Below are 144,179 nucleotides of genomic sequence, written 5' to 3'. Positions count from 1 at the left end.
CAACAAGAGAACCCACTATAAACAGAAATAGCTAGGGTTAGGGTTAGGGTTAGGATCCCTAGTAACCCTAGGGATCCTAACCCTAACCCTAAAGGATCCTAACCCTATCCCTAACCCTAACCATAACCCAAACCCTAACCCTGACCCTAAGGGATCATAACCCTAACCCAAACCCTAACCCTAAGGGATCCTAACCCTAACCCTATCCCTAACCTAAACCCTAACCCTATCCCTAACCCTAACCCTAACCCTAAGGGATCCTAACCCTAACCCAAACCCTAACCCTAACCCTAAGGGATCCTAACCCTAACCCAAACCCTAACCCTAACCCAAACCCTAACCCTAAGGGATCCTAACCCTAACCCTAACCCTATCCCTAACCCTAACCCTAACCCCTAGGGTCAGGGTTAGGGTTAGGATCCCTTATGGTTAGGGTTAGGGTTGGGGGTTGGCTTATCAGTGTGTATTCTTGTTTTTCTATTAAAAAGCATGCGTTTAAAAATGCATGCAAACGCATGTGCTTAAAAACGCATGCGTTTACATAGACAGCAATACATTTTTTTGCCGCAAAAAAACGCCGCTAGAAATTACTACATGTTGCATTTCTGCAACAAAATGCATGCATAGAAACGACGCATGCGGTGGCAAATCGCGGCAAAATGCATGCAAAAAAACGCATGCGTTTTTAATGTTAAGTATAAGGAAAAAACGCATGCGTTTTTTTGCGCTAAAACGCAGCGGCAAAAAACGCAAATGTGAAACCAGCCTAAGAAGGTTATTTTTTACTAAGCTACAGTATGAAGGATTTTTCTGGACTATTCATCCTTAAAAGGTATGCATACTATTGCAACTATTACTCTAATGCTACCAACATAAAAATGAAGCAACTTTGCAAATAAACTAGGTTAAAAAATTCTTACTGTTTTCTATATGTTTTTTGCCACCGGGCAGCACGGTGGCGCAGTGTTTAGCGCTGCAGCCTTGCAGCGCTGGAATCCTGGGTTCAAACCCCACCAAGGACAACATCTGCAAAGAGTTTGCATGTTCTCTCCATGTTTGTGTGGGTTTCCTCCGGGCACTCCGGTTTCCTCCCACATTCCAAAGACATATTGATAGGGAATTTAGACTGTGAGCCCCATTGGGGACAGTGATGATAATGTGTGCAAAATGTAAAGCACTGCGGAATATGTTAGCGCTATATAAAAATAAAGATTATTATTATTATTATATATATGTATATTGGAGCTGGCTGGGTGGAGGAACCACCGTGCCAGAGCCCAAAGAAGACATGGAGGGGTGTACCTAGGAGCTTCAACCAATCTGACTATGGATACACAGTATCGTAGATACCGAGATCCAAGGAGAGACAAGGGAGGTGGTCCAGGTGCTACTCCAGGGCTGACCTTGGGTAGATGGTAGCTGACCCCCTAGTAACAGATACCTGGGGTGGCCCAAGTGAATGTCCAATAGATGCAGGCAGGTGGACTAAGAAGACAGGTACCACGGGTGCAGATGGGACAGGCTGGTGAGAAGATGGGCACTGATAGGTGCAGGCTGAATCAGTTGATAGACAGGCTGCTGGGCACAGCAAGTAGACAGGCTGGAGGGCATGGCAGATAGATAGGCTAGTGGGCAAAGCAGATAGACAGGTTTGAGGGACACGGCAGGTAGACAGGCTGGTATACAGGAATATGATTGCAGGAACCTGAAAACTGAGAAGGATGTTAAGGAACAAACTACAACATTGCACAGGCACCTCCCACCTGGTGGAGGTGCCTTAAATAATGAGTGCTCCCCAGCTGTTAGCTGGGTACACTTTAGGATGGCACGCGCTGTCAACCATGAGGTTGGGACCCTGTGCATGCCCTAAGCAATGTGCCTGAGAATCTGAAGGCATTGCGCAGACCCCAGGCAGCTGCAGGAGGATGGGGGCAGGGCGCAAGATTGCGGAGGTGAGTTACTTGGAATTTCTATTGGGAAAGGGAGGGTGAGAGCAGAGATGCCAAAGACAGGCAGGAACAGCAGAAGGGGTAGATGGAGATACCAGGCTGCAGCGGTGAGAACTTTGGTGCCTCTGCTGGGGAAGGGGATGCAGAGGTGCGGTCATTACATATATATTGAAACAATGCTATTCACTTGGGAGAGATGTAAGGTACAGCAGGAACCATTTCTATTTAAAACCTTTCTGCCAGCTGATGGAATAGTACATGAGCTCCAGCAGTGAGCCCACCTTAAAGCCGTGACGTGTCAGCTGTTTTGAACAGCTGACATGTGCACGCAATAGATGTGAGCAGAATCGTGATCCACCCACATTTCATTAACTAGTTAAATGCCGCTGTCAAACTCTGACAGCGGCATTTTACTGGCGCTCCCGGCCGTGCGGCCGGAGATGCTTGCTCCGCTGACCCCCGTCACATGATCGGGCGTCATCAGTGTATTGCCATTACAACCAGCGCTGTGGTCGGCGCTCATAGCAAGCCCGTAATTCTGCTGCATAGTGGTGATCGGTGTATCACCTCTATGTAGCAGAGGCGATCGAATAATGCATGCTTCTAGCCTTCCATGGAGCATATTGAAGCATGCCAAAAAAAAAAAAAGTGTTTAAAAATATAGAGCAATAAAAAAATAAAAGTTCAAATCAACCCCCTTTCGTCCCAATCAAAATAAAACAATAAAAAAAAAATCAAACCTACACATATTTGGTATCGCCGCGTTCAGAATCGCCTGATCTATCAAAAAAAAAAAGGATTAACCTGGTCGGTACATGGCGTAGCGAGAAAAAACATTAAAATGCCAAAATAACGGTTTTTTTGGTCGCCGCGACATTGCATTAAAATGCAATAATGGGCGATCAACAGAACGTATCTGCACCAAAATGGTATAATTACAATGGCAGTTCGGCATGCAAAAAAATAAGCCCTCACCCAAGCCCAGATCATGAAAATTGGAGATGCTGCCGTTATCGGAATATTGCACAATTTTTTTTTTTAAACAAAACTTTGGAATTTTTTTTACCACTTAGATAAAAGAGAACCTAGACATCTTTGGTGTCTATGAACTTGTACTGACCTGGAGAATCATAATGGCTGGTCAGTTGTAGCATTTAGTCAACCTAGCAAAAAAGCCAAACAAAAAACAAGTGTGGGATTGCACTTTTTTTGCAATTTCATCGCACTTAGAATTTTTTTCCCGTTTTCTGTTACACGACATGGTAAAATCAATGGTGTTTTTCAAAAGTATAACTCATCCCGCAAAAAATAAGCCCCCACATGGCCATATTGACAGAAAAATAAAAAAGTTATGGCTCTGGAAAGAAGGGGAGCAAAAAACAAAAACTAAAAAAATGAAAAAATCTCCTGGGGTGAAGGGGTTAAATTCCGGCTGGTATATTTCAATCCTCATAAACCAAATTGCAGGAAACTCACATATAGTCTTTGCCTGTAAAACATACAGCCACAAGTCCATACAATAGTGCTGTTCCGTAATGACTGCACTTTGGACGAAGCGGAAACCCCACTCTGCCCAAAGCGCCGCCCCCTTCTGTACGCACGGTGATTGAACACATCCGGATTCATTGAACACATCCGGATTCACCGCACCCCATACATAGGGCCCTGTGATTTACCTTGCGGCGACGGAGCGTCGCCGCAAGGTAAACTGACATGCTGCATTCTAAAAATACCCCCCGCATGTCCGTTAATGCAGGGCAGCCGGATGTATGTTCACACGCATAGTGGAGACCGGATTTTACAAAATCCTTTCCACTATGCTGTAACATCTGGACGCTGCGGGTTGAACACTGCGGCTGTACACATCATTCAATCTGCAGCTAATCTGGATGTAATACTGAACGTGGACACTAGTGTTGAGCCACCTCCCTAGTGTTCGGGTTCGGTTCGTCGAACAGGGAAGTGTGAACACCGTCGAAACCCATTGAAACCTATGCCAGGCAAACACAAACACATACAAACACATGGAAAACACATAGAAAAAACCTTAAAAGGTGTCCAAAAGCAGACAAACTGCTCAGAAGACACAACAAACATGGAAAAGTCACAACTACATATAGTCATGCGAAAAGAAAAGAGTTGGAGGAGTAAAAAGAGGAGGAGACACAGATATAGGCATGTCATGCCCTTCTAAAATCAAGAAAGGTTGGAGTAAAAATCTAAACTCACTCTACCAACACCCAGATGTCTTGACAAAAAAAATAAAAAAATAAATATCTTTAGGTACAATGGCGGCAGGTCCATTCAGAACACTTTACTTAGAAGACATAGTGGTACCCCCGTTGGGAGTTGTGCCAAAAAATGAACCCAATACATTCAGACTAATCCATCATTTGTCATTTCCAAAGGGCAGGTCAGTAAACGACAACAGTGACGCGGAACCAAGTACAGTACTATATACTGTACCTCATTTGACGAGGCAATCAGGTGGGTCAAAAAGTTGTAAGGGGCACCCTAATGGCCAAAACAGACATTAAGGGGGCGTTCCGGTTACTACCTGTGCCTCCGAATAGTGTCTTCCCATTGGGCTGCTTCTGTGAAGGAGCATACTGCATAGATCGCTGTTTGCACATGGGGTGCTCCATATCCTGCTCACTATTTGAGGTGTTTAGTTGCTTCCTCGAATGTGTCGTCATGGACGTTTGTACGGCGGCACATATTATCCATTACCTCAACGACTTCTTTTGCCTGGGCCCAAAAGATTCGCCACAGTGTGAAAACACGCGGTAGTCCACCTGTGAGAAGGAGAGAGCTGGAGGGAGAGTGGACACCCCAGAGCCAAGGGGTTAGATTGAGAAAGAAAGAAGGCGGTGTAGCTTGCTTCATGGGTGGGGTATTCTGCTGAGTAGCAGAAATTGCTACTAGGCCCAACAGGATTTCCTGGGCTAGATGCCATTACAAAATAGTACTTAGGTAAACAGGCGGTGGGTGGCTGGGCTACTCTGCTGACTAGCAGACACTGAAGCTTTGGAGCAGACCTCTGAATCCCAGGCCATAGTATGAGTAAACAACTCTGCAGACGACCCCGCCCACCTGGAATTGACGATGGCGATGTCATGTAAAACTCAGCAAGGGGACTAAATAAAAGAGTCTCCATTTTTTCCAAAAATTCGGCCACAGACACCACTTAAGTGGCATCAATTTCGCCAGAGTTTTTTAAAATGGTTGGTGAGGTGATTTTCAAAAATCATCAAGCTTTTAGTCTCCCCGAGATGACACAGGGGTAGCAAAGTCCTTGCGGATCCAGGATTTGTTCATCTTGATGAACGTTAGTCAGTCTACATTGTCACTGGACAGCCACGTGCGCTTATCTGTCAGCACACCACCAGCAGCGCTGAACACACGTTCAGAGAGAACACTGGCTGCGAGGCACGACAAGATCTCCAAAGCGTGAGTGGTGAGCTCAGGCCATTTTTCAAGATTGGAAGCCCAAAATGAGCAAGGGTCCAGTTCCACAGTCATGGCATCGATGTTAACTTGGAGAAACTCTTGTACCATCCTCTCTAGGCGTTGGCTGTGCATCAGACTTCTTGTCTCCTGTGGCCTTGAAAAGGATGGTTTAAAAAAATCTTGAAACGATTGGAAACAATTGCTGTTACCACCAGATACGATGTTACTGTTACGGTTTGAGTGATGACCCGATAATCCCACAAGTCAAATTTTTCCTAATGTTCAAAAAGCAATTTTGCTATTCATATTTCATGTATTTCATATTTGACATGTTTTGGCACGATAGAGTGCAACCTTTTTTTGTATATTATATATGGAGGTAGCTGCTCCTGGTATGCACCTATTCACACTAATTTGGATGTGCCAGTCTTTTTTCTGTCATTTCTATGTTAGCTTACTGACCGAGCACTCTTCCCTTCACTATGTGGTTTTTAATTACATCTATATTCACACTTGGTTCCGGCCAACCCATATGTAGGCTTTGCTGAGAGAGGTGTCCATATTCATCCGAGCATGCAGACATTAGCCTTCGATAAGTGATCACATTTGGACAGGGAGGTCAGGTACCCATCAGTTTTAATGAGACCACCTTGACGATGGTTGATGGGCTCACACTATTTGGCCAAATTCTGTGCTAAGCGTCTCAAAAAATTTTTTCCTAATGTTCAAAAAGCAATTTTGCTATTCATATTTCATGTATTTCATATTTGACATGTTTTGGCATAATAGAGTGCAACCTTTTTTTGTATATTACATATGGAGGTAGCTGCTCCTGGTATGCACCTGTTCACACTAGTTTGGATGTGCCAGTCTTTTTCTGTCATTTCAATAGTCCCACGATTGGCAAGTTAGAACTCAGAGATTGACTACGTGCACCACTGGTGTTTTGTGGAAAAGCTGAGGTTAGATTCTGTAACAGTCTCTGCTGATACTCCTGCATGCATGAATCCCTTTCTATGGCAGGAATTATTTTGCCAAATTTACTTTTGTACCGGGGATCTAAGAGTGTGTCAACCCAGTAGTCGGCATTACTTCGAATTCTGACAATCCGAGGGTCATATTGCAGGTAGTGCAGCAAGAAGGCAGTCATGTGTCTTGCGCATCCAGAACGACCAAGTCCTTGTTGCCTTGGTGGTGGCGAGGTGAGAATCATGCTTCCTTCGTCTGCCCCACCCCAACCTCACACAACAGAAATTTGATCATGGTCTCCCTCCTCTGATGAGTCTTCCATGCCCAGCGCCAGTTCGTCCTCCACTTCTTCCTCGCCTCCTGCACCTTCCTCAACAGTTTGGCTGCTACCATGCGCCCTCGGTAACCCCTCTCCCCCAACCTCCAATGTCAGGCGCCTTGGTGCTGCCAACCTTCTTGACCTTGGAGATATGATCCCTTCCGCATACAACTCCTCCTGTCCCTCATCCTCCTCCTCCTCTTGTTCCACCACCTGACTCCAAACACTGTGTAAGGTGTGCTACAGAATGTAAATCACCGGAATGGTCATGCTGATAATGGCATCGTCATCACTAAACATCTTCATTGCTATTTCAAAACTGTGCAGAAGGGTGCATAGGTCCCTGATCTGAGACCACTCCTGCAGCATGATTTGCCCCACCTCTTGATCTCGATGGCCCAGGCTATACGTCATAACGTATTGCACCAGGGCTCGTGGGTGCTGCTACAGTCGCTGCAACATGTGCAGAGTTGAATTCCACCGTGTGAGCACATTGCATTTCAGCCGGTGAACTGGCAGGCCCAACGACTTCTGTAGAGATGTAAGTCGTCGAGCTGTGGGATGTGTTATGAACTGGTGGTTTAGGAGCAACATGGGACGAGCTCTGAAGGAAGTGGTACCTGTACTGACCGCAGTCCCTAAGCTCAACACAACACTAGAAGTAGCCGTGGGATGCTCCTGACACTCCCTAGGCACCTCGTCACAGCCTGAGAACTAACTACCCCTAAAGCTAGAAACAGGAAAACTATCTTGCCTCAGAGAAAATCCCCAAAGGATAGATAGCCCCCCACAAGTAATGACTGTGAGTGGAGAGGGAAAAGACATACACAGAATTAAACCAGGATGAGCACAGGAGGCCAGTCTAGCTAGATAGATAGGACAGGATGGAATACTGTGCGGTCAGTATAAAACACTACAAAAGATCCACACAGAGTTTACAAAAATCTCCACACCTGACTAAAGGTGTGGAGGGTAAATCTGCTTCCCAGAGCTTCCAGCTACACAGAATTAATTCATACTGACAAGCTGGACAAACATAGAAAGCACAGAACGGATAAGTCCACAACCTGTGGACAGAAAAGAGCAAGCAAGGACTTAGCTTTGCTGAACTGGTCAGGATAACAGGGAAATCCAAAGAGATGTGAATCCAACCAGGAACCATTGACAAGTGGCACTGGCTGAAGAGAGAGCCAGGCATAAATAGCCGAGCAGAAAGACAATCAGTGGAAGCAGCTGCAGACTGCTAAATCCAAGGAGCAGCCATACCACTTAAAACCACTGGAGGGAGCCCAAGAGAAGAACTCACAAAAGTGCCACTTACAACCACCGGAGGGAGCCCAAGAGCGGAATTCACAACAGTACCCCCCCCCTTGAGGAGGGGTCACCGAACCCTCACCAGAGCCCCCAGGCCGATCAGGACGAGCCAAGTGAAAAGCACGAACCAAATCGGCGGCATGGACATCGGAGGCAACAACCCAAGAATTATCCTCCTGGCCATAACCCTTCCACTTGACAAGATACTGAAGCCTCCGCCTCGAAAAACGAGAATCCAAAATTTTCTCAACCTCATATTCCAACTCTCCCTCAACCAACACTGGGGCAGGAGGATCAACCGAGGGAACAACGGGCACTACATATCTCCGCAACAAAGATCTATGGAAAACATTATGAATGGCAAAAGAGGCTGGAAGAGCCAAACGAAAAGACACCGGATTGTTAATTTCAGAAATCTTATAAGGACCAATAAACCGAGGCTTAAACTTAGGAGAAGAAACCTTCATAGGAACATGATGAGAAGACAACCAAACCAAATCCCCCACACGAAGCCGGGGACCAACACACCGACGGCGATTAGCAAAACGTTGAGCCTTTTCCTGAGACAACGTCAAATTGTCCACCACATGAGTCCAAATCTGCTGCAGCCTGTCCACCACAGAATCCACACCAGGACAATCAGAAGGCTCAACCTGCCCCAAAGAAAAACGAGGATGAAAACCAAAATTACAAAAGAAAGGTGAAACCAAAGTAGCCGAACTAGCCCGATTATTAAGGGCAAACTCAGCCAACGGCAAGAAAGCCACCCAATCATCCTGATCAGCAGACACAAAACATCTCAAATAGATTTCCAAGGTCTGATTAGTTCGCTCAGTTTGAGGATGAAACGCCGAAGAAAAAGACAAATCAATGCCCATCCTAGCACAAAAGGCCAGGCAAAACTTAGAGACAAACTGAGAACCTCTGTCAGACACAATATTCTCCGGAATGCCATGCAAACGAACCACATGCTGAAAAAATAATGGAACTAAATCTGAGGAGGAAGGCAACTTAGGCAAAGGTACCAGATGGACCATTTTAGAGAACCGGTCACAAATAACCCAGATAACAGACATCTTCTGGGAAACAGGAAGATCCGAAATAAAATCCATGGAAATATGCGTCCAGGGCCTCTCGGGGACCGGCAAAGGCAAAAGCAACCCACTAGCGCGGGAACAGCAAGGCTTGGCCCAGGCGCAAGTCCCACAGGACTGCACAAAAGCACGCACATCGCGCGACAAGGAAGGCCACCAAAAGGACCTAGCAACCAAATCTCTGGTACCAAAAATCCCAGGATGGCCAGCCAACACTGAACAATGAACCTCAGAAATCACCTTACTTGTCCATCCATCAGGAATAAACAGCTTCCCCACTGGACAGCGGTCAGGCCTATCAGCCTGAAATTCCCGAAGCACCCGCCGCAAATCAGGGGAGAAGGCAGAAAGAATCACCCCTTCCTTAAGAATGCCAACCGGCTCAAGGACTCCAGGAGAATCAGGCGAAAAACTCCTAGAGAGGGCATCAGCCTTAACATTCTTAGATCCTGGAAGATACGAGACCACAAAATCAAAACGGAAGAAAAACAGGGACCATCGAGCCTGTCTAGGATTCAGCCGCTTGGCCGACTCGAGGTAAATCAGATTCCTATGATCAGTCAAGACCACAAAGCGGTGCTTAGCTCCCTCAAGCCAATGTCGCCACTCCTCAAACGCCCACTTCATAGCCAACAACTCCCGATTGCCGACATCATAATTGCGTTCCACAGGCGAAAACTTTCTGGAAAAAAAAGCACACGGTTTCATCAAAGAACCATCAGAATCCCTCTGAGACAAACCGGCCCCTGCCCCAATCTCAGAAGCGTCAACCTCAACCTGAAAAGGAAGAGAAACATCTGGCTGACACAACACAGGGGCAGAAGTAAATCGGCGTTTAAGCTCCCGAAAGGCCTCAACAGCCGCAGAGGACCAATTCGTCACATCAGTGCCTTTCTTCGTCAAATCAGTAAGGGGCTTAACCACACTGGAAAAGTTGGCAATGAAACGACGATAGAAATTAGCAAAGCCCAAAAATTTTTGAAGGCTCTTCACAGATGTGGGTTGAATCCAGTCAAAAATAGCTTGGACCTTAACAGGATCCATTTCCATAGACGAGGGAGAAAAAATAAAACCCAAAAAAGAGACCTTCTGAACTCCGAATAGGCACTTAGACCCCTTCACAAATAAAGCATTATCACGAAGGATCTGGAACACCATCCTGACCTGCTTCACATGAGATTCCAATGATCGGAAAAAATCAAAATATCATCCAAATATACAACCATGAATTTGTCAAGATAATTGCGGAAAATATCATGCATGAAGGATTGGAACACAGATGGAGTATTAGAGAGCCCGAATGGCATCACAAGGTATTCAAAATGGCCTTCGGGCGCAGTTTTTCATTCGTCACCCTGTTTAATACGAACAAGATTATATGCCCCTCGGAGGTCAATCTTAGTAAACCAACTAGCCCCTTTAATCTGAGCAAACAAATCAGAAAGCAAAGGCAAGGGGTATTGGAATTTGACCGTGATCTTATTAAGAAGACAATAATCTATACAGGGTCTCAAGGAGCCATCCTTCTTAGCAACAAAAAAGAAACCCGCTCCCAATGGTGACGAAGACGGCCGAATATGCCCCTTCTCCAAAGGTTCCTTAACATAGCTCCACATGGCGGCATGCTCTGGCACAGACAGATTGAAAAGTCGGCCCTTAGGGAACTTACAACCAGGAATCAAGTTAATAGAACAATCACAGTCCCTATGTGGAGGAAGAGAACTGGACTTGGGCTCATCAAATACATCCTGGAAATCCGACAAAAACTCAGGGACCTCAGAAGAGGGGGAAGAGGAAATTGACATCAAAGGAACGTCACTATGTACCCCTAGACAACCCCAACTAGTCACAGACATAGTTTTCCAATCCAGCACCGGATTATGTTCCTGTAACCATGGAAAACCCAGTACAACAACATCATGCAGGTTATGCAACACCAGAAAACGGCAATTTTCCTGATGTGCAGGAGCCATGTACATGGTCATCTGCGTCCAGTACTGAGGTTTATCCTTGGCCAATGGTGTAGCATCAATGCCCCTCAAAGGAATAGGGCTCTGCAAAGGCTGCAAGGAAAAACCACAGCACCTGGTGAATTCTAAGTCCATTAAGTTCAGGGCAGCGCCTGAATCCACAAATGCCATGACAGAAAAGGACAACAATGAGCAAATCAGGGTCACAGATAAGAGAAATTTAGGCTGTACAGTACTGATAGTAACAGACCTAGCGACCCTCCTAGTACGTTTAGGGCAAACAGAAATAACATGAGCAGAATCACCACAGTAAAAACACAGCCTATTCTGACGTCTGAATTCCTGCCGTTCTGTTCTAGTCAAAATCCTATCACATTGCATAGGTTCAGGACTCTGCTCAGAGGACGCTGCCATATGGTGCATAGCTTTGCGCTCACGCAGACGCCGATCAATCTGAATGGCTAGAGACATAGATTCGCTCAAACCAGTAGGCGTAGGGAATCCCACCATAACATCTTTAAGGGCTTCAGAAAGACCTTTTCTGAAAATAGCAGCCAGAGCATCCTCATTCCATTTAGTGAGCACAGACCATTTCCTAAATTTTTGGCAGTATAATTCTGCCGCTTCCTGACCTTGACACAGGGCCAACAGGGATTTTTCTGCATGATCCACAGAATTAGGTTCGTCATACAATAATCCGAGCGCTTGAAAAAATGCGTCTACATTCAGCAATGCCAGATCCCATGATTCAAGGGAGAATGCCCAGTCCTGGGGGTCACCACGCAGCAAGGATATGATGATTTTAACTTGCTGAATGGGATCACCAGAAGAATGGGGTTTCAAAGCAAAAAACAATTTGCAGTTATTTTTAAAGTTCAAAAACGTGGATCTGTCCCCAAAAAACAAATCAGGAGTAGGAATTCTAGGCTCCAAAGCCAGAGTCTGGACAACATAATCTTGGATACTCTGTACTCTTGCAGCAAGTTGATCCACACGAGAAAACAAACCCTGAACATCCATGCCAGAGCATAAATCCTGAACCACCCAGAGATCAAGAGGAAAAAAAAGACAGAACAGAGCACAGAAAAAAAAAATGGCTCAGAAATTTTTTCCTTCTTTTGAGATGCATTAAATTCATTTTTGGCCACTTGTACTGTTATGATCTGGTGGTTTAGGAGCAACATGGGATGAGCTCTGAAGGAAGTGGTACCTGTACTGACCACAGTCCCTAAGCTCAACACAACACTAGAAGTAGCCGTGGGATGCTCCTGACACTCCCTAGGCACCTCGTCACAGCATGAGAACTAACTACCCCTAAAGATAGAAACAGGAAAACTATCTTGCCTCAGAGAAAATCCCCAAAGGATAGATAGCCCCCCACAAGTAATGACTGTGAGTGGAGAGGGAAAATACATACACAGAATTAAACCAGGATGAGCACAGGAGGCCAGTCTAGCTAGATAGATAGGACAGGATGGAATACTGTGCGGTCAGTATAAAACACTACAAAAAATCCACACAGAGTTTACAAAAATCTCCACACCTGACAAAAGGTGTGGAGGGTAAATCTGCTTCCCAGAGCTTCCAGCTGCACAGAATTAATTCATACTGACAAGCTGGACAAACATAGAAAGCACAGAACGGATAAGTCCACAACCTGTGGACAGAAAAGAGCAAGCAAGGACTTAGCTTTGCTGAACTGGTCAGGATAACAGGGAAATCCAAAGAGATGTGAATCCAACCAGGAACCATTGACAAGTGGCACTGGCTGAAGAGAGAGCCAGGCATAAATAGCCGAGCAGAAAGACAATCAGTGGAAGCAGCTGCAGACTGCTAAATCCAAGGAGCAGCCATACCACTTAAAACCACTGGAGGGAGCCCAAGAGAAGAACTCACAAAAGTGCCACTTACAACCACCGGAGGGAGCCCAAGAGTGGAATTCACAACAGTACCCCCCCTTGAGGAGGGGTCACCGAACCCTCACCAGAGCCCCCAGACCGATCAGGACGAGCCAAGTGAAAAGCACGAACCAAATTGGCGGCATGGACATCGGAGGCAACAACCCAAGAATTATCCTCCTGGCCATAACCCTTCCACTTGCCAAGATACTGAAGCCTCCGCCTCGAAAAACGAGAATCCAAAATTTTCTCAACCTCATATTCCAACTCTCCCTCAACCAACACCGGGGCAGGAGGATCAACCGAGGGAACAACGGGCACCACATATCTCCGCAACAAAGAACTATGGAATACATTATGAATGGCAAAAGAGGCTGTAAGAGCCAAACGAAAAGACACCGCATTGTTAATTTCAGAAATCTTATAAGGACCAATAAACCGAGGCTTAAACTTAGGAGAAGACCACCGGAGGGAGCCCAAGAGCGGAATTCACAACAGGGATGTGAACGGCAGAAGAGAGCACACAGCGACCGTGTCCTCTGCAGAAGCCCATCTAGTCCGGGATAGTTGGATAAAATTGCTGGACAACCAGGTTCAAAACATGAGCCATACAAGGCACATGTGTGACATTGCCCTGGCGAGGGGCCGCACCCAGGTTTGCAGCATTGTCGCACACCACCTTCCCTGGCTGCAGGTTGAGTGGAGACAACCATCGATGGAACTCGGTCTCCATTGCTGACCACAACTCCTCTGCTGTGTGACTCACATTTCCCAGACATTTCAATGTAAACACTGCCTGGAGGACCGAGAGGAGGTTGAGGAGGCAGAAGCAGTGGAGGAACTTCTAGATTCAGAGGATCAATGAGCAACTCGTGGCGACGGCAAGACTTGGACAGCAGCCCCTTCTCCTGAGGTCACCGAAGTTACCCAGTGCCCAGTCACCAACATGTAACGCCCCTGTCCATGTCTACTCATCCAAGTGTCTGTGGTGAAATGCACCCTGTCACACAGAGTTTCTCAAGGAATGTTGCTGGCTGTTGCGGGTAAAAAGGTAGAAGGTCGGCACCCAAACCATGTGCGACTGCTGTCCCCACAGTCACAGAGGATGAAGAGGATGTGGATGCACTTGATGGGGCAGACGGTGGTTGACCCGGCCCACTAGGCCGCATTGCAGCACAGTGAGCTTCCCACTGCAACTTATGCCTCATATCCATGTGACGGTTCGTGCATGAAGTACTCAAGCTAGTGATTTTTTGGCCTCTACTGAGATTTTGTTGAAAAATCTTACAGACAACATGAGTTGGGTCATCCCTTGCTATGTCAAAAAATGCCCAGGCTGTGCAAGGCTTAGAGCCCCTGCGACCTGAAGAGCCACCACGACTTCTGGGCTGAGGCACAGTTGGGGTTGAGGATGCAGTTGTTGACGTGCTTCCAGTACTCCATCTCTGTCCAGGAAGGCGCACCGTTACCTCGTCATCAGACTCATCACTAGCATCCTCCTCCACCTCCTCTGCTGACCTCATGGACTGGCGGACTGGGGGTTGACAGTAAGTGGGGTCTACAACCTCGTCATCATCATCCTGTGTGTTCTCACACTCATTGTCCTCAGAGCCAAAGTCTTCCTGCCCCGACCGAAAAGTCAAGTTTTTGTTCCAAACAGGTATCTCAGTCTCATCATCATCTTCCTCATTGTCTCCACCAACAGGAGTTACAGTTTGGGAACGAGGGTCTACATTATGCTCAGAACCTTCTTCATCTGGGCCTGGATCCGACTCACAAAGATTCTGGGCATCAGTGCAGATCATTTCCTCATCTGGATTCACAGAAGCTCTGGAGCAGACCTCTGATTCCCAGGCTATAGTATGCGTAAACAGCTCTACAGACTCAACAATGTCTGTTACCCCATGCTCAGGCGGGCAGCTGGAGACTTGGGAGCTGTGAGGAAGCAAGTGCGATTGGGGTGACAACTCTGAGGACTGGAGTAGTTGTGATGTTGAAGTTGACATGGAGGAGAGCCCACTTGAACGAGCACTTGATATCCGTTCAAGCACCTGCTGTTTTTGTGCCTCATCTGGAATTTTTGGCGATGCTTGTAGCGATGGTCGTAAGAAAGGGATCAATATCAGATTGTCCACGAAAAGAAGTAGACATCTTACTTTGGCTGGAAGATGGTCTTTCTTCTGCAGATGTACTGTTGCTTTACGACCTACCCCACAGACACAACCTTTTTTTCCCTTTCCAACACGCCTATTCCCCTTTCCACCAGCAGCAGGCCTTTAGCCACTCATTTTAGTGCTTAACTAATTGGCAACTCTGTATCTGTAGTTGTTGGCACAACAACCGATGGATGAAAACCGAGCAGAACTGAGTGGTGAAACTGTGGTACTAGGCCCAAAACTAATAACTGGATTAGATGCAGTGGAAATTGAGATACATAGGCGGTATAGTTTGTTTCACAGGCGGGCTACTCTGCTGACGTGCAGACACTGCTCCTAGGCCCTAAACTATTAACTGGATTAGATGCAGTGAAAATAGAGATACACAGGCGGTGTAGTTAGTTTCACAGACGGCTACTCAGATGACTATCAGAGAATGCTACTAGCCCAAAAGGATTGGTTGAGCAAGATTACACCAAATGCTGTGACAAACACTTGCACTGCACTGGCACAGACCTGCCTAGCAAACAGTGCTATGAACTGCTGTAACCTACCCTGAAAAGGGCTGATATTACAACTAGTCACACAGACAGCTCTCTCCAGCAACCAACGATCAGGGGAACGACTTCGGCATCGTTAAAGCTGTCTTCAACGATGCCGAAGTCCCCCTGTAGTAACCGGGTAACCAGGGTAAACATCGGGTTACTAAGTGCAGGGCTGCGCTTAGTAACCCGATATTTACCCTGGTTACCATTGTAAAAGTAAAAAAAAACACTACATACTCACATTCTGATGTCTGTCACGTCCCCCGATGGCGTCCACAGGGTTAAAACTGCTTTCGGCAGGAGCGCTGCTAATGCACGCGCTGCTGCCGAGATGCACTGACTGTGTCAGCGCTGGCAGTAACAGCGGTGATGTCACCGTTGTGCTCTGCTTTACGGCCGGCGCTGACACAGTCAGTGCATCTCGGCAGCAGCGCGTGCATTAGCAGGGCTCCTGCCGAAAGCAGTTTTAACCCTGTGGACGCCGGGGGACGTGACAGACATCAGAATGTGAGTATGTACTGTTTTTTTTTTTTTTACTTTTACAATGGTAACCAGGGTAAATATCGGGTTACTAAGCGCGGCCGTGCGCTTAGTAACCCGATATTTACCCTGGTTACAAGTGAACACATCGCTGGATCGGCGTCACACACGCCGATCCAGCGATGACAGCGGGTGATCAGCGACCAAAAAATGGTCCTGATCATTCCCCAACGACCAACGATCTGCCAGCAGCGGCCTGATCGTTGGTCGCTGTCACACATAACGAGATCGTTAGCGGGATCGTTGCTATGTCACCAAAGGCGTAACATTGCAACGATATCGTTAACGATATCATTATGTGTGACTCCAGCTTTAGAGTCCAGCTTCTGAGTCCTTTAGCACAGGCACTCAGTCCAGGAGATCTGCACACCTCCATAAACACAGACATCTGTGAGACAAACAAGTTTCAATTTACAAAGTGAACCACACCCAGGGGTGGAGATTTTGTGGAAGACGTCTCATATAACTCTTCAGCTGCTCATAATCAAACTGTCCTGGCCAATTCACCCCTTTTAGTCCTATATGCGCTAAAGCATTTCTCCAGGTTTATCTCCCATCCACTAGGTGTCTTACAGTTACCTTATTATATATATATATATATATATATATATATATATATATATATATATATAATATACAGTGTATATATATATATATATATATATATATAATATACAGTGTATATATATATATATAATTTGATCAAGCATGAATGCCTCCAAGACAACAGACTGCAAACAAGCATTGTCTGTAGCCTGTCCATGCAGTCTATTCTTCTACTGCTATCCCCTCTACTCTCTCCTGTACTGTCTGTCATGGAAACACATTGGTCAGCTTTGTAACTGTATTCAACACAAGAAGATTGTTTATAAAAAATGGTTTGCAGAGGAAGATAAGACCTTTAAACAAATTATCACACATCCACTGGATACTGCAAGTATTTGGGGCGCCATACACAATAGATAACTGTCAGCTGATTATTGACCAAGCTATCTCTCTCAAGTCTTCCATACACAGGAGCCCTGGATCTGCAGAGTGCTCCTGTGTTCACTACAAGAGAACACAGCTGCCAGATGACTTAAGGTACCTTCACACTGAGCAACTTTACAACAAGAACGACAACGATCCGTGACGTTGCAGCGTTCTGGATAGCGATCTCGTTGTGTTTGACACGCAGCAGCGATCTGGATCCTGCTGTGACATCGCTGGTCGGAGCTAGAAGTCCGGAACTTTATTTGGTCGTCAGGTCGGCGTGATTCGTCATGTTTGACAGCAAAAGCAACGATGCCTGCAATGGTTTAACATGGAGCTAACAACCAGCGAGAACGATAAGTACGTCACTGGATCGCTCCTGCATCGTTCTGGTGTTGTCGTGTTTGACGTCTCCTAGCGACCTAAACAGCGACGCTGCAGCGGTCGACTCGTTGTCTATATCGCTGCAGCGTCGCTTAAGGTGCCTTCACACATAACGATATTGTTAACGATATCGTTGCTATTTGTGACGTAGCAACGATATCGTTAATGAAATCGTTATGTGTGACAGCGACCAACAATCAGGCCCCTGTTGGGAGATCGTTGGTCGCTGAAGAAAGTCCAGAACTTTATTTCGTCGCTGGACTCCTGCTGACATCGCTGGATCGGCGTGTGTGACACCGATCCAGCGATGTCTTCACTGGTAACCAGGGTAAACATCGGGTAACTAAGCGCAGGGCCGCGCTTAGTAACCCGATGTTTACCCTGGTTACCATGCTAAAAGTAAAAAAAAACAAACACTACATACTTACCTACCGCTGTCTGTCCTCCAGCGCTGTGCTCTGCACTCCTCCTGTACTGGCTGTGAGCCGGAAAGCAGAGCGGTGACGTCACCGCTCTGCTTTCCGGCTCCCAGACAGTACAGGAGGAGAGCAGAGAAGCAGAGCGCAGCGCTGGAGGACAGACAGCGGTAGGTAAGTATCTAGTGTTTGTTTTTTTTTACTTTTAGCATGGTAACCAGGGTAAACATCGGGTTACTAAGCGCGGCCCTGCGCTTAGTTACCCGATGTTTACCCTGGTTACCGGCATCGTTGGTCGCTGGAGAGCGGTCTGTGTGACAGCTCTCCAGCGACCAAACAGCGACGCTGCAGCGATCCGGATCATTGTCGGTATCGCTGCAGTGTCGCTTAATGTGAAGGGGCCTTTAGTGTAACGGTACCTTTAGATGTTGGCTTACCCTACCAAGAACAAAAGGATTGGCAGATCAAAATCTGTCATGATCCTTATCTCCCCTGACATTATCTATTGAGGAAGATTCTGGAAACAATTAGTTTATTTTGTAGATACTTGTAGCTCTGTTACTTGGGAACCCAGTGGTCACAAGAACAGGCATCTTGGGTCCCCCATTTCTCTACAGTTGCAAAACCACAGTCAATCGAAGTTGAATGGAGAGCTGGTTGCACATGCACCTTGTTACTCCACTTAAATGCTAAACAAACACAGAGAGATTGTGATGGTGAGCTGAGGTGAGAGCAGGCTGTGTGATGTAGTAACAGACAGGAGTCAGAGCAAGGGTTAAAGTTAACTTTACTGATACAGAGGTATACTCCACAAAGGGAGGGGAAAGTAGAGGCAGGGGTATAGCAGTTGATAGGAGCACAATAGGTGTGCTGGGGGAGGTAATGAGGGAAAAAATATAACAACTGTTCATTAAGGGTAAATGTATCAGTCTGGTGACTTCCTGATGGCAGAGTCCGGTGTCGTCCTGCAGGCGTTGATGATCCAGTTCCCGGCTATAGCAGTGGGTCCTTAAGGTCTTGCATGGGGTCCTGGGTCCAGAATGTGGGTTGAGGGTAAAGAGCGGTCTCCAAAACTGCCGGGACTTAATGAAGCTCGTCAGAAATAGTCGGGTGAGAAAGGGTACAGTACTCGGTAAGTCACCTGGGGTTTCTTAGGTGGCACGCACGCGTTATTTACTGGCCCGTAGCATCGGGTACCTGGACTAGTGAGACCTGACGGGCAAAATACAGTTCTGCGGTCACAGTCTCTGTAAGTGGTAGCAGGGATAATATAGCATTGGCCTGTGCTGCCCCGGTGCTGAGATGACGGAGCACCAAACTTCCCCTGCTGTGCACTGCGTTCTCCTGCCAAATCTTCCTTCCTTTTCGCACGCTTTCTCCTTTTTATCCCAGCTACGCCCCCTGCTGTCCAGTCAGTCCGGGTTTCTATCTTTTCCCTCCACAACAAAGGTAACAGCCCCGACAACTCCGGATAAGGCACAAGAAAAGTACCCCCGGTCTGGTGCCTCTTCTTACAGAGGCATAACAAAATTCTGCATATTTGGAACATGTACAGCACAGCGCATGCGCATGCGCCAGTACGCAAGCTGGCTATCAAGACACAATTGTTTCAGGTGGTGGTAAAATTGTGCTTTTCTTGAAGCCACTGCTGATTAACACTCACACTCTAGAGCTGCTGAGTGAACATTTTTCATATTATACTTGTGCATTTATAGAGCATAAGAAGAATTAATCCAAGATCACTTAAATGTGTTCTACTCTATATCCTCTGAAAATGGATCACATGTAGTGACAATTATTGGAACCATGAATACTGACTAGTGTACATTATATTATGACATGTGTTTTTTATATTTGATTTTTTTTCTAGTTTTATTATATTATGTGTTATATATGAAGGTTTTACTATTAAGTTGAGTAAAACGTTGGTTCCATATAAGGCGCCTTAAGGCTATTTGTAGCATTTAAGTCTTTGTCACTCCATCTCTATTCCTCTCCCAGCGCCACCTCCTCCTGTTTGACTGACAGGTTTATGTCTGAAGCTACACAGCCAAAAGGCTCTCAGTAAACCAGAAGGTGGTGGTGCTGGGCAGGTAATAGAGCTGGAGTGACAGATGCTTCAGATCTACAAATTACTTTTCAGCCTCATTTGTATATCAAATCAAACGCTGATTTCTTAGTAATGTAGTAATGAAGTAACATAAAGGTGGGAAAGCTGGATTGACAAACTTTCTCTTTGAGTTGGCAGGGAAGCAGAACTCACAGACTTTTTCTGTGAGTGGGAGAAGCAGGACCCACAAGATTTCTCTATGAATAGGAGTTGAAAATCAGGACTTTTTCGATGAGTAGAGAGGAAATAAGAATTTACAAGCATTCTCTCTAAAAGTGGAAGGGGGAAGCAGAACCCACAGACTTTCTACACGAGGGACCAGGGAAGTGGGACTCATGGGGTTTTCATGAGTGGGTAGGCTAAGCAGGACTCACAGGCTTTCTCTTTGAGTAGGAGGAGGAAGAAGAACTCACAACCTTTCTTTGTGAGTGGGTAAGGAAGCAGATCTCATAGGCTTCCTCTATGAGTGGGAAGGGAAAGTAGAACACACAAATTTTCTCCACGAGTGGGTGGGATAAGGTTTCTTCTTATATATGCAAGCTCAGCATCTCCCACTCTCCTTTTCTGTCCTTAGATTAGAGACCTGGCTTGGTACATCCATTTCTAAGGACACATGGAGTACTGAGTGATTATTATCAAATGGCTAAGGAAATGCTTGCTATGTAAGTTGGATGATTTTCACTGGTAACTTCATGTTTATTACCATGTTTGATACTCACCCAGACTTGATCGACTATGTTCTTGTGCAAATCACGCTACCTCATTAGTTTGCGCACTGACCCATCCATAATGCTGATTTCATACTGTACATTCTGCCAGCGACAATTTTATACCATTCTGTTGCCAGACATGCTGCCAAGACTTGTGTAATGCATTTGCTGATATTATGTCTGGGACGTATGATTGACTTATCTGCTTTTGAGCTGCATTCAACTCTAAACATTAAAATAGAGATTTCAGATAATGCATGAACCATTTTCCACCTGCTACGCTGATCTATATGTTCTTAGGCTATCTGTCAACTTGGAGGCAAAAAGGATAGTGAGTCGCCTGCCAGGGCAGTGGGGATACTCGGTAGCGGGTCCGGTACTTAAAGGGGATGTCACGGTGGCTGCGACCCGGTCCGTGGCCCTGGACACCCAAGTGAAAGGTAAAAGAAGAAGAAAGAAGGTAAAAGAAGGTCTTTTAAGGGGAGTTGTAATAAAGTTTGTGTTCGTGACGCCACCTGTGGTTCTTGGTCAGAGGTGAACGACGCTGCTTAAAGGGGTCCTCTGGGGGTGATGTTACTGCAGCAAAGATGGTGACGCTTCCCACAGGTGAAACGGGGTCCCCAAGGCTCCCAAGATGTATGGCAAGGATGGTGTAGTGGATGCCAGCAAAAAAATGGAGGACACAGGGTGGTAACGTCTTTACCTGGTTTACTGGTTGAATCAGGCCACAGTCCAGGGTACCAACAACAGGTGGTGAACAGGAGGCAAAGGTGATCCCTCTCCCAGGTGAAGTCAGTAAGCCTTCCTACTCATGCTTATATGCGAGGTCCTTGCTGCCTGTGGCTTGCTGACAAAGTCCTCTCTCTCCTGTCTTGGGAAAGTTACCCGTATGGTGGGCAGTGTGAGCCTTTTTATAGGGTCTCTATCATGACCCGGGCTCTTCATGTCCTGCTGCACCTTTAGGTGTGGGTGCGGGTAAATTACATAAAGTCCCTTACCCTCTGGTTATGCCGTGTGACCTGGAGTACAACACAGCCTTGGGCTCCCGGTGCCCGGTTCCTGCACTTCAGCTCAGAGGGTGCACAGTCACAGTTCCCCTCTAAGCCCTTTCCTTCTCCCGTGGTTCTTTTCTCAGATGCTCACTACATATTATAACCCATTATATCTTCCTTTCCTAGAGCTGCAGCTCAGTGCTGGCTGCACGGCTCCACTCTCTGCTCTCACTCCTCTCTCCTCCACTGTCTGCTCCAGACTTCCTTCTCTCTTGGTCTCCCTGGACCATCTGTCTCCCTTGATCTCCCTGAACCATCTGTCTCCCTTAATCTCCCTGAACCAACTAACTCCTCCTCCAGACCAGAATATATAAAGTTATTATTATTATTATTATTATTTATATAGCACCATTGATTCCAAGGGGTTGCATACAAATTACAGATATCACTTACAGTACACAAACTAACAATTACAGACTGATACAGAGGGGCAATGACCCTGCCCTTGCAGGCTTACATTCTACAGGATCGTGGGGAAGGAGACAGTAGGTTGGTGGGTTGCAGGAGCTCTGGTGTTGGTGAGGCGGTAGCTTCGGTAGTGGGGAGGAGGCAGCGGGGTCAGTGCAGGCTCTAGGCTTTCCTGAAAAGGTGGGTTTTCAGGTTCCATCTGAAGGATCCGAATGTGGCTAATAGTCGGACGTGTTGGGGCAAAGAATTCCAGAGGATGGGGGATATTCGGGAGAAGTCTTGGAGGCAGTTGGATGAGGAGCGAATAAGTGTGGAGGAGAGAAGGAGGTCTTGGGAGGACCGGAAGTTTCGTGAGGGAAGATATCGGGAGATTAGTTCAGAGATATATATGGAGGAGACAGGTTATGGATGGCTTTGTAGGTTAGTAATTTGAACTGGATACGCTGAGGGAATGGGAGCTAGTGAAGAGATTTGCAGAGGGAGGAAGGGGAGGAGTAGCAAGGAGAGAAATGAATTAGTTGGGCAGCAGAGATAAGGATGGACTGGAGAGGTGCAAGGGTGTTAGCAGGGAGGCCACAGAAAAGGATGTTGCAGTAGTCAAGGCGGGAGATGATGAGGGCATGCACAAGCATTTTGGTAGATTGACAGTTAAGGAAAGGACGGATTCTGGAGATATTTTTGAGCTGGAGGCTACATGAGGTGGAAAGGCTTGGATGTGTAGTTTGAAGGACAGGGCAGAGTCAAGGGTTACTCCAAGGCAGCGGACTTCTGGTATGGGGGAAAGCGTGATGTTGTTAGTTGTGATAGATAGGTCAGGTAAGGAAGATCTATGAGATGGAGAAAAGATGATGAGTTCAGATTTGTGTGCATTGAGTTTGAGGAAGCGAGAGGAGAAGGAGGATATGGCTGATAGACACTCCGGGATTTTGGACAGCAGAGCGTTGACCTCTGGACCAGAAAGGTAGATCTGAGTGTCATCAGCATAAAGATGGTACTGGAATCCATGGGACTTTATGAGTTGTCCCAGGCCAAGTGTATAGATTGAGAAGAGTAGGGGTCCTTTAACAGAGCCTTGGGGGACTCCAACTGAGAGAGGGTGGGATGAGGAGGAAGTGTGGGAGTGGGAGACGCTGAATGTGTGGTTGGAAAAGGTATGAGGATATCCAGGATAGGGCGAGGTCTTTTATGCCAATGGAGGAGAGGATCTGTAGTAGGAGGCAGTGGTCAACTGTGTCAAAAGCAGAGGACAGGTCTAGAAGGAGGAGTGCAGAGTATTGTCCATTAGCTTTGGCTGTAAGTAGGTCATTAGTAATTTTGGTCAGGGCTGTCTCAGTTGAGTGATGGGGGCGGAAACAAGATTGTAGATTGTCAAAGTGCAAGTTAATTGAGAGGTGGGAGGAAAGTTCAGCATGGACATGCTGCTCCAGGAGTTTGGAAGCGAATGGGAGCAGCGATGTTGGGTGATAGCTGGACATAGCGGTTGGTATCAGTGGGGATGTTGAAGTCACCCATGATGATGGTGGGAATGTCAGCAGAGAGAAAGTGAAGAAGCCAGGTGGAAAATTGGTCAATAAAGGCAGTGGCCGGGCCTGGAGGTTGGTATATGAGGGCCACTTGGAGGTTGGAGGGAGAGTAGATGCTGACAGAGTGGACTTCAAAAGAGGGAAGGATAAGGGAGGGTAGAGGTGGGATTGGGTTAAATGTGCAGTTTGAAAAAAGGAGAAGACCCACTCCTCCACCATGTTTGTTGCCGGGGCGAGGGGAGTGGGTGAAGTGGAGGCCGCCGTAACACAGTGCAGCAGGGGAGGCGGTGTCAGAGGGTGTTAGCCATGTTTCTGTGAGTAAGAGGAAGGCAAGATGGCGAGAGATAAAAAGGTCATGAACCACATGAAGCTTATTGCAGATTGAGCGGGCATTCCAGAGTGCTCCAGAGAGAGGGAGCAGGGGGGTGGGAGTCAGGGGCACGGGTTTTGTGTTGGAAAGATTGCGGTAGTTCATATTAGATAGGGAGCGATAGGAGGAGGTTGTAATGGGAGGTATGAGCTGTGGGGGGGTCCAGGGTTGGGAGATATGTCACCAGCAGTGAGGAGAAGCAGAGAAAGGGAGAGCAGTTGGGAGAAGGAGGGTGGCTGGCTTGTTTTGTGTTATATTAGGACAGATTTGAGGCTGAGGAACAGATCAGCAGAGGAGGACAGGTGGGTAGGTAAAGGGGAAGAGGAGATGATTATTTAGTCAGAGGGTGCTGGGGTTTGTGGATAGCGAAGGAGAGAGAGGATTAGTGGAGCAAACACTGTAAGGGCATATGTAAACATGGTGATGGAGTTAGATGGGTTTGCACAAAAGCTAGATCCAAGTAATAAGAAGTGCTTATTCAGCAGACATACACAGAAGAGACAGATACATAGTGTGGTCCTGACTCCTGCCGTGACTAACTGCCATTGAAATAACTGTACTTCAGGATACTTTAGCTGCTGTGATACTCTGCTGCCGGGAGACGAGTGCCTGACCCGCACGCGTGCCCCCTAGAATGCTACTAAATTTATAGGACTAAGTAGAGGATCAGGTGAGAGGGATTGTGGGACCTTATTTGGGATAAATTAGCAATTGGCCAACACACGGGGGGGAGGTTACATGATCAAAGGCACTGGGCTTGACTACAACCATATGCTGTAACACCTTGCACCCGATAGTATCTCCTGTGACCCCAGCATGGATGTACAGCAGTAACTAATGAATACAAAGCAGCAAATTAATTTAGCAAACATTCAGCAGGCACTGTTATATACCATTAAAGGAAATGTTGCAGGATGATAAGCAGCAGATGACAGCAAGCAGAGATTGTACCATTGTTCTCACCCACAAAGCTCTCCACAATGCGGCACCCCCTTACATCTCCTCCCTCATTTCTGTCTATTGGCCTAACCAACTGCTGCGCTCTGCAAATGACTTTTGACTAACCTCTGCACTAATCTGTACCTCCCACTCCCGACTCCAGGACTTCTCCCGTGCTGCGCCAATCCTCTGGAATGCTCTACCCCAAGATATTAGGACCATCCACAATTTGCATAGTTTTAGGCGCTCGATCAAAACACATTTGTTCAGAGCGGCCTATCACGTTCACTAATCAAAGTCATTTTATGTTTGTGTGTGTGTAGCCCATTCACTATCTCCATCTACCCCCCACCCCCTGAAGATGGCTGGACCATCATTGTAAATACATCATTGTAAATACACACCTGTACTTTGTATCTCCCCCTCCTCATTGTAGATTATTATTATTATTATTATTATTATTTATTTATATAGCACCATTGATTCCATGGTCCTGTACATGAGAAGGGGTTACATACAAGTTACAAATATCACATACAGTAAACAAACTAACAATGACGGACTGAAACAGAGGGGTGAGGACCCTGCCCTTGCGGGCTTACATTCTACAGGATTATGGGGAAGGAGACAGTAGGTTGAGGGTTGCAGGAGCTCCGGTGTTGGTGAGGCGGTAGCTTCGATAGTGATGAGGCAGCAGCGGTGTCAGTGCAGGCTGTAGGCTTTCCTGAAGAGATGAGTTTTCAGGTTCCGTCTGAAGGATCCGACTGTGGTTGATAGTCGGACGTGTTGGGGCAGAGAGTTCCAGAGGATGGGGGATAGATTGTAAGCTCTCACGAGCAGGGTCGTCTTATTTCGCTTTAATTATTGTATTGTTAACGTTGTTACTTATGACTGTTGTGTTTGAAACTTTTAAACTGTAAAGCGCTGCGGAATATGTTGGCACTATATAAATAAAGATTATTATTATTATTACCATTAAAGGAAATGTTGCAGAATGATAAGCAGCAGATGACAGCAAGCAGACATTGTACCATTAAAGGAAATGTTGCAGGATGATAAGCAGCAGATGACAGCAAGCAGAGTTTGTACCATTAAAGGAAGTGTTGCAGGATGATAAGCAGCAGATGACAGCAAGCAGAGATTGTAGCATTAAAGAAAACGTTCGGGAAGCGCCTCTGAATCCGGGTTCAGAGCTCCGCCTTCTGGCCTGGATTCAGAATGTGTTGCATGTAGGTGCATTACCTGGTAAAGGGAATCCTCCTTGCCTCCAAGCATGATATCACCCTCCCCGAAAGGAAGGCAACATCACTGTAACAATCGGTTACCTGGGGTTTTACACTAGCTGTCATAGTTTTTAACATATATGCTTGAGACTCAAAGTCGCATTACTTATGGATTGTGACTGTTCTCTTTATATTGGATTAGCAACAAAAAATGCCTCAAATAATTTACCGTATATACTTGAGTATAAGCTGACCCGAGTATAAGCCAACCCCCCTAATTTTGCCACAAAAAACTGGGAAAACTTAATGACTTGAGTATAAGCCTAGGGTGGGAAATGCAGCAGCTACCGGTAAATGTCAAAAATAAAAATAGATACCAATGAAAGTAACATTAATTGAGACATCAGTAGGTTAAGTGTTTTTGAATATCCATATTAAAACAGGACCTCCATATAATGCTCTATACAGTTCATAATGGGCCCCATAAGATGCTCCATATTAAAATATGCACCATATAATCCTGCACAAAGGTTAATAATGGCCCCATAAGATGCTCCATAGACACATTTGCCCAATATAATGCTGCACAAATGTTGATTATGGCCCCATAAGATGCTCCATAAAGATATTTGCCCCATATAGTGCTGCACAAACCTTGATTATGGCCCCATAAGAGGCTCCATACAGACACTTGACCCATTTAATGCTCCACAAATGTTGATTATGGCCCCATAAGATGCTCCATACAGACATTTGCCCCATATAATGCTCCACAAATGCGGATTATGGCCCCATAAGATGCTCCATACAGATAACTGCCCCATATAGTGCTGCACAAACATTATGGCCCCATAAGATGATCCATACAGACACTTGCCCCATACAATGCTGCACAAACATTGATTATGGCCCCATATAGACACTTGCCCCATATAGTGCTGCACAAACATTGATTATGGCCCCATATGATGCTCCATGCAGACACTTGCCCCATATAGTGCTGCACAAACGTTATGGCCCCATATGATGCAAACTTGCCTTGCGCAGGCATATACTACGGAGGACACAGCATGAACTTCAACCCAATATTGCGGCCAGCATGCAGCCAGCAGGTAAGGAAAGGGTGAATCAAACACCCGAAAACTCCGCCCATATGACCCAAAACCAGTCCCGCCAAATTCAGGTGACAGCTTCAAGGGATAGATGGCTAAAGATTCAGAGACTCATACTGCATTGAATAGTCAGAATACCAACTTTTTCAACCTCTCATCATATGAGACGCCTTCTATCACTTGTAATAATCTAATTGCTGCCTTTGAACAGACTAGCTTCCCAACATCCTTTTTAAAATGTGGAGTCCAAAACTTGATCCCATATTCTAGATGTGGCCTCACGAGTGATTTATAAAGGGGTAACAATACGTTAGGATCGCAGGATTTTATCTTTCTTTTTATACATCCTAAAATCTTGTTCACTTTTGCAGCTGCTGCCTGACATTGAGTACTGCTGCTCAGCTTGCTCGTAACCAGAATATCCAAGTCCTTGACCTGTTCTGTAGTCTCGAGTGTACTCCCATTTAATGTACATGCAGCAATAGGATTACTCCGTCCTAGGGGCATTACTCTACATTTATGAACATTAACCCTTTCCCCCCCAAGGCTGTTTGCACAATAATAACCAGACCAATTTTTACAATTTTGACCACTGTCATTTATGAGATAATAACTCTGGAACACTTCAACAGATTCCACAGATTCTGAGATTGTTTTTTTCTTGACATTTTGTACTTCATGATAGTGGTAACATTTTTTTTTGCTATAACGTGTGTTTATTTGTGAAAAAACAATGTAAATTTGGAGATTACGCAATTTTCAAATTTTTACTTGTTTGCCCTTAAATCAGAGTTATATCACACAAAATAGTTAACAAGAAACATTACCCACATGTCTACTTTACGTCAGCACAATTTTTTAAACATAATTTTTTTTTGTTAGGAAGTTATAAGCGTTAAAAGTTGACCAGCGATGTCTAATTTTTAGAACAAAATTTACAAAACCATTTTTGTAGGAACACCTCATTTTTTAAGTGACTTTGAGAGGCCTATATGAAAGAAAATACCAAAAAGTGACACTACTCTAAAAACTGCACCCCTTGAGGTGCTCAAAACTACATTCAAGAAGATTATTAACCCTTCAGGTAGCATAGTAACATAGTTATTAAGGTTGAAGGAAGACTTTAAGTCCTTCTAGTTCAACCCATAGCCTAACCTAACATGCCCTAACATGTTGATCCAGAGGAAGGCAAAAAAAAAAACCATGTGGCAAAGAGTAAGCTCCACATTGGGGAAAAAAATTCCTTCCTGACTCCACATACGGCAATCAGACTAGTTCCCTGGATCAATGCCCTAACAAGGAATCTCGTGTATATACCCTGTAACATTATACTTTTCCAGAAAGGTATCCAGTTCCCTCTTAAATTTAAGTAATGAATCGCTCATTACAACATCATATGGCAGAGAGTTCCATAGTCTCACTGCTCTTACAGTAAAGAATCCGCGCCTGTTATTATGCTTAAACCTTCTTTCCTCCAGACGTAGAGGATGCCCCCTTGACCCGGTCTCAGGTCTATGATTAAAAAGATCATCAGAAAGGTCTTTGTACTGTCCCCTCATATATTTATACATTAAAATAAGATCACTCCTTAGTCTTCGTTTTTCCAAACTAAATAGCCCCAAGTGTAATAACCTATCTTGGTATTGCAGACCCCCCAGTCCTCTAATAACCTTGGTCGCTCTTCTCTGCACCCGCTCTAGATCAGCTATGTCTTTCTTATACACCGGAGACCAGAACTGTGCACAGTATTCTAAGTGTGGTTGAACTAGTGACTTGTATAGAGGTAAAATTATGTTCTCCTCATGAGCATCTATGCCTCTTTTAATGCATCCCATTTTTTTAGTTGCCTTTGTAGCAGCTGCCTGACACTGGCCACTGAATATGAGTTTGTCATCCACCCATACACCCCGGTCTTTTTCATTGATGGTTTTGCCCAGAGTTTTAGAATTAAGCACATAGTTATACATCTTATTACATCTACCCAAGTGCATGACCTTGCATTTATCCCCATTTATCGCCATTAAAGCTCCTCACACAAGCCTCACAGGTATTTTTGAAATGTGAAAAAAAAATGAACATTTAACTTTTTGTTACAAAATATTACTTTAGACCCCAATTTCTTCTATTTTGCAGGTGTAACAGGAAAAAGTATACAATATAAAGTGACTAGCACACTCCAGGGTGTTGTGATGCAAAAAAGTGGGGATTTATTACATACAGTAAATCACAAACGTTTCGGTCAATACTGGACCTTCATTAGTGTGCTAGGTATAATTGTATACTTGTATGGCCCCCAAAACAATAGAATACTCGGATTTGCATCAACTGACGGTGAGTCAGAATAATAGGTGGCGCTGAGGCTTAAAAGAGCTGTCAGTACGCCGGGTGTTGTGAATTCTGTTGTCGAGCTCCATCCTGTGGTCGTGAATGGTACTTCGGCGAGTTCTGTCTATGGGCTCCCTCTGGTGGCTATGAGTGAAGCTGCTGCTTCTGAGGTTCCTTACGCAGGTGACGTTATTTATCCTTTGGTTGGCTGCTCTATTTAACTCCTCTCAGATCGTTACTCTATGCCAGCTGTCAATGTTTTTTGCATTGCTTCAGTTCGCACCTGGATCTCTCTGGTGACCTGCCTTCTCCTGCAAAAGCTAAGTTCCTGATAGTCTTTATTTGTTCTCTTTTCTTGTCCAGCTGGTTATCATGATTTTGTCTTGCTAGCTGGAAGCTCTGGTATGCAGAGTGGCCCCTCCGCACCGTGAGTCGGTGCGGAGGTCCTTTTTGCACACTCTGCGTGGTCTTTTGTAGGTTTTTGTGCTGATCGCAAAGTTACCTTTCCTATCCTCTGTCTATTTAGTAAGTCTGGCCTCCCTTTGCTGAAACTTGTTTCATTTCTGTGTTTGTGACTTTCATCTTTTCTCACAGTCAATATATGTGGGGGGCTTCCTTTACCTTTGGGGAATTTCTCTGAGGCAAGGTAGGCTTTATTTTCTATCTCTAGGGCTAGATAGTTCTTAGGCTGTGACGAGGCGCCTAGGTCTGGTCAGGAGCGCTCCACGGCTATTTTTAGTGTGTGTGATAGGATTAGGGCTTGCGGTCAGCAGAGCTCCCACATCCCAGAGCTCGTCCTGTATGAGGTTTAACTATCAGGTGCTCCTAACCACCAGGTCATAACAGCCGGGACACTAGGGATAAATGCGGTATCCACCGCTAATAGAGTGTGTGACACACTCTATTAGCGGTGGATACTGCATTTATCCCTAGTGTCCCAGCGTACTGACAGCTCTTTTAAGCCTCAGCGCCACCTATTATTCTGACTCACCGTCAGTTGATGCAAATACGAGTATTCTATTGTTTTTGGGGCCATACAAGTATACAATTATACCTAGCACACTGATGAAGGTCCAGTATCGACCGAAACGTTTGTGATTTACTGTATGTAATAAATCCCCACTTTTTTGCATCACAACACCCTGGAGTGTGCTAGTCACTTTATATTGTATACGTTGAGGTTTGGGCACCTATGACTGTGCACCTCCCCTATTTAGGCTGTGCTTAGCATCTTCTATATAACAGGAAAAAGTAGACCTCAAAATTAGTTGCGTAATGTTGCCTGATATGCAGGGAAGAAACACTGTTTGGGCACATGACAGGGCTTGGAAGGGAAGGAGTGCCAATTGCCTTTTTGAATGTAAAATTTGCTGGAATAATTAGCGGGAAAACATGTTGTGTTTGGAGAGCCCCTGATGTGCCTAAAGTGTGGAAACCACCCACAAGTGACACTATTTTGTTAATTAGACCCCACTGGAAACTTATCTACATGTGTGATGAGCACCTTGAACCCCCAAGGTGCTACATCGAAATTTATAATATTGAGCCGTGAAAACAAAAATTACATTTTCACCACAAAAATGATTTTTTAGCTCCAAATGTTGGAGTTCCACAAAGGTAACAAGAGAAATTGCACCATTCAATGTGTTGTGCAATTTCTTCTGAGCATGCCGATATCTCATGTGTGGGGGTAAACTACTGCTTGGGCTCACGGTGGCGCTCAGAAAAGGAGTGACGTTTTATAAAGCAGACTTTGATAGAATGGTCTGCCAATGTAATGTCTCATTTGGAGAGCACCTGATGTGCCTAAATAGTGAAAATCTCCCCCCAAAAGTGACACCATTTTGGAAGCTAGACCCCGCAAGGAATGTATCTACCAGCTGCTTCACAGAAGTTTATAATGTAGAGCTGTGAAAATAAAAAAATCTAATTTTTATTACAAAAATGTTATTTTAGGCCCACATTTTTTATTTTCACAAGGATAGCAGGAGAAAATGGACCCCAAAATTGCTGAGCAATATTTGTTTTATGCAAATATCCTATATATGATCGAAAACTACTTTTGAGGTACAGTGCAAAACTTAGAAGGGAAGGAGCGCCATATTGGTGTAGGGAACATTTATCAAAAATAAAAATATTTTTGTCTACAATGGACGTTTTATCTTTAATATTGTTTAATAATTCTGCTTTTTCCCTGCGATCTATAAGCCAGCAAGGGGTCGCATATGCTCCTATATATATGAGTATATGTAAATAGTGCGTTTGATAAACGGGTTAAGGTATATTATTTGCCCCGGTGTCTAGATGGTTAATAAGGTATGCATTGGTGGCATACGTGTGGCATCAGAACCCTAAACTGCCGCTTTGTAATACTAGGTGTCCAGGGAGTCTATTTTAATCGGGCGCACCGGAACCAGTTAAGCAGCAGGTCGCTTCCAGCATCTATGTTATTGTTGCATACGGAACATCATTTCCGGTTGTGCTCAGTAGGCTGGAACGCAGGCTGCAGCTGCAGTGTGGAACGCATGAGGCATCAACAATAGACGGAGGTAAGACTTCCGTTCATGCGCACGAGATTGGAGCGCACGCTGTAACCTGAAACGCATGACTGATCGGGAGTAGACGGAGACTTCCATGCATGCGCAGTAGGGTTAAACCCACGCTGAAGCAGTATGACCGTCTGGGATATGGCAGGTAAATAAATACCCAGGTTGCTTTTTGCCATCATTGATTAGCGATGGCGCTGATTGGAGCAAGCTTAGGCTACTTTCACACTAGCGTCGGATTCGGCCCGTCGCATTGCGTCGGGCCGAGATTCCGACGCTAGCGTTTGTTGCGCCACACAACGGGTGCAGCAGATACATTTCTCCGGCGCATCCGCTGCCCCATTGTGAGGTGCGGGGAGGTGGGGGCGGAGTTCCGGCTGCGCATGCGCGGTTGGAAAAAGCGGTCCGTTGGCAGCAAAAAACGTTACATTTAATGTTTTTTGCTCCCGGCGGTCTGCCACAACACGGCGCAACCGTCGCACGACGGTTGCGACGTGTGTGAATACGTCGCAATGCGTCGATAATGTTACTCTATGGGGCAAAAACACATCCTGCAAACAACTTTGCAGGATGCGTTTTTTCCCCTAAACGACGCATTGCGACGTATTGAAAACGACGCTAGTGTGAAAGTAGCCTTATGAACGGAGGTATTTAACTCCACCCGTTGTGGACCGCCGGTTATGCTACTTATCCATGGCATCTGGTATCTGACATGTTTGACAGGCCTCCTGCTGAACCATACCACAGGGAAACGCGTTGAGGCGCAACATACAGTCATGGCCAAAAGTATTGACACCCCTGCAAATCTGTCAGATAATACTCATTTTCTTCCTGAAAATGATTGCAAACACAAATTATTTGGTATTATTATCTTCATTTAATTTGTCTTAAATGAAAAAACACAAAAGAGAATGAAGCAAAAAGCAAAACATTGATCATTTCACACAAAACTCCAAAAATGGGAAAGACAAAAGTATTGGCACCCTCAGCCTAATACTTGGTTGCACAACCATTAGCCAAAATATCTGCAACCAACCGCTTCCGGTAAGTATGTTGATTGCGCATGTGAAGTTTCATACATGTAGTACTTGACTCAGTTTTTTTGCAAAGTTTGCAGTTTATGTGAGTTGACTCAACCATTGCAGTGTCAAAAAGGCCCAGGCTAGCCAATCCTTGCTACCCCTGCGAGCTTCAGACCCGCGGACGCTGCTGGTCACAGCCACAGTTGTGGCTGAGGATGCATTACTCGTCGTGGCTGCATCACTACGTGTCTGCGATGCACAGTTCAACGTAACCTCCTCATCTTCCTCCTCAGATTACCTTCTCAGCTGTGCCTATATGTTCACGCCAACTGGGATCTAACCCCTCATCATTATCATCCTCTGTGTTGTCACATTCCTCACCCTTATTGTCACCTTCCTCCTCTTCCTGCCCTAACAGCACAGTACAGTCTACGTGAGTCTCAGATATCTGAGTCTCATCAGGATCACCTTCCCCCCCCAGCAGTTAACGTCTGATGACGAGGGTCAGGATGCTGTTTGGACCATACTTCGTCCTGCCCCAGATCTGTGATTCCATACAGTCAGTTGTATGGTTAGAGAGTTGGGATGTGGGGGGAAGTAAGGGGAATTTAAGTGCCACCTCTGTGGACTGTATTGGGTGTGATGTTGAGGTAGAGGAGGAGAGGCCACTTGAAGCTGTGCTTGCCATCCACTCAAGTACATGCTCTATCTGGGACTCATCAACACGGCGTACCGCTGTGAGTTTGCCAAAGAAAGGTAGTGGAGTAGCTTGTCCAGTAGCCGAAGTTGTCAGTTGTCTTTGAATTATTATTATTATTATTATTATTATACGTTTTTATAGCGCCATTTATTCCATGGCGCTTTACATGTGAATACGAGGCAAATATAGACAAATACATTAAACATGAGCAGATAACAGGCACACGGGTACATAAGGAGGGAGGACCCTGCCCGCGAGGGCTCACAGTCTGCAGGGGATGGGTGATGAAACTCTAGGAGAGGGTAGGGCAGGGTGCGCGGCAGTTCAGTAACTTCAGGATCACTGCAGGCTGTAGGCTTGTCGGAAGAGGTGGGTCTTCAGGTTCTTTTTGAAGGTTTCTATGGTAGGCGAGAGTCTGATGTGTTGGGGTAGAGAGTTCCAGAGTATGGGGCAAGCACGGGAGAAGTCTTGGATGCGGTTGTGGGAAGAAGAGATGAGAGGGGAGTAGAGAAGGAGGTCTTGAGAGGATCGGAGGTTGCGTGTAGGTAGGTACCGGGAGACCATGTCACAGATGTATGGAGGAGACAGGTTGTGGATGGCTTTGTATGTCATTGTGAGGGTTTTGAACTGGAGTCTCTGGGCGATAGGAAGCCAGTGAAGGGCTTGACATAGGGGAGAGGCTGGGGAATAGCGGAATAGGTCATGACGTTGGTTCACTATGCTTTCACAAACATTACCACCTACCCCATATACACCTTGAACACCAAGCCTAATTTCCCTTCCTCCACGGCCTTGCTTTTTCCTAGTCATGCTGCACAGATAGTATGGTAGGATCACAGTATTAGCAATGAAAAAATAGATTTTAAACGCTGCACTACCTCTGCAAACAGCTGAATTTCGCGTCAGTAAATTCCAAGGTGAAATATGGCGTGCTGTTTCGTGTTAATCGCAGAAGAAAGAATTGTTTGAGCGTGGATGAGGCCTGAATAACAAAGAAGATATGCTACAAACAATTTGAAAGTCAGATGTCCTCTACTGTATGATGTTAAGAACACAAGATTTTTTTGGGGGCCTCTGGATAGAGCCTATATAACGCACTAGATGCTACAAACTATTTTAAAGTCAGGTCCTCTTCTGTATGACACTAGGAGCAGAAGAATTTTTTTGTGGCCTCTGGATCAGGCTTCTGTAACACAGTAGATGCTACAAACTATTTTAAAGTCAGGTCCCCTACTGTATGACACTAAGAACAGATGGATTTTTTGGTGGCCTGTGGATCAGGCCTCTATATCACACTAGACGCTGCAAACTATTTTAAAGTCCGGTCCCCTACAGTATGACACTAGGAACAGAAGAATTTTTTTGGCCTCTGGATCAGGCCTCTATAACGTATTAGATGTTACAAACTATTTTAAACTTATGTCCCCCGACTGTATGACATTAGAAACACAAGAATCTTTGGGTGGCCTCTGGATCAGGCCTCTACACCTTAATTTCAACCCAACAAAAACGCTCATGATACACCACCATTATCTTTGCTAAAGTGCTGAAAATACTTTTGTGGCAACGCAAATATTTTCCAGCACTTTTTATCGAATGTTACTGATTTTTTCCAATTTTATAAAATTTTGCTCATGTTTCTGATCATGAATCCAAATGTGCCATATTCATATTATGTTTGGTGATCATTTTCAGAACAAATTTGCTCATCACTATTCAGAAATTGCTTTTTTTTATGCTGTTCCACGTATGGTAAAATTGATAAGGCAACTTTATTCTTCGGATCAGTTTGCTTACAGCGTATCACATTTATTTTTTTATGTTTTGCCGCTTATACACAATAAAAACTATTTTATAGAAAAAATAATTATTTTTGCATCGCTCTATTCTGAGAGCTATAACTTTTTTATTTTAAGGCTGATGAAGCTGTATGGCAGCTTATTTTTTGTGGAATAAGATGAAGTTTATAGCGCTACTATTTCTATTTATATTTGTCTTTTTGATCGCGTTTTATTCAACTGTTTGTTCAGAAATATGATGATAAAGCATTGCTTTTCGCCTCGTTTTTTATTTATTTTTATGGTATTCACTAAAGTAGTAGGACAGTTTTATAGGTCGGGTCGTTTCGGATGCAGTGATACCAACTATATGAACTTTTATTCTTTTTTTCAGAATAATATTTATGTTTACAATATATAGTATACTGTATATATTTTTTTTATTATTTTGTGATTTTTAAAACAATATTTTTACAATTTATTTCACTTTTTTTCCTTTTTACTTAGTCCAACAATGAGACTTTCACTTTCTGCAGTCTGACTGCAGATATAAGGTATAGCAATGCAGCAGCATTGCTATACCTTATAACGTGTCAGTACTGCAAACACATGTTAGTTAAATCATGGACTGCACATGATCTAACTTGCTAGCGCCTGGTGACCCGCGGAGTCTCCAATCCAAGGGCAGTGGGGCTTTCTTGTCTGCATGTTTGCTAAATGCTGCGAATGCAGAATTTAAGGCTAGGTTCACATTGCGTTAATGGGACCGCGCTAACGAACAGCGTTGCACAGCGAAATTAACTCCGTGCAACGCGTCTGTTAGCGCACCCATTGGCAGCAATGGGAACGCGCATCGCTAGCGCGTGCCACTTTCGGCACGCGCTAGCGATGTGCCGGTGTTTTGTGACGCGCCTCGGACGCTGCTTGCAGCGTCCGCGGTGCGCCCGAGGTCCGTTCCCCGCTCTCGCAGATTGGGGATCTGCGAGAGTGGGGACGTTAACCGCGACCCCGAAAAAGACATTGCGTTAGCGCAATCTGCTAGCGCTTAGCGCTAAACGGATGGCCCTAACGCAATCTGAACCTAGCCTTAGGGGTTAGGGTGCCAGGAGCTGTGGGGGCACCCCCACTGGCACTGCAGTGTTGTGGGACAATTGGATTATTATCTTCTCAACAGACAGATGAGGAATATAGTTGTTCATTATTTTAATTCTTTTACAGGAGACATTGACTTCAATGGACTGGGCACTGAGATGAGTATTGGTAAATTTGGTAAAATTGGTAAAACCTGTTTTTGGTAAATTTATATTAATTAAATGAGTCTGTCATTATTTCAAATAAAAGACTCTATTGTGGGTGTTACTTTTTTTTACAATTTTGCTATGGGGTTAGTAATGGGGCCGTCTTAAAGAAACTGGTGCACAAGGCATGCATACATCTAACGCCGCATAGCATTGTCCATGGAGCACATACTAATGGGGATAAATCTGACAGATGAAAGCAGAAAAACAATGGAACACTAAATATGCAAAATACCAAATTATGCTCTTAAACTATGATATTGTTTTAACTATGCACTTACCTGCAGCCCTGTATTTAAGATATAGCCTCCGCACCACTCAACAGCCTTGCTTAGAGTATCTGGCACTTATAGTCCTCCAACCAGCAAGCACAACACAGAATATCATGACCTTCAAAAGCTTTGAGTTTGAGCAGGGCCAGACTGGGACTAAAATTCAGCCCTGGCATTTGAAGTTACACAGGCCCACTTGTCACATGGTGACTGTATAATATCTTTGTACACTTGTAGGTTACAAGAAGTGAGGGGAGTGTAACACGACTATATAACATATAATTACAGCTGTATCCAGCATTACAGCTCAGTCCCCATAGAATGTAATGCAGCCAGTCCCCATAGAATGTAATGCAGCACAGCCCCATAGAATGTAATGCAGCACAGCCCCCATAGAATGTAATGCAGCCCAGCCCCATAGAATGTAATGCAGCCAGCCCCCATAAAATGTAATACAGCACAGCCCCCATAGAATGTAATGCATCCAACCCCCATACAATATAATGCATCCAGCCCCCATAGAATGTAATACAGCACAGGCCCCATAGAATGTAATGCAGCACAGCCCCATAGAATGTAATACAGCACAGCCCCCATAGAATGTAATGCATCCAACCCCCATACAATATAATGCATCCAGCCCCCATAGAATGTAATACAGCACAGGCCCCATAGAATGTAATGCAGCACAGCCCCATAGAATGTAATACAGCACAGGCCTCATAGAATGTAATGCAGCACAGCCCCCATAGAATGTAATGCATCCAACCCCCATACAATATAATGCAGCCAGCACCCATAGAATGTAATGCAGCCCAGCCCCATAGAATGTAATGCAGCACAGGCCCCATAGAATGTAATACAGCACAGGCCCCATAGAATGTAATGCAGCCAGTTCCCATAGGATGTAATGGAGTACAGCCCCCATAGAATGTAATGCAGCACAGCCTCCATAGAATGTAATACAGCACAGGCCCCATAGAATGTAATACAGCACAGGCCCCATAGAATGTAATGCAGCACAGCCCCCATAGAATGTAATGCAGCCAGTTCCCATAGGATGTAATGCAGTACAGCCCCCATAGGATGTAATGCAGCACAGCCACCATACAATATAATGCAGCCCAGCCCCATAGAATTTAATGCAGCCAGCCCCCATAGAATGTAATGCAGCACAGCCCCCATAGAATGTAATACAGCACAGGCCCCATAGAATGTAATGCAGCACAGCCCCCATAGAATCCAATGCAGCCAGTTCCCATAGGATGTAATGCAGTACAGCCCCCATAGAATGTAATGCAGCCAGTTCCCATAGGATGTAATGCAGCACAGCCACCATACAATATAATGCAGCCCAGCCCATAGAATGTAATACAGCCAGCCCCCATAGAATGTAATGCAGCCAGCCCCCATAGAATGTAATGCAGTCCAGCCCCATAGAATGTAATGCAGCACAGCCCCCATAGAATGTAATACAGCACAGGCCCCATAGAATGTAATGCAGCACAGCCCCCATAGAATGTAATGCAGCACAGCCCCCATAGAATGTAATGCAGCTAGTTCCCATAGGATGTAATGCAGTACAGCCCCCATAGAATGTAATGCAGCCAGTTCCCATAGGATGTAATGCAGCACAGCCACCATATAATATAATGCAGCCCAGCCCTATAGAATGTAATGCAGCCCCCCATAGCCCCACAATCCAGTTATCACTCATTGATATATAATAATAATAAAAAAACAAACACTCTACTCACCTTTCCTCTTGCCCCGCGCTGCTCCTGGCTCCGGTCTCAGCAGCTGCAGTCTGCCCGCCCAGTCACACAGCAGGTGTGCGATGATATTACATCATCGTGCACCCGCAGTGTCAGCGACAGGCAGAGCAGGGAATGATGGGAGAGGGAGCGACAGCAGATGCTCTCTCCTCCATCATTGCATTCAACTGTACCGGCGTCTATGAGGCCGGTATAGTTGAATTCGGGGCCAAGAGTGTGCCGACAGCGGGGGAAGTGTGCCGACAGCGGGGGGAGTGTGCCGACAGTGGGGGGAGTGTGCCGACAGCGGCACACTCGAGCGGCCCACTACTACCACCGGCCCTTCTGGCATTTGCCAGAACTGCCCGATGGCCAGTCCGGCCCTGAGTTTGAGGTAGGACCAAAGTTTGCCAACTTGACTTTTTTTCTCCACAACTTATCAAAAGATCATGGACAGACAATATTTTTTATGGACACATTGGAAATAGTGAGGAGCGAATATACTCGTTACTCCAGATTTCCCAAGCACGCTCGGGTGTCCTCCTAGTATTTTCTAGTGCTTGGAGATTTAGTTTTCATCGCCTCAGCTGAATGATTTACTTCTGTTAGCCAGCATAAGTACATGTGGGGGTTGCCTGGTTGCTAGGGAATCCTCACAAGTAATCAAGCTGGCTAAGAGATGTAAATCATTCAGCTGAGGCGATGAAAACTAAATCTCCGAGCACTAAAAAATACTTGGAGGACACCCAAGCATGCTCGGGAAATCTCGAGTAACGAGTATATTCTCTCGTCATCACTAATTGGAAATCCATAATAAATCATTACGATTATAAGTGATCTGTATATACAGCCTATAATTCTGATTTGAGACATCAGCTTCATTCACTTTAAACATTACAAAGATGATGTGATTACAGTCAAAATAATGGGTAGAAGTTTCTTCAGTTTCAAAAAAATCACGGCCATCTTAAAAATATTTTTATGGGCAGAGGTAAAAAGGGCCCAATTTTTATGGACTGTTCTGGGTAGGATTAAACTCAATGATGTCATTGCACATTTCAGTGTCACAAGACTTCCCTTAGGCTTGATTGGTTGGTGTGGGATCAAACTCAATTATGTCATTTCGGTATCACAAGACCTCCTGTACTTTTGATTGGTTGGGGTGGGATCAAACTAAGTGATGTCATTTTGATATCACAAAACCTACTGTAGTTTTGATATCAGCATTCAAGTCCCAAAAGGGCTCATGATTCTAATTTTTTAATGTACCCATATCCACCAACATATGTGTAACATAGGGAAGAAAGAAAAAGAGGAAAAGATCACTGTTAAAATGTGATGTTCCAAAATACTAAAAATGTTCTTTGGTTTTAAAGGTTCAAACGAACAATGATTTGAATCTTTTTTTATTAACTATATGGAGGGAGGGTACCTCACTTTATATAGGTTAAAATTAAAAAATGAACCACTTGGTGCCACATGCCATAAATTCACATAATGATGACAAGAGCACAAAAGATGTGCAATCATCATCATTCCCTGTGATAGATAGCTATGATAGACAGACAATACCCGTGACATCAGAGATAACTCAATTTATTTAAGTAGTTTAGATTATTTGTCTAAATGAAAGCATTAACACTTTAGTAATCATTTGATGGCAGCAAAAAGCATAAAAAATGGAACAAAAAAAAAGCTAATTTTAGTATTACGTCTCAAAACTTTAAATGCTAGTTAAATATACTCCAAAAATCCTGTTAAATAATAAACTTTTTATGTAAACGTAAAAAAGTATATAAATAAACTCTTACTTCATAAGTTCAGCAGAAGGGCAAGAAGTAGGTGACATTTTATATTAAGGTATAACTGAAAGATATGGTTTTTAGAGATGAGCAAATAAATTCAAGTGGAACTATATTCTACTCAAAATTTACAAAAATACTTATTCGGCAAAATGGGGAATTTTTTTACTTGGCTTTTGCAGATTCAACAAGATGTTGGCCATTTTTCTAAACTGTAAATGGCCAATGAACTATTGAAAAATAAAACAAATACCTATACTCACCTCCCCGCTTCCCTCTTCTTATTCCATCCTGTGACCCCACCGCAAGCGCTGAAATCTCTGGGCCTCTCATACCGAGTCCCAGATCTGATGAGTAGGCTTGAGCGAAACGGATCGAACAAATTCAAAAGTCGCCGACTTTTGGCAAAGTCGGATTTCATGAAACCCGACCCGATCCTAGTGTGGGATCGGCCATGCGGTCGGCGATCTTCGCGCCAAAGTCGCGTTTCGTATGACGCGTTTGGTGCCATTTTTTCAGCCAATGAAGGAGCGTGGGCAGAGTGATGACATAGGTCTTAGGGGCGTGCACGCCTATCGCCATCTTCTCGATTGTGCGCTGTAGCGATTTGCAATGTGTAACACCAGCTTTTCTGTTCAGGGATGGAGAGAGAGAGAGAGAGAGATTTCCCATTGACTTTGCATTGGGTTTCGTGTTTCACTCGACTCGACTTTTGCGATAGTCGGGTTTCGCGAAACCCGACTCGACCCTAAAAAGTAAAAGTCGCTCAACCCTACTGATGAGGCCTGGGACGGTTCTGTGCATATGAACACAAGGTAACGATGTATGTTGTGACATCATGGTAATGTGACCCCTTTGTCAAGATTATGAAGAACCCCCACTTCAGTGCTTGTGACAGGGATCAGAAGATGAGATAAGGACCATATGGGTGGCCCTGAGTAGGGAAGGGGTTGGAGAAGCGATCATTGAGGTGAGTGTAACTATTTTATTTATATTTTTCTACATCTTGCGTTTGTTGTGCTTTGGGGTCTGGAGAGGGACATTAAATTTGTGGAAAATAACTTTTCTGCATATCGAATTCGTTTGAAAAATCCACGCGAACAAGCAAATTTGAATTTTGCCTAATCCATTTTGGAGCTGTGTAAAGAAAATACTAAGAAATTATCAAGCAAAACTGCCTTTTATTATTTTATATCCTTCAGAAAAGTTTTAAAAAAAAATTCCAACAGCAAATTTACCCTTTTCATGGGCATCATTTTGCCTTTCCAAGGTAGAGGGGTAAAATTCTAGTAATTCCTTGCGTGACGAAAATGCCTTTCAGTGTCTGACATGGAAAAGCTACTGCGAATCAGCAGGAGGTGAAAAGGTTTCACTTCCCCAAGAACATAGGCACATTATGACGACTTCATCTGATTAAAAGGGGATGTCGATCGTTAGTTATGACCTGGATTTCTCTCTTTTTTTTTCCTCCTGGCAATCATTCAAAATGCTCCCAGATGTAAGAAAATAGTTTTTTTTGTATCTCCAAATAAAATAAATCTGAAACATAGGACATTAATGAATAATATTTGGATGTGGCACACACCTTTCCCAGGGTTTGGGGTTTTTGATGAATCGAGCAGGAGAATAACAACATATGGATTCCAGATTGAAACACACATAGTTCACTAATTCAGAGTTCATGTTTCTGCAAACCACAGCCAAACAAAGGGGAATAAATTACAAAGCAGTTGTCATTCATGTGGGATTAATTATTTGGCTTTTTATAAATAGGTAGCTGTACGGCGGCGTTGTACCACTCGCAGATCTGGAGTTTTAATGTGCAATTATGATCATAAAGCAGCTGAGAACTTACAATGAGGCCAAGAGAAAATATTTAATACAGTCACCAAAAAAGCTCATTGTAGTAATAAGAGAGGTCAAATGTTCACCGCAGGAATAAACTAACACTGGTGTATTCTTCTAGCTCCATTACATCCCGGTTCTGCTATGTCACAGCAGCGTTACAGATGCCAGATATTGGTGTAGTGTTTGGTGTCAATTATATGACCCTAGAAAGACGGCTAATTACAAAGTATCCCGTGCTGGATTTTACTGGGAAGAGGTAAGGTCATATTTGGTGTCGCCATACCTCAATCGCAATGTTATTGAATTGCATTAAAGAGGTATTGCGGTATTAGTAAGCAATGACATATCTCTAGTAAATGCACTCACTTAATTGATACTTAAGGGTCCAACCTTTGGGATTGATCCTGAAAATGAAGGGGATGCAGCTGTGATTATGCGCCACGTTCACCGCAAAGCTTTTTCTCTGCACAGGAAAGCTCTATACAAGTCAATAGGGCGAGCTGCAGTTCCTTGCAGAGCCAGGTGGAAAAATTGGGAAAAATACACAGAGTTGAGCTCTGCAAACCCTCCATTACACAGATTGGACCCCCAATGATCATAAAGTGATGAACACGACACGGACAGTTGGCGCTTCTGCAGCAGAATAGCCAAGTTGGAACAACGGTGACTGATGCAGCAGGGCTCTGCAAACCCTGCATTACACAGATTGGACCCCCAATGATCATAAAGTGATGAACACGACACGGACAGTTGGCGCTTTTGCAGCAGAATAGCCAAGTTGGAACAACGGTGACTGATGCAGCAGGGCTCTACAAACCCTCCATTACACAGATTGGACCCCCAATGATCATAAAGTGATGAACACGACATGGACAGTTGGCGCTTCTGCAGCAAAATAGCCAATTTGGAACAACGGTGACTGATGCAGCAGGGCTCTGCAAACCCTCCATTACACAGATTGGACCCCCAATGATCATAAAGTGATGAACACGACACGGACAGTTGGCACTTCTGCAGCAGAATAGCCAAGTTGGAACAACTGTGACTGATGCAGCAGGGCTCTACAAACCCTCCATTACACAGATTGGGCCCCCAATGATCATAAAGTGATGAACACGACACGGACAGTTGGCGCTTCTGCAGCAGAATAGCCAAGTTGGAACAATGGTGACTGATGCAGCAGGGCTCTGCAAACCCTCCATTACAAAGATTGGGCCCCCAATGATCATAAAGTGATGAACACGACACGGACAGTTGGCGCTTCTGCAGCAGAATAGCCAAGATGGAACAACAGAGACTGATGCAGCAGGGCTGGTATAATAAAAACTGATGTTACTGAGTTAGAACAGAGTTGCCTGATATAGCAGGACTCGAACAGTGCTGAGTGATGTTGCAAAGCCAGTACAGGTTTTCCTGGTGTGGCAGAGCTGGAACAGCATTGACCAATATAACAGACATGGAGCGACATTGACTGATGTAGCAAAGCTGGAACTGTTGTGTAACATAGCAGAGCAATGCAGTAGCAGAGTTGTAACAGCGGAGTCTGAGCAGCGATGCTGAAACAAAAGTAGTATAGGAGATACTAATACCACAATAGCAGCAGGACCCTTAATGTCCAAATACTCAGGTAGTGTCCTCCTGATGTGTTCACCAGTAAACTTTGGGAAAACCCTGAGGTTTAAAAGGTGAGGAATACTTTTTACAGAATTGAAGGTCTAAAAAGTTTTCTAAAGCTTGGTTAGGTCTACTACGCAGAATGGTAGACAGTAGACTAATACTTTGTTGATGACCATACAGTGGGGCAAAAAAGTATTTAGTCAGTCAGCAATAGTGCAAGTTCCACCACTTAAAAAGATGAGAGGCGTCTGTAATTTACATCATAGGTAGACCTCAACTATGGGAGACAAACTGAGAAAAAAAAATCCAGAAAATCACATTGTCTGTTTTTTTTAACATTTTATTTGCATATTATGGTGGAAAATAAGTATTTGGTCAGAAACAAAATTTCATCTCAATACTTTGTAATATATCCTTTGTTGGCAATGACAGAGGTCAAACGTTTTCTGTAAGTCTTCACAAGGTTGCCACACACTGTTGTTGGCATGTTGGCCCATTCCTCCATGCAGATCTCCTCTAGAGCAGTGATGTTTTTGGCTTTTCGCTTGGCAACACGGACTTTCAACTCCCTCCAAAGGTTTTCTATAGGGTTGAGATCTGGAGACTGGCTAGGCCACTCCAGGACCTTGAAATGCTTCTTACGAAGCCACTCCTTCGTTGCCCTGGCGGTGTGCTTTGGATCATTGTCATGTTGAAAGACCCAGCCACGTTTCATCTTCAATGCCCTTGCTGATGGAAGGAGGTTTGCACTCAAAATCTCACGATACATGGCCCCATTCATTCTTTCATGTACCCGGATCAGTCGTCCTGGCCCCTTTGCAGAGAAACAGCCCCAAAGCATGATGTTTCCTGTTGTGAATTCTGTGGTCACAAGTGGTATTGCAGTCTCTGGGCGTCCTCCCTCAGGTGTTTTGGTGTGCTCGTTGGCTGCCTTGCTATTTAGCTCCACCTGAGTCTGTCTTCCTTGCTCCTTGTCAATGTTCCAGTGTTGGATCTGAGCTACTGCATCTTTCCTTGGGCCTGCTGCTCTGCTAGATAAGTGCTTCTAGTTTGTTTTCTGTTTTTTCTGTCCAGCTTGTTATTATCTTTTGCTGGAAGCTCTGAGAAGCAAAGGGGTGCACCGCCGTGCTGTTAGTTCGGCACGGTGGGTCTTTTTTGCCCCTTTGCGTGGTTTTCGTTTTAGGGTTTTTTGTAGACTGCATAGTTCTCTTTGCTATCCTCGCTCTGTCTAGAATATCGGGCCTCACTTTGCTGAATCTATTTCATTCCTACGTTTGTCTTTTCATCTTGCTAACAGTCATTATATGTGGGGGCTGCCTATTCCTTTGGGGTATTTCTCTGAGGTAAGTCAGGCTTGTATTTCTATCTTCAGGCTAGTCAGCTCCTCAGGCAGTGCCGAGTTGCATAGGTAGTGATAGGCGCAATCCACTGCTGCTTCCAGTTGTGTGAGGACAGTTCAGGTACTGCAGTCTACAGAGATTCCACGTCTCAGAGCTCGTCCTATTGTTTTGGGTTTTTGCCAGATCTCTGTATGTGCGCTGATTACTGCACGCTGTGTTGCCTGATTGCCAGCCATAACAGTACAAGGAGCCAATTCAATGATTTCCAATAGAGGGAAAAAAGAAATCCTGACATCATTTTTTTTTCTTAGCTCTGTCTTCAGTCTTTTTTTTCCCCTAGACATTAGAGTGCTTCAGGACACAGCTGTGGACATGGATATTCAGGCTCTGTGCTCCTCAATGGATAATCTCGTTGTAAATGTACAAAAGATTCAAGATACTATTGATCAGAAATCGATGCTAGAACCAAGAATTCCGATTCCTGATTTGTTTTTTGGTGACAGAACTAAGTTCCTGAGCTTCAGAAATAATTGTAAGCTATTTTTGGCCTTGAAACCTCATTCTTCTGGTAATCCTATTCAACAGGTTTTGATTATTATTTCTTTTTTGCGCGGCGACCCACAGGACTGGGCGTTTTCTCTTGCACCAGGAGATTCTGCATTGAGTAATATTGATGCATTTTTCCAGGCGCTGGGATTGCTTTACGATGAGCCTAATTCAGTGGATCAAGCTGAGAAAAATCTGCTGGCTTTATGCCAGGGTCAGGATGATGTAGAACTATATTGTCAGAAATTTAGAAAATGGTCAGTACTCACTCTGTGGAATGAATCTGCACTAGCGGCTTTGTTCAGAAAGGGTCCCTCTGAAGCTCTTAAGGATGTAATGGTGGGATTTCCTATGCCTGCTGGTTTGAATGAGTCTATGTCCTTGGCCATTCAGATCGGTCGTCGCTTGCGCGAGCGTAAATCTGTGCACCATCTGGCGGTATTGTCTGAGAGTAAGCCTGAGCCTATGCAGTGCAACAGGACTATGACTAAAGTAGAACGGCACGAACACAGACGTCTGAACAGACTGTGTTTCTATTGTGGTGATTCTACTCATGCTATTTCTAATTGTCCTAAACGCACTAGGCGGTTCGATAGCTCTGCCGTTATTGGTACTGTACAGTCCAAATTCCTTTTGTCCATTACCTTAATGTGCTCTTTGTCATCATATTCTGTCATGGCGTTTGTGGATTCAGGCGCTGCCCTGAATCTGATGGATTTGGATTATGCTAAACGTTGTGGATTTTTCTTGGAGCCTTTGCGGTGTCCTATTCCGTTGAGAGGAATTGATGCTACACCTCTGGCCAAGAATAAGCCTCAGTACTGGGCCCAGCTGACCATGTGCATGGCTCCTGCACATCAGGAAGTTATTCGCTTTTTGGTACTGCATAATTTGCATGATGTGGTCGTGTTGGGGTTGCCATGGCTACAAACCCATAATCCAGTATTGGATTGGAACTCTATGTCGGTAACCAGCTGGGGTTGTCAGGGAGTACATGGTGATGTTCCATTTTTGTCTATTTCGTCATCCATTCCTTCTGACATCCCAGAGTTCTTGTCGGACTTTCAGGATGTATTTGAAGAGTCCAAGTCTGATGCCCTTCCTCCGCATAGGAATTGTGATTGTGCTATCGATTTGATTCCTGGTAGTAAATTCCCTAAGGGTCGTTTATTTAATTTGTCCGTACCTGAACACACCGCTATGCGCAGTTATGTGAAGGAGTCCCTGGAGAAGGGACATATTCGCCCATCGTCGTCACCATTGGGAGCAGGGTTCTTTTTTGTAGCCAAGAAGGATGGTTCGCTAAGACCGTGTATTGATTACCGCCTTCTTAATAAGATCACTGTTAAGTTTCAGTATCCCTTGCCATTGATTTCTGACTTGTTTGCTCGGATTAAGGGGGCTAGTTGGTTTACTAAGATTGATCTTCGTGGTGCGTATAATCTGGTGAGAATCAGGCAGGGAGATGAATGGAAAACGGCATTTAATACGCCCGAGGGTCATTTTGAGTATCTGGTGATGCCGTTCGGACTTGCCAATGCTCCATCTGTTTTTCAGTCTTTTATGCATGACATTTTTCGTGAGTATCTGGATAAATTCTTGATTGTTTACTTGGATGACATTTTGATCTTCTCAGATGATTGGGAGTCTCATGTAAAGCAAGTCAGAATGGTTTTCCAGGTACTGCGTGCTAATTCCTTGTTTGTGAAGGGATCAAAGTGTCTCTTCGGTGTGCAGAAAGTTTCATTTTTGGGGTTCATCTTTTCCCCTTCTACTATCGAGATGGATCCGGTTAAGGTTCAGGCCATCCAGGATTGGACTCAGCCGACATCTCTAAAAAGTTTGCAGAAATTCCTGGGCTTTGCTAATTTTTATCGTCGCTTCATCTGTAATTTTTCTAGCATTGCCAGACCATTGACCGATTTGACCAAGAAGGGTGCTGATTTGGTTAATTGGTCTTCTGCTGCCGTGGAAGCTTTTCAGGAGTTGAAGCGTCGTTTTTGCTGTGCCCCTGTGTTGTGTCAACCTGATGTTTCTCTTCCGTTCCAGGTCGAGGTTGATGCTTCTGAGATTGGTGCAGGGGCGGTTTTGTCACAGAGAGGTTCTGGTTGCTCAGTGTTCAAACCATGTGCTTTCTTTTCCAGGAAATTTTCTGCTGCTGAGCGTAATTATGATGTGGGCAACCGAGAGTTGCTGGCCATGAAGTGGGCATTCGAGGAGTGGCGTCATTGGCTTGAGGGTGCTAAGCATCGCGTGGTGGTTTTGACTGATCATAAGAACCTTACTTATCTTGAGTCTGCCAAGCGCTTGAATCCTAGACAGGCCCGTTGGTCGTTATTTTTTGCTCGTTTTGATTTTGTGATTTCATACCTTCCGGGCTCTAAAAATGTGAAGGCGGATGCTCTGTCTAGGAGTTTTGTGCCCGACTCTCCGGGGTTATCTGAGCCGGCGAGTATCCTCAAGGAAGGAGTCATTGTGTCTGCCATCTCCCCTGATTTGCGGAGAGTGTTGCAGAAATTTCAGGCTAATAAACCTGATCGTTGTCCGGCCGAGAAACTGTTCGTCCCTGATAGGTGGACTAGTAAAGTTATCTCTGAACTTCATTGTTCGGTGCTGGCCGGTCATCCAGGAATCTTTGGTACCAGGGAGTTGGTTGCTAGATCCTTTTGGTGGCCGTCTCTGTCGCGGGATGTGCGTGCTTTTGTGCAGTCCTGTGGAATTTGTGCTAGGGCTAAGCCCTGCTGTTCACGTGCCAGTGGGTTGCTTTTGCCCTTGCCGGTCCCGAAGAGGCCTTGGACACATATTTCGATGGATTTCATTTCTGACCTTCCCGTTTCTCAAAAGATGTCTGTCATTTGGGTGGTCTGTGATCGCTTTTCTAAAATGGTCCATCTGGTGCCCTTGGTTAAATTGCCTTCCTCCTCTGATTTGGTGCCTTTGTTCTTCCAGCATGTGGTTCGTTTACATGGCATTCCTGAGAATATTGTTTCTGACAGAGGTTCCCAGTTTGTCTCAAGGTTCTGGCGAGCCTTTTGTGGTAGGATGGGCATTGACCTATCTTTTTCCTCGGCCTTCCATCCTCAGACTAATGGCCAGACCGAACGAACCAATCAGACCTTGGAAACTTATCTGAGATGTTTTGTTTCCGCTGACCAGGATGATTGGGTGTCATTTTTGCCGTTGGCTGAGTTCGCCCTTAATAATCGGGCCAGCTCGGCTACCTTGGTCTCTCCATTTTTCTGCAATTCTGGGTTCCATCCTCGTTTCTCTTCAGGACAGGTTGAGTCTTCGGACTGTCCTGGTGTGGATTATGTGGTGGACAGGTTGCAGCAGATCTGGACTCAGGTAGTGGACAATTTGACCTTGTCCCAGGAGAAGGCTCAGCTTTTCGCTAATCGCAGACGCCGTGTGGGACCCCGACTTCGTGTTGGGGATCTGGTTTGGTTATCTTCTCGTCATATACCTATGAAGGTTTCCTCTCCTAAATTTAAACCTCGTTTTATTGGTCCGTATAGGATTTCTGAGATTCTCAATCCGGTGTCTTTTCGTCTGACCCTCCCAGACTCCTTTTCCATACATAATGTATTCCATAGGTCGTTGTTGAGGAGATACGTGGCACCTATGGTTCCATCTGTGGAGCCTCCTGCCCCTGTTTTGGTGGAGGGGGAATTGGAGTATATTGTGGAGAAGATTTTGGATTCTCGTGTCTCTAGACGGAAACTCCAGTATCTGGTCAAATGGAAGGGTTATGCTCAGGAAGATAATTCCTGGGTTTTTGCCTCTGATGTCCATGCCCCAGATCTTGTTCGTGCCTTTCATGTGGCTCATCCTGGTCGGCCTGGGGGTTCTGGTGAGGGTTCGGTGACCCCTCCTCAAGGGGGGGGTACTGTTGTGAATTCTGTGGTCACAAGTGGTATTGCAGTCTCTGGGCGTCCTCCCTCAGGTGTTTTGGTGTGCTCGTTGGCTGCCTTGCTATTTAGCTCCACCTGAGTCTGTCTTCCTTGCTCCTTGTCAATGTTCCAGTGTTGGATCTGAGCTACTGCATCTTTCCTTGGGCCTGCTGCTCTGCTAGATAAGTGCTTCTAGTTTGTTTTCTGTTTTTTCTGTCCAGCTTGTTATTATCTTTTGCTGGAAGCTCTGAGAAGCAAAGGGGTGCACCGCCGTGCTGTTAGTTCGGCACGGTGGGTCTTTTTTGCCCCTTTGCGTGGTTTTCGTTTTAGGGTTTTTTGTAGACTGCATAGTTCTCTTTGCTATCCTCGCTCTGTCTAGAATATCGGGCCTCACTTTGCTGAATCTATTTCATTCCTACGTTTGTCTTTTCATCTTGCTAACAGTCATTATATGTGGGGGCTGCCTATTCCTTTGGGGTATTTCTCTGAGGTAAGTCAGGCTTGTATTTCTATCTTCAGGCTAGTCAGCTCCTCAGGCAGTGCCGAGTTGCATAGGTAGTGATAGGCGCAATCCACTGCTGCTTCCAGTTGTGTGAGGACAGTTCAGGTACTGCAGTCTACAGAGATTCCACGTCTCAGAGCTCGTCCTATTGTTTTGGGTTTTTGCCAGATCTCTGTATGTGCGCTGATTACTGCACGCTGTGTTGCCTGATTGCCAGCCATAACAGTTTCCACCACCATGCTTTACAGTAGGTATGGTGTTTGATGGATGCAACTCAGTATTCTTTTTCCTCCAAACACGACAAGTTATGTTTCTACCAAACAGTTCCAGTTTGGTTTCATCAGACCATAGGACATTCTCCCAAAACTCCTCTGGATCATCCAAATGCTCTCTAGCAAACTTCAGACGGGCCCGGACATGTACTGGCTTAAGCAGTGGGACACGTCTGGCACTGCAGGATCTGAGTCCATGGTGGCATAGTGTGTTACTTATGGTAGGCCTTGTTACATTGGTCCCAGCTCTCTGCAGTTCATTCACTAGGTCCCCCCGCGTGGTTTTGGGATTTTTGCTCACCGTTCTTGTGATCATTCTGACCCCACGGGGTGGGATTTTGCGTGGAGCCCCAGATCGAGGGAGATTATCAGTGGTCTTGTATGTCTTCTATTTTCTAATTATTGCTCCCACTGTTGATTTCTTCACTCCAAGCTGGTTGGCTATTGCAGATTCAGTCTTCCCAGCCTGGTGCAGGGCTACAATTTTGTTTCTGGTGTCCTTTGACAGCTCTTTGGTCTTCACCATAGTGGAGTTTGGAGTCAGACTGTTTGAGGGTGTGCACAGGTGTCTTTTTATACTGATAACAAGTTTAAACAGGTGCCATTACTACAGGTAATGAGTGGAGGAAAGAGGAGACTCTTAAAGAAGAAGTTACAGGTCTGTGAGAGACAGAAATCTTGATTGTTTGTTTCTGACCAAATACTTATTTTCCACCATAATATGCAAATAAAATGATAAAAAAACAGACAATGTGATTTTCTGGATTTTTTTTTCTCAGTTTGTCTCCCATAGTTGAGGTCTACCTATGATGTAAATTACAGACGCCTCTCATCTTTTTAAGTGGTGGAACTTGCACTATTGCTGACTGACTAAATACTTTTTTGCCCCACTGTATATTAGTGTAGGGATGATCTCTTGTGATCACTCATTATTGTATTATATGATATTAATATGCTAATTACCTCCAGGTATCAATTACTCTGGTGGAATTTTAGTTTCTGTCAGAAAGTTATAGACTTATTTTTTAAAATGATCACTCTTTGTTGGAGTCCTGTCAACATCAAGAGCTCCTTTCTTCGTTTCCACCAGAGATGAACCCTGGTATTCAGGAAACCTGATGATGTGGTGATATTTTAAGGAAATTAGCCAACGTTCATCTTCTTAAAACAACTTGATGGGTTTTGTAAATTAGCCAGGATTGAGTTTCACAAAAAGAGGCAGCATCTGCAGAGGAAGCCCGGTAAGAGGTCACCAGAAAAATGTCCATATGTGTTTTATTCCTTACACTGGCTCTATAGATGATGTTCTGGATAGGGTTGATTCATTGCTTTAACCCTGCTGTTCTGTTGGTCAAAAATGACCGACTTTGAACTTCAATATTCTTTAAAATATTCAAGATGCGGCTCTGAAACCCGTGGCCGACCGACCCATCCTCATTTAAGTCAATCAACCACAAGTTTCAGAACCGCATCTTGAACACCCCAAAAAATACCAAAGTTCAAAATAGGTCTCCCCAGACCGAACAGAACAGCAGGGTTAAACATATAATTTTATATAATGTTTTTCATTAACTCACAGCTAATTAATATCCAAGGAAAAGTATTCTCAAGACTGGATAGAGCTACTGGGAAAAAATATCTGTCAGTAACCAGTTTTCTAGACTTCCATGGCCAAAAATAAGAAATGCTGAGATATTACATTATCGTTTCCGCTATTTCAAATAGTTGCACTTATACGCAGATGATATACATGGATGACACTTTGAGTTGCCAAAATTGTGGTTTGTGGTTGCCTACACTGTCTGCATTTGTTCCATATTATCCCAGTCCTCACCTTAAATACCTTTGGTGGGTCATGTTTTACAATAGTTTAAGTTCATGAAGCAGTAAAATGAATTTCTATCATTTACTCTTGGAACGTCCCTTTGTTATGTATTTGATAATGAGGACTAGCAAGCAAATGATCCCTACTACACGATTATTCTACATTGCTGTGGACAGACAAGATAAATACTTGAGAACGCAGACAGGACAAATGAGTTCAAGATGAGTCACAAAATCATTATACTGAGGCCGACGAGGTCAAATCCAGGAAAATGGGTTAATGGTTGGCATCAAAGATCGAGGTCACTTATAAGATGTCTAATTAGTAACTGTAATAAGAGCCACCAGGTAGCAAGATAAGCAAATCAGAGGCCAAAAAGGTGCCAGATCTGAACCCAGGCAATACTCTGTGTAACTTTGCTTAGACCTATAATTTAGGGGGAGTTTCATTAGTTCTGTACATGACAACATTGATCACTTGTAACACATCATCCAGGGGCTCAGAAAACGGGGCGTGATGGTAGCATTTGCACCCTGGTCTTGTTGCTAAGGGGCCCATGGCCTCTGTACCCCATATTCTTTGGCATGGAAAATTTACACTTAGCTGTATAGTTGTGTCCATAAAGAAAGAATATGGACAGTATTAAAATGCAGCAAATGTATCAATGCCATGTGCTACTTTGGTGTATTGATGTAAAGCATATCAACCATGAGGAGATGTAAGAACTAGAAAAGAAGCTAAGTTGTACCAAATATTGTCCACACCATTTTTACTGTCCGTTAAAATATTATCGAAACTAAGATATTAAAATCTAATCAATTGGTTTTTCTTTAATTCCAAAAAATGCCTTTTTAGTGCAAATCTACGATAGACAATTTCCTCTTGGCCCTCTTGACATTGGTAATCTTCTATCTATTAATGAATGAGTGGAGTTTTTAGGTTGGAAAGATCTGAAGTAGTGTGTTACGTAGTTACGTAGTTACAGTACGTAGGTTGAAAAAAAGACATAGGTCCATCAAGTTCAACCTTTCTCCACCAATTGTACATTTTTCTCTAATTTCACTATAACGCACAATGTTATATGTATCGAAGAAATCATCCAGCCCTTTTTTAAAAGCTGTTATAGTGTCAGCCTTCACGACCTCTTGTCGTCGGCATTCCACAGTCTGACTACTCTAACTGTAAAGAACCCTTTGTTACACTGGTGGCTCCTATTACAGGACCATGCTGGTATCAGAGACCTCTTTACTGACAGACATTATGTCAAAAGTCATCAAAGGCAGACGGCATGTTGTTGGGCTGGAGGTTATAAATTAGGGGGCAATGTGGTTGGATAAACCAGGGAGAAATGGGTCCAGATATTGTACAAAGGGGGCTGAGGGGCGTATGTTATATACCGGGGAATAGGGGCCAGATGTTATACACTGGGAGAGAGGGGACAGATGTTATACACCAGGGAAGGGGTCCAGAGGTTATACACTGGGGCGAGGAGCCAAATATTATACAGTGGGGGAGAGGGACCAAATTTTGTACACCAGGGGCAAGATGCCAGAGGTTTTATATAGGGGGCTAAGGTCCAGATGTTATACACTGGGGGAGAGTGACCGGAGATTATACATCAGGGAAGGGGGCTGGAGGTTATACACTGGAGGGAGGTGCCAGATGTTATACACTGGGGGAGAGGGACCGGAGGTTATACACCAGGGAAGAGGGCCGGAGGTTATACACTGGAGGGAGGTGCCAGATGTTATACACTGGGGGAGAGGGGACAGAGGTTATACACCAGGGAAGGGGTCCAAAGGTTATACACTGGGGCGAGTGGCCAGATGTTATACAGTGTGGGAGAGGGACCTGATGTTGTACACCAGGGGCAATAGTCCAGGGTAGGGGGCTGGAGCTTATACACTGGAGCGAGGTGCCAAATGTTATACACTGGGGAGAGAGGCCGGAGGTTATACACCAGGGAAGAGGTCAGGAGGTGATATACTGGGGTGAGGGGCCAGATGGTAAACACAGGGGGAAAGGGGCCGGAGATTGTACACCAGTAAAGGGGACCAAAGGTTATACACTGGGGCAAGGGGCCAAATGTTATACACTGGGGAAAAGGGGCCAGATGTTATTCATCGGGAAAGTGGGTGCCGAACGCTATTCACTGGGGCAATAGAACTTCATGAAAAAAATGAATTCAATAATTAATCAAGAATAATTAATCAGGGTGCACCAATACTTTTTTCCATATAGTGTATACTTATTCCACCCAGTAAATACCCCTGTTGTGAACATTCTGACGATTTTTACAGTCGAAGCAGGTAATGAGCTTCAGGGATGAATTTACAGCTGACGTATATGGCCTTCAAGATCAGAAGAACTTTTGGATGAAGGACACTGAGTGGTTCTTTCATGCACACTTCTAGACTTCAACGCTTCTTGTTTTTCTTTTAATCAAGTCCTTGCATTTGGCATGTTGAGTAATGGACTCTCGTATAATGGTGCTGCAATTCACGCAGGTCCATAAAGTCAAGTTTATTTAGGGCTGCACTCAATGTGGGTACGGACCACACTCTTCCATTACCAATGAGAATTACTCAGGATACTGGATAATAGCCCAGTAATGGTTGCTGTTGTATAGAGCCTTATTTTAATTTTCAACAATTTTGAGGGACCGGTTAAGTGTCTTTCCCACAATGTAAGTGTGCGGTGAGTGTCGTGTTTACGCTAATGTTAGATTAATGACCTGCTAAGTTACAGCATCCATCGAATCACAGTGAACATTCTTGTCTCACGTTTCTTAAGTCTCAGTACCGAGAAACTTTAGGCCATTTGTAGAGTTTCTTAACTGGCTGGCAGCAGATGTTGAAAAAACATCCTGTTATATCAAACATAATGAGTTTTTATATCTTAAATCAATCTATGCCTATTGACGTCCCGTGTACAGATGCATTCAGTGACAAAAAAGACTATAACAACAGTGATTCATGGTTGCGAGACGCAAAGAGACTTCAAAGTATTCCACTAATGTCAGACCTATTTGCTATATGTTGCCTTAATGTCATTCTATAGCCTGGAAACCCCAGAGAATCACTTTAGAGATAATGTCTTAGATAGATTGAGATAAATATGCAGAATTCATTAAGATAGGGCTGTGTAACAAATGAGAGGCATTCATGTTTAATGACAACAATCAGTTATCGCTGATGAGTAACATTATCGGAGGCAATTTGTCTATAGGCCTTGCTTAATCCAACGCACGCAACCACATTTCCTGATGCAAGAGATAGCAGGTCTATGTACAGTATGTGGAACAACAAAAATGAAAATATAAGAAAATATTCTGTGTATACCGGTAGAACGCAATGCTTTTATACAAAAATTTTTATGTTAATTAACCCCTTAGTGACAGAGCCAATTTGGTACTTAATGACCAGGCCAATTTTTACAATTCTGACCACTGTCACTTTATGAGGTTATAACTCTGGAACGCTTCAACGGATCCCGCTGATTCTGAGATTGTTTTTTCATGACATATTGTTCCTCATGTTAGTGGTAACATTTCTTCGATATTACTTGCAATTATTTATGAAAAAATGGAAATATGGCGAAAATTTTTAAAATTTTGCAATTTTCAAACTTTGTATTTTTATGCCCTTAAATCAGAGAGATATGTCACGAAAAATAGTTAATAAATAACATTTCCCACATAGTTAATCCAATATATAACCACTTGTATGCAAAATAAATGTCATGCACTACTAGACATAAATCATCCCAAAGAAAACGTGCAATACAAAGACTTATATAAAAATAATTAATTTTATTGATAATACACAATATAGACAAATAGTATCATACAAAATTAAAGCTGATAAAAATAAGAGCACACTATAATGGTATGATAAGATACCTCAAAAAATAGACCCTATATGGTATACAAAATGTGCACAAAATAATAGATACCCAGATATAAAGTATATTATACACTACAAGTAGAAATATATACCAAATTAATAGATACCACTATATATAAAAATATATGATATGTGTATATTGCACTACCCAACTACCGTATGATATGTGTAAAAAGTGCCACAAAATTCAAGAATATATATAAAAAATATATATATATATATAGTGTAAATTATGTAAAAAAATATGTAAAAAGATGTAAAAAAAGTTAAACAGAAAAAAAACATATAATAAAGAAAAATAATAATTATATATGTGCAAATATAAAGTGAAACAGTGCCAATATAATATTAAACCTGGGTCAAAATTTATGCAACCACATACAAATATAATATTATAGTGTGCTCTTATTTTTATCAGCTTTAATTTTGTATGATACTATTTGTCTATATTGTGTATTATCAATAAAATTAATTATTTTTATATAAGTCTTTGTATTGCACGTTTTCTTTGGGATGATTTATAACATTTCCCACATGTCTACTTTACATCAGCACAATTTTGGAAACAAAATTTTTTTTTGTTAGGGAGTTATAAGGGTTAAAAGTTGACCAGCAATTTCTCATTTTTACAACACCATTTTTTTTTTAGGGACCACATCACATTTGAAGTCATTTTGAGGGGTCTATATGATAGAAAATAATGAAGTTTGACACTATTCTAAAAACTACACCCCTCAAGGTTCTCAAAACCACATTCAAGAAGTTTATTAACCCTTTACGTGCTTCACAGGAACTGAAACAATGTGGAAGGAAAAAATGAACATTTAACTTTTTTTTGCAAACATCTTAATTCAGAACCATTTTTTTTATTTTCACATGTGTAAAAACAGAAATGTAACCATAAATTTTGTTATGCAATTTCTCCTGAATACGCCAATACCCCATATGTGGGGGTAAACCACTTTTTGGGCGCACCACAGAACTTGGAATTGAAGGAGCGCCGTTTGACTTTTTCAATGCAGAATTGGCTGGAATTGAGATCGGACACCATGTCACGTTTAGAGAGCCCCTGATGTGCCTAAACAGTGGAAACCCCCCACAAGTGACACCATTTTGGAAACTAGACCCCTTAAGGAACTTATCTAGATGTGTGGTGAGCACTTCGAACCCCCAAGTTCTTCACAGAAGTTTATAACGTAGAGCCGTGAAAATAAAAAATCGCTTTTGTTTACACAAAAATGATGTTTTTGCCCCCAAATTTTTATTTTCACAAGGGTAACAGGAGAAATTAGACCACAAAAGTTGTTTTGCAATTTCTCCTGAGTACGTCGATACCCAATATGTGGAGGTAAACCACTGTTTGGGCGCACCGCAGAGCTTGGAAGAGAAGGAGTGCCGTTTTACTTTTTCAATGTAAAATTGGCTGGAATTGAGATTGGACGCCATGTCGCGTTTGGAGAGCCCCTGATGTGCCTAAACAGTAGAAATCCCCCACAAGTGACCCCGTTTTGGAAACTAGACCCCCCATGGAACTTATCTAGATGTCTGGTGAGAACTTTGAATGCCCAAGTGCTTCACAGAAGTTTATAATGCAGAGTTGTGAAAATAAAAAATATTTTTTTTTTACACAAAAAAGATAGTTTAACCCCCAAGTTTTTATTTTCACAAGGGTAACAAGAGAAATTGGACCCCAAAAGTTGTTGTCCAATTTGTCCTGAATATGCTGGTACCCCATATGTGGGGGTAAACCACTGTTTGGGCGCACGGCAGAGCTCGGAAGGAAGGAGCGCCGTTTTGGAATGCAGACTTTGATAGAATGGTCTGTGGGCATTATGTTGCGTTTGCAGAGCCCCTGATGTACCTAACCAGTAGAAACCCTCCACAAGCGACCCCATTTTGGAAACTAGACCCCCCAAGGAACTTATCTAGATGTGTGGTGAGAACTTTGAATGCCCAAGTGCTTCACAGACGTTTAGAATGCAGAGTCGTGAAAACAAAAAAAAACTTTTTTGGACAAAAAGATATTGTAGCCCCCAAATTTTTATTTTCACAAGGGTAACAGGAGAAATTGGACCCCAGAAGTTGTTGTCCAATTTATCCCGAGTACGCTAATGTGCCATATGTGGGGGTAAACCACTGTTTGGGCGCACGGCAAAGCTCGGAAGGGAAGGAGCGCCGTTTTGGAATGCCAACTTAGATAGAATGGCCTGTGGGCGTTATGTTGCGTTTGCAGAGCCCTTGATGTACCTAAACAGTAGTAACCCCCCACAAGTGACCCCGTTATGGAAACTAGACCCCCCAAGAAACTTATATAGATGTGTGGTGAGAACTTTGAATGCCTAAGTGCTTCACAGAAGTTTATAATGCAGAGTCATAAAAATAAAAAATATTTTTTTTCCACAAAAAAGATTTTGTAGCCCCCAAGTTTTTATTTTCACAAGGGTAACAGGAGAAATTGGCCCCCGAAGTTGTTGTCCAATTAATCCCGAGTACGCTGATGCCCCATATGTGGGGGTAACCCACTGTTTGGGCGTACGGCAGAGCTCAGAAGGGAGGGAGCACCATTTGACTTTTTGAGCGCAAAATTGGCTGTCGTGTTTGGAGACCCTCTGATGTACCTAAACAGTGGAAACCCCCCAATTCTAGCTCCAACCCTAACCCCAACACACCCCTAACCCTAATCCCAACCTGATCTATAATCCTAATCACTAACCCTAACGATAATCACAAACCTTACCCCAAAACAACCCTAATGTCAACCCTAACCATAACCCTAATCAAAACCCTAAATCCAACACACCCCTAATCCTAATCTCAACCCTAACCTCAAACCTAACCCTAATCCCAATACATCCCTTATCACAACCCTAACCTTAACCCTAATCCCAAGCGTAACCCTACTGCCAACCCTAACCCTAATACCAACCCTAATCCAAACCCTAACCCTAATCCAAACTCTAGCCCTAACTTTAGCCCCAACCCTAACCCTAGCCCTAAGGCTACTTTCACACTTGCGTCGTTTGGCATCCGTCGCAATCTGTCGTTTTGGACAAGAAATGGATCCTGCAAATGTGCCCGCAGGATGCGTTTTTTGCCCATAGACTTGTATTGCCGACGGATCGTGACGGATGGCCACACGTCGCGTCCGTCGTGCACTGGATCAGTTGTGTTTTGGCGGACCATCAGCACAAAAAAATGTTCAATGTAACGTTTTTTTGTACGTCGCATCCGCCATTTCTGACCGCGCATGCGTGGCAGTAACTCCGCCCCCTCCTCCCCAGGACATAGATTGGGCAGCGGATGCGTTGAAAAACTACATCCGCTGCCCACGTCGTGCACAATTTTCACGTGCGTCGGTATGTCGGGCCGACGCATTGCGACGGCCCCGTACCGACGTAAGCGTGAACGAAGCCTAACCCTAAATTTAGCGCCAACCCTAACTTTAGCCCCAACCCTAACCCTAAATTTAGCCCCAACCCTAACCCTATATTTAGCCCTAACCCTAACCCTAGCCCTAACCCTAACCCTAGCCCTAACCCTAACAATAACCCTAGCCCTAACCCTAACCCTAATTTTAGCCCCAACTGCTGTTCTCCTGCCGGCCAGCAGATGGAGACAGATGGCGGGCGCACTGCGCATGCGCCCACGATTTTCATTTCCCCAGAAGACACCGGCGGCCAGGAGGAGCAGCAGGAGGACCCAGGGACACCGGTGAGTATGATAGGGTCCCCGAATCCCCCTATTTCTCTGTCCTCTGATCACATCAGAGGACAGAGAATTACACTTTGCTTTTTTTTTTTTTTTGCGGTCGCCGGTAAACAGTTAATTACCGGCGATCGCAAAACAGGGGTCGGTAAAACCGACCCCGATCATGCTCTTTGGGGTCTCGGCTACCCACAGCAGCCGAGACCCCAAAGATTCTCCCGGGGCCGGCCGGCGGGCGCACTGCGCATGCGCCCGCCATTTTGAAGATGGCGGCGCCCACTGGGAGCCACGAGGAGCACCGGGGGAGACAGGTGAGTATCGGGGGGCGATCGGGGACCCCTTTTCTCTGTCCTCTGATGTGCGATCACATCGGAGGACAGAGAAATTAAAAAGAAATTGCGTTTTTTTTTTACGATCGCCGGTAAACGGTTAATTACCGGCGATCGCAAATGCGGGGTCGGTAAAAAACCCCCCGAATCATGTTCTCTGGGATCTCGGCTACCCCCGGCAGCTGAGACCCCGGAGAAAATCCGACTCTGGGGGGCACTATTCACTTTTTCCACAGCGCCGTTAATTAACAGCACTGTGGTTTAAGTACCCTTAGCGGCCGCCGTTAAAAGGCGTATCGGCGGTCGCTAAGGGGTTAAATATATATTATTTTTATTTGTCGTCTTTCAGCTTTTGATGTGTAAATTGGAACCAGGATCAAACATAATTTTCTAATGGAGAGCAATATCTAGAAATAAATGCTTAAAGGGAACCTGTCACCCCCAAAATGGAAGTTGAGCCTTATTAGCCCACCGCATCAGGGGCTTAACTACAGCATTCTGGAATGCTGTAGATAAGCCCCCGATATATCCTGAAAGATGAGAAAAAGAGGTTAGATTATACTGCGGTCCGGTTCGATGGGTGTCGCGGTCCGGTCCGGGGCCTCCCATCTTCTTATGATGATGTCCTCTTCTTGTCTTCACGCTGCAGCTCTGGCGTACTTTGTCTGCCCTGTTGAGGGCAGAGCAAAGTACTGCAATGCGCAGGTGCTGGTCCTCTCTGGCCTTTCCCGGCGCCTTCGCACTGCAGTACTTTGCTCTGCCCTCAACAGGGTAGACAAAGTACGCCTGTGCCGGAGCCGCAGCGTGAATACAAGAAGAGGATGTCATCGTAAAAAAAAGGGAGGCCCCAGACCAGACCGGAATGCTGTAGATAAGCCCCTGATGGTGGTGGGCTTAGCTCAACTTCCATTTTGGGGGTGACATATTCCCGTTAAATCAAAGGTTAAAGGGTTATTCTCCTCTCCAAGATATAGGTATAATAATAATACTAGCAAACATCTCTAATTTGAAATGTAGCATGGTTCTTCCGATTTGCTAAGTCACTTACCCGTGGATGTTTTTTTTTGTCCTGGTGAAGAAGCTTGTAGTACTTTGAAACACATTGATTAAATAAATAAAAAATGCATGTACTTTCCATCTGGATTTGGATTTATTATATGGGATACCAGCAGCACAGATTATTCGCAAATTCTTCTTATCTGTTTTTCCCCGGTCTGATGACCCATTGGACTTGATTTTTGCAAGACAAATTTTAATTTTGAATGAACAGAAAAACTGAAAAAAGTGCGGTGACGTTGTTACTCCCCCCCTCAGTTTTGCCATTTTTGTGGGAGTGAGGAGGTAAGGGATGACATGATTAATCAGATCAGTTCGATTACCATGATACCATACTTCTCCAATTTTTTTTTGCTATTTTAGTGGGGGAAAAAAATTAGACATTTTTGAGAATAATTGTTTCTGCCACCATATTTTGAGACCCATACAAGCTAAAAATTTCTAGGTCCTATAACAGTTTATTGCAGGACATACTTTGCAGTCTGCTCACCATCCTGGTAGCTCTTCTCTGAATTTGCCCTGGTTTTCAATGTTTTTTTAAAATTAACTAGCAAGTTCAAAGTTTAACCTGACGAGTTGATTCAGAAAAAGGCAAAAACCCTATAGGATTGTGTCGCCTTTTGGTTATTGATGTGGGATGGGTTTTGAATTGATCAATTGTGGTGCTTAGTTCTCTTTGTCATGGCGGGAATGATTGAGAGAGGACCTCAAAATTTTGATTATTTCGTAAATTGTGGATGGTTGAGAGTGAGAGTTTGCAAGGATCTGTACCTACCCCAAGTGGACTCAATTATGTTATGGTGGGGAAGGGAATTCCCGCATTGAGGGGTAAAGAAGCACATGGTAAAGGGGATCATGGTAGTGGCTTAATAATTAAATACTAGGCTGGCTAACAGGTGCTTCTGAGTTTTCAACACCGCAAAATGGCTAGATGTAATACGACCCGAAAGGGTACATTTCCCATCAGAGGTGAGAGTATTTGAGGACAATGTCCTTTCTTTTCAAAGTGTATTGTTCACCTATTTAGGTATGGGGTTATTTGGATATTATCATCGTCTTTATTATATGTTTAACAAAAAGGATGAGGCAAATTCAATCCATCTTAGTGTTTGGTCTCTTTATTGTGGGATGGACCAGAGGAGGGAACATGAAGTGAATCGGTAATACCCTTTGTCATGGAAACTGTGTCAAATAGTAAGCCTTGTAGTTTGATGCTTAATTATATTGGTAGCTTACAGGCCTAGAAAGTACAGGACCCAGTTATGGCTCTGCCTCTAGCAGAAGTATCCCATTAGGTTAACTACTTGCGTGAAAACAGAGACTACTATGAAACTAGCTCTCTACTTTTAGTCTCACCTTTTCTAGCACAACTCCTTCCTATCAAGACTAACGCGAGTTGGAAAACAGTAAAAGAAGCACATGAGGAATAATCAATGAAGAATGTTATGGGGACTATCTAATTCAAGGCAAGATCTGGAAATTTCATCTGAAATGCTATGATGGTTCCCAAAGGGCACGAAATAGACACCATGATTATAAATTTCTGCTGATAGGTGCACGGCTTTCCTTCTAGAAACTTACTATTGGAGCTGAGGAGCTGTAAATGGGTTGTCCACTACTAAGACAACCCGTTCTTGATCGAAATGTTTGGCGGCGATAAAATAAAAAAACTTATGCTCACCTTCTGTACTGTGCTGTTCCAGCGGTATTTGTACTCACGTTCCCGGGGCTCTCGTGTGGTTGTTATGACACGTGAGCCTGACGCAAAATCAGCGCTGGCGTCACTGTCTCCGCCTTAGGACAAATCAAACATAATAAGGAAGTGAGAGAGCATCCGCAGCCCCGACCTCCTCTTGAGGTTTGATTTGTCCAATGGTGAGGCAAGTGATGTCAGCGCTGATTGGGCACCGGGGTCACGTGTCATAACAATCACATGAGAGCCCCGGGAACGTGAGTGCCGACACCTCTGGACTGATGCGCGGGATGTGAGTATAAGCATTTTTATTTTATCGGTGCCAAGTGTGGGGTACAGTATGAGAATGGGTAGTCCTAGTAGTGGACTTCTTTAAGTTATACTTTTAGAGTCCTGACAAGTTCTAGAATAAGTACCAACATTAGTTCCAGGTAACAGTTTGAGATACAAAGTCAATAACAATAAAAATAAAATGTCTGAAGTGTGATGTGTATAGATAGCATCCACTTTATAAAATGCACAAGTCTACCCATGTTGAACAATTTTCAGTCTGGGCTCAGGTTAGCTACTTCTCACTCGCATTGATGGCTGTCATGTTTTTCCAAGCGTGTATGTGCAAATATGTAAAACAAGCTAAAACAACTATTGTAGTCACATGCAGTATGACCTGGAAAAAGTGAGTGCTGAAAATTGCTCCAGAGTTTCCAAGTTTTGATGTGGACTTGAATGAAACATGATTCATATAGTTTATGATAGGCGCTGCAGCTGCAGAAATAAAACGACGGCTTGATTCATGCGGGATAAATATTTATGTGACAGATCCTTCCTCGTGAATAATACTGCTATTTGGACTGGGCCGTGCTGTAACAATAACACAGCTCCATACTATTGTGCGAGTGGAGGAAAAATAATAGGCGTTCATGGTGGGGCATTTACTATGGTGGGGCTGTGTGAAGAAGTAATTCAACCATTTATCAACTGTGTCCTTGACTGGGTAAAATATAGAATTACGTAGAATAAGAAGCGTCCAACTACTATTACGGATTGCCTTGAAATCTAAGTCCAACGAATAAAGCAGGTATCACAAGTTCACATTGTATTACAAGACCTGAAATCGGTGGTCAATATTGGATTAATTAAGATCAATTAGTTAACTGTGCGTTAAAATTACAGGTCACCATTATGCTTATTGGTGGGAATTTAAAGATGTTGATCAATATCAGGATCCAGTACAATGCTAACCATGAGGATAGACATATGCAGGCATCTAAGGTGGTTTGATTCCGTTTATTTCCTCTGGTCTGGGGGTGTCTGCAGTGATGTAACTTGAGTCCGATGGACCCCGTGCAAGATGTGGCCCTCCCCATCATTGTATATATATTTATGTTCCTCATCCTGGTATATAAATTGTGAAAAAAAGTTGCAATTCAATTCAATGTCATTGTTTTTTGGGAGTTTTATTTTTATGATGTTCATTACGTAATTACAGGGAATGTGTCATGTCAAAAAATGCTGTTTATCTGTAGATATGGGTTTACTCTGCAGGCTTAGGGTAGGTTCAAAGTACAGTATAAAATACCGTTCAGAGTATCATCCCGTAAAGTTGGATGATTTTTTTCTCACTTGTCATCCATATATTATATACATATACAGTATATCCATATATTTTTTTACAGCAGCTATAAATCATATACAAGACCACTTGCAGTTTCCTATGTTACAGAATTGCAATGTATCTGTAAAAATTGGATGCTATTCTGTGTCTCTGTATGGCATCCAATTTTTTTCTCGCACCGATAGACTTGAATGGGTAAGTCTCATCCGATTTTTCGGAGGAAAATGGTGCATGCTGCCATTTTTTCACAAGCCTATTGGGTCAGTGAAAAACATTGCTCATTTGCACTGCCCCATGGAATAACATTAGTCCCTTTACGATCCATTTTGTTTAATGGATAGCACTTGGACGATTGTGTAACCCGAGCCTCATAGTGTTACAAAGCTGTGTGGCTGTCACAGTGAAATCATGGTAGTGAATCAGTGCTGAGCCAGATGTCAGTCAGCGCTGGGGCGTGTTCATAGCCGCCGCTCACTCTGCACTGACCAATGACTGAAGCTGCACTGGCCGCGCCTCTATGACTGATAGCCAGAGGCTGCAGAGAAGGATAACGTATATTTTCTCCCAGAAGCCAGACTTTCAGTGTGGCGCTGCACAGATTTAGAATGCTATTATTTTGTAGATAAACTCCATATCTGCAAGTTAGTAGCACTTTAGGCTAGGGTCAAATGAGCATACTAAAAATCGGTTCATTTTTTTTGCTTTTTTTTTTACTCATTTTACAATTTCCTATGTTACAGAATTGTAATGCATCCGTAAAAATTGGATGCTTCACTGTGACTCCACATGGCTTCCAATTTTCTTCTCAAACTCATCCGATTTTGGAGTGAAATCTTAGCATGTTGCGATTTTTTTACAGACAGATTCTACCACGGAAAAAAAAATGAGTCATCAGCACCGCCCCATTGAATTACATTATTATAAAATATCAGGCAGCACTCACCCGATTTATACGGAGGTGTGAGCGAGCCCTTAAAATGGAAACGTTTCTTCAGATCAGTGCAATTATGGTGATACCGAATATATAAGGTTTTTTTTTATTTTAATAGTCTGAGACCTGTAACATTCTCTATTTTTTCAGCAATTGAACAGTGTGAGGGCTTGTATTTTGCAAGGCAAGCTGATTTTTTTAACCCCTTCATCACCTTGGGTTTTTCCGTTTTTGAGTTTCCGCTTTTTGTTCCCTTTCTTCCCAGAGCCATAACTTTTTACATTTGGCCACGTGAAACTTTTGAACAAAAACTTTTGTACTTTTGAACGACACCATTGGTTTTGCCATATAGTGAACTGGAAAACGAGAAAAAAATTCAAAGTGGGGTGAAATTGCAAAAAAAGTGCAATTCTACAGGTTTTTCTTTTACCAACTTTCACTAAATGCTAAAACTGACCTGCCGTTATGATTCTCCAGGTCATTACAAGTTTGCAGATACATAACATATCTAGGTTCATTATTATTTAAGTGGTAAAAATAAAATCCAAAGTTCATAAAAAAAATAAAAAAATCACAATTTTTTAAGACTCGTAACGTCTCCATTATTCGTAATCTTGGGTTGGGTGAGGGCTTATTTTTTGCGTGCCGAGCTGATGTTTTAATGATACCAATGGTGCCGATACAATCTTTTGATCGCTTGTTATGGCATTTTAATGCAAAGATGCGGGGACCAAAAAAACTATCATTCTGGTGTTTTGATTTTATTTCTCGTTACACCGTTTAACCGATCGGATTAATTATTTTTACATTTTGATAGATCGGGCAGCTGTGAATGCGGCGATACCAAATATGTGTTTTTTTTAACTGTTTTATTTTGAATGGGGCAAAAAAAGGGATTACTTAAACTTTTAATTTTTTTTATTTTTGTAATATTTTTTAAAACTTTTTTTACTTTTCACTTGCTTCAATAGTCTTCATGGGAGACTGGAAGCTGTGATCATATGATTGCCTGTGCTACATAGAGCAGGGCTGCAGCCCTACTGCGTGTAGCTAATATGAGCACCTGCTATGAGCGCCGGCTGGCGCTTATAGCAATCTGGCAATGACAACTTCAAGGGTCACATGCAGACCCCGGGTTGTCATGCCAACCCATCAGCGACCGGCAGTCATGTGACATGGGCACCGATGGATGGGGTTTGTGATGTGCTTCTGATGTGATCATGTTACATAGTTACATAGTTACAGTACATAGTTATTAAGGTTGAAGGAAGACTTTAAGTCCATCTAGTTCAACCCATAGCCTAACCTAAGATGCCTTAACATGTTGATCCAGAGGAAGGCAAAAAAAACCCATGTGGCAAAGAGTAAGCTCCACATTGGGGAAAAAAATTCCTTCCCGACTCCACATACGGCAATCAGACTTATTCCCTGGATCAACGCCCTATCAAGGAATCTATGTTAAAAGCCGCTTTCAGAGATTGACAGAGTCATTTAACATGTTAGCTGTCGGTGGATCGCAATTCCACCCTCGGCTTTTAGGGGCACATGTAAGCTGTTCTAATCAGCTGACATGTGCTGGAAAAGTTGTGGGCTCATTGCCGGTGCCTGTAGCAAATATAGGGAGGCGACCTTCAACGTACCTATGCATGTAAGGTCAGAAACAAGTTAATTATTGCTAAGTTTTAATTGCATTTTATTGTGAAGGTGTGACAATTAAAAAAAAAGCAATTTTAGCGTTTTGCATCACAATATCTAGTACAAAGGTTAAATAAGTTTCTATTGTGATAAATTGTATTTTAAGGGATGCAGTGATATTAAATGTGTTTACTTTTATTTAATATCTTTATTTTCAATAGGTAAAAAGGGAATGTGTTATGAAAGGCAATTCAGAATCACAATGGACATGGAGGTCAGAGCACATACAGTGAACTGACAATAACCCAAAATAATAGAACGAGCTCTGAGACGTGGAAACTCTGCAGACCGCAATCCCTAAGCCTATCAAACCACACTAAAGGTAGCCGTGGAGCGCTCCTGACCAGAACCTAGGCGCCTCGTCACAGCCTGAGAAACTAGCTAATCCTGAAGATAGGAAAATAAGCCTACCTTGCCTCAGAGAAATTCCCCAAAGGAAAAGGCAGCCCCCCACATATAATGACTGTGAGTAAGATGAAAACACAAACATAGAGATGAAACAGATTTAGCAAAGTGAGGCCCGACTAGCTGAACAGAACGAGGATAGGGAAGATAACTTTGCGGTCAGCACAAAAACCTATAAAAAACCACGCAGAGGGGACAAAAGACCCTCCGCACCGACTAACGGTCCCTCTGCGTCTCAGAGCTTCCAGCAGGCGAGAAAAACCAATAAAGCAAGCTGGACAGAAAAATAGCAACAAAATAACATAAGCAAAACTTAGCTTTGCAGAGCAGCAGACCACAGGAATGATCCAGGGAAAAAACAAGTCCCACACTGAAACATTGACAGGAAGCATAGATCAAAGCATCAGGTGGCGTTAAGTAGAGAAGAAGCTAACGAGCTCACCAGATCACCTGAGGGAGGAAACTCAGAAGCTGCAGTACCACTTTCCTCCACAAATGGAAGATCCCAGAGAGAATCAGCCGAAGTACCACTTGTGACCACAGGAGTGAACTCTGCCACAGAATTCACAACAGTACCCCCCCCTTGAAGAGGGGTCACCGAACCCTCACCAGAGCCCCCAGGCCGACCAGGATGAGCCACATGAAAGGCACGAACAAGATCGGGAGCATGGACATCAGAGGCAAAAACCCAGGAATTATCCTCCTGAGCATAACCCTTCCATTTAACCAGATACTGGAGTTTCCGTCTTGAAACACGAGAATCCAAAATCTTCTCCACAATATACTCCAATTCCCCCTCCACCAAAACCGGGGCAGGAGGCTCAACAGATGGAACCATAGGTGCCACGTATCTCCGCAACAATGACCTATGGAATACGTTATGTATGGAAAAAGAATCTGGAAGGGTCAGACGAAAAGACACAGGATTAAGAACCTCAGAAATCATATAAGGACCAATAAAACGAGGTTTAAACTTAGGAGAGGAAACCTTCATAGGAATATGACGAGAAGATAACCAAACCAAATCCACAAAACGAAGTCGAGTACCCACACGGCGTCTGCGATTAGCGAAAAGTTGAGCCTTCTCCTGGGACATGGTCAAATTGCCCACTACCTGAGTCCAAATCTGCTGCAACCTGTCCACCACAGTATCCACAACAGGACAGTCCGAAGACTCAACCTGTCCAGAAGAGAAACGAGGATGGAACCCAGAATTGCAGAAAAACTGTGAAACCAAGGTAGCCGAGCTGGCCCGATTATTAAGGGCGAACTCAGCCAAAGGCAAAAAGGACACCCAGTCATCCTGATCAGCAGAAACAAAGCACCTCAGATATGTTTCCAAGGTCTGATTGGTTCGCTCGGTCTGGCCATTAGTCTGAGGATGGAAAGCCGAGGAAAAAGACAAGTCAATGCCCATCCTACCACAAAAGGCTCGCCAAAACCTCGAAACAAACTGGGAACCTCTGTCAGAAACAATATTCTCTGGAATGCCATGCAAATGAACCACATGCTGGAAGAACAAAGGCACCAAATCAGAGGAGGAAGGCAATTTAGACAAGGGTACCAGATGGATCATCTTAGAAAAGCGATCACAGACCACCCAAATGACTGACATCTTTTGAGAAACGGGAAGGTCAGAAATAAAATCCATAGAGATATGTGTCCAAGGCCTCTTCGGGACCGGCAAGGGCAAAAGCAACCCACTGGCACGAGAACAGCAGGGCTTAGCCCGAGCACAAATCCCACAGGACTGCACAAAAGCACGCACATCCCGCGACAGAGAGGGCCACCAAAAGGATCTAGCCACTAACTCTCTGGTACCAAAGATTCCAGGATGACCAGCCAACACCGAACAATGAAGTTCAGAGATAACTCTATTCGTCCACCTATCAGGGACAAACAGTTTCTCCGCTGGGCAACGATCAGGTTTATTAGCCTGAAATTTTTGCAGCACCCGCCGCAAATCAGGGGAGATGGCAGACACAATTACTCCTTCCTTGAGGATACCCGCCGGCTCAGATAAACCCGGAGAGTCGGGTACAAAACTCCTAGACAGAGCATCCGCCTTCACATTTTTAGAGCCCGGAAGGTACGAAATCACAAAGTCAAAACGGGCAAAAAACAACGACCAACGAGCTTGTCTAGGATTCAAGCGCTTGGCAGACTCGAGATAAGTCAAGTTCTTATGATCAGTCAATACCACCACGCGATGCTTAGCTCCTTCAAGCCAATGACGCCACTCCTCGAATGCCCACTTCATGGCCAGCAACTCTCGGTTGCCCACATCATAATTACGCTCAGCAGGCGAAAACTTCCTGGAAAAGAAAGCGCATGGTTTCATCACTGAGCAACCAGAACCTCTCTGCGACAAAACAGCCCCTGCTCCAATCTCAGAAGCATAAACCTCGACCTGGAACGGAAGAGAAACATCTGGTTGACACAACACAGGGGCAGAAGAAAAACGACGCTTCAACTCTTGAAAAGCTTCCACAGCAGCAGAAGACCAATTGACCACATCAGCACCCTTCTTGGTCAAATCGGTCAATGGTTTAGCAATACTAGAAAAATTGCAGATGAAGCGACGATAAAAATTAGCAAAGCCCAGGAACTTTTGCAGACTTTTCCGAGATGTCGGCTGAGTCCAATCATGGATGGCTTGGACCTTAACAGGATCCATCTCGATAGTAGAAGGGGAAAAGATGAACCCCAAAAATGAAACCTTCTGCACACCAAAGAGACACTTTGATCCCTTCACAAACAAAGAATTAGCACGCAGGACCTGAAAAACCGTTCTGACCTGCTTCACATGAGACTCCCAATTATCCGAGAAGATCAAAATGTCATCCAAGTACACAATCAGGAATTTATCCAGGTACTCTCGGAAGATGTCATGCATAAAGGACTGAAACACTGATGGAGCATTGGCAAGTCCGAACGGCATCACGAGATACTCAAAATGACCATCGGGCGTATTAAATGCAGTTTTCCATTCATCACCCTGCTTAATTCGCACCAGATTATACGCACCACGAAGATCTATCTTTGTGAACCAACTAGCCCCCTTAATCCGAGCAAACAGATCAGATAACAATGGCAAGGGGTACTGAAATTTAACTGTGATCTTATTAAGAAGGCGGTAATCTATACAAGGTCTCAGCGAACCATCCTTCTTGGCTACAAAAAAGAACCCTGCTCCTAATGGCGACGATGACGGGCGAATATGCCCCTTCTCCAGGGATTCCTTCACATAACTGCGCATAGCGGTGTGCTCAGGCACGGACAAATTAAACAATCGACCTTTTGGGAATTTACTACCAGGAATCAAATTGATAGCACAATCACAATCCCTATGCGGAGGTAGGGTATTGGACTTGGGCTCATCAAATACATCCCGGTAATCAGACAAGAACTCTGGGACCTCAGAAGGAGTGGATGACGAAATTGACAGAAATGGAACATCACCATGAACCCCCTGACAACCCCAGCTGGACACCGACATGGATTTCCAATCTCATACTGGATTATGGGCTTGTAGCCATGGCAACCTCAACACGACCACATCATGCAGATTATGCAACACCAGAAAGCGAATAACCTCCTGATGTGCAGGAGCCATGCACATGGTCAGCTGGGTCCAGTATTGAGGCTTATTCTTGGCCAAAGGCGTAGCATCAATTCCTCTCAATGGAATAGGACACTGCAAGGGCTCCAAGAAAAACCCACAACGCTTAGCATATTCCAAGTCCATCAAATTCAGGGCAGCGCCTGAATCCACAAATGCCATGACAGAATATGATGACAAAGAGCAGATCAAGGTAACGGACAGAAGAAATTTTGACTGTACAGTACCAATGGTGGCAGACCTAGCGAACCGCTTAGTGCGCTTAGGACAATCAGAGACAGCATGAGTGGAATCACCACAGTAGAAACACAGACCATTCAGACGTCTATGTTCTTGCCGTTCAACTCTGGTCAAGGTCCTATCACACTGCATAGGCTCAGGTTTAAGCTCAGGTAATACCGCCAAATGGTGCACAGGTTTACGCTCACGCAAGCGTCGACCGATCTGAATGGCCAAAGACATAGACTCATTCAAACCAGCAGGCATAGGAAATCCCACCATGACATCCTTAAGGGCTTCAGAGAGACCCTTTCTGAATATTGCTGCCAGCGCAGATTCATTCCATTGAGTGAGCACTGACCACTTTCTAAATTTCTGACAATATACCTCTATCTCATCCTGAGCCTGACAAAGAGCCCGCAAATTTTTTTCTGCCTGATCCACCGAATTAGGCTCATCGTACAGCAACCCAAGCGCCAGGAAAAACGCATCGATATTACTCAATGCAGGATCTCCTGACGCAAGAGAAAACGCCCAGTCCTGAGGGTCGCCGCGCAAAAAAGAAATGACGATCCTAACCTGTAGAATTGGGTCACCAGAAGAGCGAGGTTTCAAAGCCAGAAATAGTTTACAATTATTTTTGAAACTCAGAAATTTAGTTCTATCTCCAAAAAACAAATCTGGAATAGGAATTCTCGGTTCAAGCAAAGAATTCTGGACCACAAAATCTTGAATATTTTGAACTCTTGCCGTGAGCTGATCCACACATGAAGACAGACCTTTAATGTCCATTGCTACACCTGCGTCCTGAACCACCCAAATGTCTAGGGGAAAAAAAAGACAAAACACAGTGCAAAGAAAAAAAAATGGTCTCAGAACTTCTTTTTTCCCTCTATTGAGAATCATTAGCACTTTCGGCTTCCTGTACTGTTATGAAAGGCAATTCAGAATCACAATGGACATGGAGGTCAGAGCACATACAATGAACTGACAATAACCCAAAATAATAGAACGAGCTCTGAGACGTGGAAACTTTGCAGACCGCAATCCCTAAGCCTATCAAACCACACTAAAGGTAGCCGTGGAGCGCTCCTGACCAGAACCTAGGCGCCTCGTCACAGCCTGAGAAACTAGCTAATCCTGAAGATAGAAAAATAAGCCTACCTTGCCTCAGAGAAATTCCCCAAAGGAAAAGGCAGCCCCCCACATATAATGACTGTGAGTAAGATGAAAACACAAACATAGAGATGAAACAGATTTAGCAAAGTGAGGCCCGACTAGCTGAACAGAACGAGGATAGGAAAGATAACTTTGCGGTCAGCACAAAAACCTATAAAAAACCACGCAGAGGGGACAAAAGACCCTCCGCACCGACTAACGGTACGGAGGTGGTCCCTCTGCGTCTCAGAGCTTCCAGCAGGCGAGAAAAACCAATAAAGCAAACTGGACAGAAAAATAGCAACAAAATAACATAAGCAAAACTTAGCTTTGCAGAGCAGCAGACCACAGGAATGATCCAGGGAAAAAACAAGTCCCACACTGAAACATTGACAGGAAGCATAGATCAAAGCATCAGGTGGAGTTAAGTAGAGAAGAAGCTAACGAGCTCACCAGATCACCTGAGGGAGGAAACTCAGAAGCTGCAGTACCACTTTCCTCCACAAACGGAAGATCCCAGAGAGAATCAGCCGAAGTACCACTTGTGACCACAGGAGTGAACTCTGCCACAGAATTCACAACAGGAATGGGTTTCAATTTTTCATTTTACATTTTTAAAACGTGTTGTTTTTTTTCTTTAGTCTGAAACTGCAATACAGACCATGGTCAGACCATGACTAAGGCACGCTAGCCGAAATGCGATGGTTTTCCTGTAGTGATTCACTGTGGTTTTTCTGACATGTTGGACTCTTAAATGTACTAATAAATGTGAAGTTTTACACTTACTGTACCTTCGTTTTCATCAACACTGGAGAACACTGCTTCTTTTTCTACATTCATACGTTTGCTTGGACTGCGGCGGCTCCTTGCAGTGAATCCTGCTGACAAGGTGCTTCTGATTGCGGTGAGCCGACTCTCCCCACAATTCCTCTCCCTTGTTATAGCCATTTCATTAAATTAGGTGGTCTGGTCTGAGGTCTGAATTAACATAAGGCTTTGGTCTGGTGTCATCTACTATATAATTGTCTAAGAGTCACTTCCGTCTGTCTGTCTGTCTTTCTGTCTGTTTTTCTGTCTGTCTGTCACGGATATTCATTGGTCGTGGCCTCTGTCTGTCATGGAAATCAAAGTCACTGATTGGTCGCGGCAAAACAACCACGACCAATCAGCGACGGGCACAGTCCAGAAGAAAATGGCCGCTCCTTCCTCCCCGCAGTCAGTGCCCGGCGCCCGCATACTCCAGTCCGGTCAGCGCTCACACAGGGTTAACGCTGCTATTAACCCTGTGCAGGGACGGACACAGACGATTTGGGGCCCCTGTGCAAGAAATGTGTTTGGGCCCCCCTCCTTTTATGGCTACCAATGTACAGATATACAGTATACATATATTACATAGTATCCTCTCATGTATATTGCCGCCCCTTATTACACAGTGCCCTCTCTTGTTATATAACGCACAGTCCCTTATTACAGTGCCTTCTCTTGTTATAAAGAGCACCAGTCCCTTATTACACAGTGCCCTCTCTTGTTATGTGTAACACCATCTCTTATTACACAGTGCCTTCTCCGTTATATACAGTACTGTTATTTACAGTGCCCTGGTATTTATTTCATACCGTCCTCTTTTGTTAGATATAAACTGAAATGATTGCTGATGGAGCATGATAGTTTTTTTTTCTGTTGGAGAAGGCTAACAACAGGGGACACTACATAATAAAGGACAGCAACATACATAACTAAAAAGGATGCTACATAATAAGGGACGGTGTTATACATTAGTAAAGAGGAAATTATGCAATTAAGGATGAGTACTGATATATATGGAAGCCATCAGTACTCATCTGTCGGTAAGTCCACTGTGCTCCACCACACCGCCATCTAAAGTGAACGCCTCAAAGGCACAGTGGACTTACCTACAGATGAGTACTGATGGCTTCCATATATATCGATGCATAGGAAACTATGCTGTTGGAGCTTATCATCTAGACTGGTGATGCAACAGGGGAACACAGCACTGGTGCTCCTGCCTGTGTAAATAATGAAGTATGTCCGGTAGTAGTGTATCCATATGAATGTGAGATACTTCTAATAGTCCACTGCGTAGCTATTATCATCCAGTACATTCACCAGTTACCGCCATATGTGTCTATGTAAAACTTTGTTCTTTTGGGGATATAGGTCTTCCCTAGCACAGCTGGTCTATGTATAGTGCTAGAGGACCCTGTAGCTTCTGGGTAGAGGCTCTCATTAGTGGCTGCAGGGCATATTAGGGCCCCTAGGGACAGTCATCGTGGAGCGGGGGCGCCACAACGTTTCCCCTAGGGTGTCTACCTCCGCAGCCAGGTAGGGGCGGATATAGGTGCCTCAGCTAGGGTGATATAGTTATTCCCCATCAGTTTTACGGTGTTTTAGTAGCACTTTTTTGTCTTTTTGGTTTTGGTTTTTGTTGTTATTTGTCACTATTGGTGGGGTCCGTTGCCTTACTTTTAATTAATAAAAAATTGGTTTTATATATATTGAGGATTTCTTTATGATTTTGCACAAGTGGAATATACTCATAAAATACACATCTGTGTACTATACTGTTTGTGTGCGCATATTATACAGAATTATACTGTATATATTAAGTGCAGCAATACAAAATACAGAACAGGAGGAAGGCTGGGGTCAGGGGCCACTCTGAGCCTGGAGATATTGCATCAGTAATGGCAGGAGGCATCTGGGGTCAGTGATTACAAGCAGTGAATTAGTGCCTGTGATGCAGCTCCCTGCTATCTGATCAGTGCAGGATCAGGTTTCTCAGCCATTCACTGCAGCGACCAGGAAGCACCGAGCACACAGTCACTAAGTCACTGCTGTCATGGACACACTGCTGCTCTGCAGATACTAACCAGCAGCAGTGATAACTCCCGGCCATCCCTCACCTTGTGCTCCAAGAGATGAGGCCTTGAGGTCTGTAGCAGCTGCAGGAGACACAGTGGCGTAGGAAGGGGGGTGCGGGGGGGGCGGGCCGCCCCGGGCGGCACACTGCGGGGGGCGGGTCGGCCGGCGCTGCAGAAGGAGGAGAAAAAAAAAAAAACGTGGGCCCTTTAAGTCTTCGGGCGCCCGCCCCCTTCCCCCGGTGCCAGCGCTAATAATACTCACCTCTCCTGGTTCCTGCGGCTGCGCGGTAGCTGCAGCCAGCGTCTTCAGCGCCCTCTGACTCTGCGACGTCTCAGGGCAGAGGGTGCGATTGTATCATCACTGCGCGCTCAGCCTCTCTGTCCTGATCGTCGCAGAGCCGGAGAGACGCTGACTGCACCGGACCTGCACTGGGAACGGGAGAGGTGAGGATTTTACTTTTTTTTTTTTTTCTTTATGTCTGTCTGGGGGCAATGCTGGAGACCCTGGGGCAGATTTCTGGACACACTGGGCAATGCTGGACACTGGGGCAGATTTCTGGACAGACTGGGGCAGATTTCTGGACACACTGGGCAATGCTGGACACTGGGGCAGATTTCTGGACAGACTGGGGCAGATTTATGGACACACTGGGCAATGCTGGACACTGGGGCAGATTTCTGGACAGACTGGGGCAGATTTATGGACACACTGGGCAATGCTGGACACTGGGGCAGATTTCTGGACAGACTGGGGCAGATTTCTGGACACACTGGGCAATGCTGGACACTGGGGCAGATTTCTGGACAGACTGGGGCAGATTTCTGGACACACTGGGCAATGCTGGACACTGGGGCAGATTTCTGGACAGACTGGGGCAGATTTATGGACACACTGGGCAATGCTGGACACTGGGGCAGATTTCTGGACAGACTGGGGCAGATTTCTGGACACACTGGGCAATGCTGGACACTGGGGCAGATTGCTGGACACACTGGCGGCAATGCTGGACACACTGGGACAATGCTGGACACACTGGGGCAGATTGCTGGACACACTGGGGCAGATTGCTGGACACACTGGGGCAGATTGCTGGACACACTGGGGCAGATTGCTGGACACACTGGGGCAGATTGCTGGACAACATGGGGGTAATATGCTGGACACACTGGGGGCAGGACTTGAGGCATGGGCAGAATGTAGATACGGGGCATGATTGGAGACACGGGGCAGAATGAAAGACATGGGGCAGGATGGATACGATGGAGACTGATGGGGCAGGATGGGGAGATCATATGGGGTAGAATGGATACTCATGAGGGCAGGATGGGAGAACATATGGCTGGAGCCAGGAATGAGATAAACGGGGCCAGGATGGGGGATATTACCATAGGGGCTAATTAAGGGATATTATTACTGCAGTGATGTATTTATTTTTTTTTTTGAGTATACTGTTTTAAATGGGGGGCGGTCCTGTTACTGTGCAGAGTGACACTATATCGCCTTTTTTTCTTCGTGGTGTAATGTAGAAGTTGTTAAAAATTAAGTAATGTGTTCTACAAGCGGAGCTCGAGATAACTGTGTTATTTCCTGCAGAAACGAGTCCTGGCTAGAAGAAATGATGGCGGTCTGTGCTGGATAAAAGATGAAGGACTTCATCTAGAGACGTCACTGGTGAGTCAGTGTTACCTATACACTGACACTATATACTGTATACTATATACAAAGGTCCTGTGTACAATGTCACCAGTGATCACTGTACCTATACATTATATGCAGAGCTCCTGTGTATAATATCACCAGTGATCTCAGTATTACCTCTACACAGACACTGCATACTAAGTACAGATCTCCTGTGTATAATGGCACTTATGGTGATAGTATGGTGCTTTTTTTTTATTACTGATCAGTATTGTAGTATTCAGTCACTATGTGGTGGTAATATGTGGTCTGGAAATGGTGTTGTGGTATTTGTCCCTTGTATGTACTATTTGGTCACCAAGTGGTGGTAATATGTGATCTGGTCATGGTGAGGCGGTATTTGTCCCTTGTATATAGTATTATTTGGTCCCTATGTGGTCTGGTCATGGTGTGGTGGTGTTTCTTCCTGTATGTGATATTATTGGTCTTGGTATAGTGGATTCTGTTGTGTATGGCGGTCATTTGTTCTCTCTGATTTTAATTATTTAAAAGTCACAGGTTTGGCATGTGGGGGTGACACCATTAGGCCCAGTTTAAGTTCTACAAAACAGGAAAACTATTTTTGGTACCTTTGTGTGTATTGAGCAGGGGGGGGGGGGGGGGAGGGGGGGGGGGGCGCCAAACTCGGGAGCAGCCCCGGGCGGCAAAAGCTCTAGCTACGCCTCTGAGGAGACACGCTCTGCACAGGATGGATGCTGGAGCAACAGGCATGTGACAACAAGCAGAGAGGACCCAGAGGAGGAGCTTCACGGACCAGCTCAGCGTGTGTGCACAAGGGATGCTATGGAAGTTTGCAATCAAACTATACTAAATAGTTTGATTGCAAACTTCCATAGCGTCCCTTGCAGGGGCCACCCCCTGCAAGTGGAACTGAAAGCAATGCTGCGATTCTCCTGACCTGCATCATAGAGCCAGCAGCAGCATTAAGAGGAGAGGAAGGGGGCCCCCTACAGCGTCTGCTGCAGATCGCAGGGCCCTTTCTAACGCAAATGACTCTGGTATCGGCCCCCTTCCTCTCCTCTTACTGGAGATGCTGCCGCTGCCTCTATTACAGAACAAGACATTTCAACAGCTGATCGGGCCCCCTCTCCTTCGGGGCCCCTGTGCAGCTGCACAGGCTGACCCGGCGGTATGTCCGCCCCTGACCCTGTGTGACTAACTTTTTACTATTCATGCTGCCTATGCAGTATGAATAGTAAAAAGATCTAATGTTAAAAATAATAAAAAAATAAAAAATAGTTATATACTCACCGTACGGTGGCCCCCTGGATCAGGAACCGGCTTTTCCCACTCCTCACGACGCCCTGGTGACTGCTCCATGCATTGCGTTCTCGCGAGATGATGATTTGCGGTCTCGCGAGACCGCTACATCATCATCTCGTGAGACCGCAATGCACTCTTCAGACCGGAGCGCGCGAGAAGCGTCGGTAACCGCTTCGATCCGGAGGCCAACGGAGGGTGAGTATATATCTACTTTTTATTTTAATTCTTTTTTTTAACAGGGATATGATGCCCACATTGCTATAGACTGCACAGGCTGTGCAATATATTATGTGGGCTGTGCTATATACTACGTAGGCTGTGCAATATACAACATGGACTGCGCAATATACAAAGTGGGCTGCGCAATATACTACGTGGGCTGGGTAATATACTACGTGGGCTGGGCAATATACAACGTGGGCTGCGCAATATACAACGTGGGCTGCGCAATATGCAATGTGGGCTGCACAATATACTATGTGGGCAGGGCAATATACTACGTGGGCTGCGCAATATACTACGTGGCTGGGCAATATACTATGTGGGCTGCGCAATATACAACATGGGCTGCGCAATATATTACGTGGGCTGCGCAACATACTACGTGGGCTGCGCAATATACAACGTGGGCTGCGCAATATACTATGTGGGCTGCACAATATACAACGTGGGCTGCGCAATATACTATGTGGGCAGGGCAATATACTATGTGGGCAGGGCAATATACTATGTGGCTGGGCAATATACTATGTGGGCTGCGCAATATACAACATGGGCTACGCAATATACAACGTGGGCTGCGCAACATACTACGTGGGCTGCGCAATATACAACGTGGGCTGCGCAATATACTATGTGGGCTGCACAATATACAACGTGGGCTGCGCAATGTACTATTTGGGCTGGGTGTTGTGAATTCTGTGGCAGAGTTCACTCCTGTGGTCACAAGTGGTACTTCGGCTGATTCTCTCTGGGATCTTCCGTTTGTGGAGGGAAGTGGTACTGCAGCTTCTGAGTTTCCTCCCTCAGGTGATCTGGTGAGCTTGTTAGCTTCTTCTCTACTTAACTCCACCTGATGCTTTGATCCATGCTTCCTGTCAATGTTCCAGTGTAGGACTTGTTTTTTCCCTGGATCATTCCTGTGGCCTGCTGCTCTGCAAAGCTAAGTTTTGCTTATGTTATTTTGTTGCTATTTTTCAGTCCAGCTTGCTTTATTGGTTATTCTCGCCTGCTGGAAGCTCTGAGACGCAGAGGGACCACCTCCGTACCGTTAGTCGGTGCGGAGGGTCTTTTTGTCCCCTCTGCGTGGTTATTTATAGGTTTTTGTGCTGACCGCAAAGTTATCTTCCCTATCCTCGTTCTGCTCAGCTAGTCGGGCCTCACTTTGCTACATCTGTTTCATCTCTATGTTTGTGTTTTCATCTTACTCACAGTCATTATATGTGGGGGGCTGCCTTTTCCTTTGGGGAATTTCTCTGAGGCAAGGTAGGCTTATTTTTCTATCTTCAGGACTAGCTAGTTTCTCAGGCTGTGACGAGGCGCCTAGGTTCTGGTCAGGAGCGCTCCACGGCTACCTTTAGTGTGGTTTGATAGGATTAGGGTTTGCGGTCTGCAGAGTTCCCACGTTTCAGAGCTCATTCTATTATTTTGGGTTATTGTCAGATCACTGTATGTGCTCTGACCTCCATGTCCATTGTGATTCTGAATTGCCTTTCATAACAGTACAGGAAGCCAAAAGTGCTAATGATTCTCAATAGAGGGAAAAAAGAAGTTCTGAGACCATTTTTTTTTCTTTGCACTGTGTTTTGTCTTTTTTTTCCCCTAGACATTTGGGTGGTTCAGGACACAGGTGTAGCAATGGACATTAAAGGTCTGTCTTCATGTGTGGATCAGCTCACAGCAAGAGTTCAAAATATTCAAGATTTTGTGGTTCAGAATTCTTTGCTAGAACCGAGAATTCCTATTCCAGATTTGTTTTTTGGAGATAGAACTAAATTTCTGAGTTTCAAAAATAATTGTAAACTATTTCTGGCTTTGAAACCTCGCTCTTCTGGTGATCCAATTCAACAGGTTAGGATCGTCATTTCTTTTTTGCGCGGCGACCCTCAGGACTGGGCGTTTTCTCTTGCGCCAGGAGATCCTGCATTGAGTAATATCGATGCGTTTTTCCTGGCGTTTGGGTTGCTGTACGATGAGCCTAATTCAGTGGATCAGGCAGAAAAAAATTTGCTGGCTCTTTGTCAGGCTCAGGATGAGATAGAGGTATATTGTCAGAAATTTAGAAAGTGGTCAGTGCTCACTCAATGGAATGAATCTGCGCTGGCAGCAATATTCAGAAAGGGTCTCTCTGAAGCCCTTAAGGATGTCATGGTGGGATTTCCTATGCCTGCTGGTTTGAATGAGTCTATGTCTTTGGCCATTCAGATCGGTCGACGCTTGCGTGAGCGTAAATCTGTGCACCATTTGGCGGTATTACCTGAGCTTAAACCTGAGCCTATGCAGTGTGATAGGACCTTGACCAGAGTTGAACGGCAAGAACATAGACGTCTGAATGGTCTGTGTTTCTACTGTGGTGATTCCACTCATGCTATCTCTGTCCTAAGCGCACTAAGCGGTTCGCTAGGTCTGCCACCATTGGTACTGTACAGTCAAAATTTCTTCTGTCCGTTACCTTGATCTGCTCTTTGTCATCGTATTCTGTCATGGCATTTGTGGATTCAGGCGCTGCCCTGAATTTGATGGACTTGGAATATGCTAAGCGTTGTGGGTTTTTCTTGGAGTCCTTGCAGTGTCCTATTCCATTGAGAGGAATTGATGCTACGCCTTTGGCCAAGAATAAGCCTCAATACTGGACCCAGCTGACCATGTGCATGGCTCCTGCACATCAGGAGGTTATTCGCTTTCTGGTGTTGCATAATCTGCACGATGTAGTCGTGTTGGGGTTGCCATGGCTAGAAGCCCATAATCCAGTATTAGATTGGAAATCCATGTCGGTGTCCAGCTGGGGTTGTCAGGGGGTACATGGTGATGTTCCATTTCTGTCAATTTCGTCATCCACTCCTTCTGAGGTCCCAGAGTTCTTGTCTGATTACCGGGATGTATTTGATGAGCCCAAGTCCAATACCCTACCTCCGCATAGGGATTGTGATTGTGCTATCAATTTGATTCCTGGTAGTAAATTCCCAAAAGGTTGATTGTTTAATTTGTCCGTACCTGAGCACACCGCTATGCGCAGTTATGTGAAGGAATCCCTGGAGAAGGGGCATATTCGCCCGTCATCGTCGCCATTAGGAGCAGGGTTCTTTTTTGTAGCCAAGAAGGATGGTTCGCTGAGACCTTGTATAGATTACCGCCTTCTTAATAAGATCACGGTAAAATTTCAGTACCCCTTGCCATTGTTATCTGATCTGTTTGCTCGGATTAAGGGGGCTAGTTGGTTCACAAAGATAGATCTTCGTGGTGCGTATAATCTGGTGCGAATTAAGCAAGGCGATGAATGGAAAACTGCATTTAATACGCCCGAGGGTCATTTTGAGTATCTCGTGATGCCGTTCGGACTTGCCAATGCTCCATCAGTGTTTCAGTCCTTTATGCATGACATCTTCCGAGAGTACCTGGATAAATTCCTGATTGTGTACTTGGATGACATTTTGATCTTCTCGGATGATTGGGAGTCTCATGTGAAGCAGGTCAGAACGGTTTTTCAGGTCCTGCATGCTAATTCTTTGTTTGTGAAGGGATCAAAGTGTCTCTTTGGTGTGCAGAAGGTTTCATTTTTGGGGTTCATCTTTTCCCCTTCTACTATCGAGATGGATCCTGTTAAGGTCCAAGCCATCCATGATTGGACTCAGCCGACATCTCTGAAAAGTCTGCAAAAGTTCCTGGGCTTTGCTAATTTTTATCGTCGCTTCATCTGCAATTTTTCTAGTATTGCTAAACCATTGACCGATTTGACCAAGAAGGGTGCTGATGTGGTCAATTGGTCTTCTGCTGCTGTGGAAGCTTTTCAAGAGTTGAAGCGTCGTTTTTCTTCTGCCCCTGTGTTGTGTCAACCAGATGTTTCTCTTCCGTTCCAGGTCGAGGTTTATGCTTCTGAGATTGGAGCAGGGGCTGTTTTGTCGCAGAGAGGTTCTGGTTGCTCAGTAATGAAACCATGCGCTTTCTTTTCCAGGAAGTTTTCGCCTGCTGAGCGAAATTATGATGTGGGCAACCGAGAGTTACTGGCCATGAAGTGGGCATTCGAGGAGTGGCGTCATTGGCTTGAAGGAGCTAAGCATCGCGTGGTGGTATTGACTGATCATAAGAACTTGACTTATCTCGAGTCTGCCAAGCGCTTGAATCCTAGACAAGCTCGTTGGTCGTTGTTTTTTGCCCGTTTTGACTTTGTGATTTCGTACCTTCCGGGCTCTAAAAATGTGAAGGCGGATGCTCTGTCTAGGAGTTTTGTACCCGACTCTCCGGGTTTGTCTGAGCCGGCGGGTATCCTCAAGGAGGGAGTAATTGTGTCTGCCATCTCCCCTGATTTGCGGCGGGTGCTGCAAAAATTTCAGGCTAATAAACCTGATCGTTGCCCAGCGGAGAAACTGTTTGTCCCTGATAGGTGGACGAATAGAGTTATCTCTGAACTTCATTGTTCGGTGTTGGCTGGTCATCCTGGAATCTTTGGTACCAGAGAGTTAGTGGCTAGATCCTTTTGGTGGCCCTCTCTGTCGCGGGATGTGCGTACTTTTGTGCAGTCCTGTGGGATTTGTGCTCGGGCTAAGCCCTGCTGTTCTCGTGCCAGTGGGTTGCTTTTGCCCTTGCCGGTCCCGAAGAGGCCTTGGACACATATCTCTATGGATTTTATTTCTGACCTTCCCGTTTCTCAAAAGATGTCAGTCATTTGGGTGGTCTGTGATCGCTTTTCTAAGATGGTCCATCTGGTACCATTGTCTAAATTGCCTTCCTCCTCTGATTTGGTGCCTTTGTTCTTCCAGCATGTGGTTCGTTTGCATGGCATTCCAGAGAATATTGTTTCTGACAGAGGTTCCCAGTTTGTTTCAAGGTTTTGGCGAGCCTTTTGTGGTAGGATGGGCATTGACTTGTCTTTTTCCTCGGCTTTCCATCCTCAGACTAATGGCCAGACCGAGCGAACCAATCAGACCTTGGAAACATATCTGAGGTGCTTTGTTTCTGCTGATTAGGATGACTGGGTGTCCTTTTTGCCTTTGGCTGAGTTCGCCCTTAATAATCGGGCCAGCTCGGCTACCTTGGTTTCACCGTTTTTCTGCAATTCTGGGTTCCATCCTCGTTTCTCTTCTGGACAGGTTGAGTCTTCGGACTGTCCTGGTGTGGATACTGTGGTGGACAGGTTGCAGCAGATTTGGACTCAGGTAGTGGACAATTTGACCTTGTCCAAGGAGAAGGCTCAACTTTTCGCTAATCGCAGACGCCGTGTGGGTCTCCGACTTCGTGTTGGGGATCTGGTTTGGTTATCTTCTCGTCATATTCCTATGAAGGTTTCCTCTCCTAAGTTTAAACCTCGTTTTATTGGTCCGTATAGGATTTCTGAGGTTCTTAATCCTGTGTCTTTTTGTCTGACCCTTCCAGATTCTTTTTCCATACATAACGTATTCCATAGGTCATTGTTGCGGAGATACGTGGCACCTATGGTTCCATCTGTTGAGCCTCCTGCCCCGGTTTTGGTGGAGGGGGAATTGGAGTATATTGTGGAGAAGATTTTGGATTCTCGTGTTTCAAGACGGAAACTCCAGTATCTGGTTAAATAGAAGGGTTATGCTCAGGAAGATAATTCCTGGGTTTTTGCCTCTGATGTCCATGCTCCCGATCTTGTTCGTGCCTTTCATGTGGCTCATCCTGGTCGGCCTGGGGGCTCTGGTGAGGGTTCGGTGACCCCTCCTCAAGGTGGGGGTACTGTTGTGAATTCTGTGGCAGAGTTCACTCCTGTGGTCACAAGTGGTACTTCGGCTGATTCTCTCTGGGATCTTCCGTTTGTGGAGGGAAGTGGTACTGCAGCTTCTGAGTTTCCTCCCTCAGGTGATCTGGTGAGCTCGTTAGCTTCTTCTCTACTTAACTCCACCTGATGCTTTGATCCATGCTTCCTGTCAATGTTCCAGTGTAGGACTTGTTTTTTCCCTGGATCATTCCTGTGGCCTGCTGCTCTGCAAAGCTAAGTTTTGCTTATGTTATTTTGTTGCTATTTTTCAGTCCAGCTTGCTTTATTGGTTTTTCTCGCCTGCTGGAAGCTCTGAGACGCAGAGGGACCACCTCCGTACCGTTAGTCGGTGCGGAGGGTCTTTTTGTCCCCTCTGCGTGGTTATTTATAGGTTTTTGTGCTGACCGCAAAGTTATCTTCCCTATCCTCGTTCTGTTCAGCTAGTCGGGCCTCACTTTGCTACATCTGTTTCATCTCTATGTTTGTGTTTTCATCTTACTCACAGTCATTATATGTGGGGGGCTGCCTTTTCCTTTGGGGAATTTCTCTGAGGCAAGGTAGGCTTATTTTTCTATCTTCAGGACTAGCTAGTTTCTCAGGCTGTGACGAGGCGCCTAGGTTCTGGTCAGGAGCGCTCCACGGCTACCTTTAGTGTGGTTTGATAGGATTAGGGTTTGCCGTCTGCAGAGTTCCCACGTCTCAGAGCTCGTTCTATTATTTTGGGTTATTGTCAGATCACTGTATGTGCTCTGACCTCCATGTCCATTGTGATTCTGAATTGCCTTTCATAACAGCTGGGCAATATACTACGTGGGCTGTGCAATATATTACGTGGGCTGCGTAATATACAATGTAGGCTGCGTAATATACAATGTGGGCTGCGCAATGTACTATGTGGGCTGCGCAATATACTGCGAGGGCTGCACAATATACAACGTGGGCTGTGCAATATACTACGTGGGCTGCGCAATATACAACGTGAGCTGCGCAATATACAACGTGGGCTGCGCAATATACAATGTGAGCTGGGCAATATACTATGTGGGCTGTGCAACATACTACATGGGCTGTGCAATATACAATGTGAGCTGCGCAATAAACAACGTGGGCTGCGCAATATACAACGTGGGCTGCGCAATATACAACGTGGGCTGCACAAAGTACAATGTGGGCTGGGCAATATACTACATGGGCTGCGCTATAAACAATGTGGGCTGTGCAATATACAATGTGGGCTTTGCAATATACTACATGGTTGGGCAATATACTCTGTGGGCTGCGCAATATGCAACGTGGGCTGCGCAATATACTACGTGGACTGCGCAATATACAACGTGGGCTGTGTAATATGCTACGTGGGCTGCACAATATACAATGTGGGCTGCGCAATATACAACGTGGGCTGCGCAATGTACTACATGGGATGGGCAATATACTACATGGGCTGCGCAATATACAATGTGGGCTGCGCTATATACAACGTGGGCTGCACAACATACTACGTGGGCTGCACAATATAAACGTGAGCTTCGCAATATACAAAGTGGGCTACGCAATATACAACGTGGGCTGCGCAAAGTACTATGTGGGCTGGGCAATATACTACGTGGGCTGCACTTTAAACAACGTGGGCTGCGCAATATACAACATGGGCTGCACAATATACTACATGGGCTGCGCAATATACAATGTGGGCTGCGCAATATACAACATGGGCTGCACAATATACTACATGGGCTGCGCAATATGGAGCTAAGCTAAGCAATATAGAGCTAAGCTAGAAGATCGTTGGGTACAGCCGGGACCAGCTGCTTCGAAAGCATCACCAAACCAGGGATTCAAGCTTCAGGAGGCTAATTTGCATATTCCAGGTGCCTGTAGGACATTATTGCAAGAGAGCTTGGCTGAGTAGATTACACAAGAAGGAAAACACACAGCAAGTCAGCAGGATCTAGGAGCAACATGGCAGATGTGACAACCTACATGGTGAGCTGCAGCATGTGCTACATGTTCACAGATCGACCAGAAGAAGAATCCAATTTCACCTGTCAGAAGTGTAGACTAGTGGCCCTTTTAGAAGAAAAGGTGCGGGGTCTGGAAGAAAGAATAGCAACTTTGAAACTCATCAAAGAGAATGAAGACTTTCTAGACAGAACAGAAGCATCTCTACTGGTCACAGAAGGTGCAAAAAGTGTCAGAGAACCTCCAAAAGCAGATGAGTGGAAGCATGTGACCAAAAGAAGCAAGAAGACCATGGAGAAATCACCAACCACACAACTGAAGAACCGATATCAAATCTTTGTAGAGGATGAAGATGGCACACCTAAGAATGAAGCAATACCAGCAAGCAAAAAAGAAAAGGGCACACAGCAACAAGTGACAGCAAAAAGTACAGCCAAGAAGCAACGAAGAGTGGTGGTGGTGGGAGACTCACTACTGAGAGGCACCGAAGCAGCCATCTGCAGACCGGACATAACTGCAAGAGAAGTATGCTGCCTTCCAGGTGCGATGATCAAGGATGTGACCGATAGGATACCAAAGCTCTTCAGCTCCAAGGACGTCCACCCATTTCTACTGATACATGTTGGCACCAATGACACGGCAAGGAAGGACCTACCGACAATCTGCAAGGACTTTGAAGAGTTGGGGAAGAAAGTAAAGGAACTGGATGCACAGGTAGTTTTTTCTTCTATCCTTCCAGTAGACGGGCATGGCACCAGGAGATGGAACAGGATCCTTGATGCAAACAACTGGCTAAGACGATGGTGCAGACAACAAGGATTTGGATTCCTGGACCACGGTGTGAATTACTGGTATGATGGACTCCTCGCCAGAGACGGACTACACCTCAACAAACCTGGGAAACACACATTCGCCAGAAGACTCGCTACACTCATCAGGAGGGCGTTAAACTAGAAGAAGAGGGGACGGGAAGAAAAACATTAGACTCGAACAAAGACGACCCAGGAAAACATACTCAGAAGGGAGGTAAGAACATTTCTAAAACAATCCACAGTGAGGAGATTGGAACAAAACAAAATCCTCTAAACTGCATGCTCGCAAACGCCAGAAGCCTGACAAACAAGATGGAAGAACTAGAAGCAGAAATATCTACAGGTAACTTTGACATAGTGGGAATAACCGAGACATGGTTAGATGAAAGCTATGACTGGGCAGTTAACTTACAGGGTTACAGTCTGTTTAGAAAGGATCGTAAAAATCGGAGAGGAGGAGGGGTTTGTCTCTATGTAAAGTCTTGTCTAAAGTCCACTTTAAGGGAGGATATTAGCGAAGGGAATGAGGATGTCGAGTCCATATGGGTTGAAATTCATGGAGGGAAAAATGGTAACAAAATTCTCATTGGGGTCTGTTACAAACCCCCAAATATAACAGAAAGCATGGAAAGTCTACTTCTAAAGCAGATAGATGAAGCTGCAACCCATAATGAGGTCCTGGTTATGGGGGACTTTAACTACCCGGATATTAACTGGGAAACAGAAACCTGTGAAACCCATAAAGGCAACAGGTTTCTGCTAATAACCAAGAAAAATTATCTTTCACAATTGGTGCAGAATCCAACCAGAGGAGCAGCACTTTTAGACCTAATACTATCTAATAGACCTGACAGAATAACAAATCTGCAGGTGGTTGGGCATTTAGGAAATAGCGACCACAATATTGTGCAGTTTCACCTGTCTTTCACTAGGGGGACTTGTCAGGGAGTCACAAAAACATTGAACTTTAGGAAGGCAAAGTTTGAACAGCTTAGAGATGCCCTTAATCTGGTAGACTGGGACAATATCCTCAGAAATGAGAATACAGATAATAAATGGGAAATGTTTAAGAACATCCTAAATAGGCACTGTAAGCGGTTTATACCTTGTGGGAATAAAAGGACTAGAAATAGGAAAAACCCAATGTGGCTAAACAAAGAAGTAAGACAGGCAATTAACAGTAAAAAGAAAGCATTTGCACTACTAAAGCAGGATGGCACCATTGAAGCTCTAAAAAACTATAGGGAGAAATATACTTTATCTAAAAAACTAATTAAAGCTGCCAAAAAGGAAACAGAGAAGCACATTGCTAAGGAGAGTAAAACTAATCCCAAACTGTTCTTCAACTATATCAATAGTAAAAGAATAAAAACTGAAAATGTAGGCCCCTTAAAAAATAGTGAGGAAAGAATGGTTGTAGATGACGAGGAAAAAGCTAACATATTAAACACCTTCTTCTCCACGGTATTCACGGTGGAAAATGAAATGCTAGGTGAAATCCCAAGAAACAATGAAAACCCTATATTAAGGGTCACCAATCTAACCCAAGAAGAGGTGCGAAACCGGCTAAATAAGATTAAAATAGATAAATCTCCGGGTCCGGATGGCATACACCCACGAGTACTAAGAGAACTAAGTAATGTAATAGATAAACCATTATTTCTTATTTTTAGTGACTCTATAGCGACAGGGTCTGTTCCGCAGGACTGGCGCATAGCAAATGTGGTGCCAATATTCAAAAAGGGCTCTAAAAGTGAACCTGGAAATTATAGGCCAGTAAGTCTAACCTCTATTGTTGGTAAAATATTTGAAGGGTTTCTGAGGGATGTTATTCTGGATTATCTCAATGAGAATAACTGTTTAACTCCATATCAGCATGGGTTTATGAGAAATCGCTCCTGTCAAACCAATCTAATCAGTTTTTATGAAGAGGTAAGCTATAGACTGGACCACGGTGAGTCATTGGACGTGGTATATCTCGATTTTTCCAAAGCGTTTGATACCGTGCCGCACAAGAGGTTGGTACACAAAATGAGAATGCTTGGTCTGGGGGAAAATGTGTGTAAATGGGTTAGTAACTGGCTTAGTGATAGAAAGCAGAGGGTGGTTATAAATGGTATAGTCTCTAACTGGGTCGCTGTGACCAGTGGGGTACCGCAGGGGTCAGTATTGGGACCTGTTCTCTTCAACATATTCATTAATGATCTGGTAGAAGGTTTACACAGTAAAATATCGATATTTGCAGATGATACAAAACTATGTAAAGCAGTTAATACAAGAGAAGATAGTATTCTGCTACAGATGGATCTGGATAAGTTGGAAACTTGGGCTGAAAGGTGGCAGATGAGGTTTAACAATGATAAATGTAAGGTTATACACATGGGAAGAGGGAATCAATATCACCATTACACACTGAACGGGAAACCACTGGGTAAATCTGACAGGGAGAAGGACTTGGGGATCCTAGTTAATGATAAACTTACCTGGAGCAGCCAGTGCCAGGCAGCAGCTGCCAAGGCAAACAGGATCATGGGGTGCATTAAAAGAGGTCTGGATACACATGATGAGAGCATTATACTGCCTCTGTACAAATCCCTAGTTAGACCGCACATGGAGTACTGTGTCCAGTTTTGGGCACCGGTGCTCAGGAAGGATATAATGGAACTAGAGAGAGTACAAAGGAGGGCAACAAAATTAATAAAGGGGATGGGAGAACTACAATACCCAGATAGATTAGCGAAATTAGGATTATTTAGTCTAGAAAAAAGACGACTGAGGGGCGATCTAATAACCATGTATAAGTATATAAGGGGACAATACAAATATCTCGCTGAGGATCTGTTTATACCAAGGAAGGTGACGGGCACAAGGGGGCATTCTTTGCGTCTGGAGGAGAGAAGGTTTTTCCACCAACATAGAAGAGGATTCTTTACTGTTAGGGCAGTGAGAATTTGGAATTGCTTGCCTGAGGAGGTGGTGATGGCGAACTCAGTCGAGGGGTTCAAGAGAGGCCTGGATGTCTTCCTGGAGCAGAACAATATTGTATCATACAATTATTAGGTTCTGTAGAAGGACGTAGATCTGGGGATTTATTATGATGGAATATAGGCTGAACTGGATGGACAAATGTCTTTTTTCGGCCTTACTAACTATGTTACTATGTTACTATGTTACTATGTTAATATACAATGTGGGCTGCGCAATATACAATGTGGGCTGCACAATATACTACATGGGCTGCGCAATATACAATATGGGCTGCGCAATATGCAATGTGGGCTGCGCAATATACAATGTGGGCTGCGCAATATACAATGTGGGCTGCGCAATATACTACGTGGGCTGCGCAACATACTATGTGGGCTGCGCAATATACGACGTGGGCTGCACAATATACTACGTGGGCTGCGCAATAAACTATGTGGGCTTTGCAATATACTATGTGGGCTGTGCAATATACTATGTGGTCTGCGCAATGTACTATGTGGGCTGCGCAATATTTTACGTGGGCTGCGCAATATACTACGTGGGCTGTTCAATGTACTACGTGGGCTGCACAATGTACTACGTGTGCTGGGCAATGTACTACGTGGGCTGCGCAATGTACTACGTGGGCTGCGCAATGTACTGCATGGGCTGCGCAATGTACTGCGTGGGCTGCGCAATGTACTGCGATGGCTGTGCAATATACTACGTGGGCTGTGCTATACACTACGCATACTTATTCTAGAATACCTGATGCGTTAGAATCGGGCTACCATCTAGTAATACATATTTACACTTGTCTGAGGTCGTAATAAATTTATACGGTCTGATTTCGGATCAGAATAATTTAGGTCAAAACAGTAACTACTACTAAATTTAAATAGCTCATATTTGTTAAAAATGTTAATATTATTATTAATAGCTCAAAGAAAATACAGTATAATTATGTGCTGTGCTGTATAAACACTGAATTAACCTACTGAAACAGTACAGCAAATATATGGATACCCATTACATAAGTAGACAAAATTAAATGTAAACCATGTTTATTAAGGCATAATAACAAAAGATGGCAAAAAAATCAGTTGGACATGACAGGTTAAAATCAATTATAAACAACTTGACCGATGGTTACAGCCAGAGTGCATGATCTTATTTAAAAAATAAATAAATGAACAGTGGGTAATAACATAAAAACAAACTAAATTAAAAAAGTGAAAAAAAAAATGCACCAATGAGAGGACAAACCACCACTACAACCCCGACGCGCGTTTCACTGTTAGATTTCTCAAGGATTATCTGTGAGAAGATAACCAGGACACAGTATACGTAACAGACAAAGCAGAGCTGCAGAAACACACATGTATGTGATCTATAATTAGAGGCAGTATATACTTTGTTATATGATGAGGACACAGTCCATTATCAGGTGAATGCTCCACCTCCCAGATTATGATGTCCGAAATTGACCAAGTGTTCCAGTGAGGCATCATTGCTCACATCACAGGAGCACCGCAGTCGAATTAGCGCATGTACGCTTCATCAGCAGCCATAGTAAGAAAGGGTAACTATGTTGTGCATATATATCAAGACTGCACTAATATAAAAAACTGCATGAATACAGTAAATACGTGATTGTGCAAAGGAATACAATGATAATGTAAAAAAAGTATATAAACATAAAGATAATAAATTAAAGACAAATTATTATGTATATAAAGTGTATAAATGAAGAGTGAAAAACAAGAAGAAATAAAGCAAAATAGAAAATAAAAAGCAACCAGGATTGCTAAAATAAGTTTGGAAAAGTGCCTGAATGGGATTAGTATGTCACAATGGACATGAATAATGAATCGCTGATTGTGAATAATATAATTAATGATTTAGTAGTGTGTAAAAAAAGTGACAAATTAACAAGTGAATGTGTTTATGTGAGAGTGAGTCTAAAGGGAATCCCAACCAATGCAGAACTTTTATTTTGTATTTAATTTATTGCTATTGAGCAAGCCCTAATAATGAAGGGGATTGATCTAAAGCAATCACTCCCAATATGGCCGAACATTTCATCCATTATAAGTTTATACTTAAAGCATACAACTCTGCCCTTCACCTCTCCAAAAAACCTATTTCAACACCCTCATTACCTCAATATCCAACAATCTTAAACATGTCTTTGACTCTATTCATTCCCTCCTCAATCCAAGAGTACAAGCCCTGACCACCGACCTCAGCGCTGACAATCTGGCCAATTATTTCAAGAAAAAATTGACCTTGTCAGACAGAAAATGTTCTCCCAATCCCTAAATACCATGAACTGTCATCCCTCCCCCAACTGCATCAAGCTCACTCTCTGTCTTTGAACCCGTCACGGAAAAAGTGGTCAGGGTCCTTGCATCTTCTCACCCTACTACTTGTACCAATGACCCTATTCCCTTACATCTCCTCCAGTCCATTTTCCAGGCTGTCACCAATCACATAACTAAAATATTCATCCTCTCTCTTATCTGGTATCTTTCCCTCTTCATTTAAACACACCAGCATACATCCACTACTTAAAAAAGCATCCCTAGACCAAAACTGTGCAGCTAACTACAGAACTGTCTCTAATCTTCCCTACATGTGTGAACTCCTGGAATGCTTGGTAAACTTTTGTCTAATCCACTATGTTTCAGATAACTCTCTTTTTAAACCATCTACAGTCCTATTTCCGCTCTTTACACTCTACTGATACTGCCCCACTTAAGTCTCTAATGATCTAACAGTTAAATCTAATGATTAAATCTACTGATTCTCCTGGATCTCTCTGCAGTATTTGACACAGTGGATCACCAACTCCTCCTCACTATGCTCCGCTCTATCAGCCTCAAGGACACTGTTCTCTCCTGAGTCTCGTCCTATCTCTCTGACTGCTCCTTCACTGTATCTTTATCTGGCACCTCTTCCACTTCTTTTCCCCTTACTGTCAGGGTTCCTAAGGGATCAGGCTTAGGCCCCCTCCTCTTCTCTTTGTATACTGTCCCTATTGGACAATAGTCAATAGATTTAGTTTTCAGTACCATCTCTATGCTGATAACACCTAATTATATATCTCTACTCCTGACATCACCCCTGCATTATTGCAAAACACCAGTGATTGTCTGTCTACTGTCTCTAACATCATGTCCTCCCTCTATCTGAAACTGAGCTCATTGTGTTTCCTCCCTCTACTAACCTACCTCTGCCCAAAATTGCCATTTCCATGTGTGGTTCTACCATTACTCCCCAGCAACATGCCCACTGTCATGGGGTCATACTTGATTCAGATCTTTCCTTCACTCCCCACATCCGATCACTCGCCTGATCATGTCATCTACACCTCAAAAACATTTATAGAATTCAATCTTTTCTTGCTTTTGACTCTGCAAAAACTCTTACTGTTGCTCTTATTCATTCTCGTCTGGACTATTTAAACTCTCTACTAATCAGTCTCCCTCTTACTGAACTCTCACCTTTCCAATTCGTTCTGAATGCAGCAGCCAAGATCACATTCCTCACCAACCACTACACTGATGCCTCTACCCTGTGCCAGTTGTTGCACTGGTTGCCCAGAGCAAAGGAAATATAAATCAGTTCACAGGATTCAGCTTAGAGAATCTAGTACTAGCTGAACAAACTGATGTCTAGAGACTGCTGGTGTTCCATGGCTTACAGCAGAGAGCTACTGCAGCAAAACACAAGTGTATTGGAAAGAGAGAATTAACATAATGCTAAACAAAATGCTAAACACCCACACACTGACAGTGACCAGCAATAACTATAGTGTTAGAGCGGCACCTCCTAGCCACCAGGGCAGGGGTTACAGCAGTATGTTCAGTCACAGATTTGACAGTCTAGTATCAGACTGCAGCGCTAGTCCACTACCTGAATAAATTGAGGTGTCTTCTCTTGAGTCTGAATTTATTTAGGGACCTGGTCTGCGATTTGAATTTTTTGCTATACAGGATACGACTGGGTTACAGGAATGAAGGGTCAAGATATCTGGGAAGAAAATTCAGAAGAATTTTAGACAAGCTGCCGTGATCATCTGGGTTAGATGCAGATCGAAAGGAACGAGAAAATTTACAACAAGAGAAGACATCACCTGTGAGTAGCTCAAAGTAATCGTTTTGTATTCTGTCTGTGATTGTGTTTGATCATTTTTTCATTTTCTTGTATAATAATCTGCAGAACGTTTGTATCGACCTGGAATATGATGATTGATTATATTAAATTACAGGAAAGATATATATCTTGGTACCGTGTTAGCCAGTGGATAGAAAAATATTTAGAATTGAGAGTCCTCAGGGGTTGATACCTTTTAATGGCTAACTGAAAATATGATAACAAATTGCAAGCTTTCGAGACTACATACATCTCTTCATCAGGCAAAGACTAAAACAAATTCTGGAGAATCACATATTTATGCACAACACATCACAGAAAAAAAAAAACATGGATAAGACATGAAGCAGAATTACCATAAGTGATAAACAGTTATGTCCATAAATATTGGACCAGTTCTTAGATAAAGATTGTTTTATTGTCCTCTGATTGGGGACTGGTTCTGTTGTGATGAACCCTCATAGTCTGAGGGGCAAGTTCCATAGTTCCTTAGTTGATGTAAAAAGACATAAATCCATGCAACACATTCATTCCTACACTAAGACTATCAAAGGTCATCATCACTTTATATAATCATATTCTTCTGTCTGTTTGAGATTTGAAGTTCTTTTTTAATACAAGTAATTTCATGTCATAATGTTATGATTGTCTGCCTGATGAATCCATACGAGCCGATGACCTACGATACGATACGATACGATACACTTTATTGATCCCGTGGGAAATTATGGTATCACAGCAGCACGACTTAAAACATAAAAATCATAAAGGAATTACATAGTTGACATGACAGTTTGTTGACAGAAGAACATTATACATTATACATTAGAATAGGACATACACAACAAGTGAACTGAAATGTAGAGAAATAAGTAGACATTCACCTTGGTGGTTTAACCCTAATGTTATTGTTGTACATTCCCATGGCAGTTGGCACAAACGATTTCCTATATTTTTCCTTCTTACACCTCAGAAGTATTAGCCGGTTACTGAAGGTGCTCTTCTGTCTCATGAATAGCTCATATAATGGATGTGCATTATTGTTCATAATTGCCATACACTTTATCAGAGTTCTTTTCTCCACTACCTCCCCAAAAGAGTCCAGCTTGCAGCCCACAGCAGAACTTGCCTTCTTAATAATCTTATTCAGCTTATTAGCATCAGAGGCCCGCACACTACTACCCCAGCACGTGATTGCAAAAAAGATGGCACTTGCCACCACCGACTGGTAGAACATTTCTAACATTTTGCTGCACACATTAAAAGACCTCAGTTTCCTTAGGAAATACAGTCTGCTCATCCCCTTCTTGTAGACAAACTCTGAGTGGCATCTCCAGTCCAGTTTGCTATCCAAATGGACCCCCAAATATTTGTACCTCTCCACCTGCTCTACCTCCTGACCAGCAATAGTGATCGGTAAGCATTCCATCTTTATCCTGCTATAGTTGGCCACCAACTCCTTAGTTTTCTTAACATTTAGTTGTAGATAGTTACCATTGCACCAATCCACGAAATTCGACACCACCCTTCTATATTCCTCATCCCCCTGATCTCCCCTAATGCATCCCACAACCACGGAGTCATCCGAAAATTTTTGAAGGTGGCAAAGTTCAGATTTATACTGAAAGTCTGAAGTATACAGTGTGAATAGAAAGGGTGCAAGCACCGTTCCCTGGGGGGCACCTACACTGCTCAGTAATCTGCTTGACACCACTGCTCCCATCTGTACAAACTGTGGGCGATCTGATAGGTAGTCCGTTATCCAATTTCTCATCCCCTCCTCAACCTTCATATCAGTCATCTTTTTGTGTAGTAAAAGTGGCTGCAGGGAGTTAAATGCACTCGAGAAATCGAAGAACATCGCTCGAACCGTGGTTCCGTCAGTCTCCAGAAATGAATGTACCCTATGTAACAGAGAAAGAATAGCATCATCCACCCCCAATCTATGTCGGTAAGCATACTGAAGGGGATCAATAAAAGCATTGACCCTCGGTCTTAAGTGAGCAAGCACTAATCTTTCCAAGGCCTTCATAGCGTGAGATGTTAAGGCTACAGGACGATAGTCATTTAGGGTTGCAGGAGAAGAAGTCTTGGGTACCGGCACCAGACAGGAAGTTTTCCATAACACAGGTACCCTCTGTGTTTGTAGACTTCCATTAAATAGGCGCGTAAAGACGGTACACAGCTGGTCTGCACAAACTTTAAGGACACGTGAGCTGAGCCCATCAGGTCCTGCAGCTTTACCAATGTTAAGTGACTTAAACTGCCTCCTCACATCATTTTCGGATACTCTAAAGCAGGTCTGCTCATCCTCCAATATCGATGTTGCAGAATTTGCACCCAGTTCCCATCCACTATCAGTTTGCATTACACATGTACTGCTAAATCTATTGAAATACTCATTCATCTCATTAGCCTTGTCCATTGTTCCTGGATCATTTTCAAGCCTCAGCTTAAGCCCAGTCAGTAATTTCATTCCTGCCCAAACCTCTCTGGTATTATTGTGGGACAGTTTCTTTTCAAGTTTAATTCTGAAGGCTTCCTGGGCCTCCTTTATTTTATGCTTCAATTCATGCTGTATCATTTTAATTTCCTCTTTGTCACCCAGTTTAAATGCCTTTTTTTTCCTGTTGAGCAAATGCTTCAATTCCTTTGTTATCCATGGCTTGTTGTTTGCAAAACACCTAATCTTTTTAGTCGGCACCAACATATCAGTGCAGAAGTTAATGTAGTCAGTCACTCTACCAACCACTTCATTAACATTTGTATACTCGTCCATTGTCCCAAGCAGCACATCCCAGTCTGTAAGATGAAAGCAATCCTGTAAAGCCTGTTCATTCATTGGATTCCACATTCTAACTGATTTAATCTTAGCAGGCTGTGTACTAACAACAGGTTGGTAGACTGGTGACAATAGTACAAGATTGTGATCAGACTTCCCCAAGGGCGGCAGGGTAGAGGATGAATAAGCATTCTTGACATTCGCATAGAGTAAGTCCAACGTAATTTTGTCACGTGTTGTACATTTAACAAATTGGTAGAATTTAGGTAAGGCAGTAGACATTTTAGCCCGGTTAAAATCCCCAGAGATTACAGTAAGCGAGTTGGGGTGTTTCATCTGGAGTCGAGCAATGACTCCTGACAGCACTTCACCTGCAGCCTCATGGTTTGCAGTTGGTGGTATGTACAACACTATTGCAGTAACAAGCGAGAATTCTCTAGGAATATAGTAAGGTCTGAGGCCAACAGCTAGCAATTCAATGTTCGGACAACAATGGCGCTCCCTTACTGTCACATGCCCCTGATTGCACCAACCATTGTTTATGTAGAGTATAACTCCACCGCCCTTTTTTTTGCCGCTCATCATAGTGTCTCTATCCGCACGGACCATGTGAAATCCTGGTACTGAGACACTTGAGTCCGGGATCTCGCCACGTAACCATGTTTCAGTAAAACATATCAAACTGCATTCCTTGTATTCCCTCTGGGTCCGTATTAATGCCAGCAGTTCATCCGACTTATTACCCAGTGATTGAACATTCCCCATGATGATGGACGGAACTACAGGTTTAAACCGTCTTCGCCTTGCCTTAAGTTTTTTGCCCGCTCTGCAGCCTCTGTAGGGTCGCCTTACCTCACACGGGACATGTGGTCTGCCCACTGCAGGAGAAGACATTAGCCTGCGCAGCTCCAGAAGTCGGCCCCTTGAGTAAGCAACACGTTTATGGACAGACTTAGGGACATCAATCAAAACCTTGCCCATGTTAGTCGCACTAAGCCTGTCCGTGTAGGGAGGCATACAGTGCACTCCTCCAGACATAGCTGTGCCAATTCCCAGACAGGTAGTGGCCGCCTGGCAGTAGGTGCGTATAACACCAGTCCTAGGTTGCAAGGTGATCACAAATGCACTGTAAATCCAGATAGCTGCGGGTAGCAGCAAACATCCAAGGGAAACCTTCCAGGGGAGCCAAGGATCAGAACATACATCCAGAAAGCTGTGGGTAGCAGTATGCATCCAGGGGAAACAAAACAGAGGATCCCAGAAGCAACCAGCCAAGGGGAAATCCAAGGGTTCAGCATAAATCCAAGGGTTCAGCATAAATCCAAGGGAAGCATTCCAGCGGATCCAAGTTCAGAAGGAGAAGGTATTGGGGAAAAGAAAATTCCTTAGGAGTACCAAAAAAGCTGAGGTTCAGAAAGAAAAAGGTTCACACATAACAAAAATAATTTCAAAATAAAATAAAGTAAAGTAAAACAAAAAAAAATAAATAAAAAAAAATAAAACAAAACAAAACTAAAACAAAACAAAACTATTGCTGCTGCAATGGGCTGCCACTAGCACGGCGCCTTATTGTCCTCATCCAGCAGAGAGCAGACAGACACGTCTGCTCTCCTTGGTGTCTCTATGAAGGCACCTGATACCAGGAAGTCCAAGAACAGGGACATTCTACATGCTTCCACAAAAAATCCACAAATATGGAAATCCAGGAAGACCAATTATTCCATGTGTGGGTACCCTTACTTAGCAGGTATCTGGATGGGTAGAGGTTATTCTTAAACCACTGGTAAAGGATACATCAACTAAGGAACTTGCCCCTCAGACGATGTGGGGTCATCACAACAGAACCAGACCCCAATCAGAGGACAATAAAACATTCCTTATCTAAGAACTGGTCCAAAATGTATGGACATAACTGTTTATCACTCATGGTAATTCTGCTTCATGTCACCTGTCTTATCCATTTTTTCTGTGATGTGTTGTGCATAAATATGTGATTATCCAGAATTTCTTTTAGTTTATTTTCTCGAAAGCTTGCAATTTGTTGCCATCTTTTCAGTTAGCCATTGAAAGGTATCAACTACTGAGGACTCTCAATTCTAAATATTTTTATATTAAATTATACTTTTTTTGCGCCTAATGGTAAAGGTTTTGCATATGAAATTGAGAGAGGGGATGACCAAACAGAAAAAAAAAGTCTTTATTCACTTTATCTATCCATCTATAAACAAGAAATCCCAAATTATGAATCTGAGCAGGCAAACAGTTTTTTTTTTTTAAGTTTTTGAGTGTTGAGCGGAATGAAGGAATATTATTTTTCATAGACATTCCAGGCAGAAACCTGCAAACATAAACAAATCTGTGAAAAATTTCACAGCAGATCTCCCATACCAACTGCTTTCATGAACAAGCACAGTTATTTCTAAAGTGTCAGTCTATTACATGAACTATCACAATATGCGGTTTCAGAAAAGTAGCCATATTATCCTTCAATATGGGCACCAAAAGAACTTGGGAAAAAGCACAAAAACTGACTTCAATGCACAGGACAACCCCAGCCAAATCTAAATTGCTCATTTAGTGATTGTCTGCCAAACTGCTTGGGGCAAAAAATAGGAAGTGTAGTAAAGTGCTGAACCGGCTGCCCTAACATGCATCAAATGCTTCACCGACATCTGCTCGAAAATAGATACTGACTACATTTATAGTCATTTTCCATTTCTAGGTAGCTTTATTCTATATCTTACTTATATAGGTATTCCATTTTCAGCTTATTTACCATATAATAAAAAATTATACAAACTTTTAATATACTTTGGCTCTGATTCAGGAAGGTGTTTAATAGAAATGAGCAAATATATTTGAGTGGAATTGGATTTTGCTTCAACATTACAAAAATGTGCATTTGCCAAAATACTGATTATTTTGTAATTTACTTTCACTATTTTTCTGAACTGTGAAAGACCATCAAAAGGTTAAAAAATAAATATGTATCCTGCCCCTCTGCTCCTCCTCATCACCTGTCTGATCCTCGATGCATCTGCTGATCACTGGCACGACTTTTCCCCTAGAGTAGGCCACTATCTGAGCGAGGCTGAGGTGCAGTGACAGGCACACCCCACACTTTTATGGATGTCACTGTACTGGATATTGATAATCAATTAGCAATTCAAAAGGTTAATCTCGGGTTCTCAAATGCGTAATGTTGCATAAGGCATGTAAAAACAATCTTTCAAATGCAGCATTTACAAGCTATTACTAATAAAGGTTGTAAGTGCTGCTCTGAAGCTGTCCAGATCACTGGATGTGGCCAGCTTTAATGCTCCTGCGCGCCTCCAACGCTGCATAAGCAATACTGTCTATGTTTGAAGCCTCAGAGACTGCACAGTTCGGTCAGGATTACCAACTTGACTTTTCATTTTTTTCTGGACAGTTTATCAAAAAAATCATGGACAGTCAATATTTTTCACGGGACACATTAGAAAGCCATAATAATTAATTCTGATTATAAGTGATCCGTGTCTTCAGTTCATAATTCTGGGATAAGACATAATCTGCATTCACAATGATGACATAGTTACAGTAATAGCAATTTGCAAAAGTTTCTTCAGCTTCAAAAAGTCATGGATGCCTCAATTTTGTGTTACGGACAGAGCAAAAAAGTACCTCATTTTTACGACCTGTCCTAGAATTACTGGTCCGTTGGCAACTATGAGTTTGAGCCCGCAAATAATTAACCCGCTGGTCTGCAATGTCAATCAATTACGGAGCGTATTGCCCCGGCAAACAAGAATTCTGGGGAGCTGTGAATTCTTGAAGAATGAGATGAGAAAACCCCTTTAATAAATCCCATTAAAACATTGAACAATGGTGCTATTCTTATAACGGTAGTATTCATACTCTTACCAGCTGACAAAAAAGAACCAAAAAGACCCATAAGGCTTCTTTTACACTTGCTGTAATTTTGCGGCCCCAATACATTTCTATGGGGCTGCAAAAATTAGTTGGAGCGGCATACGCTGTATGGAAGTGAGGGCCGTATTTACATCCGTGAAAAAATATCAAGCCTGCTCGATATTTATCACGGCTTACGGACACGGCCCCCATTGAAAATCAATGGGGCCGCAAAAACAACAGAAGCTTGTTTTGCGGTGAACCGTGAAGACAGTATTTGCGGAACGCCGTTTTTTTTTTTCAATACTTTTTCCTAGTTTTCAAAACCAGAAAAATGGCGATCCACAATTGTTTTGTGGCCCGTTTTTGCGGCAGACCGTGAAAATTATGGCAATTTGGCCCGCAAAAAAGACCCGCAAAAATGGGCCACAAAAAACACGGCAAGTGTAAAAGAAGCCTTAATCAAGTCATCATTGTCACTATTGTAACAACAGGAGAAGAAAAGCAAAAAAAAACATTATTAGAAACATGTCACCACTAGCAAAAAAAAAAAAAATGTGGAAGACATACCCCGTGTTCACTCTCTATAACAATCGCAGTCACTAGTAATATACAATACAGACTCCAGGATCAGACCATCCACAAAATCTGGAATAAATCTGGGCCAAACCAATTTAAGTCAGAGCCTTCTGGCTCAATGCAAAACTCAACACATTTTTATTACATTATATTCTAAGTACATTATGGATTCCTGCTGCCTCACACTTCCAGGTGATTATTTCTTCAAATGCAAAGCGAGAATACTATAACCCTGAATACTTCAGAGTCCGGTGATTATACAGGTTTCATGCGTGATCCATTCATTTCTATCCAGTCCTGAATCATGAGTTCCAACCCAACTCACACCAGTGTTTTAAAGAAGTTCTCCTGGACTTTAGCGTTGACGTCAATCAATGTTTGATCTGTGAAGGCCAACATTTAGAGGGGGGCGTAGTGTTCTTGTAAACATCTAACCCCCTTCACATGGTTAAATTGGTTATCCGGTACCATCCGTAGCTGCACATATGAACTGTGCCTAGGAAAAGGCACAGATCCCCACTGTAAGATCAGATCCCCACTGGAATTGCTCCTGGGCCCTGGAACCTAGAGAGCCAAAAATATCCCTTTGGCCAATGTGAAAAGATCAATACTATTAAAGACTTTCAATAATTAGAGCCCATTGGAGCTTTTACATTGGGGCCCACATGATTGAAGTTATGCCACTGCACATGATTGACATGCCCATCAGGGCCATGGGATACTCGGAACTGGGTCAGACAGGTCTTTGGGAAGTCTCGGGCCCGTGACCCGACTCCGTGTCCCTGGTTGTGTCATAAAATGGAGAATATGCATATGGGATATCGCAACGGATGGCCAACGCTGCTAAAGGAGACCGCTGGGGCTGATGGTGATGCAGCTGGGATGGTTCTGAGCGCAGCACCAGGGCTACCGGGCCCGTTTATGTCAGGCTTCGTGTAGTGCAGGACTCAGGGCGCAAGAGATCATGGAATGACACAAGGGCTGTAGTTTTATTTTGCTTTACTTGATGGTTGATAGTACAGACCGGGGTACTGGTAACAGATCGTAATGGAGAGCCGGGCAGCCTGGAAGCAATTTTGGATACCCCAGTCCAGGTAGGTACGGAGGCCTTCCTTCTGCACTGTCCTCCCTTTTTCTTGCTGCCTATTAGCTCACCTTCCTGCTGCTAACTGTCCCTCTCTGTTTTTTTAAAACTAAGTGTTGCCCGCATGGCAGGCAGCTTGAGCCTTTCACAGGTGCTGCTCCTTTGTCTCGGCTCCAGGCTCTGGTATGCTGCTGTGCCGCTGAGTATTAGATCAGGCCAGGAGACCTGCAGTCCCCTGCCCTCTGGATTTAGCTGCCGGGACTTCAGTACCAACGCAACTACAGACTCCGGTATCCATTTCCTAGTGCTCAGCTCTGGGGCGAGTTTAAACACAGCTCCACTCTCCAGGTTCTGCTCTGCTTCTCTCCTACTGACACCTGGTAAGGGGACCCCTCCTTGCTTCCAGGCATGACATTACTCCCTGTGAGGGAGGCAATGCCACTGTGGCAACCGGACTCCTGGGGTGCCACATGATTAATCACTGCGCTATTCATCACTATGTGTTACTAGTTGTCACTGTCCAATCAAAATTGACAATTTCCAACAGTGTAGGTACACGGCCCTTTGACAAGAAGCATACATTTCTAGGAGGGTTAAAAAAGGAAAAGTATTACACAGCGTTTTAAGAAAAGGTGCACAATAATTATTTATACATGGGAAATGCAAGAGTTTACCAAGTAGACATTTAGAAAAGCTGGAATTTCCTCTTTAAGTGTGTCCTGACTCCTGAGTAAAAGGGTCACAATAACCACAGTGTCTATCTTACCAGATTACCTCATTTCAGATCTCCTTGAAAATTCGAATTCACGGGGCCCTGACATTTGCCAAATTAATGTCATTCTTCTGCTGGAGTTATCATAGGTGGCTCTTTTTTTAGCGTACCTGTCAGGCCGGCCCTGCTGAAAATATTAAAAAAATATGTGAGATTGCATAAAGTACATTTGCATGAGCTGGCTACAAAATGGGCAAATCGGATCTGATAGAATCAAATTTGTGTTGAATTTTTAGGAACTGGCTGAAACCCAACAAATTTGAATCACCAAAAATTGCCCCCACAATTTACATATTGAAAAAAGATTGCATCATCCAGAGAAGAATTACATTACCTTGGGCATGGCCAGGTAGATTTCCCAATAAGCCCTTGCAGCTATTACATCACATCATATCACAGTGAATCGTTAGGAACTATCATAGCCTGTATAAAAGCCAAGACAGGGAATGCAGCTGCCTTTTTGTGATGACACCGGCTAATGAGATGATGTCACAGCTTCATCATAAAGATAGGGGGAGAAAGCTGTAAAATACTGAAGAAACTATATAGATAGTGTGTGACAGCAGTGAAGAAGATTAAGGTGTGAAAAAAAGAGAATAATACAGATTTAATCCATAGGGAACAAGAAGTACAGCCAGAATGTCATGTGTGTGTTTTCAGGTCAATTGTAGGCTTTATAGTATTTTTCATTCACTGAAAAACAAAATTCTTGGATATATTAAGCAAATCTGTTGAAATCAAATTTTCGTACATTTGCTCAGCACTATTGGGTGCTTCTTACACCTGGTTAATGACTATTTGAGTAGCAAAAAGGGCACATGAGGTTGCAAAGTGGACAGAGTACCATTGTAGAGAAGTCCTGCTTTCCACACATTCATTTCCCACGGTATTGGCTTTAAATATGTAACTTCTTCAAAATTAATTCATGCAGAGAAGAAAAGATACACATCAGCATATGATAACAATTCACCAAAGCTAAGTCTTCTGCAGTTCAATGATTTATGCCCACATTTAGTCATTTAGGCAGCTTTTACATCTCCCTTTGTCTCCAGTCATGCTGAAGTTCTCAAAAAAAAGATTTAAAAATGTTTTTGTCCTCAGCCAACTTTTTACGTCCATACACTCTGCAGAGCTTTTCCTCTTTTTGAGCTCCTTAAACCCTTCAGGAATCTTGATATGATATAAGAAGCAGAGCCGTGCTATATATTTTATTTTAGGGTTCCCTCTTGGTTTATAACATCTCAAATGTTCCATTTTTATCTCTCATTAATGTTCTCAAATCCTTCTCACACCTTCCCAAATCCTAAATAGTCTTGAATCCTGTGGAGGGTAGGTATCCGAAGATAAAATAGAGATTGTAGTGAAAGGAAGGGAAAAAAATCCTAGAGTCCTCGGTTAGACCATCTTTTCATCGTATAAACATCTCTCTGGAGAATTCTTTTCCTGTAAATCCTCGCCTCGATTCAAGGTGGATTTAGGCTATTCAATACATACAACAGTAATTTACAACTAAACTTGTGTGTAACATTCCCTAAAAGTATACTTTCAATGGCTATCTTCATCCTATCTCTCTTGTACTCAGCCTCGTGTGTAGAACATCTGGTAGATGAATTTCGACTTAAAACCAAGAGAAGGATTGCTTTCATTGCCGGTGATAAATTCCATATCAATAATAGCAAGTGTGGTGGGCGAGTTTCTGGAAATAAACCCAATTTTTTTTTCAGTTTGTTTTTTTTTTGTAATGCTTTTGTCCATGTTTGAATTAGGTCTTTGTATTAAAGAGTAATGTTGGTGAAGAACTATATAGTAACTTAAGACAAAGAATGCAATTGATGGGTTCAAGGCCATCCTGCCTTTATAAGCATCTCGCCTGAGGCAGCGATCTAAGATTTCTGTCAGTGGACGGCAAAATGCTGCTCCTTCTCTGTCAGACTAAAACGTTTCAAACTGACCAGCAGGCAAGACCAGTCACTGTGTCTCAACAGCGTCTCCAAATGATCACAAGCCACGGACAGAAGGGAGTCCACCGGTGCCAGTGCTTTTTTTCAGCTGCACGTGGGTCCTCGGGTGCACATCCAGTTGAAACGTATTGCGGAGCAGAGAGCCACTGGCTCCCTTTCCCACAATAGTCATCCACACCACTGGCCTATTAGGGGCCAGCAGATGACTTTAAATATATGGGGGCCAAAGTGGGGAACATTATTGTTATATGAGGGTATGCAAATTGCCTCTTCAGAGAAAAAGAGGACTTGAACTCTATAGCGCCACCTGTTGGAAGTAGCGATCCTACAAGTCACAATCAACCCTTTAACGAGTTTTGCAATATGACTTAGGATAAAACCCAGATCAGAATCTCAATTCGCAGACACGGTGTTTCGGGCTGTTGGCCCTCGTTAGTGCGAAGCATGAGAACTGATTTGGCTAGGTGAGAGGCTCTGGACTGAGGTTTAAGGGGTAAAGTTTCTCCTTGTGGAGAGTGTTATATGAGGGGACATAATTGTTGCACTGTATGGAAGGCCATAGTGGAGGAAATTACTATAATATGGGGGCTAGAATGGGGGGACATTATTACTACATGAAGGCCAGCCAGAATCAGGGACATTACTAATTTACTGGGGCCACAACGAGTGACTTTATTGTAGTTTGATGGCCACAATACACAACGTACGCATTATACTGAGTCTGACATGAGAGTAATCCAGCTCTGTGCTATGACCTCTATTATTAATGGAACCATGATGCAGATATGAACAGTCACAAGCCACTGTTCTGATTGTGATAGTCTTTCGCCCTAGTGTTAACTTCAAGAAATGTTGACCTTATTACTTAAGGTACCGTCACACATAACGATTTCTTTAACGATATCATTATGTGTGACAGCGACCAACGATCAGGCCCCTGCTGGGAGATCGTTGGTCGCTGGGAATGATCAGGACCTTTTTTTGGTCGCTGATCACCCGCTGTCATCGCTGACTCACATTCCGTTGTCTGTCACGTCCCCCGGCGTCAGCTTCCCGCACTGACTGTGTCAGCGCCGGCCGGCCGTAAAGCAGAGCACAGCGGTGACGTCACTGCTGTGCTCTGCTTTACGGCCGGCCGGCGCTGACAGTCAGTGCGGGAAGGTGACGGCGGGGGACGTGACAGACACTGGAATGTGAGTATGTTGTGTTTTTTTTTTTTTACATTTACAATGGTAACCAGGGTAAACATCGGGTTACTAAGCGCGGCCCTGCGCTTAGTAACCCAATGTTTACCCTGGTTACCCGGGGACTTCGGCATCGTTGTTCACTGGAGAGCTGTCTGTGTGACAGCTCTCCAGCGACCACACAACGACTTACCAACGATCACAGCCAGGTCGTATTGCTGGTCATGATCGTTGGTAAATCGTTTAGTATAACGGTACTTTTACTCTAGTACTGATAACAGCTGAGAAATCAAATGTATTGGGCCTAAAAGCAACATGCAGTTCCTGAGCTATTGTTGGGCAATACTCATGTATTCATCAACATATAGTATGCTCCACCCATTAGCAATTTAGAGGTGACATTTAGCTGTATCTATAGCCTATACATTTGTTGATCAATATGGACATTAGTGAGTGAGGAAGTAGCTAGCTTCTCCTTCTACTTGAGATTCAAACTGTCTCATGCCATTCTCTTATGTAAGGAAGTTAGCAACTACCTGCCTGTTTTACCGGTGCCTGCTCAGAGCGGTAACTGACCACTCCTGCTGGAGATTCAGCTGCTCCACGTCAACAGATCAACTCTTCCTCCAGATTGCTCTGTCAACAGTATCTTGACTGCCGATGTTTTGATGTTATGATGATTGACAGCCGGCTTCCCGCAGTTATGCAGCAGTGAAGCTGGCTGTCAATCAGCATAACATCGGCAGTCATGCCACGTCAGCAGAGCAAAGCGGAAAAGAAGCTGTTAATGTGACATCAGCGAAACCACAGAATCATGGTAAGGACCACTCTGAGCTGTGCCAGATAGAACAGGCAGTTAGATAGTTCTTAGGCCCAAGGTAAAAAAATAATATAGCCCTGGATAACCCCTTTAAAAACAACAAAAGCATGCAGTTGCGCTGTGGAGACATACATATAAAATGATCAAACGGTGTCAAGATATCGCAATGGCCACCATAAAATAGAGCTTGTGGCCTTCTTCTGCACCAACCCATAAGAGTACCTATACTATTTACGGTTTGCTGAGACACAAATTATATTAACGGGGTGTAGAAGAGGTGTAAACGAGGAGTGACAGGGGCCTGAAAGGGCATGGCAGAGGTATGACCATAAGGGATAGTTTTTGATAGATAATTTCATGAAAAGTTGGCAAGTATGTCCTAAACTACCAAAGACAAAATCCCTTGTACATCCCTACATCCAACATAGGTACTGTATATCCATGTCTAACAGAGCAAAGCGAAAGTGATGTCACGTAGTGCTGCCACCAAATTTCAGAAGACTGATAATTTGCATTTAACTAGAAATATATAATTATTTGTTTTACATAATTTCCGTACCTAAATGGAGATTTAAAAATATTTGTATGAATGGAGTTGGTCCTATATAAACCAAGTCCACCTATACTGTATATTTCATCTGTTTTGCTTGTTGATCATCTTGCATATTGGGCAGCATTGAAGCCATGTAATTTCGCTGAAGTCCTACAATAAATCATGCATATATTTTGCATTCTACTTTGCAGTCGAAAACCACAGAATTTCGTCAAGGAAACATGTAAATCCCGAACTAAAGTGTTTTATCCAGAGAGCACCGGACCCAAATCCAGCAAACATTGAATTTAATTCCCTTTTTGTCCTATGATCAAAACTAACTTTACAAGGTGAGTTTACAATGATAGTTTTGTATCTTGAAGTCGTCTTCTCTTAAAATGAACAGAATGAAAAAAAAAAATTCTTTCGGACTGTTCTGGCTTGAAAATAGCAAAAAAATGATAATTTTACTTTAGTTCATGGCTCCCACTAAGCATTCAGGGAGTTTGGGAATATAACTTGACAAGGAACCTGGAGAACATTCTCTGTTTTGTTCCAGGATCAAAACCCCTGGGACTAAAGTGTGTGCCAACATCATAATAGACAAGACAGCACAAGAAGACGGCCAAGAATGAATGAACTTAGAAGAAGGAGAATCTTTAGCTGAAACACATAAATTCATGAAACACCCACAGTTTCTGTTTTGGTTCTACCTTCATCTGACGGTGACCTGAGAAACTATAACACACATTTGCTTATCAGGCAATCATAGGACCTGAGTTAAAGGAATATTACATTTCAAATAAATATGGAATTATAAAAATAAGTAGATGCAATAGCTTTTGAGACAGAGATATCGTTGGATAAAACTACACGTGTCTTTATTTACCTTTACTCTTCATTCAACATATCTTAGGATGAGCGGTAGGAGGTGGTCAGATCTGAAAAAAATAATGACTTCAGAATACTATTTTGGGAAATGTTTAGGATATATGTATTTTTATGGTCACTAATTGTGGTTTACAGCCTTTCGAGGTCTTTTGCTATTAAATATGTATCAGGAGAAGTTATTGGAGTCCTTGGGTAAATTATCAGGAAGGTAAGCGTTGACATCTGTATATATGCGGAATGTTCAATAAGTTATCTTATTATTGGTGTTGGATAGCTTAGCTTTTCTGTCCATGTTGAGACATTTCTAGACATTCAAAAGACACAGTAGAAGTTCACAAGTAATAAAAAAGAATGGCTGACAGCACTCACTCAATGGGGCACCCGTTCCATGTCCAGGGAATCATCCCGGATATTCCAAACAGAAAGGTAGATGAACAGCGCTCCAGCCAGGTGTAGTAATAATCCAAAAAGAGTATTTATTAAGCCATGGTACAGCAATGTTTCGACCAAAATGCGATCTTTTTCAAGCATTTTGGTCAAAAAGTTGCTACTCCTGTTCATCTACCTTTCTCACAGTAGAAGTTCAGTCTGTTGAAGGTTCTGGAAGTGACAGGATGGCAAGTACAGTACAGTACGGCTCTAAAAAGAAAGTAAGGAACTTGGAACTTTGTTCCATGATTAAATTCCTTACAAAGGAAGAAAAAAGCCTACATAAATCCATGAAAGGATTATTGCTGTATACGGTGAAGCAGTTTAAATGGAGTAGGGAACCAATGGAAGATGACCACCGTTCAGGGTTATCTGTCAATGCATTTTTATGGAAAATGTGCAGTACAATGGAGGCCATGATTTTGGAAAAAAAAAGTTGGTGTAGCTTATGAATTAGGGATTTCATTTGGCATGGTTTCCAGTATCATACATGATATTTTGATGATGTCAAAGGTCAGCTCCCGGTGGATGCCCCAAATTACTAGGAAAACATTTTTATTTTATAATATTTATTATTCTCTCAAAGGAACATGAACATGCGATCCTAAGATCACATAGGTAATACACCGTACTACTGCTCAGACTCATCTGTTGGGGTGAATTTTCTATTGGAAAATCCAAACAATCAGCAAGTGAGGACAACACTGACTAAATGCTCAAACACATGTGTCATCCTTTTCTCTCATAAGCAAGAAAAACTGATAGAGGGTCCTTAGTCTTCTCATAACAACCAATTAGTGAAAACTGGACAGCACACATGCACCTCAGATGGCATCCAAGTGATGCCCTTTTTTCTTTTTTTTCAGACGCATAACTTGAGTGGTCATATTTGGTCCCTGAGTTGGACAAGTCTCAGTTTTTTTATGCGGAACATCAGTTACCATAAAATCTGTGACAATAGCCAAATAGTAAAATACAACTTATTTGTCTTTTAGACCTTTATCAAAAATACTAAAATGTTTGATCATGTATCATGTTACTTCTGTTAGTTCCCATGCCCATAACTTTTTGAAAAAAATTGTGACAACTAAGGGTCACCTTCTTCGATGACATAAAAAAAGACCATAAAGTGGATATTTCGCTCATAAGCTCCAAAAACAAGACAACAAAGCTTTCAGAATCTAAGACCTTTTTCACTTAGCCATGACTCAGAGAGCCTTAAAGAATGGTTGCCAAAAAAACCGAACAGCAACCTTGAAGAATCAAACCTGTGATGTGATGAAAATGGAATCTCACCACCCTTTTTGTTCATTTTAATGAGTTATGGGGTCATATATTATTCTTAGATGTTCACCTGCTAGTTTGGTATTGCCAGTATACACACATGGAGCTGGTTTTTCCTATCAGGATTTATACTGGATGAAACTGCTTTTCATGTAAAATTCAACACATCAACTATTTGAAATAATAATATTTAAGAGTGGTAACTGGCCAAAAAGAAAATGTTTCATAGTTTAAACTACCCACAGTTCCCTGGGGTACACGCCACCATGCTAGAAATTGAATTTAGCAGTTTAATCAGACTTCCAGAGTTTCCTAGAACCTCTAAAGGGCACCACTTAAATATGGATGGATGTCAGCTGCTGCTAGAGACTTGAAATATTAAAGAACCAGACATACAATACCCAAGAAGAGTCCCATTTATGATTTTTTCAGATGTCAAAAACACAAAACACCAAAGATAACTTTACATCCGCAAAATCATTGAGGATAACAAAAAACATCAGTGAGATTTGGAAATTCTCACTCCTGTTATTTTTCTTTTTTTTTCGGAACAGGATGATGGATAGAGCAAAGTGGGTAAGCGATATTTGGCGGTAACTTAATATTTCAATTGCAGTATGGTATGCATGGCAGGCCGAGAGGTAAGAGGCTTGCGGCTTTATAGCTGTTATGAAATGCTAAGCCCAGCAGGTCAGCCTGTAACTTGTTGTTCTTGATAGACCAGATGTTGTTTAAAGGGGCACTTTCTCTTTTACGATGGAAGATCTTACCGGTGCCTTAATAGGGCTGAAGTAGTGGATATAATTAAAGGATGATATTAGACCTCTAGACGACCAAGGAGGAGTTTTAGATAATAGAAATTTTAAGGCAATATTTTTGTATGACGCCCTAGGTGTCCAATTATTTCTTCCACCTTTTATCTCGGCTCCGATGCCACATTCCCCAATATATAGGCCAATGAATTAACAGTCTACAGACTGGACAAAAGTCATTGTTTATATCTCTCGGCCATTTAGGAGTCTTGAAAAGAGGTCACTTTGTTTGCACCAAACTCCTAAGAGACGTGAAAAACTCTGTATATTGGGAGCAACGGACAAGGACCACATTTGGATTGACTTATTAAAAGGATAGAATTATACCCACTAGCGTAGTTTGATGGATTATACAGGTAGTAAGACCTAAAGGGAAAAATTATCCTTCAAACCAATGTATTCTCTTTAGACTCTGGCAAGAGAATATGGAAAGATGGCAGATGATCACCACCACCAGTGACTTATGTTGATCACTTATCCATAATTAGCCCACCACTATCCAAGGATTAATTATACTGGCCAATTAAGGTAACAAATCTTTAAATTCCAAAATGTCATAAATGTTAGGCTAAAAAGTGAGGTGGATTTTACTAAGCCTAAGGTCTGTAGTAGGCAGGAAGGCAAATCTGGAGCGAGGACTTAGCACACTGGAGACCACAGGAGGATAGGTGCAAAGAGGAAAGTCCAAAAAAAAAAATGCTGATGGAGGCGCATTGCCAACAAACAGGACTCAGGTCTACGAGTCTTAAAGGGGTTGTCCAGTTCAAATCAATAAGTCTACAGTCAATCTGCAGGCAATACAGCTACTGTACTGTCCATACAACTGAATCTCATGAGGAATTAGCATCCCAATTCTTGAGGGTGGAGTACAAACTGCACATAGTGTGAAAAATCTGCACATACATAATAATAATGCCGTGGATTATCAAATATGCAACATACTGCTTTTGTTGTAGAAATGCTGTGATTTTCACTATTTAAAGGGAACCTGTCAAGTGGGAGTAAATTAACTTTATTCATCCTGAGAGCCACTGGCTTTCAGTCATAGAAGTGTACTGGGGCATCTACAGTCACCGCTCAGTACACACTGAGCTGCGGCTGAAAGCATACCTACACACAGGGGCGGACTATAATAGGGTCAATCTGGGCGGTAGCCCAGGGCCCAGTGGTCTGGGGGTGCCCTGGGCTACCGCTCAGATTGCCCGCCACCATCAGGGCATTACTGCCCTGACTGGCATATGGGCCCGGTGGGCAGAGAGGGCCCACATCGGGCCCCGTCTCGTCTGTTCACCGGGTCCCTACCGGCGCTGCGGCAGTTTCACCTATTGACATACGGGCGCGCGCCCGCCCGCACGTCAATAGTTAACAACAGCCGCCAGCCAATTGGAGGCTGGCAGCTGAAGTCGACCGCAGGCGCAGCGCGCACGTCGCCAGCATCTGACGTCATTGTCAGTCGCTGGCAAGTGCACGCTGCTGGAGGGAGCTCGCCGCTGGAGCGCATAGGTCAGGTGAGGAGAACTCGGGGTGTTTTTTTTTTTGCTAACGGCAATCCGGGGGGCTCGGGCGGGCCAGAATGCTGGACACTGTCTGTGGGCAATATGCTGGACACACTGGGGCAGATTGCTGGTGGTCACACTGTCTAGGGGCAATGCTGGACACACTGGGGCAGATTGGTGGACACACTGTCTGGGGCAATGCTGGACATACTGGGGCAGATTGCTTGACATACTGGGGCAGATTGCTGGACACACTGGGGGTAATATGCTGGACACACTGGGGCAGATTGCTGGACACTGGGGCAATATGCTGGACATACTGGGGCAGATTGCTGGACACACTGGGGGTAATATGCTGGACACACTGGGGCAGATTGCTGGACACACTGGGGGTAATATGCTGGACACATTGGGGGTAATATGCTGGACACACTGGGGCAGATTGCTGGACACACTGTCTGAGGGCAATGCTGGACACACTGGGGCAGATTGCTGGACACACTGGGGGCAATGTTGGACACACTGGGGCAGATTGCTGGACACACTGTCTGGGGGCAATGCTGGACACACTGGGGCAGATTGCTGGACACACTGGGGGCAATGCTGGACATACTGGGGCAGATTGCTGGACACACTGAGGGCAATGCTGGACACACTGGGGCAGATTGCTGGACACACTGGGGGCAATGCTGGACACACTGGGGCAGATTGCTGGTGGACACACTGTCTGGAGGCAATGCTGTAGGCACTGGGGCAGATTGCTGGACACACTGTCTGGGGCAATGCTGGACACACTGGGGCATGTTGCTGGACACACTGTCTGGGGGCAATGCTGGACACACTGGGGCAGATTACTGGACACACTGGGGGCAATATGCTGGAGTCAGACACTGGGGCAGATTACTGGACCCACTGTCTGGGGGCAATGCTGGACACACTGGGGCAGATTGCTGGACACTGGGGCAATATGCTGGACATACTGGGGCAGATTGCTGGACACACTGGGGGTAATATGCTGGACACACTGGGGGTAATATGCTGGACACACTGGGGCAGATTGCTGGACACATGGGGGGCAATGCTGGACACACTGGGGCAGATTGCTGGACACACTGTCTGGGGGCAATGTTGGACACACTGGGGCAGATTGCTGGACACACTGGGGGCAATGCTGGACACACCGGGGCAGATTGCTGGACAGGGACACACTGTCTGGGGGGCAATGCTGGACACACTGGCAGATTGCTGGACACACTGGCGGCAAAGCTGGACATACTGGGGCAGATTGCTGGACACACTGGGGGCAATGCTTGACACACTGAGGCAGATTGCTGGACACACTGGGGGCAATGCTGGACACACTGGGGCAGATTGCTGGTGGACACAATGTCTGGGGCAATGCTGTAGACACTGGGGCAGAATGCTGGACACACTGCCTGGGGCAATGCTGGACACACTGGGGCAGATTGCTGGACACACTATCTGGGGGCAATGCTGCACACACTGGGGCAGATTGCTGGACACACTGGGGGCAATATGCTGGAATCAGACACTGGGGCAGATTGCTGGACACACTGTCTGGGGCAATGCTGGACACACTGGGGCAGATTGCTGGACACTGGGGCAATATGCTGGACACACTGGGGGTAATATGCTGGACACACTGGGGCAGATTGCTGGACACACCGTCTGGGGGAAATGCTGGACACACTGGGGCAGATGTTATGATAAGGTAATTCAGTACCACAATGGACATAGAGGTCAGAGCACATTCAGTGACCTGACAATAACCCAAAAACATAGAATGAGCTCTGAGACGTGGGAACTTTGATGACCGCAATCCCTAATCCTCTCCAACCACACTAGAGGCAGCCGTGGATTGCGCCTAACGCTCCCTATGCAACTCGGCACAGCCTGAGTAACTAGCTAGCCTGAAGATAGAAAATAAGCCTACCTTGCCTCAGAGAAATACCCCAAAGGAAAAGGCAGCCCCCACATATAATGACTGTGAGTTAAGATGAAAAGACAAACGTAGAGATGAAATAGATTTAGCAAAGTGAGGCCCGACTTTCTGAACAGAGTGAGGATAGGAAAGGTAACTTTGCGGTCAATACAAAACCCTACAAAAACCACGCAAAGGGGGCAAAAAGACCCTCCGTACCGAACTAACGGCACGGAGGTACACCCTCTGCGTCCCAGAGCTTCCAGCAAGCAGGAAAAAACAAATAGACAAGCTGGACAGAAAAAAACAGCAAACAAATAGCAAAGCAGAACTTAGCTAAGCAGAGCAGCAGGCCACAGGAACGATCCAGGATTGAACAGGTCCAACACTAGAACATTGACTGGAGGCCAGGATCAAAGCACTAGGTGGAGTTAAATAGAGCAGCACCTTACGACTTCACCACATCACCTGAGGAAGGAACCTCAGAAGCCGCAGTACCACTTTCCTCCACCAACGGAAGCTCACAGAGAGAATCAGCCGAAGTACCACTTGTGACCACAGGAGGGAGCTCTGCCACAGAATTCACAACAGGCAGATTGCTGGTGGACACACTGTCTGGGGGCAATGCTGGAGACACTGGGGCAAATTGCTGGACACTGGGGCAATATGCTGGGCATCCTGGGGGTAATATGCTGGACACACTGGGGGTAATATGCTGGACATACTGGGAGTAATATGCTGGACACACTGGGGCAGATTGCTGGACACACTGGGGGCAATGCTGGACACACTGGGGCAGATTTCCGGACACTGGGGCAATATGCTGGACATACTGTGGCAGATTACTGGACACACTGGGGGTAATATGCTGGAAACACTGGGGCAGATTGCTGGACACACTGGGGGCAGGACTGAAGGCATGGGCAGAATGTACATACGGGGCATGATTGGAGACACGGGGCAGAATGAAAGACATGGGGCAGGACTGGATCATGGGACAGGATGGATACGATGGAGACACATGGGGCAGGATGGGGAGATCATATGGGGTAGAATGGATACTCATGAGGGCAGGATACGAGAACATATGGCTGGAGCCAGGAATGAGATACACGGGGCCAGGATGGGGAATATTATTACCATAGGGGCTAATTAAGGGATATTATTACTGCAGTGTTGTATTTATTTTATTTTTTGAGTATACTGTTTTAAATGGGGGCGTTCCTGTTGCTGTGTAGAGTGACACTATGTTGCCTCTTTTTCTTCATGTGGTGTAATGTAGAAGTTGTGAAAAATTAAGTAATGTGTTCTGCTAGCGGAGCTCGAGATAACTGTATTATTTCCTGCAGAAACGAGTCCTGGCTGGAAGAAATGATGGCGGTCTGTGCTGGATGAAAGATAAAGGACTTCACCTAGAGATGTCACTGGTGAGTCATTGTTACCTATACACTGTATACTATATACAGAGGTCCTGTGTACAATGTCACCAGTGATCACTGTATTACCTATACATTATATACAGAGCTCCTGTGTATAATACCACCAGTGATCTCTGTATTACCTCTACACAGACACTGCATACTAAGTACAGATCTCCTTTGAATACTGGCACTTATGGTGATAGTATTGTGTTTTTTGTTTTTTTGTTACTGTTCAGTATTGTAGTATTCTGTCACTATGTGGTGGTAATATGTGGTCTGGAAATGGTGTTGCGGTATTTGTCCCTTGTATGTGCTATTTGGTCACCAAGTGGTAGCAATATGTGGTCTTGACATGGTGCGGTGGTATTTCTTCCTTGTATGTGATATTATTTGATCACTGTGGTTGTAATTTGTCGTCTGGTCATGGTGCGGTGTTATTTGTTCCTTGTATGTGATATTGGTCATTTTAAAAATTGAAAAATAAATCAAAATATACATAAATTGTATTGCATATTTTATGAAATATTTAATAGGTTACAGTAGAGTAGGGTCTGGCCATTTTTCTTGAATAATCTGTTTCAGGTATATCATGACCCCGGTCACATGACCCCCATCACATGACCCCCATCACATGACCGGGGGGGCCCACAGTGCCTGAACAGCCCGGGGCCCTGGCTACCCTTAATTCACCCCTGCCTACGCACTTCGACTAAAAGCCGATTCTTCGCTAGTAATCTGTAGAGAAATCTGTCAGTCAAAGTGCCGTGTGTATGACTGAAAGCCGGTGGCGCTTGGGAGAAAAGAAGTCCATTTAGCTTGCAGTATGCTTGCGGTATGGTGGCCAAGCACCTTTCTAGCGCTATTAAGCCAGTAGATTAAAGGGAATCTATAGGTTTTTGTTATGGAATTTGAGAGCATCATGATGCAGAGGCAGTGACCCTAAGTCCAGCAATGTATCACTTACTGGGCTGTTTGGTGCAGTTTTGATAAAATCTCCATTTTCTCTGCTGTAGATGTAGCTGAGCTATGAAAGCTGAGCTCTGTATAACCCCGCCCACACCACTTATTAGCAGCTTCCTGTGTACATAGTCAACAAGCTTCCAATCAGTGGTGGGGGCATGGTTACACAGATTACCTGGACTACATGATATGCGATGCCTAGTCCCGCAGTGATAATCTCTTGCCAATAAAACACTGATTATATTGAAACTACAGCACACAGCCCAGTAAGTGATACCTCTCTGGAATCAGACTCTCGGCCCCTGCATTACGATGCTCTCAGATGAAATAACATAAACCTGCTGACAGATTCCCATTAACCTTATATCTGCAGGGCTTGTTTAGTAACCTTAAGATCTCCTAGTCTGACTACTAATGCAGCTGACGAGGGATGTGGAAAGCAGCGCTGCATGTTGGGTTTCTACAACGTTGGATTCAACTTTTGATAGAAAGTCGGGCTCTTTAGAGACAATTTAGAAAGAGAATTCTTTATTATTTTAATTAGGGCTACTTAGAAAATTCTTTAGTGTGTGGCTGCCAGTTCTTTTCTTAATAAAATTTTCAGCCACTTAGTAACAATGCACATTTTGAATAAAACTGATACCATGTGTTATGTCCATTGCAAGTCCCGGTGAGCCGGTGTATGTAATGGGGAGAGAACCAGATAGTGTGGCATGCACCATACTCACAAGCCCTGCACTTCTAGTTAAACATTGCATCTGTATTCGTCAGGGGGCAACATTGGGCAAAGCCATTTTATCCCCCATAGAAATGACAGCCTCAGTCACTGATGGAATTCCGACAGTTGAGGATGTAGGTTGTATAACCCTGGTCTTATCTACTGAAAAAGAAAATGAGGGGCACTGTCCTTTATTCCTTGCAAGTTGCCTCTTCAGACAGGAGGAGGACTTGAGCATCAGTGTCACCTATTGGAAGCAGCAATCATTTATCCTAAGTCATGTTTTAAATGGTCTATATTGACTTTAGGGATTGATACTTCCAATAGATGGCACTAGAGTTCTAGTGCACTCTGTCAGAGAATTGGGGTGCAGGTGCAACGGACCGAATGGTCCCGTAAATAGCCAAATATAAATTTCACCGCACTCTCAAAGGGAATATAATGCCAAATTTTTAACAAATTTATTAAATGTGTTCAGGGAGCATAACAGAATATTTCAAAAAAGCGATAAGAGCACTAACACTGCAGCTAGGCACGGGAGCGCCGCTACCTCCTTCCTCCATTGAGATCCAAAGTTGTCCCTATATTGCGCAGATACGCCTGGGCATTACATAAATATAACATCACTGGGATCCCTATCCCTATTCTCCCTATACGCACTAAACTCTCCAAACAAGCGAGTATGATGGAGTCTCTGGTGGAGCCGAAACGTCTCTTATCGCTTTTTTGAAATATTCTGTTATGCTCCCTGAACACATTTAATAAATTTGTTAAAAATTTGGCATTATATTCCCTTTGAGAGTGCGGTGAAATTTATATTTGTCCAGTGTGGATGTAGCAGAGCTGTGTTAGGATGAGGTGTACGGCGCGGAGCCATGTGTGTACGAGGTGTACGGAGCGGCTCCGCATGTGTTCGAGGTGTACGGAGCGGAGCTGCGTGTGCAAGGTGTATGGAGCAGAGCCGCATGTGTACGAGGTGTATGGAGTGCAGCCATGTGTGTACGAGGTGTACGGAGTGCAGCCGCATGTGTACGAGGTGTATGGACAGCAGCAATGTGTACGAGGTGTAGAGAGCAGAGCTGCATGTATACGAGGTGTACACAGCGCAGCTGCATGTGTACGAGGTGTATGGAGCGCAGCCGCATGTGTATGAGATGTACGGCGTGGAGCCATGTGTGTGTACGAAGCGGAGCCGTGTGTGTACGAGGTGTATGGAGCGGACGCTAGCTGTGTCGGATTGGAGCATATATTGCTCCTCGTTCTGACACTGACTTGCACAGGAGGCACAGAGAGGTCGTTATCAGTAGAGTACCAGAGCTGCAGCGACGTGAGCAGTCAGCAGTGCGGCGCAGCTGGATGACATCATTCAGTGCCGCAGTAGTGGAAGCTGCCTGCTGCAAGGGAGCAAGTTGAAAGGTGTGTGTGTGTAGTAAAGGAGAAGGCAATGATGGGGGTCTGAGGGCAATGATGGGGGTGGGGTAACTATGTGTGGCCATTATACTGTACACAGTATTATGTAGGGCTATTATACTGTACAAAGCATCATGTGAGGCCATTATACAGTATGCAGTATCATGTGGGCCCATTATACAGTATTGAGCATCATGTGTGGCCATTATAAAGTATGGAGCATCATGTGTGGCCATTATAAAGTATGGAGCATCATGTGCGGCCATTATACAGTATGGAGCATCATGTGTGGCCATTATACAGTATGGAGCATCATGTGTGGCCACTATAAAGGATGGAGCATCATATGTGGCCATTATACAGTATGGAGCACTGTGTGGTCATTATACAGTATGGAGCATCATGTGTGGCCATTATACAGTATGGAGCATCATGTGTGGCCATTATACAGTATGGAGCATCATTTGTGGCCATTATACATTATGGAGCATCATGTGTGGCCATTATACAGTATGGATCATGTGTGGCCATTTTAGAGTATGGAGCATCATGTGTGGCCATTATAATAATAATAATAATAATAATAATCTTTATTTCTATAGCGCCAACATATTCCGCAGCGCTTTACAGTTTAACAGTTTCAAACACAAAAGTCATAAGTAACAACGTTAACAATACAATAATTAAAGCAAAATAAGACGACCCTGCTCGTGAGAGCTTACAATCTACAATGAGGTGGGGGAGATACAAAGTACAGGTGTGTATTTACAATGATGTATTTACAATCATGGTCCAGCCATCTTCAGGGGTTGGGGAATAGATGGGGATAGTGAATGGGCTACACACACACAAACATAAAATGACTTTGATTAGTGAACGTGATAGGCCGCTCTGAACAAATGTGTTTTGAGCGAGCGCCTAAAACTATGCAAATTATGGATGGTCCTAATATCTTGGGGTAGAGCATTCCAGAGGATTGGCGCAGCACGGGAGAAGTCTTGGAGTCGGGAGTGGGAGGTACGGATTAGTGCAGAGGTTAGCCGAAAGTCATTTGCAGAGCGCAGTGGTCTGTTAGGCTGATAGACAGAAATGAGGGAGGAGATGTAAGGGGGTGCCGCACTGTGGAGAGCTTTGTGGGTGAGAACAAGTACTTTGAATTGTATCCTGTAATGAATGTGTAGCCAGTGTAACGACTGGCGAAGAGCGGACGCGTCCGAGTAACGATTAGCCAGATGGACGACCCTGGCTGCTGCATTAAGGATGGACTGGAGAGGGGAAAGTCGAGTGAGGGGGAGGCCAATTAATAGAGCGTTACAGTAGTCCAGGCGGGAGTGGATCAGGGCGACCGTGAGGGTTTTAGCTGTCTCCATGGTGAGAAAAGGGCGGATTCTAGAGATGTTCTTTAGGTGTAAGCGGCACGAGCGGGCAAGAGATTGTATATGGGAGGTGAAGGAGAGATCGGAGTCAAACATAACACCCAGACAGCGCGCCTGCTGCCGGGGTGTTATTATGGTGCCACCCACGGAGAGGGAAATGTCAGATTTAGGGAGGTTAGTAGATGGTGGGAGCAGAAGAAGTTCAGTTTTGGAGAGGTTGAGTTTCAGATAGAGAGCGGACATGATGTTGGAGACTGCGGACAGACAGTCAGTGGCATTCTGTAGTACAGCGGGGGTAAGGTCAGGGGATGACGTATATAGTTGTGTGTCGTCGGCATAAAGATGGTACTGAAAGCCAAATATGCTGATGGTCTGTCCAATTGGGGCCGTGTAGAGAGAGAACAGAAGGGGGCCAAGGACTGAGCCCTGAGGTACCCCAACAGTGAGAGGAAGAGGAGATGAAGTGGAGCCAGAGAACAGAACACTGAAGGAGCGGTCGGAAAGATAGGAGGAGAAGCAGTGTCCTTAATGCCTAGTGACTGGAGCCTAGAGAGCAGGAGAGGGTGGTCAACAGTGTCAAAAGCTGCAGAAAGGTCGAGAAGAATGAGCAGAGAGTGGTCACCATTACGTTTTGCTGTCAGAAGGTCATTGGTCACTTTGATGAGTGCAGTTTCTGTCGAATGTAGGGGGCGGAAACCGGACTGTGAAGGGTCTAGGAGGGAGTGAGTGGAGAGGTAACAGGTAAGGCGGGAGTATATCAGGCGCTCCAAGAGTTTAGAGATGAAGGGGAGATTGGAGACCGGTCTGTAGTTGTTTGTGCAGGATGGGTCGAGGGTGGGTTTCTTTAGTAATGGAGTAATGATAGAGTGTTTGAAGGAGGAGGGGAAAATGCCAGAGGAGAGGGAGAGATTAAAGATTGTAGTTAGGTGACTTGTGACAACTGGAGAGAGAGACTGGAGGAGATGTGAGGGAATGGGGTCGGTAGTGCATGTAGTCGGACGAGAAGAGGAGAGGAGCTTGGAGACTTCTTCTTCTGTGATGGGATCGAATGTGGAGAGTGAGCCAGGGGCAATGAGGGGAGGGATGGGAGTCACTGAACTTAGTTGTTGGGAGCGGATTTCCTGACGGATAATGTCTATTTTCTCTATAAAGTGGGAGGCCAGGTCACCAGCACAAATATCTGTGATAGGGGCTTGTGCTTTTGGCCTGAGGAGGGAGTGAAACGTGTCAAAAAGTTTCTTGGGGTTGTTGGATAGTGAGGAGATCAGAGTGGTAAAGTAGGTCTGTTTAGCGAAGTGAAGGGCAAAGTTATAGGTCCTTAACATAAATTTGAAGTGTATGAAGTCTTCTGGTGTGCGTGTTTTCCTCCATAAGCGTTCAGCACACCTAGAGGATCGCTGGAGAAATCGGGTTTGCGATGTGAGCCAGGGCTGTTTTATTCTGTGTTTGGAGGTCCTGAGGGTGAGGGGAGCTACTTGGTCAAGGGTGCTTCTAAGAGTGTCATTGAAGTGATGTACCGCCAGATCAGGACAGGAAAAGGAAGAGATTGGGGACAATGATAAGCGTAGGGAGTCTGAAAGTGTAAGAGGGTTAATGGCTTGTAGATTTCTGACTGAATGGTGTGTAGGAGGGTGCTGGGGTGAGCGAGGATATGTGAGTGTGAAGGAGAGAATGTTGTGGTCAGAGAGGGGAAGCGGTGAGTTATCTATGTAGGAGATTGAGCAGAGCCGGGCAAAAACCAGGTCCAGGGTGTTACCGTCCTTGTGTGTCTCAGAGGTTGAGAGCTGTGAGAGGCCGAGAGAAGTGGTTAGTGACAGAAGCTGGGATGCAGATGTGGAAGTGGGGCTGTTAATGGGGATGTTGAAGTCTCCCAGGATAAGGGTTGGTAGTTCTGAGGACATGAAGTGCGGCAGCCAGGCAGAGAAATGGTCCAGGAAGCGGGTGGGTGAGCCTGGGGGCCGGTATATTACCGCTACTCTGAGGGAGAGGGGGCGAAAGAGCCTGATGGTGTGGACCTCAAAAGAAGGGAATGAGAGTTATGGAACTGAGGGGATGACCTGGAAAGTGCATTGTGGGGACAGGAGTATGCCAACTCCACCACCAGGTCTGTTTGTTGGTCTCGGGGAATGGGAGAATTGTAAGCCACCATGGGTAATGGCAGCAGGAGAGACAGTGTCAGAATCCTGAATCCAGGTTTCCGTGAGGGCCAGCAGATTCAGAGAGTTTTTCAGAAAGTAATTGTGTAGGAAAGGAAGCTTGTTACATACAGACCGTGGATTCCAAAGGGCACAATTAAAAGAAGGAGGGGATGAAGGAGTGCAATTAATATTAGTAAGATTAGTAAGGTTTCGATGTGAGGTAGGGTAGGGGTTGAGGTTGGTGGATGGTGGACCGGGGTTTGGGGAGATGTCTCCTGATATCAGCAGGAGTAGGAAGATAAAAAGCAAGTAGCTTTTGGGATTGTATGAAGTTTTTTTATGCAGTCTGTTTGGGTAAGATGGACTGAGGTTTTTCAGGAAGGTGAGAAGTGCATGGGAGCTGTACATGGGAGAGGGAAGGAGAGAGGAGCTGATGTATATGAGTCGTGATGGAGGGGGGATTGGGCGGTGAATGTGGATTGCAAGGGAGCATAGGAGGATAGGAATAATGCACATGGATAGAAGGGAGAGCAGAGTGTGGGTTACCTGACTCCTGCCCTGACTAACTGCCATGGAATAACTGCGGTTTCACGACGCTTATCTTCTGTGACGCTTTGCTTATGGGACGCTAGCGTGCACCCCCACTTGCGTGCACCCCTAAGGAAGGTTCTAAATTTATAGCCCAGAAGAGATGGATTGTGGGAACTGGTTGAGGATAATTTGGCAGCTGGCTAGCACACCAGGGGTTTTTTTTTTTTTTTTTCTTTGAAAAGATGATCAAAGACACTCAGCCTGGTAAAATCTACTTTCACACCTTCCACCAGATAAGATCTACACTGATCCCAGTCATGGATAGTAAGTGGACAGTAAGTTTTAAGTGCAATGCAACAGATAAATTATACCAATGAATTAGCAAACACATTAAATTATGTTTCTAGATGGTAAAGCAGCAGATGACAGACAGCAAGCAGAGGAGGGAGTTAATACCATTAGTCTATTGCAGCAGATGGGACAGCTATCAGAGGTAGGAAGTTGCACCATTTGATTGCAAAACAGGAGACAGCAAGCAGAGGGAGTTAATACCATTAGAGTCTATTGCAGCAGATGGGACAGCTATCAGAGGTAGGAAGTATGGAGCATCATGTGGGGCCATTATACAGTATGGATCATGTGTGGCCATTTTACAATATGGAGCATCATGTGTGGCCATTATACAGTATGGAGCATCATGTGTGGCCATTATACAGTATGGAGCATCATGTGTGGCCATTATACAGTATGGAGCATCATGTGTGGCCATTATACAGTATGGATCATGTGTGGCCATTTTACAGTATGGAGCATCATGTGTGGCCATTATACAGTATGGAGCACTGTGTGGCCATATTTTTTTGTTTATAATTATTATTTATGAAACAGTGTGATTAGCAGTGCTAAATGGGTGTGGTTGGGGCATGAATATGGGTGTGACTAGTTGTGAAATGGGTGTGGTCAGAGGCATGTCCTAAAATTTGCTACGGCGCACTGCGCGTGATGCAAGCTTTATCCCTGTTTCCCTTCTTCAAGAGTTAGGAGGCATGCTAATACGCTAATCAGTATTGATCTTCTATGTTTGCCAGAAGTTAGATTATGTGCCCAAATTAAGACAAGAACTCATGGGAGTGGTGACAATCTAAACCTCGCTCTGGAATATGTTGGCACCCTATAAGCACCAAAAATAAATAACTAAGAAAAAACTTGCCTTTAATAACACCAAGTTCAATAAATGACCCCTAAGCTGACCTCCTTGTACTTAACAATTGGAAAAGATCCGATCAGCTCCTCCTGACTGTAATACAGATGATTCACTCCTGTGCGAACAAGCCCTTAGGGGCCGAAAAGATCTCATCCATTGACTTATAAATAGTACCTGTCCTGATTATTACAGGATGTAAAGCTATCTGCCTGGAATGAGCTGCACTTGATGTATTGTATTAAGAGTGGCCAACGCTGATTTTCTGCATTCTTCTACTCCGTTCCTACAAAGTACAATCACATGTGTCTGCAGCGATTGAGTGCGGTCATCTATTCCGGGCCCGATCAGTAACTATTCATAACAGTAAAGTTAAAATAAACTGAGGGAGCAATATAAACACACATTATCGCTCTAGCACTTGGCTGTGTGATTTATTAAGGACCATTTAGGTGTACTCTTCCACCTCTCTAAAACACTAGATTTTGCCAAAATCCACAGGCAAACACAATCACTTAACGGCAGGTTATAATTTATATGTAAAGTAATTGCTTTCCCCTTTAACTCTTTCTTGGATGTCGTGTCTAACATTACACAGCTGGAGGGGGGAGATTCTTTCTTGAGTGTTTTTTTTTTCAAAATATGTAAAGAAATCGTCCCAGAGAAAACCATTACTGCCAGTGTACCAGTGAATTAATGAAGTCATTGTTTGACCCCTCGAAACCTAAAGCTTGATGACCGTGTACTAGAGATAGTCAAAAAGATTCAAACTACCCTGATCTGGCGTCCAGTTTGGTCTTCAGTGGCAGCAGGACCTGGGTAGTGTTCACTTCTGAGAAATATATTCTCTGCCCAGCATCCTTCGCACTCTAACATCACAACATTTTGTGATGCCTAGTCACAAAGTCCTATGAAACGAGAAAGCTATTAAGTCACAGAGAGACTCAAGATGCCAGTTAGAGAATAACCGGTGCAGAAGTGAACACTGCCCTCGTTCAGCTGCCCGAAAGACCATACTGGACAAAGGACCAGGGTAGTGATCACTTCTGAGCCATCTATTTTACGTCTGGCATCCTTGGCGCTCTAACATCACAACATTATGTGAGGCCTAGTCACAAAGTCCTATGAAATGTCATGAAAACATGGAGACCTAGTAAGTCACAGAGAGACTCAGGATGCCAGGTAGAGAATAACTGGTGCAGAAGTGAACACTGCCCTCGTTCAGTTGCCCGAAGGACCATGCTGGACAAAGGACCAGGGTAGTGATCACTTCTGAGCCATCTATTCTACGCCTGGCATCTTTGGCACTCTAACATCACAACATTATGTGTGGCCTAGTCACAAAGTCCTACAAAACGTCATGAAAACATGGCAACCTAGTAAGTGACAGAGAGATCCAGGATGCCAGGTAGAGAATAAACGATGCAGAAGTGGACACTGCCCTTGTTCAGCTGCCCGAAGGACCATGCTGGACAAAGGACCAGGGTAGTGATCACTTCTGAGCCATCTATTCTACGCCCGGCATCCTTGGTGCTCTAACATCACAACATTATGTGAGGCCTAGTCACAAAGTCCTACAAAACGTCATGAAAACATGGCAACCTAGTAAGTGACAGAGAGATCCAGGATGCCAGGTAGAGAATAACCGATGCAGAAGTGGACACTGCCTTTGTTCAGCTGCCCGAAGGACCATACTGGACAAAGGACCAGGGTAGTGATCACTTCTGAGCCATCTATTCTACGCCCGGCATCCTTGGTGCTCTAACATCACAACATTATGTGAGGCCTAGTCACAAAGTCCTACAAAACGTCATGAAAACATGGCAATCTAGTAAGTGACAGAGAGATCTAGGATGCCAGGTAGAGAATAACCGGTGCAGAAGTGAACACTGCCCTTGTTCAGCTGCCCGAAGGACCATACTGGACAAAGGACCAGGGTAGTGATTACTTATGAGCCATCTATTCTACGCCCGGCATCCTTGGCCTTGGCGCTCTAGCACCACAACATTATGTGAGGCCTAATCACAAAGTCCTACAAAATGTCATGAAAACATGGCAACCTAGTAAGTGACAGAGAGAACCAGGATGCCAGGTAGAGAATAACAGGTGCAGAAGTGAACACCGCCCTCGTTCAGCTGCCCGAAGGACCATACTGGAGACCAGACCAGGGTACATCGAATCTTTTGGGTCATGTCTACTAAGTATAATTGCTACATAGGTTTCACTGGAAATGTTTTGTAGAAATTCGTTGAGGAATAATGTAAGTCTTACAAAATATATAAAATGCTCAAAAACGAGTCCAATACCAAAGTCCATAGTCTCAATATGGACACCATTTGACCACCATCCACAAGTCTTCATATAGATGGTAGAACAGTACAGCACATATAGAGAAACATAAGAAGCTTGGTTGGCTGTAAGCACCATGTATGCCAGGTTTCTATACAGCACTGTTATATGAAGATAATCTCCTCTAGAACCACTGCTTCTGTAAAAAGACATCACACCCTATTATTTTTTTGTATGATTCCTTGGGGAAATCCTTCATATTTCAATGTATGAAATCAGAGGCATATGATGGTACATTAGGCCTCATGCACTTCCAGGTGTGACCATATTACATGAAGTTATAATATGCCTAAATGTAAAAAGCATCAGATTAGGAGTCAGGAAACTACTAGAAAAAATTATCAAGGGAATCTGTCAACAGGTTTTTGACACCTATTGCAAGAGTATTGTCATTTAGAGACAGAGATCCTGATTCCAGTGATATGTCACTGACTGGGCTGCATGCTGTAGTTTTGGTAAATTCACTGTTTTATCAACAGGATATTCAGTAGAGGACTAGTGTGACATGCAGAAGTAGTGCTGAGTGCTGTTGTTTCAACAGCATCCAGCAACTAGAGGGGTTAACACAGTCACAGGAGATAGGAAGTGGTAGCAGAGCCCCAGGAGGATTGTGGGGAACTTGTTTACTATTCCAGCAGGGATGAGTGGTGTGTGATCTGTCTCTCACAAAAGTTCAGGCAAGTGAACTGTAGGGACACAAGATTCCATTAAGGCTACGTTCACATTGGTGTTCCGCCAATGTGCGTCGCTGTTGCGCCGGCGACGCAGCGGCGACGCAGTGGCGACGCGCCCCTATGTTTAACATAGGGGACGCGTGCGTTGTTTTGGTGGCGTTTTTCGCCACGTGCGTCGTTTCCGACGCTAGCGTCGGACGCAAGAAAACGCTACATTGTAGCATTTTCTGTGCGTCCGATTTTCGTCAAAAACGACGCACGCGTCGCAAAACGCGCGCATTTTTGCGCGCATTTGCGCGCGTTTTTACGTGCGTCGCGCGTTACGTCGCCGACGCAGGGCGGCGCAACGCTAGTGTGAACCTAGCCTAAAGAATGAAGCTGGGCTAACCCTTGTACTGCCAGTAGAGAAAGTCTATCATGAGCAGGAAGATAAGGACTGGAAGGAATTGTGTCACAGCAATCATCTTCCTCAACAAACCTCCCCACTCCTCCATATCACTGTGCTAGATGGAATGCTGTGTACTACTGTGTCTTTGTAAAAAGTCTTGATCTGTGCTGAACTGAGCTATCAAAAGAGACTGTTAGTCAATGTGCTTTTAAGAAGCAGCTGTACTGTTTATGAAGCCTGTGCTTAAGAGATATGAAATGCACTGGACTTGCTGTGATATTAAACTACACTGTTCATCTGTTCATGAGGACTCTATCAATTGTAGGTCTGTGTGAGCAAGTGGATCCATCCTATGCCGGAGGAGGCTGCGGTACATGGTCGCCCTGAGTATTGGTTCCCCCAAAGCTCCAAAGAATTCAAGAGACCTGTCCCGCCCCTAGCTGAACCTAGCAGCGTGCACGTAACACTAGAAAACACAGTGTAAACATAAAGCTGCCAATCAGTGGTGTGGGTATATATATATATATATATATATATATATATATATATATATATATATATATATCAGCATTCAGACAACTGATAGTTCTGCAGCAGCTAAAACAATGACTTTATCAAAATGACAGCATCCCAGAAAGAGATACATCACTGGAATCATTGCTCCTGCTGCTTTATCATACAGCTCTCAGCTCAGCTGAGGGAGCAAAAACCTGGTGACACATTCACTTTGATGGCAGAATAAAAGCAAAAAAGAAGTTTAAAAGTTAAATTGGGAGTTGGCAGTCATTATAGAAAGAGGTGACTACGTGAGTAAGATAATGCAAAACGAATCCCATTTTTTTTCCGGCCAGTAAGTCTTTTATGACTCCTATTCAGGTCATGGCTAATCCAAGATTATACAGCTGACTATACATTTCCAATATTACTTATGCTGTAGATGTGTCTACCTTTACCTTAGATCCACCTCAACCAGTGATTGGTAGAATGACATTTCTGGGCATTTCTAGTGTATCAATATGGGAATGGGAAGTAGAGACCAAAGGGGCTAGGTACATTTTGGATTGACGCAGAAAGTAGAAACCAGCAGGGACTGGTTAAGCATTGGATGTGACTAAGACGTAGGGACCAGGTATGACTGGGTAGCATTGGATGTGATCAAGCAGGGAATGACTAAGTACTGGAGGGAACAGGAGGTAATAGAGCCCAATAGGAACAGGGTAGCAGGGACTAGGTAAGCATTGGATGTGACCAGGAAGTAGAGACCAGCAGGAAGTGTCCTCGTTGTCCGCTATCACTTGCTATTTTCTTTAAAATTTATTTGGTGGTGCCTGTGCACTTGAACAAAAACAAAAATTTCTACGTTTAAATCAAGACTCGAGTGCGGCTGTTTTTCTTATATATCTGACGTTGGATGTCCAGCCAGCACCGACCTCATTGAACTTTACAGTGTGCCCATTATATCTTCTTCTGAATACGCATTAGATGTGACAAGGAAGTAGAGACCAATGAGACTGGGTTAAAATTGGATATGACCAGGAAGCAGAGACTAGAGGGGAATGGGTAAGCATTGAATATGACGAGAAATAGAGACCAGTAGGAAGTGGGTACATATTGCATGTGACCAGTAAGTGAAGACCAATGGGAATTGGGTAAGCATTTGATGTGATGAGGAAGTAGAGACCAGCAGGGACTGGGTAAGTATTAAATGTGACTAGGAAGTAGTGACCAGTATAAGAACTTGAGTAGTGGACCCTCTGGGTCGCGGCTTCAGAGCCTCCAAGGACGAGCGGACCAGATAGTGCCACCCCCTGTACAGGGAGTGTTTAGGACAGGCCCAAGGAGGGTGAAGCTGAAACTGCCGGAGCCAAAAGGGCGACTGTGGGCTGGACCAGAGAAGAACAGAAGATGGGAGAGGGAGGCGGGACCACAGAGGTGACCAGAATGGCGGAGACACAAGATGGGCAGGGCTGCAAAGACAAAGTACTGATGAATATGGTGAAGTCACACGATTGGCGGGGAACGATAGGAACACAGGACTGGAAGAGACGGCAGGAATACAGGACTGGCAGGGATGACAGGAACACAGGACTGGCAGGGACGGCAGGAACACAGGACTGGCAGAGACGGCAGGAACACAGAATTGGCAGGGAAGGCAGGAACACAGGACTGGCAGGGACAGCAGGAACACAGGACTGGCAGAGACGGCAGGAACGCAGGACTGGCAGAGACGGCAGGAACGCAGGACTGGCAGGGACGGCCGGAACACAGGACTGGCAAGGACGGCAGGAACACAGGACTGGCAGGGACGGCAGGAACACAGGACTGGCAGGGACGGCAGGAATACAGGACTGGCAGAGACAGCAGGAACACAGGACAGGCAGGGACTGCAGGAACACAGGACGGGCAGAGACAGCAGGAACACAGGAGTGGCAGAGACGGCAAAGAGCAAAAAATCAAGTCAGAGTCAAAGCGTGAAGAGCAGAGACTGGAGCCAAAGCATCTAAAGAAACACCAGAAAGAAGCCAGCGAACGCAATAGATCCAAAGGCATCTTACCTGGACAGATGCAGGGAAGAAGTACCCGACGGGCGCCGCCATATTGGGGGCAGAGCCATAGGGTCACGACCTCCCAGAAGCCACAGTGACGAAAGGAGCGCATCTGTGCATGCGCGGACCGCAGAAAGGACAAGCACCCGAGAACCCAGAGGCAGGAGAGCGAGAAGGAGGATCGGGAGCGCGCCGGACGGACAGGTAAGTATGAGGCAGCGAAACAGTACCCCCTCTCTTACCCCCCCCTTTCTTTACAACTGGAAAGGAACCTCCTTAAGATGACAGGAGCACTGAAATTCTCTAGGGGTTCCCAAGATCTTTCTTCAGGACCAAACCCCTTCCAATCAATTAAATAAAAAGTCCTACCCTTAACAGATTTCTTAGCTACAATATCTTTAACTTCAAAAGAGGCATCGGAAGAAATAGGTAGAGGAGAACGCGAAGGAGCAGAAAGAAAATGATTAAAAATTGCGGGTTTGAGGAGTGATACATGAAAAGCGTTAGGAATGCGTAACGAAGAGGGCAATTTCAACTTGTAAGCTACATCATTAATTCGGCTAGAAATCTCAAAGGGACCAATGTTATGTGGACCTAACTTTTGAGAGGGGATCTTGAATCTAATGTAGTGAGAGGATAGCCAGACCCTATCGCCAGGACGATATGGAGGAAAATCTAAACGCCTCTTGTCAGCACACCTTTTCATTCTGCTACTAGCTCTTTCAAGCACCTCCTTAGCCTCTTGCCAAATCTTAGAAAATTCCAAGGACAAGGAATCCGCCGCTGGTACACCTGAGGTGGGTAGAACAGGGAGAGGAATACTGGGATGTTGCCCAAAAACAATTAAAAAAGGAGACTTAGACAAAGATTCACTAGTGTGATTATTATAGGTGAATTCTGCCTAGGGAAGAAGAGACACCCAGTCATCATGATGAGCATTGGTAAAATGGCGAAGATAAGATGTAAGAATTTGATTTACACGCTCCACTTGACCATTGGACTGGGGATGGTATGCAGAAGAAAAATCCAACAATACCTTCATAAGTCCACAAAGAGCTCTCCAAAAATGAGATGTAAACTGAACTCCATGGTCAGACACTATATGCTGAGGGAATCAATGAAGTCAAAATACTTGATGTAAGAAGATCCTCACTAGGTCAGGGGCAGAAGGTAAACCAGATAAAGAGATGAAGTGGGCCATTTTAGAAAATCTATCCACCACCACCAAAATTACTGTGCAATTAGAAGACTTCGGTAAGTCGGTGATGAAGTCCATCACAATATGACTCCAGGGAACCGAAGGCACCGGAAGTGGATGCAGAGATCCCGAAGGAAGCTGTCAAGGAACTTTGTTCCTAGCACACGAGGAACAGGAAGCAACGAAATCCAGGACCTCTTCGCAAAGTGAAGGCCACCAAAAATGGCGAGAAATCAGGGAGAGAGTCTTCTTGCCCCCAACGTGTCCAGCGAACTGGGAGGAATGACCCCAACATAAAACTTTCATCTTGTCATGATTTAACATGAAGGTTTTTCCCGGAGGAGGAGTGATCACATCCAGGGGAGCTAGAGAAACGATTCTAGCAGGATCAAGAATATGCGCAGGTCTCTCTTCTTCATCCAGAGGTTGAAAAGATCTTGACAGAGCATCAGCTTTGATGTTTTTATTTCCAGGTCGGAAATGTAGCTCGAAGTCGAAACATCCGAAGAACAAGGACCATCTGGCTTGTCGAGGGTTCAGCTTTTGGGCGGATTGGACATAGGCTAGATTCTTGTGGTCCGCAAAAATAGTGAAAAGATGTACAGCCCCTTCAAGGAGGTACCGCCACTCCTCCAAGGCCAATTGAATGGCCAGTAACTCCTTGTCACCAATGGAATAGTTACGCTCAGGAGGAGAAAATGCTTTACAGAAAAACCCACAGGAGACTAATCGACCCGAGTTAGACCTCTGTAAAAGTACTGCTCCAGCTCCAATAGAGGACGCATCCACTTCAAGAACAAATGGTCTATTGGTATCCGGACGATGGAGTACCGGTGCTGAAGTGAATTCTTGCTTCAGGGTTTGGAAAGCAGCTTCGGCCTCCGGAGGCCAAAGGTTAGGGTCGACTCCCTTGCGGACCAGAGCAGAAATTGGTTTAGTCAAGGAGGAGAAATGAGGGATAAATTGTCTATAGTAATTCGCAAAGCCCAGAAATCGCTGAATAGCTTTTACTCCCGAAGGACGCGGCCAATTTAGAATGGCAGGCACCTTCTCAGGAACCATCTTCAGACCATCCTTAGAGACAATATAACCCAGGCAGGGTGCGGAAGACTGTTCAAAGACATATTTCTCAATCTTCACAAAGAGATGATTCCCCCTTAAACGTAGTAAGACTTGGTGAACGTCTCGTCGATGAGTAGATAAATCTGGAGAGAAGACGAGGATGTCGTCCAAGTAAACCACGACACTGGTATAGAGGCAATCTCGAAAGATATCATTGACGAACTCTTGGAATACGGCGGGAGCGTTACAAAGACCAAATGGCATCACCAAATACTCATAGTGACCATCCCGAGTGTTGAATGTGGTCTTCCACTCGTCTACCGCACGGATACGGACCAAGTTGTAGGCTCCAAGAAGATCAAGTTTGGTAAAAATTTGTGCTCCCCTCAGGCGGTTGAAGAGTTCTGAAATAAGAGGCAATGGATATTTATTCTTCACGGTAATGTTGTTTAACCCTCTGTAGTCAATACAGGGACGAAGAGTACCATCCTTCTTTTTCACAAAAAAGAAACCTGCCCCAGCTGGAGACGATGATTTTCGAATGAAGCCTCTGGCGAGGTTTTCCTGAACATAGTCCGACATAGCTTGAGTCTCTGCAGGAGAGAGAGGATAGATTCTTCCTCTAGGAGAAGTGGTAACAGGAACGAGGTCTATAGGACAGCTGTAGGGTCGATGTGATGGAATAGTCTCCGCCTCCTTTTTGTCTAAAACATCTGCGAAGGAAGAATAAACAGATAGCAACCAGCGGCGAAAGTAGCGCGCCTGCGCATGCACGGACCGCAGAAAGGACGGACACCCGAGAACCCAGAGGAAGGAGAGCGAGAAAAAGGATCGGGAGTGCGCCGGCCGGACAGGTAAGTATGAGGCGGCGTAACAACCAGCAGGAACTGGGTAAGCATTGTATGTAATCAGGGAGTAGAGACCAGCAGGGACTAGATAAGAATTAGATGTTACCAGGAAGTAGAGGCCAACGGGGACTGGTAAGCATTGCATGTGACCAGGAAGTAGAAACAAACACTGACTGGATGGAAGGTGTAACACTGCTGCTGGCATCCCCACATAGCTCCTCTTTCATCAACATGCAGAGATGCCAGTATGTTCCCTGCTTCCTGGTCTGTGTGTGTGGTGCGCCTAGTGCACACTCGTGCTCCCTGCTCTACAAGGGGCAAAGTGTGCACAGTAAAATGCCCTCAGCCTATAATGTAATGTTCACCTACAAGATGTCTTTAAGCCAATAGCTGGGAGGCATCTTGTTTAAAAGGCACCCTTCCCAGTAGGGAGGTGCAAGCAACACATTTATTCATTAGGTAGTGTATGTTCTACCAGTGTAGTTGTGAGGTCTCCTGGTCCCATTGTTGCCAGCATCCTGACCCCAATCCCCTGGTCCCAGTGTGGCCAGTGTCCTGAACCAATATCTCTGGTCTCAGTGCAGCCAGTCCTGAACTCGAAGTCCCTGGTCTTAGTGTGGCCAGTTCCTGTACCTCATCCCCCAGTCTGTGTGTGACCAATCCTGAACTCAAAGTCTCTGGTCATAGTGCGTGCAGTTCCTGAACCTCATCCTCCGGTCCGTGTGCGGCCAGTGCCAGAACCAGTATCCAAGACCCATGTGTCTGTATGTGTGCCACTGAATAGTCTGTATCCGGACTGCTCAGAACAGTCTTCGAGTAAGTCCTGTATGAATGTATCACGAATCAGTGTTAGTTACCATTCTGTGGATGAGCCAGAACCTAGTAGTCTGAACCCTGGGATCGGCAGCTGCATTACCGAGGACTGCCTAGGAGTGGTACATGGTGGCTATCTGCAGCCCAGCCTGTCTCTATCATCAGGAGCTCCAGTGAATACCAAGTAGCTGCTTAACTACACCCATTCCTATGCAATCCCAACCCTGTGTCACAGTGGGTCCACGAACCACATGCGCCACCTGTGGGTGTGAGAGATGTGACAAGGAAGTAGAGACCAGCAATAACTTGGTAAGCATCGGATGTGACCAGGAAGTAGAGACCAGCAATAACTTGGTAAGCATCGGATGTGACCAGGAAGTAGAGACCAGCAATAACTTGGTAAGCACTGGATGTGACCAAGAAGTAGAGACCAGCAATAACTTGGTAAGCATTGTATGTGACCAGGAAGTAGAGACCAGAAAGAACTAGCTAAGCAGGTGTTGTGATTGTAAAGTAGAGACTAGTGGTGACTGAGTAAGCGTTGGATTTGACCAGGACGTAGAGAATAAAGATGAGCGAACATCGTCGGCTCCCTCCTTATTCAGCAAGCTATGGCGCTTACCGAAGAAGCTGCATCGGTAACCCAGATACCTTGAGCTCTCCCGATAATCAGCTGTTCAGCGCCAGAGCTGCATGGGTCACAGCTGTGTGACAGTCACAACACATGCATGGAGAGCCTGTGTGTTGTGACTGTCACACAGCCGTGACACATGCAGCTGCGGCACTGAGCAGCTGATTATCGGGAGAGCTCAAGGTATCCTGGTTCCCACTGCAGCTTCTTCGGCAAATGCTATGGCTTGCCGAATAAGGAAGGATCCGATGATGTTCGCTCATCTCTAGTAGTGACTAGCAATAACTGGCTAAGCATTGGATGTTACCAGGAAGTATAGACCGGCGAGGACTGGGTAAACATTGGATGATATCAGGAAGTAGAGACCAGGGGGAATTGGGAAAGTTTTGGAAGTTATCAGGCAGTAGAGACTAGCAGGGATTTGGGGTAAGCGATGGAAGTTATCAGCCAGTAGAGACTAGCAGGGATTGGGTAAGTGTTGGATATTACAAGTAAGTAGAGACCAGCGGGGACTATGTAAAAATTGGATGAGACTGGAAGCAGACTAGCTGGGATTAGGTAAGCATTAGATGGAACCAGGAAGTAGAGACCAGCAAGGACTAGGTAAAAAAAAATGATGGGATGAGGACATATAGATCAGTGGGGATTGAGTTAAAATTTGATGGGACCAGTAAACTGAGGCCAATGGGAACATAGCACATAGAAGCAGTGAATTTTCTGCATGGAAATTGCTGCTGTGCATTACAGTACCAACTTTATTAATTACATTTTATGAAACCTATTCTACACCAGATTCCTACACTCTTCTACACCAGATACGACCTTTGTGTGCATTCTCTTATGGTACATTTAGACAAGTAGGTCATTGCAGTACAATCATATCTGCCTATGCAAACACGTTGGTGATCAGTCTACGAAGGAGCAAAGTGCCCATTCATTGTGCGATGGTATCGTTCATGCCGGCAAACAAATAATTGTTATCGGCAGCACATCTCCATTTATTAACAGACGATGTGCTGCCAATAACATGATAGGGAATGATCCATCATATTAGCGATCATTCTGTTCCCATCACTTTTCATAGGTTTTTGTAAACTAATAAACGAGCGACGATCGACTGGTTATATGTTTGATTGATGTCTGATGCACCATCAGATTCCTGTTCTTGGTGAACTAGAAAAGAGGTATTCAACTTTTGACAATCCCATTAGTAATAGCGGATCAGATGTTAAGGGAAGTAAGGGGATATTTATGTAAGGTACCAGTATCATGTCAATTATGGGAAACTGTGAACGGATGCTCATTCTTTGAATTTGGTTATTTAATATTAATCATATCTCTAGAATGTTTTCAGATGTGACCTAATATGACTTCAAAACTCGAGAAACATCCAAAGCAAACTAATATTCTTTCTGTCACAGTAGTGCAAGTAAAATCCCGCATGAAACTCATGAAAGCCATTGAATCTCTTCCAGACGTTATGAACTGCTAGCTTCCTGTTTGAACTAACCTAAAGGCTTCTTTAAGAGACTGGCAGTCACTCCGAAGTGTGCTGAAGATCATAATGAGGGAAAGGCCATTTCGTGTTTACATTGTAGCATTTTAACCTGAGAAATATTTTTCTAAGTTTAGTGACAAGTCCCAAAATCTCGCGGTTAAAAAACTGGCGCCCTCGACATGGCTTGGATTCACCTGGCAAGAACGCCTTCTCTTAACAAGATTCAAATGTTTTGGAAAAGTTAAAAAAAAAAAAAAAAAACTCCCTCCGCTAACATCAACTTTCAACATGGTTTTCAAAAAAACCCACAAAGTTCAGTTTTTTTTTCATGATTAAATTAAAATATGATCTTTGATGGAAACCAAAAATCTTTCAGATTTACTGAACACGCAGCCGATACAAATGAGTGATGTCTAGATGTATTGCTAAACATGTATTTTATATAGCATGGTACAAATGAAATTCCTGGCTTGGCACGCCACTATTTTGCAAGGAAACAGAGCCAAAATTTATTTTCCCCTCATGCTGGGTTCTCTGTGATGTATACTAATATGCGAGCTGGCACCAAGGGCATCTTCTCGATTATTTCTGGCCATTACTATGAATGTTATTTGTAATTATACATAACATTTAACATTATGGGTATCGGAATAACCTTGAAGTGGCCAACCAGTACCTGCCATTTTCTGAATTTCATATTACTAGTAACTAGTATGTTAATTTGTGAGTTTATTACTGTAGAATTTATTTTCATAAAGTAGGCCTGCTCTCCGTTCTTCTGACATGGCAAAGTGAATAAATAGTCTGTTAATAATCTGTTAATTTTTGGAGAGGGATTAAAGGGAACAGAAATGTTTAATTTTTTAGATTTTCATTATCATTGTGGGACTTGAACCTATGATCATTTGATGGTACAGCATAGTCATTCCGTCTAGTGACTGGTTTGATGGGCATAGCTGGTGCCACGCATGGAGCTGGGACTATGTGGATGACCGGAACATGATGACTTGACTGCCATATTAGCTTGAACGTGGGCTTCTGTGTATAGGGTTTGATGAGGTGCAGGAGTCTGGTAAATTCTGGTGCATGAAGGAAGCTCAGGATGAAGGATTGGCAGTGTGTTGTACTGACCTTTAATGCAGGATGATGGTGAATGGTCTGCATCCTGTTGCCTTAGAGCAGTGTTCCCCAACTCCGGTCCTCAAGAGCCACCAACAGGTCATGTTTTCAGGATTTCCTGAGCATTGCACAGGTGATAACTGCATCACCTGGACAGGCAAGAATTCCATCACCTGTGCAATACTAAGGTAATCCTGAAAACATGACCTGTTCGTGGCTCTTGAGGACCGGAGTTGGGGAGTTGGGGAACACTGCCTTAGAGGAATGTCTGAGCCGTCAGGAATGATTGTTGGAGTAAGGAGTGCACTATTTCGGTTTAGTACATAGACTCTGCTACGCTTAAAGCTATGAGCACACAATGCGTTTTCACAGCATTTTTTTCCATGCGAAAATGGTCCAAAAATGCAATGGAATCCTTATGCAAGGTAATTCAATGACAATCCTGAAGTGTTGTGCACATGATCAGTAAATGTCCGTGCATATTTGCAGTGCATTTCTTTTCTGCAGCATGTCAGTTCTTGTGTTTCTGCAGCGTTTCCACACCCGTTGACTTCAATTGAGTCAGTCAAATCTGCAGCAAAAACACAGGTATAAAAATGTTTGCGGATTTGCTGCAGATTTGCTGAGTTTATGTATTGCGTTTTACCATCGTTCTATGGTATTTCCCAAGCTGTCATATGTGAGACAGCGTGAGAAACACCGGTGTGGTGGTTGTTATCGGCGGTAACGATACTGCCAATAAGAACATCGGTCAGAGCGCTGTACGATCATGCTGGCAGATGTCAGCGTGATCCCACAGCTGACTGTGACCCGCAGCGGTGACCTGCGGTAAAAAGCTGGCGTGGGCCGATGAGACTGCTCCCATCGGGCTATGTCTGCTGTCACTGATAGCAGTGGGAGAGTAGTTTCTTCTGCCGGCACCTGTGATCACAGTTTAAAAAATAAAGAAGTAAAATTACATACATAATCACATAAAAATAAGAAAAAACATTATACTTACCTCAACGCCAAATCCCCGATGCCCTTGTCTCCTAGAAATAATGTAAAATAATAAACCATCATATACTCCCAGTCTGCTGTAGTTCACGTAATCCAGATTGTCCCACGGCGATCTCACCTGTAGAACAGTTACATTGGGAGAAGTGACCGCTCTACCCAGCAGCTGGTGATACACTGACAGGAGGTAATCACTCCCCCAGTGTATCACTGAGCTGTAGTGAGAGTTAACAGGAGTTCATCAGCTCCGGTGCTCTCACTTATAGAGATCATCTGAGCTGATGAGCTGATGTGACTGCTCTCAAAGTGATCAGGATCGTCGTGGGACATTGTGGATTACCTTATCGGTGGACAGGCGAGGAATATTTGTGGTTTATTATTTTATTTTTGGAGACGTTAATGTATAAATATATGAGGGGACAGTACAAAGACCTTTCTGATGATCTTTTTTTTATCATAGACCTGAAACAGGGACAAGGGGGCATCCTCTACGTTTGGAGGAAAAAAGGTTTAAGCATAATAATTTACTGTAAGAGCAGTGAGACTATGGAACTCTCTGCCGTATGATGTTGTAATGAGTGATTCATTACTTAAATTTAAGAGGGGACTGGATACATTTCTGGAAAAGTATACTGTTACAGGGTATATATACTAGATTCCTTGATAGGGCGTTGATCCAGGGAACTAGTCTGATTGCCGTATGTGGAGTCGGGAAGGAATTTTTTTCCCCAAGGTGGAGCTTACCACACATGGGTTTTTTTTGCCTTCCTCTGGATCAACATGTTAGGGCAAGTTAGGTTAGGCTATGGGTTGAACTAGATGGACTTAAAGTCTTCCTTCAACCTTAATAACTATGTAACTATGTAACTATGTTAGCTTTGGTGGATTAGGTGTTCGGTAAGTATGGTTTAATTAAAATTCATTAAAGGAGTCTGTGTCGTTATTACAAATAAAGGACTTTATACTGTGTATGGGTGTTTTTATACAAAGTCACTATGGGATTACTAATGGATAGGTGTCTTATAGATGCCTCTTCATTACTAACCTGTGGGCTTGATGTCACCTGACAATACAAAGGTGCCGTCAACTCCACAAATATGAACCCCACTTGCCACCTCTACAGGGTAAGTGGGAAGAGCAAGGCTAAGTGAAAAGAATTTGTGCATCTTATAGATGCGCCTTTTCTGGGGTGGCTGATAGCTGATGTTTTTAGTCTGGGAGGGGCCAATATCTATGGCCCCTTCCTAGGCTATTAATATCCGCCCACAGCTGTCTGCATAGCCTTTGCTGGTTATTAATTATAAGGGTACCCCACATCATTGTTTTGGAGCCCCCATTTTAATAGCCAGCAAAGGCAAAGTATACAGTTGTGAGCTGATATTAATAGCCTGGGAAGCTCCATAGGTATTACCCCTTCCCTGACTATAAACATCTGCTCCCAGCCATCAGCTTTCCCTCTGATAGTTATTAAAATGACATGGGAGCACATGCCATTTTTTTTTTCATGTTTTGTCTTTAAAATTACAGTTGCTGTTTGGCTACAGCTTAAGTTCGCTCATTCTGTTAATGCTCCTACATAGGCTGGTGACAATGTGTGTGTACTTTTGTGTGTGTATGTTTGTGTGTGTTTGTGTTTACTTATCTGCCTAGTAATGAGGGTATTGGGCTGACACCTTTTCATTACTAAGCCTAGTGCTATGTGTCAATGACAGATGCTGTCCTAATCCCATTACCCTAATGCCATGCTGCATCAGCATGAAAAGGTGGTGTTGAGCCAAGAAATCACATCACAAAACTTTTTTTAAAATGACTTTATTTAGCTCAAAAAAGCCTTCACTGCTGTACAAAAGCGCATACAAAAACACAGCAAAAATGCACCAAGTTTCAGCAAAAATGCGCATTTTTGCCACAGCATTTTTCCTGCCAAGAGATGCAGAAACCTTGCAGAAATTTCTGCAAGCAAATATTCAGTGTGCACACATAGCCTAAGACGGTCTTCAGCATCAAACTCACTTACACTGATTCTGTCTCTTTGGATCCTGTTGTGAATTGTATTGTCAAGCTCCCTCCTGAGGTCATGAATGGTACTTCGGCTGGTTCTGTCCATGGGCTTCCTCTGGTGGTTGTGAGTGGGGCTGCGGCTTCTGAGTTTCCTTCCACAGGTGACGAGGTTAATTCGTTAGCTGGCTGCTCTATTTAACTCCACTTAGATCATTGCTCCATGCCACCTGTCAATGTTCCAGTATTGGTCTAGTTCACTCCTGGATCGTTCTTGTGACCTGTCTTCCCAGCAGAAGCTAAGTTCCTGCTTCTTTTTCTCTTGTTTGCTATTTTTCTTTCCAGCTTGCTATTTTGATTTTTGTCTTGCTTGCTGGAAGCTCTGGGACACAGAGGGAGCGCCTCCGCACCATGAGTCGGTGCGGAGGGTCTTTTTGCGCCCTCTGCGTGGTCTTTTTGTAGTTTTTTGTGCTGACCGCAACGTTACCTTTCCTATCCTCAGTCTGTTCAGTAAGTCGGGCCTCACTTTGTTAAATCTATTTCATCTCTGTGTTTGTAATTTTCATCTTTACTCACAGTCATTATATGTGGGGGTCTGCCTTTTCCTTTGGGGAATTTCTCTGAGGCAAGGTAGGCTTTATTTTTCTATCTTCAGGGCTAGCTAGTTCCTTAGGCTGTGACAAGTTGCATAGGGAGCATTAGGAGCAATCCACGGCTATTTCTAGTGTATGTGATAGGATTAGGGATTGCGGTCAGCAGAGTTCCCACGTCTCAGAGCTCGTCCTATATTATTAGTATCTATCAGGTCATTCCGCGTGCTCTTAACCACCAGGTCCATTATTGTCCTAACCACCAGGTCATAACAGTACAGGTGGCCCAAAGTATTAATGCATTTCAATAGAGGGATAAGAGAAGTTCTGAGACCATTTTTTTTTCTTTGCAGTGTGTTTTGTCTCTCTTTTCCCCTTTACCTTTGGGTGGTTCAGGATACAGGTGTAAATATGGACATTCAAGGTCTGTCCTCTTGTATGGATAATCTCACTGCAAGGGTACAAAACATTCAAGATTTTGTGGTTCAGAATCCGATGTTAGAGCCTAGGATTCCAATTCCTGATTTGTTTTTTGGGGATAGATCTAAGTTTCTGAATTTCAAAAATAATTGTAAATTGTTTCTTGCTTTGAAACCTCGCTCCTCAGGTGACCCTGTTCAACAAGTGAAAATCATTATTTCTTTGTTACGTGGCGACCCTCAAGACTGGGCATTTTCCCTTGCGCCAGGAGATCGGGCATTGCGTGATGTTGATGCGTTTTTTCTGGCGCTCGGATTGCTTTATGATGAACCAAATTCAGTGGATCAGGCAGAGAAAATCTTGCTGGCTCTGTGTCAGGGTCAGGATGAGGTAGAGATATATTGTCAGAAGTTTAGGAAGTGGTCTGTACTCACTCAGTGGAATGAATGTGCCTTGGCAGCAATTTTCAGAAAGGGTCTCTCTGAAGCCCTTAAGGATGTCATGGTGGGATTTCCCATGCCTGCTGGTCTGAATGAGTCTATGTCTTTGGCCATTCAGATCGATCGACGCTTGCGTGAGCGTAAAGCTGTGCACCATTTGGCGGTATTATCTGAGCATAGACCTGAGCCTATGCAATGTGATAGGACTTTGACCAGAGCTGAACGGCAAGAACACAGACGTCGGAATGGGCTGTGTTTTTACTGTGGTGATTCCACTCATGCTATCTCCGATTGTCCTAAGCGCACTAAGCGTTTCGCTAGGTCTGCCACCATTGGTACGGTACAGTCGAAATTTCTTTTGTCCGTTACTCTGATTTGCTCTTTGTCATCCTATTCTGTTATGGCATTTGTGGATTCAGGCGCTGCCCTGAATTTGATGGACTTGGAGTATGCTAGGCGCTGTGGGTTTTTCTTGGAGCCCTTGCAGTATCCTATTCCATTGAGAGGAATTGATGCTACGCCTTTGGCCAAGAATAAGCCTCAGTACTGGACCCAATTGACCATGTGCATGGCTCCTGCACATCAGGAGGATATTCGCTTTTTGGTGTTGCATAATCTGCATGATGTGGTCGTTTTGGGGTTGCCATGGCTACAGGTCCATAATCCAGTATTGAATTGGAAATCTATGTCTGTGTCCAGCTGGGGTTGTCAGGGGGTACATGGTGATGTTCCATTTTTGTCTATTTCGTCATCCACCCCTTCTGAAGTCCCGGAGTTTTTGTCGGATTACCGGGATGTATTTGATGAGCCCAAATCCAGTGCCCTACCTCCTCATAGGGATTGCGATTGTGCTATCAATTTGATTCCTGGTAGTAAGTTTCCTAAGGGCCGACTGGTCAATTTATCTGTGCCAGAGCACGCCGCTATGCGGAGTTATGTAAAGGAATCCTTGGAGAAGGGTCATATTCGCCTGTCGTCGTCACCATTGGGAGCAGGGTTCTTTTTTGTGGCCAAGAAGGATGGTTCTTTGAGACCTTGTATTGATTACCGCCTTCTTAATAAGATCACAGTCAAATTTCAGTACCCTTTGCCGCTGCTGTCTGATTTATTTGCTCGGATTAAGGGGGCTAGTTGGTTCACCAAGATAGATCTTCATGGTGCGTATAATCTTGTGCGTATTAAACAGGGCGATGAATGGAAAACAGCATTTAATACGCCCGAGGGCCATTTTGAGTACCTGGTTATGCCATTCGGGCTTTCCAATGCTCCATCAGTATTTCAGTCCTTTATGCATGACATCTTCCGAGAGTACCTGGATAAATTCCTGATTGTATATTTGGATGATATTTTGGTCTTCTGGGATGATTGGGAGTCTCACGTGAAGCAGGTCAGAATGGTGTTCCAGGTCCTTCGTGCGAATTCTTTGTTTGTGAAGGGGTCAAAGTGTCTCTTTGGAGTTCAGAAGGTTTCATTTTTGGGTTTCATTTTTTCCTCTTCTACTATCGAGATGGACCCTGTTAAAGTCCAGGCCATTTATGATTGGACTCAACCGACATCTGTGAAGAGTCTGCAAAAGTCCCTGGGCTTTGCTAATTTTTATCGTCGCTTCATCAGTAATTTTTCT

Source organism: Ranitomeya imitator, chromosome 5 (genome assembly GCF_032444005.1).
Source record: "Ranitomeya imitator isolate aRanImi1 chromosome 5, aRanImi1.pri, whole genome shotgun sequence".
Classification (NCBI taxonomy): domain Eukaryota; kingdom Metazoa; phylum Chordata; class Amphibia; order Anura; family Dendrobatidae; genus Ranitomeya; species Ranitomeya imitator.
Note: the sequence above shows the minus strand (reverse complement) of the source record.